The following is a 122,638-nucleotide window of genomic DNA, read 5'->3' as shown; positions in this document are numbered from 1 at the left end:
TGATGTCATCATTGCCTAACAAAACGACTTCATACTGGGATATTCTTGCATCGGTGAATGAATGCGTACTCTGCAACCATAACAGTTTTTCAATTTGGTGTGCAGAATACACATGCAATTTACATCCCAGTACTATGTCAGAAGACTTCTTGATTATTGCAGCTGTAGCTACTATGCTCCTGAGGCAATGCACCATGCCCTGTACAACTGTGTCAAGGATAGAACTGTGAAACACAATAGCCCTTAGATTCAATTGAAAATACTGTGCTAACATTCCAGAAGCGATGTCTTTTGCTTCATGGACGTAAAAGTGGAATTCTTTCTTATAATTAGCTATTCCCAAAGCTGGAGCTGATAGAATAGCTCCCTTCAACTGTGACAAAGCATGTGAATGTTCCTTATTCATTTGCAATGGTTCTTTGATGTCTTTCTTTGTCAAATCAGTCAAGCACTTGGAAATATGAGAATAACCCACTATTTACTGCCTCGAGAAACCAGCAACCCCCAGAAGATCTCTAAATTCTTTCTTAGTTCTAGGGATGCCTAGCTTCTGTATGTCTGCTATCCTTTCATTTGAGATTTTAGGACAAATCCTAAATATTCAACTGTTGGTAGGACCCATTGAATCTTCTTTTTAGAAACTTTATGTGCCCTCGTATAAAGTTCTATTCACAATTTCTTTGAATCTTCTAAATAAGTTTTAGGGTCAGGAGATGCTAGCAACAAATCATCCACACAGTGTATCAATTTGCTGTGTTTGAAAGTTATGATAGCTACATCTCTTTGCAACAGTTGACAAAATATTGAAACAGACTCACAACAACCTTGCACTAATCTAGTATAGCACAGCTGGATTTTGCCCCCATTGGAAATCAAAAATATTTTGAGAATCGTGGTGTAACGGTATAGTGAAGTAAGCATTGTTCAGGTTCACACTGTATACCACCTAGCTTCTGCAGGTATCTGAGTCATAATATCATTTGGAGATGGTGTTACGGTATATCTCTTCCTAATGAAATTATTCTCAGCCCTTAAATCCATCACAAATCTCCATGCAGGAATGCCATCTTGATTTAGCTTATTCTTTTTAATGGTTAATATTGGACTATTGTATTCAGATACCATAGGTCTCAATATACCTTGCTCAAGCAAGCTATTTATAATGGGTATTATCTCTTCTCTTGCTTCTCTACTCAACTTGTATTGCAGAATCTTAGGTGGTATCCCTTCCCTGACCTCAATCCTAACAGGAGTAATCGATTTAATCTGACCCACATCATTTTGGTGTTTTGCAAACAACCCCTGTCATATTATCTGTGGGTATGTCATACATAGAAGTCACGACTTGAATCTTTTCAGGTTCTTCCTCAAGTTGTATAAGTATACAACATTTCTATATAATAAGTATACAACAATTCTAAGTATAACAACGAATAGTGCTTCAGTGAATTCTTGGCTAGATGCAAATAAATTTCCCCAGATTTGATTTTTCACATTGTAATGTTGCTTGTATATTGCACAAAACATCTCGTCCTAAAAGATTGTCTGGGCACGATGGAATCAACAAGAAGGTATGATCTATGGTGAGAGAACCTAATTTAACCATTGTGCTTTTGAGCTCAGGGACCCGTTGTGTTTGTCCCGTTGCTCCAGCTACAGAAACCATACCCCCTATGTCAGTATCCCCTGAACATGTCTTTAGGACAGACTTTGAAGCACCAGTATGTAAGAGAGCCATATGGTTTTTCTTTCCCACTTTAATCTATATATATGGTTCTGGCCTGTGTGTAGTAAAGAGTGTATTGCCACCAAATTAGTACTCCTGTCTTTGCTACCATCTGCCAGCTGCCTATGTAACTCAGTTAATTCTTTTGATTTGATCCATTCCCAATGAAGTCTTCAATGGAACATGAACCTAAACCACCGCAGTAGCTTTGGCTGGATATCCCTTTGCCCCTTAGAATGCTGGCTTCAAGCCTGTCTTTTGAATCCATGGTGGTTATTCCAGTTGATAAGAATTCCATTCCATCCTTCTTTTCAAATTTAACTGGAATGTCACCTCCACTACTTTGAGTATGATAATTATTTTCTTAAGTGATTTCAGCTTCATTATGAGTTAGTTTTTCTTTAACTAAATCACTCAGTACTGGATGGAAGGTGCTAGCTTCTGGATTCAAATTAGATGTCATTTCTGAGGGTACTTCTGCCATAAAGCTCTTGATAGAATTAACTAAGTTAGGTGGGACTTCATCTGTGAATTTTTCTAGAGCCTTGTCATATTTAGCAACAGTAACCTTTAGGGAATTGAAATTATGATTTTCTGTATTAGTCACTAACTTTTTCTTGAGTTCTTGTGACTCTTTTTCTTTTGCACAATTCAATACCATTATCTATTCTACACTGGAAAAAGTTGTCAAGGAATGATATGATTTCCTTTACAGACTTTTCCTGTGTGGTTACTATACAGGTCTTGTCAAAGTCTCTCATCTCATTTGCAACTTGAGATGTTATTTCATTAATTTCTGCCTCATTGTCTTTAATCTGGCTCTGCCTTCCTTTTGCTTTATTGCAATGGCTATCATTCACAGAGTCATTTTCTTGCACCAATTTCACACTATTTCCCAAATTTTTTCTACTATTTTTATCTGCAGCCTCATTATTATTTTTTTCTACCTCCAAGTGTCACTATGGGCCTGGCTTCATAATTCTCTTCTAACCACATCTGAATACTTTGGCTTTGCTCCAGTTTTTATAGCATTTTGCATTTCACTCAAATCAGGAGCTTGCTGTGAGGACTTTAACTTGCAGTGTGAACGGTAAGTGGATTTCTTGTATCTAGTTTCTGCATTATGTTTGTCTCTGTTATTACTCTCATGTTTCTTCTTCAAAAAGCAGTTTCTTATCAAAGGCCCTTTCTGGTGACAAAAGAAACACTCCCTAGTTTCTTTTTGCACTGATCTTGCTTGGTAACTAGGTTTCTTCTTAGTTCTAGATTTTGTGTATGTCCTAATTGTGTTCAAAAATATAATTTCTTCAATTTCCTTTTCTTTTAAATCCTTTTCAGTCCTCTCTAACTTATCTTTCAGGTCTTGAACTTCTTTACTCTGTTATGAATTGCTTTCAAATAGGTAACCTGCAGCCTCTCTCAATTCAATTAGAGAAACTGAGTCATATCTAAGGAAATAGTTCTTGAAAAATATTCTCAAATTGGATGTGCTTCCCCTAAGAAATTGTCTATGAACATGGCCAGTTCTCTCTTCACTGATGGCTTCTAGCCCTAAGATTGACTCTGCTATTTTTGACAGATGGTCTATGTATGTGTGTGGCAGCATGTTCCCCTTAATCCTGCCTGACCTTGCCAAACTTGACCCATGCATTCCGTTGGGAACAACATTGCTTAACGGCTTGCAGCAAATCCTCTCTGTATTTTCTCAGATAGGACATGCTAGTTGGATTTGCAAAGTCCATAATCCCCTCTTTGATCTACTGTTGGCCAGCTGGTCAAATTGCTCTCAGACCTAATTTTCTCCAAAAACTGCCTTTGTTCATGGGGGCTGAACAGTTCTGATAGCAGAAATTCTACATCATCGAAGTCTGGATCAAAAATCCTGAGTGCCCCCTTTAAGCTCCTTGTGGGATTGAAAAGGATTGTCCACAAATTTTGAGAAATGCCATTTAATGGACTCAAGTTCCTGAGGAGTAAATTGTCTATGGACTTTTGAGTGAATCACACCAGCATTAGCAGTTAGCTTGGCAACTTCCTTCCAGGGACAGATTTTCTCAGGGTCATTAGCAGCCTGATTTTCATTTCCATTGCCACCCTCATTTTCCTGAGGTGCATTCTCTGTTTGCCCATTGTCCTTACTCATAACTAGTTCTAGACCTTTTTTCTTGATCAGTTGTTCAAATACTGACTAAATCATCTTGTCTAAGTTGTTATCAATGGCTATAATTTTCTCTGTCTTAAGGGTAACCATGAATCTGAAAACTTTCTTCACTTGGGTTAGAGGATGCAACACAGCCATAAAGATTACATATACTTGTGCCAGGACTTGCCAGAGAACCAATTCATGTTAAAATGGCATTTGTAAAACATTCATTGTAACATTGCCAACGTACTCTATAGTATCTACTACCATATGGGTTATCCTGTTATATACAATGTGGTAAACCCCAAAGCAGGTAATGGCTGCCATGACCACTATTGCAAAAACCACTTGTTTAAACATCTTTTGTCTATCTATTCTTTCCTGCCTGTGGGATTGTCGGGTACAGTCAGACTAAGGGTGCCAATTGAAATAGAAAAAGTAAACTGAGGAAACTGTTTCTGGTTGAACTAACTGGATGTACGCTGGCTTACTAAAGAACTGCTAGAGGGGAACCTAAAACTGCTTGGTAGTAATGGAGGTAGGAATGAGAAATGCTGAGGGATGCTAGTACAGGGATGCTGCCACACAGGGGAACTGGGGAATGCTCTGGGGTTTCCCTACTGAATCTCTACTGAGGCTGATGGATCAGTATATCTTTCTAACCTCCTCCTTCCTTTCACTCCCTCCTTTCTCCAACCCTCTCCTTCCTGCCTCCCTCACCTCCCAGTTCTTTTTGAAGCTTTTGGCTTCTTCCCTTCCCCTTGAGTAAACTATGAAGATATTCTTTTCTTTTACTTTTTCAAGTCAAGGGGTTTATTGGGATAACAAGATAGAAAACTGAGGTAAGAGAAATAAGGTATTCCCTAATCTATAATGAGGGAGAATTTGTTGGTTTGAGAAAGTAGTCCATTCACAAACCGTGATTCTAAGACAGTTAGAGATATGGAGGACAACAGCTGTTTAAAATCTTCTTTCTACTTCTTCACAAAGTCAGCAAGGTCTCTCAGCTTAAGCCCAGAGACAAAACAAAGTTCAAAGTCTCTCAGTTACTCCTGGCCAGCTCAACTCTCAAAGAGACAACCAGCTCCAAAAGCCAAGTTTCTCCTTTTTCTCCTCTCTCTGTCACAGTTTCTCCTGGCCAGCTTATCTACCTGAGCCAGAGAGCCAAAATCAAAGCTAAGTTTCTCCTCCTTCTCTCTGTGGCCAGAAACCCCCAACTGCCACTCCTGGGAACATTCCATTTGGAACCTTCCTCTTGATTGACAGGCAGATTAGGTCCCCAGCTTGTTTCTTGCATCTTGGTTTACAAGTCCTCTCTCTCTCCATGCCTCTACCACAATGCCAACATAAACTGTTAACTGCCTTAATAATCATAAAGTTCTTACGACTTATCTATGTCATCTTCCCGTATAGGAATATAAAAAATTTAAGTTTTAATTCCTTATGGTTACTCTTTCATGGTTATTCTTTTATGCTTTTCCTTAGACTTTTGTTTGAAATGTCAGATTTTCTATGAAGCTCTGGTTTCTCCATGAATGCTTGTTTATTTTAGGTTGTAAAACCTAGTTTATTTTAGGTTGTGAAACCTAGCTCCTTTTACCTTCCAGAATATCATATTCCAAAGTCTTTACTCCATTAACTTGGAAGCCACTACACCTTAGGTAATCCTAACTGTGTCTCTATGATATTGGAGTTGATTCTTTATGAATCCTTGAGTATTTTCTCTGACTATAATATTTCTGAGAATTTCTATTTTTAAATTCCTTTCAGAAGGTGATCAGTGAATCCTGTCAATTCCTTAGATAACAAGGTATCTTTCCTTGATAATTTCTTGAAAGATTATGCTCTTGCACTTTCTTTGATCATGGCTTTCATGTAATCCAATAATTCTTAAATCATCTCTTCTCTATTTTCCATGTCAGTCATTTTTCCAATGAAATATTTCACATTTTTTCTACCTTTTCATTCTTTTGCCTTTGTTGAACTGTTTCTTGATGTCTCAAGAAATCATTAGCTTACAGTTGAACGATTATGATTTTGAAAGAATCATTTTCTTCAGTGAAATTTTGTACCTCTTTAGTGATTCGTCCAATTTAGGTTTTTAAAGAATTCTTTTCTTTCGTGAATTTTTGTTCCTCTTTTTATGTTTAGTCAGTTTTTGTTAAGGAGTTCTTCAGGGAATTTTTAGGTTTCTTTTACATTTCACCAATTTTGTTTTTATTATTTTATTTTCTTTGATATTTCTGTGCTCCTTTTATAAAGGTGTTAATTGTCTTTTCACAGTTTTCTTCTCCATTTTCCCTCTATAAATCTTATCTCTCTTTCACTCTTCCAGAAATTCCAAAAGTGGGCTTGGGACAAATAAGTAGCAACTCTCACTATGTTTTCTTTGAAGTTTTCACATTGTTGTCTTCTTCTGAGATTATTCTTGATTTTCCCTGCTGATATAATAGCATTTCATGATCAAGTTCGTTTTTTGTTGTTTGCTAATTTTTCCAGCCCATTTCTTGATTTTGAACTTTATATAAAAATCGAGCTTTGCTCACTGGAGGGAGGAAAATCATGGCCTCAAAGTGCTGTTTTTTTCAGAGCTCATTCTAGAGGTCTGTGACTTTTCTGCTTCAAAAACGGTGTAAATCTGCACTAGGTATAGTCACTGCTTTCCTCTTCTGAACTCTGGGCTTTACCCAGGAAGCGGCTAATGGTGCACTTCATCTGCAAGAGCTAGCCTTCCACTTTGCTTTGGAGCTATGACCAGGGCCCCAGATCCCTTTTGAAGGACTACTAATATTCTTTTCCTCCTTGGAACTGTGATTCTGAACTGAATATGGGCAACAAAGTTGCCAACCAGTGCTATCCCTACTCACTGTCATCAAGGGGGAGCACTCCATTAATCTTTTTCTTATCAGTTGTCTGGCCCCTTTACCTACAGTTGCCACTCTCTGTGTGTTAGGGACACATCTGCCCCACACCCACCGAGTCACAGGTTTCTCCTTATAACTTCATAAGTTTTCTTAAGAAAGAAATATGTCTCACTTTGATCTTTTGTTGGCTCTGTATATCTAAAATTTGTTTGAATGTGTTATTTTTGAATTGTTTGGATGGAGGGGAATGTGAGGAGAGTGCAGCTGGGTAGCTGCTGCTAATCTACCATCCTGGCTCCAGCCTATTCACATAATTCTTCTTTGTGATGTATGGATTCACACTATTTTATAATTCTATATTTATTTTGAATGGGTTTTCTTTTCCTACATTTTCCTCCTTGATATTTGTTGGTAATACACAAAAAATTGAGGATTGTTCTGTTTTTTGTTAAATATCTCATTACTTAGTTGAATATTTTAATTGTTTACCTTAATTTTTCATTGATTCTCTGGGTTTTTTAAGGAGGCCATCATATAATGTGCAAATACTGATCACCACCCCCCAATAATTATTTCGTCAATATCTTTTTATATTTCTTTAGCTTCCATCTCTAGAATTATTTCTAACATTAATGGTAGATCATTTACCCAATTATATAAGAATAAAATTAATAATCAAGTGGAAATGGCTAAACTCTTACAAAAATATAAATTTCCCAGATTTAACAAAGGAGGAAATAGAATTTTTATGTGATACCATTTCAGAAAAAAATAAATTGACCAAGCTGTCAAAGAACTCCCCAAGAAAACCACCCAAGGCCAGATGGATACAAGGGAATTCTCTCAAAATCTTTGAAGGGCAATTAATCCCAATGGTATATAAACTTTTTGGCAAAACTGGTCAAGATGGAGTGTTACCAAATGTTTTTATGACACAAATATAGTGCTGATACCTAATCCAGGAAGAGCAAAACAAAGTAAAAATCCATTACCTTAATGATATAAAATGGTAAATAAAATAATAATAGCAAAGAGAATCTAGTAATATATCACAAAGATCATTCACCATAGCCAGGTGGGAATGCAAGACTGGTTTAATATGGGGGAAACTATCAGCATAATTGACCAAATCAATAACAAAATTAACATAAAACATATGATTATCTCAATAGATGCTGGAAAAACCTTTGACAAGATTCAACACCCATTCCTATTGAAAACAGGAAAAATCATAGGAAAAAATGGATATTTCCTTAAAATGCCAAGTAGTATCTAAAACCTAAATCTAAATCTAAAGAGAGGATTTGATAATGTAAACAGGTGAAGTCTGTGTTCTTTTCCTTTCCTAGGACAAATTTCTAAGTCCATGAGGACTCATTGTTTAAATGCTCCTGGTAGACTGTAAGCTTCTGGAGGGCAGGGGATGTTTTATTTTTGATTCCAAGTTTTCAATACTAAGAACCATGCCTGCCTTAGTATAGGTGCTTAATAAGTGTTTATTGATTGATTTTTTACAAATGAGATAAAATTTGTAAAGTACTTTGCAAATCTGAAAGTGTTACATTTTATTATGATCATTATATGAAAAAATATGCTTACCTTTCAACTTATGACTTGATGTGGCATCTATCCTGGGCCCCCTTTTCTGGTTACTGAGTTTTGACATTTGAGAAGCAATGGTGATATGGGGGGGGGGGAGTAAGAGGAGTTAGGAGTAGAGAAGAAGAAAGGGTTAATTAAGTATCTACTATGTACCAGGCTCTGGAGGGAGGTGCTATTATTATCCTCATTTTATAATTGAAAACATGAAGGCAGAATTTAAGTGACTTGAGAACTCAATGGGAGTACAGACTAGCTTAGGTACCTTTGTTTCTAAAATGTTTTCTGAAGTCACTGTTTGAGCACCAGGGACAGCTGACCAGGAGTCTGAAAATCAGAACACAGCTACCCTGGAGGCCAGCATTGCTTCAGTAGTGAAGATCAGTCCTGTGGTGACCAGGATCTTCTGCTGTCAAACATCACTGCCTCTATAGCATGAATATGGAGATTGTATCAAGTTCACCTTCCTGGACAGCCAGGCACTCATCACAGGGGGAAACAAGCCACCCCTATTGGTGAAAGAGTCCTTCATAAAAGGAACTCAACATCATGTGGCCAAGCCTCATTCCTGCCTTTACCTTTTGTGCAGCCTCCACAAGCACAGGCTCACCTGGGGCTACATCCTCATTGGAGAACTCCAGGTTAGCCAGCCTGATTGTAGAGTCTCAGAGGAGTTCAGGAGAAACATCAACTCTTGTTATCATCCTGACCCCAGCTAGCACAAAGGAAAGCTGGACATCAGCTTCTCTGAGCCCGGCTCCCACAGTACAGAAGGCATCAGTGCTAGGGCAGAGACAACTTCTCTTTTTGCTCATGTGCCTGTTAGCTCTATCCTGTTCCTAAGGAAGAATGCTTGAAGCAGGCTTCCTCTAGCCCTGCAGGATGGGGGTCAGATGTGGCCAGGGAGGAGAGCTTAACATCTCAGGGGAAATCACTTTCCCTCCCATTTCCCTCTTAGAGCTTCTTTTTTTTTTTTGTATACTTAAGGCCTTGTTGTGTCAGTTGGGTGAGTAAATGCATTTCAGGATCCCTCATCTCTCTATAGTATCACACTCTGGCCATCCCTGAGCTACAAGGACCGTTCTGTGGTGATTAGTATTGAGTTTAACATGTATGGAACTTGTAGAATAATAGCAAGACAGGGAAAATTTCCTTAGGCAATGTCAGTCAGTCAGTGAGTTGATAGCCATTCATTGTTTCTGCTGTTTCCCCACACTCTGCAGAGCACAGGGGATAGGAAGAAAGACCCTTAATCTTAAGAAGCTGACAGTCTAATTGGGGAGACAATATGCCAACAACAATGTACACACAATCTAAAAACAAGATCAATTGAAAATAATCAAGAGAAACAGGGCACTAGAATTTAGAAGGATCATCTAAGAAGCAGAGGAGCTCTTAGCATGGACTTGAAGAAAGTTAGGGAAATGAGGAAAGTATTCCAGATTTTTCTCTCCAAAGATCAAATATTACAACATGACATTTGGATATATTCATAAAAATTTCAGCAGTTGTGTTTACAGAACAGAGTTTTACTTGAGAGTGGCCCCTCTGCATAGTGAGCTAATGTCTTGAAAAGACATTCTCTATCCTCCCCCAAACTCCACTCCCAAGTAACTGGGTGCAACCCAGTAGGCATATTTTCAATTTGGTAGAGCCAAAGTTGAATTGAGAGCAAAGTCAGTGCAATGAAAAGTGAATATTACAGGGTGAGGAGGAATAAAATATAAGGAACATAGGAAAAAGATAGAAGGTAATGAAGCATTTTGATTGCTAAATGGGGTTTTGTATTTTATTTTTAAAGCAATAGGGAGTTATTGAAGTTGGTCAGACCTAGGTTTTAGGAAAAGCACTTTCACAGTTGAATGGAAGATGGACTGGAGTGGGATGGGACTTAGGATAGAGAGACCAAATAGGTAACTACCGCAATAGTTAAGACATGAGGTGTGGGAGGCCTATACCAGAGTATTTACAGGGTTATATGAGAGACAGAGAATATGGGAGAGATGTGATGAAAGCAAAATCTATAGATCTTGTCAACACCCTGGATATGGTGGGTGACAGGGTGAGCAGTAAAGAATAACCTGGTTGCCTAGCCTTTGCCTTAGAAGTCTTAGAGTTTCTACTAAAGAAGAAAGTAAGGGGTTTTAAAAATTATGATGACTTGGCTTGTGAGCTTGGATGACTTGGGAGGACAGTGATACCCTTGATAGCTAAAGGGAACTTAGAAAGAGTTGAAGGTTCAATATTAGGAAAATCATCCACATAATTTGAACATATCAACAAACAATCCAACAAAACCACGTGATTATCTCAATAGACAAAGAAAAAGCCTTTGATAAAAGACAACACCCATTCCAATTAAAAACACTAGAAAGCATAGGAATAGAAGAGTCTTTCCTAAAAATAATAAACAGTATATATCTAAAACCATGAGCAAATATCTTCTGAAGTGGGGATAAACTACATGCATTCCCAATAAGATCAGGAGTGAAACAAGAATGCCCATTATCACCTCTATTATTCAACATTGTACTAGAAACCCTAGCAGTAGCAATTAGAGAAGAAAAAGGAATTGAAGGTATTGAAATTGGCAGGAGACCAAGATGTCACTCTTTGCAGATGACCTGATGGTCTACTTAAAGAATCCTAGAGAATCAACCAAAAAGCTAGTGGAAATAATCAACAACTTTAGCAAAGTTGCAGGATACAAAATAAACCCGCATAAGTCATCAGCATTTCTATATATCTTCAACACACCTCAGAAGCAAGAATTAGAAAGAGAAATTCAATTCAAAATCACCTTAGACAATATAGAATACTTAGGAATCTATCTGTCAAGACAAACACAGGAACTATATGAACACAACTACAAAACACTCTCCACACAACTAAAAACAGACTTGAACAATTGGAAAAACATTAACTGCTAATGGGTAAGATGAGCTAAAATAATAAAAATGACTATCCTGCCCAAACTTAGCTGTCTATTTAGTGACATACCCATTCAACTGCCAAAAAACTTTTTTTACTGAATGAGAAAAAACCATAACAAAGTTCATTTGGAAGAAAAAAGGATCAAGGATATCCAGGGAAATAATGAAAAAAAATACAAAGGAAGGGGGCTTTGCAGTCCCAGATCTCAAACTATATTATAAAGCAGTGGTCTTCAAAACAATTTGGTACTGGCTAAGGGACAGAAAGGAGTATCAGTGGAATAGACTTAGGTAAATGACCTCAGCAAGACAGTATATGATAAACCCAAAGAGCCCAGTTTTTGGAACCAAAATCTACTATTTGTTAAAAACTGCTGGGAAAAATGGAAGACAGTGTGGGAGGGATTAGGTCTGGTTCAACATCTCACACCCTACACCAAGATAAACTCAGAATGTGTGAATGACTTGGATATAAATTCGGAAACTGTAAGTAAATTGGTTGAACACAAAATAGTATACATGTCAGACCTTTGGGAAGGGAAAGATTTTAAAACAAAGCCAGACATAGAAAGAGTCACAAAATATAAAATAAATAATTTTGATTACATGAAATTAAAAAGTTTTTGTACAAACAAAACCAATGTAACTAAAATCAGAAGGGAAGCAACAAATTGGGAAACAATCTTCATAACAAAAACCTCTCTCAAAGGTCTAATTATGCAAATTCACAAAGAGCTAAATCAATTGTAGAAAAAATCAAGCCATTCTCCAATTGTATAAATGGGCAAGGGACATAAATAGGCAATTTTCATATAAAGAAATCAAAACTATTAATAAGCACATGAAAAAGTGTTCTAAATCTTTTATAATCAGAGAGATCCAAATCAAAACAACTCTGAGGTATCACCTCACACCTAGCAGATTGGCTAACATGACAGAAAAGTAAAGTAATGAATGCTGGAGGGGATGTGGCAAATTTGGGACATTAATTCATTGCTGGTGGAGTTATGAATTGATCTAGCCATTCTGGAGGGCAATTTGGAACTATGCCCAAAGGGCGATAAAAGACTGTCTGCCCTTTGATCCAGCTGTAGCACTGCTGGGTTTGTACCCCAGAGAGATAATAAGGAAAAAGACTTGTACAAGAATGGTCATAGCTGTGATTTTTGTGGTGGCCAAAAATTGGAAAATGAGGGAACGAACGCCCTTCAATTGAGGAATGGCTGAACAAATTGTGGTATATGCTGTTGATGGAATACTATTGTGCTAAAAAGAATAATAAATTGGAGGAATTGCATGGAGACTGTAACAACCTCCAGGAAGTGATACAGAGCAAAAGGAGCAGAACCAGGAGAACATTGTACACAGAGACTGTGGTTCAATCGAATGTAATGATTTCTCCATTAGTGTCAATGCAATATCCTTGAATAATTTGCAGGGATCTAGGAGAAAAAATACTACCAACAAGCAGAGGACAAGTGGTGGGAGTAAAAATAATGAGTAAAGGCAACTGCTTGACTATAGGGGTTGAGGGGATATGATTGAGGAGAGACTCTAAATGAATACCCTAATGCAAATACCAACAACATGTAAATGGGTTCAGATCATGGACACATGTGATACCCAGAAGAATCATGTGCTGGCTATGGGAGGGGTGGCGGGAGGGAGGGGGGAGGAAAAAATGATATTTGTTTCCAATGAATAATGTTTGAAAATCACCTAATAAAATAATATTTACAAGAAGAAAAAAAGAGTTAAAGGTTTTCAGGGGAAGGCAATGAATTAACTTTTGGACATGTTGAGGCTCAGATGTTTACAACACACTCAACTGAAAATTTCCAACAGTTCAATAGGAGTCATAAGACTGGAGGTCACAACAGACATTAAGGAGTGGGATGACCAGATTTGAGAATCATCAATATATAGAAGGACCAACAGAAGATAAAACCCTCTTTAGAGAGTAGGAAAAGCACTGCCATGATTGGAGTCTGGACAAGCCCAGCTGAACCTCACACTGTGGAGCCTAAGAAGCCCACCCCTGCTGAGGATTCCCTCTGTATTGGACCAGTGACTGAATTTAGCAGCAGGGAAAGTGGACATATAAAGAATAGCTTGGCCTCTGCTGTGACCTTTAACTCTCCACTACCAAGCCCCATTGCTTCTAGCAGCATGGATGTAGACTCAGAAATGGCGTTAGGATTATCTCTCTGGACAGACAGCTCCTCATCACAAGTAGAAGTCAGTTTTCCTTATCTCTTTTCCACCACAGGAGATGGACCCTCCCTGGGAACAGAACCTCACAATCCCATCCACGAATCTCTGAGCCCATGGCCAGGCTCCTTTCCTGCCTTAAGTACTCCCACAGCCTGCACAAGAACAGCTTCCCTTGAAACTGCTACTTCATTGGAGGACCCAGGGCCAGCCAGCCTGACTCCAGAGACTGAGAGAAACCCACAGGCAACACCAACTCCAGTTATCACCCTGCCTCCAGCCAGCACACAGGAAGTTTGCACAATAGCATCTCCCAGTCCTTCTGACACAACCACAGAGGGCAACAGTGTCAAGTCAGGGACAACCTCTGTTTCTGATCAAGTGCCTTCCACTTCCAGCCTCTTCCCAAGTAAGCATATTTTAAATAAGCTTCCCAGGGAAGGAATTGGGGTGTGGCCTTGGAAGAAATGGGGAGTGTGTCCAGAGAGGGTTGGTTTGTGCCTTTCTAAGGAGAAGGGTCTTCCTCCAAGGTCCTTCCTCTCTTTAGCCTTCCAGTGGGCCACTGTAGGAACTTTTCCTTAGTGCCATATCTGTTGAATGAGTGTAATCACTCCAGGCTTCCTCATCTCCATATGAGGAAAGTTTCACACTCCCTGTGCTAAAGTGATTCTCCTCTTCTTATTGATGGGATTCTGATTCCACTAAATCAAACACATATGAGGATTGTCCATCAGTGAGTCCATGCTTTAAAGGGAAAAAGTTGGGTATTCATCCTGTGGGGAAAAGTCAGAGAAGCCATGTATTTTTGTTCTCAGCAGTTAGTAGCAACAATGTACTTTCCTTTGGGAGTCCTCTAATAATGACTTGACTGAGCTCTGGTCTCCCCTCCTCTCTTCCTGTAGGTAGTGATGCTGGTGTGGTGCCAGCCACACATGCCCAAGGCCATGAAGCACCAGGAAGCACAGGAGCACTGATGAGGAGCCCCCTGACATCTATGTGTTCTATTATGCCCACAGGTAAGTAGGTATCTCGTCTCTGTCTCTGTGTTGGAGGTTTATCCTTTTTAGGGCCTTGTTTACCAATCTTACAGAGGAAACATGAAATTATTTTAGAGATCAATCCTCAAGAGCTCTTCTGAACCTCTGATTCCTTTCTATGTACAGCCTGGAGAAGAGGAGTTTTAGAGGTAGGAGTGAGGTTCCCACTGCTAAGGTCTTTTATATAATCAACCATAGGTATAAAGTTGGAAGGAAACTTTGAAGTATCAGGTATTATGGATAGCCTCTCATTTTACAGATATGGATACTGAGGCTTAGAGAAGTAAAATAATTAGCTCAGGGTGATTGGATAGGACTAGAAGGGGACCCTCAATGGCCACCTAGCTGGACACCATCATTTTACATATGGGAAAACTGCAGAGAAGTCAAGTGACATATGCCCTATGACACAAAATTAGAAAGCATCAGAGGTGAGATCTGAACCCTGGACTCCATTATGCTGTATATCAAGGTCAAGAGAAGGGGTCAGCCCTCACACCTCACATTGAATGGCCAAGGCTCTTTCTACTTTGGGGAAGGTTCCTTTTATGAACTCTCCAAGGGTAGAGAATTTGTTTTTAAATTTTTATTTACATCTTCCATATTTAGGATATGGCTGAACACATAATAAACACTTAATTAATGGCAACTAATTGATTGCTTTGATCTAATGAGTAGATTGGTGAGATCCAGTTTATTAAAAAATTTTGTCTTCACAACCTATCTTATATACCTACCAACTGAACTTGCCTATGGAAAAGTGAAGGGGAATGGAATAAGCACTTATGTAACATCTACTATGTGCCAGGCACAGTGACTAAGAATTTTTTATAGAAACAGTATCTCATTTGATCCACACAATAACCCTAAGTGTTCGGTTTTATAGTTAGCCCCATTTTTCAGATTAGGAAAACAGAGGCAAGCAATTGAATTTCCCAGGGTCATACAGCCAATGAGTTCTTAGGGCAGATTTGAACTCAGGTCTTCCTGACTCCAGGCTCAGCACTGTCTCCACTATGACATCTAATTACTTCTATGGTCCAAGCCACAGATTTCCTGGTATCAAGAGTCAGGAATGGAGACAGATGCAAAGGCTCTGCTCTTTAGCAGTGAACTTGGGGAAGGTGGATGATGCATATAAGGGCAAATCCCTTTATCTCTATCAGCCTTGACTTGCAAAAGAGGAAAAGAATGATTCTAGGACCTTCCCTTTAAGGTATGTTTTCATGACCTTCTCCCTCATCTTAGCTTAATAATTCACTTGGACCTTTGGTGACTAATTGCACTTGGCCCACCCATTTAATACAGAATACCAGGCATTTACCTCTAAGTCTTATGATTTCTGAGACATTGTTCTTCAACAAGGGATACTTCTTGGTCACTAGTTTATGGATTGATTCCTACACATTAGCTCTGTGATTCCTGTGACCTGGTCCTACTCTACTATGGCCTCTGAGTGTTCCCAAGAACTTCTGTAGCCAGGAGATCTAGAATACGTCAGAGGTCAGAACTGGAAAACTGGACCTCTCTGATGTCATTGTCTCCACATGGCTCCTGGCAGCCCATCAGCCTGGTGGACAAGGTCAAGTTTGGAGTTCTAGGTGTGATGAAGATGAGGAGACAAGTGTCTCTAGATGATCTTAGGTGAGGATTGGAGGCAGACCATCAAACCATTTTCTGGACAAGAAACTTCAAGAAAGGGAAGTGTGTCCCATGTACCATAAAAATCCCTAAAGCATCCTTTTATTCAGTTGTGACTGATATTCCTCTCAATTTATTTATTGCTCTTGTTAATAATCCTTGTTCAGGCATGTATTTCCAATAGAAAATCACCTATGCTATTAGAGAAGCTGTATGTCATTCAGCATTGCTGATGAGAAATCAAACCATATCTGATTAGCATGTTGCTTAATCATCTCTGATGCTTTTTATCTTTTAAAATTTGACTTTAATTAAAATAATTTTATTTAAAGATATTATATTTTCCCAATTAAATCTAGTAAGCATTTTCAATATATGTTTTCTGAAATTATTAGGTCCAAATTGTCTTCCCCCTTCCCTTCTGTCCCCCTCTTAGAGAGATGGTAAGTAATTTGAAATGGATTATACATGTATTATCATGTAAAACATAATTCCATATTGGTCATTTTTATAGGAGAACACTCATATAAAACCAGAGCCACATAAACTGTACATAAAATAATGTGAAAGGGAGTATGCTTTGATCTGCAACTGACTCCCACATTTCTTTCTCTAGAGGTGTAAAACATTCTTGGTCAAAAGTCCTTCAGAGCTGTCCCAGATTGCTGTCTTTTTGAGAGTAGCTACAACTTTCACAGTTGATCAACTGCAGATCAAAGCATGCTCCTTTTAAAATTCAATTCAAAATTATTCATGTTATATCTTAAAATACTCTCTGTTTCTTGTTTTGGTCTTCTAATGGTTATTGTTTGCTTAGTAATTATTGATCTGAAGAGAGATGTTAAAGATAGACAGATGAATGAGGAAAGGTAGTAGTCAAGGTAGAATGGCTCTTGTACTCTCTCACTCTCTTCTCCTGGTCTATGATAGCCGAGGAATATCTCTGGGAAATGGTGATCCTGGGTGATGTGCTGGTGTAAGTAAGTTAGGGAAACGTTTCCCCTATTGAGTGATAGGAGGGTTACCCCAGAATTAATAGGCACAGTCCTTTAGAATTGTAAGCCTCTCCTCAGTTCATGACTCAGCGGGGAGTCCTGACAAGTACTTTGCAATGGCTGCTCACTAACCTCAGAGAATTAGCCTCCTCAAAGATCCTTGAATAAATCCCTTTCTTCCAATCTGACTGTGGTTTAAATTGGTTTAATAAACACAAGATATCTGGAAGTGGGCAGTTCAGGTTGAGATTAGTGGTGTCCCTATATCTAAATCCTAAGAGATCCTTCTTTCTGGATGCCTTGGGCAAACCAGAAATTCACCTCCCCCTTCCCAGTGTCTCTTTAAGATAAACTAGAATATCTTGGGATTAAGGCAAGATAAGGCAGATGCTATTAGACTGTGGGGGACTGTTGAGTCTGAGGCCCCTACAGGTCCAATGGGATCTGAATCTCTCTTCAGCTGTCAGGCAGTTATAAATTTCTTCTTGAGAAGTCCCAAGGCAGATACTCCTGGGTATCTTTCAGCTCGCTCTTGGCTGATCTCCAGTAAGGCAAGAAAACCTCTTCTCACTTTGAGATCAAGTCTCAAAAAACCCCTTCTTTCCCTGGCATCTTTCCCCATCCCTGTTCTACAGCTATACTCCTCTGCTTCCAAAGGTCTTTACCCATCAATCATGTATTTTTCAACATTCCATTGCTCATCTTTTGCATGCTATTCTTACAGTCTTAAATCCTTCCCTTCTCCATAAATCTGGAAGATAAACTATTCTATGTTCCCCGAATTTAGTTATGGTATCGCTCATTATATATAAATCATATACCCATTTTGATCTTGTCTTGCTATAGGATGTGAGATATTGGTCAATACCTAGTCCCTGCCATAAACTTTAATTTATAAAAATTTTAGTTATATATATGTAATATATAAAATTTTTAGTTATAAGTAGAAACTTCTTTCAGTTTTTCAAATTAATTTTATTTTTAAAATATTTACCTCTTTACATATTTCATTTTATTTCCTTCCCCTCTTCCTTCCCCCATCCCAAATCCAATAAGCACTTCCACTGGGTTATATAGATGTTATCACTGATACCACTTCCATATTATTCGTTCTTGCAATATAGTACTCTTTTGAAATACAAACCGCCAATCATATATCTATATAAACAAATGATTGTCATTTGTTTTTCTTCCTGGTTTCTACTTCCACAGTTCTTTCTCTTGATGTCGTAGGGAATTGGGATTGTCTTGTAATAGCAAAGTCCATTATATTGGATTGTTTCACAATGTTTCACTTTCTGTCTATAATGTTCTTTTGGTTCTGCTCACTTCACTCTGCATCAATTCCTGGAGTTCTTCCAGTTGATATAGAATTCCTTTGGTTCATCATTCCTTACAGCACAGCATAGTATTCTATCACCATCATAAACCACAATTTGTTCAGCCATTACCCAATTGAGGGACATCCCCCCCCCATTTTCCAATTATTTGCCACCACAAAGAGCACAACTATGAATACTTTAGCAAAAATATTTTTTTTCATTATTATCTCTTTATGATACAATTCTAGTAGTGGTATTGCTGGATCACAGGGTATGCACTTTTTTAATGCTCTTTGGGCATACTTCCAAATTGCCTTCCAGAATGGTTGGATCAATTCACAACTCTACCAGCAGTGCATTAATGTCCCAATATTGCCACATCCCCTCCAATATTTATTATTTTCCTTTACTGTCATGTTGGTCAATCTGTTAGGTATGATGTGGTACCTCATTATTGTTTTGATTTGCATTTCTCTAATTATGTGTAATTTTAAACACTTTTCCATGTATTTATTGATAGTTTTGGTTTCTTTATCTAAAATCTATTTGTGTCACTTGACCATTTGTCAATTGAGGAATAGCTGGTTTGTTGTTTTGTTTTTGTTTTTGTTTTTTTTTTTACAATTGACTTAGCTCCTCACAACATTAAGAAATTAGACCTTTGTCAGAGAATTTTGTTGTAAAATTTTCCCAAAATTTATAGCTTCCCTTCTAATTTTGGTTGAATTGGTTTTATTTGTACAAAATCTTTTTAATTTAAACTAATCAAAATTATTCATTTTATATTTTGTAATGTTCTCTATCTCTTGCTCGGTCTTAAATTCACTTTCCCATAGATCTAACAGATATACTATTCTGTGTTCAACTAATTTACTAATAAGTTCCTTCCTTTTGGAAATTATCTTGGTATAGGCTATGAGATATTGATTTCACACTAATCTTTCTTATACCATTCTCCAATTTCCCCGCACTTTTTATCAAATAGAGTATTCTTGTCTCAAATGCTGGGATCTTTGGGTTCATCAAAAACTATCTTCCTGAGGTCTTTTACCCCAAGTCTATTCCATTGATCCCCCTTCTATCTCTTAGGCAGTACCATATTTGATGATCACCACTTTATAATACAGTTTAAGATCTGGTAGTGGTAGGACTCCATCCTTCACATTTTTTTTCATTCATTCCCTTCATATTCCTGATCTTTTGTTCTTCCAAATGAACTTTGTTATAATTTTTTTCAAATTCTATAAATTTTTTGATAGATTGATAGCTATGGCACTGAATAAGTAAATTAGTTTTGATGGAATAGTCATTTTATTATACTATCTTATCCTATCCTTGAACAATTAATATTTTTTCAATTGTTTAGATCTAGTTTTAATTGTGAATAAGTTTTTTAGTTGTTTTTGTTTAATTCTTGAGTTTGTCTTGGTAGATGGATTTCCAAATATTTTACATTATCTAGAGTTATTTTTAATAGAATTTCTCTTTCTAATTCTTGCTGATGAATTTTTTTGGATATAAAAAGAAAGGATGATCATTTATGTGCTCTTTCCCCTTTTGATAACAATTCATCCATTAACATGTCAAAGTCCAGGTAGGTTGGATCATATTACTTTACTATCTTCTTAAATTGTTTTATCATGGCCATTGGTTTTTCATCATAGCTTGGTTTAAGGTTATTGATGATATGATGAGTTAAAAGACTCTAAATATGCTTGGGTAAATCTCTTGTGAACTCTTATATTGAGGATCCCAATCTCTGGGGTTATCATTGGCACCTCCCTAAGTGGAAACATATCGGCTGGATTGTTTTCTAATGCTTGAGTTTCTTGTCCAATTTTGGTTGCCTCAATTCCTCTCTAATTCCATTGCCCCTTGTGTCTTAGCCAACTCTTTATATTACATTTTAATTCTATTCACCTTGGTCTCAAGATAATTAACCCTTAGTTTAAGCCCATTGTTTTCTAGTTTTGTCTTAATCATGATAATCATGACTTTTCAATAGTTAAAGATGGATAAGAGAACTTTCAGCATCATAACCATGGATACTAGCATTAATATCCCAAAGGGTAGATAGGATATAACCTAAAGGACCATAAGAGTCAAAACTGTCATCAAAAATCCATATGCCAACATCCCTTGGATGTATAAAGGGATGGTAGACTTAAGAAGAGTCCAGGAATAAATCCAATGTTAAAACAATTCAGCCACATGTTGCTTAATGAGGCTGCCCTGCAAATTGCTTCATTTAACACAGTTGCTGGCTGGCTGACTTTTGCCTTTTGGTGCCACCTAAGGTTCAGTTTACTGAAACTGCAGGTACCGGACAAACAGCTTCAATTTTCTCCTTCTCCAAAACTGTTATGCAGCAAAGCAGATCTACAATCTTCTTCTTAGATAGGACTCCTCTTTAAGAGGAAAGTAGAAACCCTCTTCAAATGAGTTTCAGAAGTCTCTCTTCCCTTTCACCAGCCAAGAGTAAAGTCAGAGGCCTGTCTTGAACAGCAGTCAGAGAAAACAAGCTCAGTAACTGAAACCCAGTGAGTGAGGGACCCAGTCAGAGACCCAATGAGAGGACATCACCAACTGACAGCACTTTTCCTGTGTTCTTTCTTGCAAGTTCTGGTCTCACAATCTGTGTGTACCCTCAGAGATCTCTTTATCAAATACCTTATTTAATCAATATGTTCATCAATATTCTGTTTTCCTTAGTATAGTTTTATTAATGAGTTCATCCCATTCACATTCAGCTTTCTAATTACTCTATTTCCCACCATCTTATTCCCTTGAGATCCTGCTCTATTTCCTTTCACTATGATCCTTTCCTTTATGTCATATAATTTCCACATTCTCAATCCCTTCCCTTTTCTCTCAGTGTAATCATCTCTTTCACCCCCTGCTTTTTGTACATATCACATCATACATACATATCATTTCATATCATCACATTTACATATACATGATATCATCATAATCAGTTTGCTTCCTCACCCTCTTTCTAACTAAGTTTATTCCATATTCTCTACCTCAAAGAATATTTTTTGAGAATTACAGATATCCTCTTTCCAGCTAGACATATAAATATTTTTACCTTAATGAGTCCCTTCAATTTTCTCTTTTTGATTTACCATTTTGTGCTTCTCTTCTGTCAAATGTTTGGACATGAAATTTTTTGTTTTAGTCTGACTTATTCCTCAGGAATGCTTGGAAATCTTCTATATTATTGAATTTCCATTTTCTCCCTGAAAGAATATACTCAGTTTTGATGGATAGGTGACTCTGAGTTATAAACCCAGATCTTTTGCCTTCCTGAATATCCTATTCCATAACGCTCAATCCTTCAGTGTAGAAGCTGCTAGATCCTGTGTGATCCTGATTTCAGTTTCATGGTATTTGAATTGTTTCTTTATGGCTGCTTACAGTATTTCCTTTTTGGCTTGATGGCTCTTGAATCTATTACATTCTTGGAAATTGTCATTTGAGAATTACTTTCTAGAGGTGATCTGTGAATTTTTTGAATTTGAATTTTATTTTTGTGTCTGAGTATATCTCAGGAATTTTCTTTGGTAATTTCTTGTACTGTGACATCCAAGGTGTTTTCTTGATTATGAAGTTCAGATGGTTTAATAATTCTCCAATTGTCCCTCCTAGACCTATTTTCTATGTCATTCAGTTTGTTTTTTTACAATAAGATACTTCATGTTTTTCTGTTTTTTTTTTTTAATTCTTTGATTCTGCTGTATTGTTTCTTGATTTCTCATGAAGTCATCCATTTCCAGATGCTGAATTCTAATTTTTAAGGCCTGATTTCCATCAGCAATTTTTGGATCTCCTTTTTTCATTCCTTCTTGCATTGCTTTCATTTCACTTTCCCACTTTTCTTTTGTCTCTATTAATTTGTTTTTGAAGTCTTTTTTGAGCTATTTCAGAATCTGCATGCAGTCCATATTTTTCTTTTGGACTTTGGGAATGTTTAGTTTGTTTTCACTGTCCCTTTCTATGTCTGTGCCTTGCTTTTCATCTCCATAAAAACTCTTGAGAGTTAGGTGCTTTTTTGTTGGTTTGCTTATTTTTCCTACCTAACTATGAGTAGGCTGTTTTCTGGGAGGTTTGGGTACCCTCTTAAGCTTCAGTCCTTTCTTGATGAGATATTATCAGCTTATTTTCTGGGTTTTTGCCAGTTTCATTTCTTGGAGGATGATGTGATGGCTTGAGTGCTGACAGCTCTAAAAGCCCTCTCCCCCTGATGATTCAGTTGACCCTTGATATGCTGATAGGTTAAAGACTTACCTAAGGCTTGTTTATAAGCTTTTGCAGGCTGCAAGTTCTAGCCCCAGGCTTAGGCTCAAGTTTTTGGTCTCACTTTGTACTTCATCTAATCAGGCACACCCTTGATTGCTCTGTCTTGGAGCTCCAGCTTGAGATTTAGGCAAAAAAGATCTGGGTTTTGCTTAATACTATCAGCCACCTCAAAATGTGAACTATGTCCGAATCCCAATCCCAGACTTGAACTCCTGGGTCACTCTGGACCCACACAGATCAGCCCACTTTAGCCCATATTTCCCTGGGCTGATACTCTGGATGTCTCCTCAGGCTTGAAATTTCAATGAGTGTAAGTTTTCTAGGACCACTATTTGCCCCAGGCAGGATCTAAAGGTCTGAAAGTTGTCTTGAGTTTAGGTTCTGAATCTGGGACAGCATAGTGTGAGTGAGGTGGAGATGTTTAGCTTGCCTCCTACCTTGCCCTTCACTCCTTGCTATATAATCTTACTGAATGAGACAGAGAGCCATATTTGTAGTGATAAAGAACTGTATTTAGTTGCACAAATTTGCTCAAAGCAGAGAAAGGAGGGAAGGAACCACCAGTTAGATGCTGTCTCCAACCCAGTCCTTCTCATAGGAAGCTGGACATGGTGATAAATGACCCAAGATGGGCAAAGGGCTCTCAACATGGGATGGACTTAAGAAAGACCTTAAGAATCCATGAAACTGCTTCCAAACACCTAGACAGGACAGATGATAAACTACTCCACATCCTGGACTCTTATCCTGGGATGACTCCATTCTCTGGGGCCCCAACAACATTTTTTACCCACACTGGCTCAGAGCAGAACAAAAGAGGAAAGGCAGAACAAGGGAGATAGGAGAACAAAGGAAATTAGGTTCTCATCTTCAGTTGGAAAGGAGACACAGAGGACATCTGCCTCTTCCCCCTCTGGGTCCATACTCACAAGCATACATCCCTTCCTCCTCTCTGCTTCAGGTCCTGATGCTTCCATTTCAGCCCCATTAACAAGCACTTGGGAACTCCTCTTTCTTTTCTGGAGGGTCAAATTTGAGTGAGGGAATTTGATTCATTTGTGTCTTGAGATTTGAAGAATCCCTTTGTCTTTAACAGGAAGCCATTCCCTTCCTTGATAGTTCCCCCTCAGGCCCTCTATGTCCATCTACTCAAGATCCCTGACCTCTGTTGAGCACTCTAGTTCCCCGCACTGGTCATGAGGGTAGCTTTGTGGTCCTTGGCTTTAAAAACCCTCTCCTTTGGGCAGAAATTGCATTTTCTCATTCTGGTCAAATGATTTTGGTGTGATGTAGAATTGGCCTGTGAAATGAGGGTAATCCTGGAGGTGTGCTTTAAAGAAGGGAAGACATAACCAAACACACAGAAATTATGCATGAACCTATGGGGGAACCATAGGTCTTTTCATGCTACTTTGTATCTGAGAGGATTCCCTGCCTGGAATACAGGAAAAATACTCAGGTAAATGTATACTGTTGGATAGATTGACAAATTCCCTTTTTTGCAAGCATCTGGCACTCCCCCTTACAGGCTTAACCTCACATGAAGGTACCAAATTACCAGCCAACCAGTCTTAGTGACCACCACTACTGTCACCACTACTGTCAGTGTCTTAAGTTAGGAAAAGTTTCTCCTGTCCCCCCTATACTGGAAAAACCTTCCTGCATGCTTGGTTTCTCTTTCCTTTTTTTAAATTTTTTGGAAGGTCTAGATTTCATGAACAATTCTTGGATCCTAAAGACTTTGTGATTTTTTATTTCTTGCAATATTTTAATCCTATCTTCCTTGATTTATCTATTTTGAAGCCTTTTCCAATTTCTATTACTTTGGGACTGTAAATCTGGACTCTTTTCCATTGGAAGACATAGAAGAAGCAAGATATTGCCAATTGCTTTTCCTTTTTTATTCAAAAGTTTAAAAAACTAAATAAAGCAAAAATGTCTATACACAAAGAACAAGATTGTACATAAATGAAGTTACAAATCTTTGCTATGTTTAATTTACTTTTCTTCACATATAAAGAATAAATTCTGAACACAAGTATTCCAGCCCCTCCCCACCCTATCTGCATCACAGAACATATTATATGGAAGACCAAGTATGTTCATACAATTTAAATCTTTAATGTTTTCACCTTTCAGTTTACACTCTGGAGGTAACAATCACAATTTATTCTTCTAGTATTAATTCTGTCATTGTGTATAGTGTTCACTTGGATCTACTCATTTTACTGTTCATTAGCTTGTGTAGTTCTTTCCAAGTTCCTTAGAAATTTTCCAGCTCATCATATCTTACAGCATAGTAGTGTTCAATCCCAATCATGTACCACAATTGGAACAGCCCATTACCAGTTACCAGGGCATCTCTTCAATTTCCAATTCTTTGCCACCACAGTTTGAGCTACTATAAATATTTTAGAACATATGAGTTCATTTCCCTTTCTTCTGATCTTCTTTGAAAACTGACACAGCTATGGGTTTCCTGAGTCTATACAATTTTACATCTCTGTAGGTATAGTTCTGAATAACTCTTCACAATGGTTGGATTGGTTGTTTTACAGCTCAAGCAACAGTGTATTTGTGTTCTCATTTTTACACATCCACTCTAATAGCTGCCCTTTGGTAAGTTTAGCCAATCAGATATGGGTATGAATGGATGTCTCAGAAGTTTGCATTTCTCCAATCACTAGTGACTTGGAGCATTTCTTTCCATATAACTATATATGGCTTTGATTTCTCCATCCAAAATTTGTCTGTTTATATCTTTGGGCCATTTATCAATTGGGGGGGGGGGTGTCTGTTTTTCTAATAAACACAACAAAGCTTTCTATATATTTGAGATTTGAGTGTATAAAAATGTCTTTCCAAATTTCTGCTTTCCTTCTAATCTTGGCAGAATTTATTTTATTTGTACAAAATATTTTCAAATTAATGTACTCAAAATTATCCATTTTACATTTCACAATGCTCTTTGCTCAGTCCACCAACCCCCACTACAAATTCTGCTAGAAAGAAACAATGTCCAGAGACACCCCAAACAATCCTTTCTTTTCTTTAAGAACCACCCAATCCCCAGAACTATTGAAGCTTCTTCAAGAGAGTCTATGGTCACTATCTAAACATATCATTCCACATCAGTTGAGTCTAAGGGTATTCTAGACTCCAATCCTTCCTCAAACATCAACCCAAAAGAAACTTTTCTTTCCTTTTCCCCCATGGGCACCCCTAGTGATGCCACAACAACAGGGTAGGAACCTAACACTACCAGAATCCTGAAACTAATCCAAGGGACTCCTTCCATACAAGGATCTCTTATTCAGGGGAAGGCATGAACCCAGCATTTACTGTCTTCATCTGACTCAGTCTAAATTAGCAAAGTTCTCATTTCAATGAGAACACATACAATTGCTTCTGCCATCACAATGAAGGCCCATATTGAAGGAATTCATTCAGCTCAGCTGGCCTACCTTGCACTAAGGTCCCTTTAACTTTTACCTTATCCTTTACCTCTTTTCATCTCTTCCACTCTACCATGGGTTCACGATGTGATAGTTTGCTAAGGAAAGGAAAAGTGACAGATACAGTCTTTGGTTCAGGCTGTGGTCCTTCATGAACATTTGTTCTTCTCTGGATGATCAGGGTCATTTTTGAGTTAGGGAGGTTGATTACTTTCTGCTTTGAGGTAGGAAGAAACCATATATATTTAAAATGAAGACATTCCATTCTCTGGTAGATCCTCCCCTAGAGAATCTTGGAGACTAATGGTCATTTTAGTTTCTCACACTCTTCTTCAGTGTAGTCTTGTCAACCTTGGGATTGAAATGACCGTTCCTTTCCTCATTTTGGTCAAAAGCTTTACATAGGAGTTAAAATTGGGCTGTGGCAATTGCCTTGGGGTAGTTAAGAAAAGGGACAGATTGAGCAAAGATACTCAGATTTTCTGTATGGACCTCTTGGAGGCTTTAGGTCTTTTTATGTTGCTCCTTATCTGAATGGGCTCTGCCTGGTGTACAGTAATTCTCAATAAGTGTGTGCTGAATGAAGGATTGTCAGATTTCTCTTTTCATATGTATAGGCAAGAGCTTAGGTCTCAGCATTGGCACTGGCAGATGTAACCTGACATGAAGATGCCATATCTCCAGCCAGTGAGTTCCTGGTGCCTATTACCAGTGCTAGTGCTTCAGGTCTGTAAGTGTCAATCTCTCTACTTCCTGTGCTAGACAAATGTACATGGAACCCAGTTTGTTTCCTCTTTCTGAGAGTTTTCCATCTCATAGATATTTACAGTGCTATTTTTGGGTTTTGGTGATTTGCACCTGAATTTCCATTTCTGGGAACATTTTTGTTCTTTCTTCCTCAGTATCTCCCTTTGAAGCTTTCTCCTTAATACCCATTTCATCTTGATTGAAAAAAGATGGCCTTTTTTTTTTCCTTTGGAAGATATATGAAAAGCAACAGTTTATCTGTTGCTTGTCTAGGAGGTTATTTGAGGATAGTGAACATTTGTCAGTAGATGACATTTGCTAGTCTTCCAAGGGTCATCCAGAGAAAGAGGATTTGAGGAGGTGATCTGTGGAGCCAAGAAGAGTGTAAGAGCACATTTCAGAGGGGTCTTGCTCCAACCACCTCCAGTGGATTCACCAGGAAGTATCAACTCCTAATTTTCCTTCTTTGGATCTTGTTAGTTGTGACAAGGAAATCACTTTAAAAGACTGATATATATTAATTTAAGGTCACGAAGGAATTCAGCTATGTAATTCCTTAATGAAAACTCAAGTCAGCAGTCAACCTTTTATGGAGTTTTTAATTACAAACAGGAGGAAGAAAAGTATTTGAGAGAGAGAGAGAGAGAGAGAGAGAGAGAGAGAGAGAGAGAGAGAGAGAGAGAGAGAGAGAGAGAGAGGAAGGGAATAGGGCTTAAATACCCCCTCTGTTTAGGCTGGGCCAAAAGGCCCAAGCCCTTAGATAGCTGAGGCAAAGAAAAGCTATCAGTCCCCATCACTCATGTCACCAAAATGGAGAAACAGTCTCAGGGGCCTCCACCTCCAGCCTCCTTCAGAGCAAGCTTCTCAGAGCCCTACCTTTCTCAGAGCAAAACCTCTTGAACTACCTCTCAGTCCTCAGACCCTGCTATCTTTAAGGAAACCATCTCAGTTCCCCTCCCCTCAGTTCTCACATCTACCAATCACTGTCCATGTCTTCCCTGTGCCAATGGTGGCTCTAGCTTAACCCAGGACCGCCCAGATGTCTGCCCCTTTGCACATGTCTGTTGAAGGTCATATTCTCAAATAATTAAATTTTGATCTGTGCTGCAGCCCTTCCTAAATCCTGTTAGGACTGAGTAGGGTGGAGATTGTAAGTTCTAAGACCTGGTTCTGCCATTCCAAGTATCGCTATTGTATCAATTCTAAAATCAATCATGACTCAAAGAACTTCCTGTTCTATGTTTAAGTATAGGTCAAAGCCCTTTCCATTGTTCAGCAAAAGGTTTCTGTACTAAAGTAATCTTAAGTAGGGAGGAGAAGGACCCTCCCATGCCAAGGGGGATTCACATTCCAATAGACTATCAGTAGGAAATTTTTCAAGTGTGAAATTTCCCAATGGTGAAATTTCCAACATATATAAGTCTAAGAAATTTTAATGTTTACAATTCCCCCTGATGATCATTGGGAGACTAGTCTCCCCATTGATCATTTAACATAATCATTTTGTAGTTCTAAATGCACTTCTAACTATAGATATACACAATATTCAATTTTCTGAGAGAAATTAGATTAGTGAGAGAGGAAATAGAAAAGAAAAGAAAGCAAAACCAATGTTTTTGCTAGGCGCATTGACAGAAAGCCAAATTAGGGGCAGTCCCTTTTGGTATAAATGTGTACAATTACAATAAATGTTCAATCAAAAGTTCAGTCCAATCAAATCATATCCAAAGTTCATTCTTGATCTTCTTGATGAAGTGTAGGTTTTCGGCATCTTTGTGCAACAGTTCATTCTCAGGATATAAAAGTTTCAAGCTTCTTTCTTGAAGATCATGTCTTTAACAGAATCAAAATCTTTGATTTTTTATAACAGTAAAATCTTAAACAAAATTCAAAATTCTTTGATTTTTATAAAAATACAATCTCAAACAAAAAATTCAAAAATAAAAAAAAATTCTCAGATTTTAAATTAAAATACAATCCCCCCCTGAAGTAAGTATTAAAAAAATATCAAATTTAGCTCAGAATGCAATGTTCAGTTATGGGGGTGTTGTGACAAGGAAATCACTTTAAAAGACTGACATATATTAATTTAAGGTCGCCAAGGATTTCATCTATGTAATTCCTTAATGAAAACTCAAGTCAGCAGTCAACCTTTTATGGAGTTTAATTACAAACAGGAGGAAGAAAGGTATTAGAGAGAGAGAGAGAGAGAGAAAGGGGAGAGAAGGGAATAGGGCTTAAATACCCCTTCTCTGTAGGCTGGGCCAAAAGGCCCAAGCCCTTAGATAGCTGAGGCAAAGAAAAGAGATCAGTCCCTATCACTCACATGACCAAAATGGAGAAACAGTCTCAGGGGCCTCCACCTCCAACTTCCTTCAGAGCAAGCTTCTCAGAGCACAATCCCTCCAACCAACCCCCTAGTCCTTGGACCCAGCTATCTTTAAGGAAACCATCCACGTTCCCTCCCCTCAGTTCTCACATCTACCAATCGCTGTCCATGTCTTCCCTGTGCCAATGGTGGCTCTAGCTTAACCCAGGACCGCCCAGAGGTCTGCCCCTTTGCACATGTCTGTTAAAGGTCATATTCTCAAATAATTAAATCTTGATCCTTTGCTATAGCCCTTCCTAAATCCTGTTACCCTGAGTAGGGTGGAGATTGGAATAATTAAATTTTGATCTATGCTGCAGCCCTTCCTAAATCCTGTTACCCTGTGTAGGGTGGAGATTGCAATAATTAAATTTTGATCTATGCTGCAGCCCTTTCCATTGTTCAGCAAAAGGTTTCTGTCCTAAAGTAATCTTAAGAAGGGAGGAGGAAGAACCTCCCTTGTCAATGGGATTGACATTCCAATAGAGTTCCCACTATCAGTATGAAATTCCTCAATGGTGAAATTTCCCAATGGTGAAATTTCCAACATTTATAAGTCTAAGAAATTTTAAGGTTTACAATCCCCCCCTGATGATCATTTGGAGCCTAGTCTCCCCATTGATCATTTAACATAATCAATTTGTAGTTCTAAATGCACTTCTAACTATAGATATACACAATATTCAATTTTCTAAGAGAAATTAGAATAGTGAGAGAGGAAATAGAAAAGAAAAGAGAGCAAAACCAATGTTTTGCTAGGCGCATTGACAGAAAGCCAAATTAGGGGCAGTCCCTTTTGGCATAAATGTGTACAATTACAATAAATGTTCAATCAAAAGTTCAGTGCAATCAATCACATCCAAAGTTCATTCTTGATCTTCTTGATGAAGTGTAGGTTTTCGGCATCTTTCTGCAACAGTTCATTCTCTGGATATAAAAGTTTCAAGCTTCTTTCCTGAAGATCTCTTCTCGAACAAAATCAAATCGTTGATTTTTTTATAACAGTAAAATCTTAAACAAAATTCTTGGATTTTTATAAAAATACAATCTGAAACAAAAAAAGTTCAAAAATAAAAAAAAAATTCCTAGATTTTAAATTAAAATACAATCCCCCCCTGAAGTAAGTATTAAAAAATATATCAAGTTTAGCTCAGAATGCAATGTTCAGTTATGGGGGTGTATATGTCAATTATCAAAAGAATAGAAAAATAATCAAAAACATATGAAAAATTCAAAATAGGCCTTGTATAGGTCCAGTTTAAAGTAATTTCTATCCCATAAGTATGTAGGACAGGATGCAGTAATATTTCACTTAGCTATTTGTAGCCAAGACTATAGGAAGTTGCCATAATATAAGAAGAAAAGAATTAGAATTCTATTTTGATGGGGAAATGTCATTCCCTCATCTGATTTTTTTTTCAGGGATATAGGGAGCCAGCATGATAGTCAAGCTTTGTACTTGTTTGAGTACTTCACAAAGAGTGTAGATACAAGGAAGTCCTACGACTTAAACATAAGTTAAGCATTGCAACCTCGAGTCTCACTTTAATATTTCTTGTGTGCTCTATTGGCACTATTCAGGTTTAGTCTGGGCTCCTTGTTTTTATCCCTTTTCCTGGAATCAGACACAAGCATTTTTAATCACAGTCCTATAATATTTTATCAATAAATGGCAGGTTCCCATAGTTTAAAGCTTTTAGGCATATATTGATATTATAGCAAGAGTATATATATATATATATATATATATATACATATATATATATATTAACTTGTATTACTGCAGGAAAAATAATATTAATATTAATTATGTGTACCTTCAGTACAAAAAATGAGAAAAAATTCAAATATTCTGATCAAAAAATAAAAGAAATAAGAAATATAAGAAAAAAATCAGTAATTCAATGTGTTCTTGAAAAAACATCATCCATTTGTCTATGGATTATTATCTCCAATTCATATGATAAGATAGAGTCACAATTCATATGATAAGATAGAGTCAATCAGTCTCAGCAGAAGATGCTTTCTTCACATGTGAACAGTGAATTCAAGAGTCTCTCCAATCTTTATAGATGTTGGAGTAGTTAATAATATTTGGAATGGTCCTTCCCATGAAGGTTGAGTTGCTCCAGTTCGCTTGAAATTCTTGATATAAACTTTATCTCCTGGGTTCAGGTCATGCAGAGAAAAGTCTAATGGTCCGGCTTGTACTGCAGCTCTGGATTCATGAAGTTCACGTAGTTTGTGCTGTAACTCCTGTATATAGGAAGCAATAATAATATCTCCCCCTAATAGCGATGTATAAGCCGGGGAGAAAGGCTTAGCCTGTATAGGCGGATGTCCAAAAAGCATCTCAAATGGTGAAATGTGTAAGTCTCCTCTAGGCCTGCTTCTAAGATAAAATAGGGCCAGAGGGAGAATTTCAGGCCATTTTAAGTGGGTCTCAGTGCATAATTTGCCAATCATAGTCTTAAGTTCTTTGTTCATTCTTTCCTACTATTTGGAGAGGAGAAAAAAAACTAAAAAAGGTTAATTAATATCAACAAAATCAATACAATCTAAGAAGAATCATCTTCATTATATTAGGAAGTTCCTTGGGCACCCTCCTGAAGTGCACCTCTCAGAGGTTCATTAGCACCTCGAGCATGTTTTGGACGAGCTCCATTTCTTATATTTTGTTGTTCGGTATTATCATTTTCTTCATTTGGAGTATTGTCATTATTTTCCCAATTTCTATTTCTATAATTCTGGTTTCTAAAGTTCTTATTTCTATATTCATTATAGTTATTTCCATAGTCATTATTATAACTTCTAGAATTCTGGTTTCTATAACCATTATCATCATTTCTATAGTTATTATTTCTAAAGCTACTATTAAACTGTGTATTCCTTCCAATCATCTTAAGAAAGGTTCTAAATTCCATCATTTTGTGGCCCTTCTTCTCACAGAAGTGGCAAGTCAATGGATTGATAATTGGATTTCTGGAGAGGGGCAATTGTCGTTGGTTCATTATCATGCCCACTTTCTAATTTAGTTATCCTATCTATTAAATATCTCTTTTTTTTCTTCATTTCCTCCATGTCATCATTATTTTCTTCCTCCTTTTCTTTGTTTCCCTTTAAAACATATATAGCTGTTTTTCACAATTCTTCAAGGTCCATATCTGACCATCTTGGGCATTGTGTTCTAAAATAATTCTTAATTGCTTTGCAAGAGTTATTTACAAAGATCCTTCTAACTTGTCTTAAGCTACTCTCTTTAGTTAGGTCCCAATCTAAGTATCTGTCCCCAAACTCAATTATACTATCCGTAAATCTGGAGGGTGTTTCTTCTTCCTTTTGCTTAATTTTTTCCAGTTCCATCCACTTATCTGTACTGTCTGCACATTCCTCCATTGCCGTGAGGATGGCCTCTCTACAAAGGTATAGTTGTAGATAATCCTCAGGATTGTTATAGTCCCATTCAGGATCCTGAGGTGGCCAATGTGCTGTATTACACCCTCGGGTTTTGTTGACATGAGCAATTATTTTATTTTTTTCACGTTCAGTTAAAAAAGCCTGTAGCAAGTTCTCAATGTCCTTTTAAGATGGATCATACTGAAAAAAATATGTCTCCCATCTTTTTTGCTACTAGGAAAGGATCTTGTTCATATGTGGGGATATTTCGTGTAAATTCATTTATTTTCTTGGGGAGTAAACAGTAGCCTATGTCTTAAAGTCACCACATCCCCATTGCGTCCTATTTCAGGTACTTCTCTTAGAGGAAACAGGCCTCTAGTTGAATTTTGTACCTGTGGGTCAGTTTGACAAGGACAGGTTTCTCTAGGAGGACAAGATCTCCTTTGCGTTGGAATTTGGTTTTCTGTAGGAGAAGGAACATGAGAAACTGGGATTGCAGGGGAAGGGTTTTGGGGATTAAATTCAGTCAAGATTGGTACTGCACGAGAGAAGCAGTCTGTTAACTGGGCTATAGGGAAGGTGTTTTCCATCTCTATTTCAGGGAAGGAAATTTCCTCATTCAAAGGTTCAGAAACAGGTCTGTTTCTGGTAGAGTGGGTGTTTGCCAATTGATTCTGTAAGAAACATTTTCTATCTTCTAATTGGGCTTGCATTTTATCCTCAATTTTTTTTCTATTTTATCCTCAATATTTTCTATTTTATCCTCAATATTTTTTATTTTAGCATCTCTAAATATAGTATTGAGGAGTACAAAAATGACAGTACCTATTAATATAAAAATTTGGAAGTATCCTGCATTTCTCAATGCCCCTAATTCTTCAGCTGCCATATAAATGTTAAAGAATGTAGTACTCATTTTTATATATATAATTTGTAATTATTTCTCTAACAGTCTTCACAAAACATGTGGGGAGCAGGACAAAGCAACAAACTTTCCACAGGGTTTTTTTTCTAACCTAGGAAGTTGTTCCTTAAGGGAAAGGATATTTAGAAACAGCTTTTCCAGCCATGACTTTAGGGTCCTGTTGCTGAGATTTAAAACAGCTGTTTTCTATCTAACTATCAGTCACACAGCTGAGAAGTATCCAAGATCCGATTTGAACCCAGTACCTTCTGTCTCTAGGTCTGGCTCTCAATCCACTGAGCTACCCAGCTGTCCCTTAAGATTAAAGGGAAGAAAAAGAAAAACTGCTGATTCCAATTTAACTTAAGGAGAAAAGAGAAGAGAGAAGGTTTTTTATTCTCACGTGTTCTAGCAGCTGTGTCTTTAAGCCAAGTTTGCTGTTAGAAGGGACAATTCAAATATTAACAGTCTTACAAAAAAGCCTATAAAGAGCATATACTGAAGAAGGCTTCTTAGAAAAATAAACTGTAATCTTTTTCCAGTGAACTCTGGTCCCTGTGGTTAAAACTTTTAACAACATTCTTCTTCTATTTCATTCTAACATTTTGAAAAATAAAGAGACTTCAGACCACAAATTTTCCCTCCTACTATCCTCAGATATTCAACTGTATCAACTGTGAGAAGGAAATCACTTTAAAAGACTGATATATATTAATTTAAGGTCACCAAGGAATTCAGCTATGTAATTCCTTAATGAAAACTCAAGTCAGCAGTCAACCTTTTATGGAGTTTAATTACAAACAGGAGGAAGAAAGGTATTAGAGAGAGAGAGAGAGAGAGAGAGAGAGAGAGAGAGAGAGAGAGAGAGAGAGAGAGAAGGGAAGGGAATAGGGCTTAAATACCCCCTCTGTTTAGTCTGGGCCAAAAGGCCCAAGCCCTTAGATAGATGAGGCAAAGAAAAGAGATCAGTCCCCATCACTCATGTCACCAAAATGGAGAAACAGTCTCAGGGGCCTCCACCTCCAGCCTCCTTCAGAGCAAGCTTCTCAGAGCACCACCTCTCAGAGCAAAACCTCTTGAACTACCTCTCAGTCCTCAGACCCTGCTATCTATAAGGACACCATCTCAGCTCCCCTCCCCTCAGTTCTCACATCTACCAATCACTGTCCATGTCTTCCCTGTGCCAATGGTGGCTCTAGCTTAACCCAGGACCGCCCAGAGGTCTGCCCCTTTGCACATGTCTGTTGAAGGTCATATTCTCAAATAATTAAATTTTGATCTATGCTGCAGCCCTTCCTAAATCCTGTTAGGACTGAGAAGGATGGAGATTGTAAGTTCCAAGACCTGGTTCTGTCATTCCAAATATCTCTATTGTATCAATTCTAAAATCAATCATGACTCAAAGAACTTCCTGTTCTATGCCTAAGCATAGGTCAAAGCCCTTTCCATTGTTCAGCAAAAGGTTTCTGTCGTAAAGTAATCTTAAGTAGGGAGGAGAAGGACCCTCCCATGCCAAGGGGGATTCACATTCCAATAGACTATCAGTAGGAAAATTTTCAAGTATGAAATTTCCCAATGGTGAAATTTCCAACATTTATAAGTCTAAGAAATTTTAAGGTTTACATAGTCCATGGGAATCACTCCTGACTCTCTCCTTTCATAGTCTCATTTGGCAGACTTGACTTCAGGGCTTTTATGATATTCTGTCTTGGTCACTCCAGTTCTCTCTCAAAGTGTCTGGGAGGGTGTCATTTGGCACTCAAAATAGCTTCTTCCCCTCCTTACTTTTAGTCTTATATTTTCTCCTTCTCCACTCCTCCTTTCCTATTGGCCCAAATTGACTGTGATTATTCTGGGCAATGTATTTAAGCCATTTTGACTGACTTTGAGAAAGTGAGACCTGTGGAGCCAATATAAGGAAGGAAAGGTGGGAAAGAAGACATGGGCAGGGTATTTTGATTCTGGAAAGGACAGCTATCTTTCTAAACAATTTTTGTACTTTGCCTTCCTCATGAGGGTACTCATTAAGTCAATAAATGTTAATAAATGTTATTTGATTGACTTTTTTGTCTGACTTCCCTTTCCCACAGAATTAAGCACAAGTCTGGCTTCCAGTATGAACATTTTTGACACCTATTTGCCTGATGATACCATTGCCCCATCGGATGACTCTTCAGAGTCCACAGTGACTTCAGGTCAGTAGAAGCCTCCTTTTTGCTTTCACTCTGTGATAAACTCTTTTTTCCCAGGTTATCATTTTCCTCTTTTAAGGGCTCTCAGTTTCACCATGATGATTTGTACTGCTTTTCCTTCCTCTCATGTACTTAGGACATAATTCTTGTCAATAAATTTCAATCCTCTCTGGTGCTTTATTTGGACCATTTCTTTGAGTTTTCATGTGTTCTCTGTTAAAACACTCTTTTCCTTTGGAGAACTTACAGAATCAAAAACCTGTCCCTTGCTTATTTCAAGGCATAAAGCTTGATTAGTAAACATCTGCAGTCTGGTCACATCAGCCAGTCTATCAGGGCCACAGTTCATAAGGTTTTGAGGCAGTGTCTTGCCCAGATGACAGCTAACTGGGGGGGTGTAGTGTTAGAATCAGAAACTAGGTAATTAAGTACTGATATATAAATAAGTTTGCACGGTAATGTGGCAAATCTTTAGGTCTCATGCAAGAGTGACAGATAATAACCAAGAATCTGGAACATGGGGCATCTAGGGGAAATTATTTGGCTGGCTGTTGAGGACACTGGGGGTACTGGAAGTCAGTTGGATTTGGGGTATGGACCTGGTCCAGACTGCTTTGGGGTTTGTGCTGTGTGTCTCATCTGAGCTGAAAGGATTTGAACTTGGTTTGTCCTCATGATTCAATATTTTGTAGGAAAGAACATTACTGATTGCTAGAAAAGACCCTTCTAGTGACAACAAAGTCCTTGAGCTGGTTTTGAGGACTTTGTGAACCTTTCCTAGGCTGTCTCTGGTCTGAAAGGGATCCTGACTACCTCCAAAGGTTTTCTGGTTCCTTACTATTGATATCATTAACTCTGAGTAGGAATACTTCAAGGAAGAGGCAGTAGGAGGATGCAGACTTTGGGTGTGCAGGCATTTTGAGGTTTCACCTCACTGCCAAGCCAGTTGGTAGGCCCTGACATCTTTGGGTTTACCAGGTGTCACTGTGTAGAGGCAAGGTTTTATATATTTTAGGAAATAAGTGTTCTTAGTGACAGACTAGTGTTTTTTGGATTAGTTAGCTGGTAAGGAGAGCTTTAGGCCTAGGGCTTACAAGATCAGAAGGCTAGTCCTTGAGGACCTCATAGTTTGGCTAACCCTTAGCTAGATAAACCCTAAATAAGAGATTTACTTATTTGATATCTTTAACATTTTTATACTAATAAATGTTCTTATAAATCCTCGCTAAGACAGTGGTGTGTGCTGGCCCAATGCATCCCTGTACTTCACTATAAGTTTAGTGGCTGAGGTAAACCATCTAAATACAAATCTTCTTCCTGTCTTTATTTCTTCAGTTAGCTGAGCCTAAAGGATGTTTTTGAACCTGTTGTGCCCTGTTTGCTTACCAAATGCCATTTGGCCTGATCTGTGGTCCCTTAGAATTCTCAGGCTGTCAGTAGCAGACAGCTTGGCAGCAGGCCTCACAGGATTCTATCAGCACCCAGAGGGAGGGGATGAGTGGAGTGGAATTCCACTGAACATTCTACTGTCTTCTTGAGCAGTCAGAGAAAAGAGGACACATTTTTCTTTATCAAGCCTTGATGCCAGTTTAAGGGGCCAATTTGTGGAATATCTTATGGCAGCTATCCCTGTTACCAACTTTTTTGATTTTTCAGATGCCTCAAGTGATTTATGAGTGGGTGGACTGTCAATTATAGCAGTCTGGTTTAGAAATGTCTGTAAGAAGAAAAGCAACTGCTTGATCACATGGTTTGATGGGGATATGATTGGGGATATAGACTCTAAATGATCACTGCAGTGCAATTATCAATATTATGGAAATAAGTCTTGATCAATGACACAAGTAAGACCCAGTGGAAGTGTGCTCTGATTACAAAGTGGGGAGGGGAGGGATAGAACACAAATCATGTAACCATGGGAAAATATTCTAAATTAATTAAATAAAATTTTTCAATTAAAAAAGAAATATCTGTGAAGTGGGCAATCTCTTATGACCTTGGGCTTTGTCTCACTATATTTGTTGTATGCTTTCTGGCCAAGATTCTGATGTTGTTTTTAAAAGGAGTAATGATTGCTGCAGTCTTCAAAAAGAGGAATGGCAAATTGGAGAGGGAATTACAATAGCTCAGGGTAGAATTTACTAGACTTAGAGCGGGATGTCAGCGAGTAGATGAAGTCACTGTAGCAGTGCAAGTGGATAATACAGAAGTGGTAGCCATCTTAGAGAGTTCAATATGTTCTAGTGCACCTACTGTCTTAAAAAAAATAAAAGAGGAAGTTTTGTGCCCAAGGGAAGCTTGGACTTTCGGTATGGAGGGAGGGAGGAAAGAGAGGAGATATATCCCCTCTTTCCCACAAAGTGGGGTACAGGGGAGACTGCAGATATAATGGGTTGGCTCAGAGAGAGGAGAGGGGGTTTGAAGATTTTCCTCCTTCTGCCTTCCCTCCTTAGCTAAAGCTGCTCTCCCCAATTCGCTCTTGTCCCTCTTGTTCCCCCCTCCGCTACTCAAGACCAAAACGTCTCCCCTTGATCCATTCACTCACACTCAGCTTGGGGAACAGACAACTTTTAATGATAACTCTAACAGGTAAAAGGAATAATGGGCAGGGAAGAATGGGAAAGGAAAGTGGGGAAAGGGGGTCTCTGTCTCTATCTAAACCCTTTCCCTCCCTCCTCAAGTTTGGGGGGAACTCAGGCCTTGGCAGCCTGAGCTTCCTGAGAGAAAGTCAGGTTGACTCACCCCTGGGTAATAGGAACTGAGGTAAAGTCTGCTCAGGTTTCTCTTCAGAAAGTCCCTTCAATTAGGAAGTGTGGTGGGGGAGGGGAAGATTTCTAGTCACCAGCAGGAAAAGTGGGTAACCCTCAGGAGAAAGTCTTTATCCACCTTCTCTCTTTGATATCTCAAGATGGAGAGACCCTCACTGTACTCCTGCCAGAGTCTTCTCTCCTCAGGATTCCACTCCTGGGGTCCCTCCCCCATCAAGGTGATCAATTTCATATACTCTTTAGTATGGCACTTTTTCTCTAGTGCCAGCCTCTATCACACTACTAAACTAGAATTGGAAGAGCAATTACCCTACCCCTGCACATAAGTTCCTTTTGTGTGAAGTTGTGATCCTGTCACCTGACATGGGGATTATACATCTACAGGTCATCAGAGGTTTAGCCAGACTGCCATTGAAGGCTTTAAGAAGGCAACACCTACGTTTGAGGAGAATCCCCATGGAGTGGTTAAGCAGTTCAAGAAATATTTTAAACTGTTTGACCCTTTGTTTTTGGATGTGGAGATCCTTCTTGATGAGCTATTGACCAATAGTGAAAAGGCTAAGATTATTGAGGAGTGTAATAAAATAAGTAAACTGAGAGAAACTATGTACTTCTTGAACTGGAGAGGATAAACTGACTGGAAACCCATTACTTCACACTTCACTTTTCTAGAGAGGCTGCTGTAAGGGCCTGAAACATCTGGAACCTGAGGCTGCTTATTTGTAATGGAGGACAGAAAAATGCTGGGGGGATGCTGCCACTCACACAGGGATACTGGTACACAGGGGACACTGCTCTGGGGGATTTTCCTATCCCTAATGATGGCTGATCTATTTCCTAACCTCCTTCCTTCCTCACTCCCTTCTCCCTGCTCCAATTGCCACCCTTCTCCTCCCAATTTTCCCTCCTCCCTGAGTGAATTATAAAATACTCTAAGTTTATTTCTCAGGTAAGGGATTTATTGGGATAACAGGATGGGAAACTGAGGTAAGGGGGATGAGGAAGTCCCTAGTCTAACTGAAGTAAAATTGAAAAAATAGTCCAGTCACAAACTGTGACTGTGAGACAGGGAGATGGAGGACAATGGCTTTTCAAGATCTTCTTTCTTCTTCTTCAGCTAGGTTTCTCCTTCTTGTCAATTTCACTGTCCAAAGTCAGAGAAACTTCAAGTAACCAAGTCAGCCCCACCAGAGTTGAAAAGCCAAGTCAGCTTCACAAAAGTCTCTCAGCCAACTTCAAACTCCAGAGAGCAAATATGTCAGAGACCCAGAGACCAAAAAGCCCTCTGTTCAACTCCAACTGTTCAAAGCCAGAGAGCCAGAGACAAAATCCAAAAGCCCCCATGGTCAGCTTCAACTCCTCAGAGCCAGAGAGACAGAGACTAAGTTCCAAAGCCCAGTTTCTCTTCTTAGTATGGCCAGCCAAAAGCCTTCAGGGAAAAGTATGATTTCCAGTCCCAGACACAGAGACACCAGAAAGCCCCCTCCTCAGCTCCAACTGTCACCAACTGGGTACATTCCATTGGAATCCTGGGCTTTTGCATTTTAGAGCTAGATCTCCAGTCCTGCAAAAACTTCTCTCTCTCATATGTCTATCACAGGAGACAAATTAGAACCCCCAACTTACTGATTGGCCAGACCAAGCTCCTGATGGGGATGTGAATTTTTTTTTCAGGCCTTAGGGAATTGAGCAGCTAGAGAAGCCTTGTTGGAAACAATAAAGGCTAACTCTAAGCATCCTGGGTCATGGACAAAGTTTGAGAAGATCAAGTGGGAGGTGGGAGAGACCCCATCCACATTCTCAGACAGATTGGTTGAGATAGCTGACACTTGGCTGGGGTTAGATCCTTTACTCCAAGAGAATGTGGATCATGTGTGGAGGCAATTTGTGAAGATTTTCAGCTTGCCAATTTGTAATTACTTCTGGAATCACTGTCCCACATGGTTTGATATGTCTCTTGAACAATTGAAATGGGTTGCAGTCTGTTTATGATGAGGATAAGGAAAAAACGCTCAGCTGTGAAGGACATAATTATTGCAGATTTGACTAAGAGGCTTAAGGAACCAGAATTTAACACAACATTTAGTGTAGACAAAGGTAAGACTGTAGCTACACTGAGTTAATAGACAGCAAAGGGCAACTGAATACAGACAAAATAGTTCTATCCCATGGTGTCATCTCTGTTGAAAAGTCAGGCCATTTGGTAAAAGATTGTAGGTTTAGGGGGCAATTTTGCAAATAGGTTCTTGAGGAATCAAGGGAATAGGTATAATAGGAATAATGGCTATAGGCAGAATAATTATGGTACAAATTCTAATAATAGATTTGCCTATAGCTGTCATTGTGCTGTAGCCTGTTGCATAAGCTCACAATAAGTTCATGACCAACTATGCAGAACTATGTGAAGTCTGGGACCTGTCCTAAGTATTCCCAAGTTGCTGATGAGAATGGAGGTAAACTGGATACCACTAAGGGAGCAGGTTCCTCATGAAGGTGTGCCCAGAAAAACAAAGTGGAAGTATTGGCTACTGAAAATGGAAAATAAATGGCGATTGAGGAAATTGGAACACAGGAGACTAGAGGTGGGGAACAAGAAATTGAATGTATTAATACTGGAACTTGTGATGAGAATCTTAAACTCTTAGGTGTATCTAGTAGTGAAAAGCAGTCTGATCAGTAATTGGAGGATGAGGAACAGGGACTGAGTTTCCCTGATCCTACTGTGTTAGCTCCAATTATACTGATGCATTCTACAGCAAACAGCATGGAACCCCATGTGACCCTAATGGTGGGGAGTCAATTGTATGACTGTATTCTGGACACTGGGGTCACTAAGTCAATCTTGTAAGAGGCACCAATGAGTACCAGGGAGTTTGTGGGAGTCACAGGAAAGCCACAATGGATTTAAAAGTTAGAACCACATATGGCATCCCTTGGACCTCTATCTAAAGAACACTCATTTCTCTGGTAGGAAACTCTATAAACTGACAGCAACAATCCAGTGTATCCTTACTGGAGACATCTTCTTGCAATTTTCAGAGGAATCCTTAATTTTGTTTCTAGTTCTGTTTTTAGATACCACTGAGGTGAAAGGAGAAGGGAATATTTATCCGATCCCTGAGGACATCCTGAAAATGTAGACATTATATGTACTAGACATTATACAAATGTTGGGTTTCTGAAACCTGCAACACCAGTAAGAATAAGGGTGAAATGTGGTCCACCACCTTGTATTCCACAATACCCATTGAGCAAAGAAGCTATAGAGTGGATCACACTGGTAATTGACTCATTATTACAACAGAGCAATATTATTCCTTGTATGTCATAATACAACACCCCAATACCTGCTGTCAAGAAGCTAAAATTAGATGAGCAAGGAAGAGTTCTATATCAGTTTGTGCAAGATTTAAGAGCAGTAAATGATCATGTAATTAAGCCCCATCCTGTAGTACTGAGTCATGCAACAAATAATCACATCGATTTCCAAGCACAACTAGATATTTTATGGTGGTAGACTTATGTTCTGCTTTTTTCTCAATCCCAACACATAAGGACTCACAGAAAATTTTTGCAATCATTTGAGAAGGGTCCCAAAATTCCTGGGGTCATCTTCCCCATGGATATTGAAAAAGTCCATCCCTGTTCTAAAGTTTAGGAAGAGTAATTGATACATTTTGTGGATGATTTACTTCTTGCATCACCCTCAGCCATAATGTGCCAACAGGATAGTAAACATTTGCTATGTGAATTGTATAAACAAGGACACAAAATATCTAAGGCAAAAGTCAAGTGGTGTCTTTGAAGAGTCCAGTATTTAGGGTTTGTGCTTTCTGAGGGATCAAGAAGCATTACCCCAAAGCAGATTGCATATATTCAGAATCAGTGCTCCTCAGACTAAGAGACAATTTGGGGCTATTTTAGGAGTAAAGGCTTGCTGCAGACAGTGGATCTGGGGGTATAGTGAACTTACCACAAGCCCCTTACAGCATTAACAAGGGATGCAGAATCTAAGCCTTTGAAGTTGAAAGAACATTTGTAGGCCATGGTGAAGTTAGATTCTTTCTCCAATTGCACTTGGAATTCTGGATTACACAAAGCCATTCCAATTGTCTGTGCATGAAAGGAAAGGAGTTGCATCAGGGATGCTTACATAAACATTAGGGTCAAATCATCACCCTATTGCATATTATAGTGCACAGTTAGATCCAATAGCTGCAGGGATTGCACTTTGTTTGAGGGGAGTGGAGGCAGCAACATTGCTTGTGTCAAAATCTCCTGATTTATTTTTTGGTTATTTACTCATGGTTTTACATTCTCATGAAGTGGAGGCACTTCTAAAATATATAACTCAAGCTTTCTCTGACCAGAGTTTAGATAAATATGAGATTGTGCTTCTAAATAATGAGAACATAAGGTTGTGGAGGTGTAATATGTAAAATCCAGCAACTCTTTTACCTGATTTGCTGTTTGATGGTCAGCCATTACACAATTATGCAATGGTGGTACAACTAGCAGATCAACCAAAACAGGATCTGAAAGATGAACCACTTCAAAATCCAGATAGTGCTTTTAACATATTTAGAATATTTTCCATGGTTCCATTGTTCATGTTCTTTCCCTCCCCTCCTTCTAACCCTCTCCCATAGACAACGAGCAATTCCACTGGGGTTTATATATGTCATTGATCAAGACATATTTTCATATTTTTAATATTTGCATTAGCGTGATTGTTTAGAGTATACATCCCCAATCATATGCCCATTGAACTGCGTGATCAAGTAGTTGTTTTTCTTCTGTGTTTCTACTTCCACAATTATTTCTCTGGATGTGGATAGCATTCTTTCTTGCATTGATGCTAGTATAGAAGTCCATTACATTTGATTGTCCCTCAGTGTATCAGTCTCTGTGTATAATGTTCTCCTATTTCTGCTCCTTTCACTCTGCATCAATTCCTGGAGGCCATTCCAGATCACACAGGATTCCTCCAGTTCACTACTCCTTTGAGCACAATTTGTTCAGCCATTCCCCAATTGAAGGAGATCTCCAAATTTTCCAATTTTTTTTGCCACCACCAAGAGTGTGGCTATCAATGTTTTTGCACAAGTCTTTTTTGCTTATGATCTCTTTGGGGTATAAGCCCAGCAGTATTACAGCTGGGTCAAAGGGCAGGCAGTCATTTAGTGCCCTTTGGGGATAGTTCCAAATTGCCCTCCAGAATGGTTGGATCAATTCACAACTCCACCAGCAATAAATTAATGTCCCTACTTTGCCACATCTCCTCCAACACTCATTACTTTCCTTTGCTGTCATGTTAGCCAATCTGCTAGGTGTGAGGTGATACTTCAGAGTTGTTTTGATTTGCATCTCTCTGTTTATAAGAGATTTAGAGCACTTTTTCATGTGCTTATTAATAGTATTGATTTCTTTGGCTGAAAACTGCCTGTTAATGTCCATTGCCCATTTATCAATTGGAGAATGGCTTGATTTTTTTTTACAATTGGTTTAGCTCTTTATAAATTTGAGTAATCAGACCTTTGCCAGAGGATTTTGTTAGGAAAATTGTTCCCCAATTAATTGCTTCCCTTATCAATTTGGTTACATTGGTTTTGTTTGTATAAAACCTTTTTAATTTGATGTAATCAAAATTGTTTATTTTACATTTTGTGACTCTTTCTATGTCTTGCTTGGTTTTAAAGTCTTTCCCTTCCCACAGGTCTGACATGTATATTATTCTGTGTTCATCTAATTTACTTATAGTTTCCTTCTTTATGGTCATGTCATTCATCCATTCTGAGTTATCTTGGTGTAGGGTTGTGAGGTCTTGATCCAAACTTAATCACTCCCACACTGTCTTCCAGTTTTCTCAGCAGGTTTTGTCAAATACTGGGTTTTTGTCCCAGAAACTGGGTTCCTTGGGTTTGTCATATACTGTCTTACTGCTGTCAGTTACCCCAAGTCTATTCCACTGATCCTCCTTTCTGTTTCTTAGCCAGTACCAAATTGTTTTGATGACCACTGCTTTATGATAGAATTTGAGATCTGGGACTGCAAGGCCACCTTCCTTTGAATTTTTTTTTTCATTGTTTCCCTGGGTATCCTTGATCCTTTGTTCTTCCAAATGAAATTTGTTATGGATATTTCTAAGTCAGTAAAAAAGTTTTTTGGAAGTTCAATTGGTATAGCACTAAATAGATAAATAATCTTGGGTAGGATGGTCATTTTTATTATATTGGATCGTTCTACCCATGAGCAGTTAATATTTTTCCAATTGCTCAAGTCTAGATTTAGTTACATGGAGAGTGTTTTGTAGTTGTGTTCATATAGATACTGTGCTTGCCTCAGCAGATAGATTTCAAAGTATTTTATATTGTCGAAGGTGATTTTGAATTGAATTTCTCTTTCTAATTCTTGCCGCTGAGCTGTGTTGGAAATATATAGAAATGCTGATGACTTATGCAGATTTATTTTGTAACATGCAAAGTTGTTGAATATTACGGCTAGCTTTTTGGATGATTCTCTAGGATTCTTTAAGTAGACCATCATATCATCCGCAAAGAGCGATAGCTTGGTCTCCTCCTTGCCTATTTTGATGCCTTCAATTTCTTTTTCTTCTCTAATTGCTACTGCTAGTGTTTCTAGTACAATGTTAAATAATACAGGTTATAATGGGCATCCTTGTTTCACTCCTGATCTTATTGGGAATGCATCTAGTTTATCCCCTTTGCAGATGATGTTAGTTTGATGGGTTTAGATATATGGTGTTTATTATTTTTAGGAACGACCCTTCTATTCCTATGTTTTCCAGTGTTTTTATTAGGAATGGGTGTTGTATTTTATCATAGGCTTTTTCTGCATCTATTGAAATAATCATGTGATTTTTGTCTGTTTGTTTGTTGATATAGTCAATTATGTGGATGGTTTTCCTAATATTGAACCTGCCCTGCATTCCTGATATAAATCCTAACTGGTCATCATGAATAACCCTTGTGATCACTTGCTGGAGTCTTTTTGCTACTATTCTATTTAAGATTTTTGCATCTATATTCATTAGGGAGATTGGTCTATAGTTTTCTTTCTCTGTTTTTGACCTTCCTGGCTTTGGAATCAGTACCATGTTTGTGTCATAAAAGGAATTTGGTGGAACTCCCTCTTTGCTTATTATGTCAAATAGTTTGTATAGCATTGAAATTAGCTGTTCTGTGAATGTTTGATAGATTTCACTTGTGAATCCATCAGGCCCTGGGGATTTTTTCTTAGGAAGTTCTTTGATGGCCTGTTGGATTTCTTTTTGTGATATGGGATTATTTAAGAATTCTATTTCTTCTTCTGTTAGTCTAGGCAATTTATATTTTTGTAAATATTCATCCATATCACCTAGGTTGGTATATTTATTGCCATATAGTTGGGCCAAGTAGTTTTTAATGATTGCCTTAATTTCCTCTTCTTTGGAGGTGAGGTCCCCCTTTTCATCTTTGATACTGTTAATTTTCCTTTCTTTTTTCCTTTTTTTTAGTTAGATTGACAAGTACTTGTCTATTTTGTCTGTTTTTTTTCAACGTACCAGCTTCTAGTCTTCTGTATAAGTTTAATAGTTCTACCACTTTTGATTTTATTAATTCCTCCCTTAATTTTTAGGATCTCTAGTTTGGTTTTCTTCTGGAGGTTTTGAAATAGTTTGCTTTCAAGTTTTTTTATTTGCATTTCCAATTCATTGATCTCTGCCCTCCCTAATTTGTTAATATGGGCACTCAAGGATATGAATTTTCCTCTGAGTACTGCTTTGGCTGCATCCCATAAGGTTTGAAATGATGTCTGACCATTGTGATTTTCCTCAATAAAATTATTGATTGTTTCTATGATTTGTTCTCTAACTAACCAATTTTGGAGTATTATATTATTTAATTTCCAATTAATTTTTGATTTGGCTTTCCATGTACCCTAACTGATCACTATTTTTATTGCCTTATGATGTGAAAAGGCTGCATTTATTATTTCTGCTTTTCTGCATTTCCATGCCATGTTTCTGTGACCTAGTGTATGGTCTATCTTTGTGAATGTGCCATATGGTGCTGAGGTGGTGTGTTCCTTTTTGTCCCTATTTATTTTTCTCCATATGTCTATTAACTCTGATTTTTCTAAGATTTCATTCGCATCTTTTACCTCTTTCTTATTTATTTTTTGGTTTGATCCATGTAAATTTGAGAGTGGTTGGTTCAAGTCTCTCACTTATATGGTTTTACTGTCTATTTCCTCCTTCAATTCTCCTAGTTTTTCCAATAGAAATTTGGGTGCTATACCATTTGGGGCATACATGTTGATTAGTAACAATTCCTCATTGTCTATACTCCCTTTTAACAGAATATATTTACATTCCCTATCACTTTTGATCAGGTCTATTTTTGCTTTGGCTTTATCAGATATCATGATTGCAACTCATGCCTTCTTTCTATCAGTTGAGGGCCCAGAAGGTCTTACTTTATCCTTTAATTCTAACCTTGTAGTATCAACCCGCCTCATATGTGTTCCTTGAAGACAACATATGGTAGGGTTTTGGATTCTAATCCATTCTGCTATTTATCTCAGTTTTATGGGTGAGTTCATCCCATTCACATTCAAAGTTACGATTGTCACTTGTGGATTCCCTGGCATTTTGATATCCTTCCCTAATTCTGACCTTTCTTCTTTAGCTATAACCTTTTAAACCAGTGATTTACTTTAGTTTAATCCCCTAGTCCCCTCCCTTAATATGCTTCCCTTTCTAGCCCCTCCATTTTTATTCCCTTCCCCTCCCCCTCTCCTTCCCTCCCTTTTTATACTCCCTCCCCCCACCCTTACTTAATTTCCCCTTTTCTCTTACCCTATTGGATATGATAAAATTCAAGATGCCAATGGATCTAGATGTTCTAAGCTCTCAGAGTTGATTTCACTGAGAGTAAGGTTTAAGTAATACCAATTAAAACTTTCTTCCTCTCCTCCCTAAAGGAAATTCCTTCCCCTTCCCTTCCCATGTGTATCTTTGTGTGAGACATATTATTCTATTTAGTTTTTTTTCTATTTCTTGAAGTATATCTTAGTACTGTCAATGATTCACCCCTCCCTTTTTCTTTCTTTCACCCCCCCTTTCTCCATATTGTCTTAATGCCCCAATCATTCCCTATGTGTGATTCTTCTAACTAATAATGCATACCATTTTTGAGAGTTACACATTACATTTCCCCTACATATTAATATATATATATATATATATATATATATATATATATATATATATATAATTTGATATAAATGTAGGCCTTATAGAAGAGAGTTTGAATAAAAGCGAGTTTTCCTTGCTCTTTGTGTTTGGATATCAAACTTTCCACAGAGCTCTGGTCTTTTCTTTACAAAAACTTGGAAATCTTCTATTGTGTTGAATGCCCATCCTTTCCTCTAGAAGTATATAGTCAGTTTTGATGGATAGCTGATTCTTGGTTGAAGATCCAGCTCTCTTGCCTTTCTGAAAATCATGTTCCATGCCTTATGGTCATTCAGAGTGGAAATGGCAAGGTCTTGTGTGTCCCTGATTGGCATTCCTTTATATCTAAATTGTCTTTTTCTGGCTTCTTTTAAGATTTTTTTCTTTTGCTTGGAAGATTTGGAATTTGGCAATTACATTCCTGGGAGTTGTCTTTTGGAGATTTATTGTAGAGGGTGTTCTGTGACCTCTTTCAATGCCTATATTGTCCCCTTGTTCTAGAATCTCTGGGCAGTTTTCTTTGATGGTATCTTGTATTATGATGTTGATATTACTATTTATTTCTGGCTTTTCTGGTAGGCCAGTTATTCTCAGATTGTCTCTCCTTCCTCTATTTTCTAGGTCTGCAACCTTCTCAGTGAGATATTTTATGTTCTCTTCTAATTTCTTAGTCTTTTGCTTTCCTTTATTAATTCTTGCTTTTTCACAAGATCATTGTCTTCCAGTTGCCTGATTCTGACCTTTAAAGCCCTTTTTTCCTTTTCAGTTTGGTCTATTCTGCTATTTGCGGCTTCAAGCTGTTTCTGTAGTTGTGTTTTTCCATATCTTAGATTGCTGAGTTCCTTTTGCATTATTTCCCATTTTTCCTGCCAGAAAGCTTCCATCTTTTTGATAACTTCCAATTTGAATACTTCAAGAGGTTGTGGACAATTTCCATTTCTTTTGGAAGGTTTTGGTGCATTTGTTTAAGCTTCCTCTTCTGCTATTTCCTGTTTTTTGTGTTTTCCCTCCGTAAAATGTATCCAAAGTAACCTCTTCTTGATTCTCTTGGTGTTGGGGTATTGGGTTTCTTGGGTACAGTTTGCCATCTCTGTGTTTTGTTTGTTTGTTTCTTCCTCCCTTTTCCCGTCAGAAATCTGAATGAGTAGTACTTGTCTCAGTATAAGGGTGCTAATGGTCAAGGCTTTAGTCTCAGGCTACTTCTAGGTTCTCTGCAGCTGCACTGTCTTCTCGGGAAAGCCTAGAGACTGCCCTCCCCTGTCTGCCAGTGTTTCAGGAGTTAGTGCTCTCAGGTGAATGTCTTTGATGGTCTTACCTAACTCCCAAGACCTGTAGGTGCCCCTTGCTCATGTCAGGGGATCCCTTCGCACACTTGGTGATTATGGCACACTAGTTCTGGGTGCCCGAGATCTGTGATCCCCTAGCCCACCTGCTGGGGCTTCAGGTATTAGTACTCTCAGGAGAAGGACCTTATCTTATTCAGGTCCCCACACCTGGGGCTGCCCATTGTACAGTCCTGTGGTGCCCCTCCCTCACTTGTTGATTCTTGCCAGAGCTGACTTTAACTCTGGCTCCGGCTGTTTGGTGGGGGAGGGCAGGGTGGGTCAGCTTTTCGTTCCCTTATATTGTGGAGATGCCGGAATCCCACCTACCTTCAGAGCTTTGCCTTGTTGTGGGGTCTTTCTGTTCTTATAAGAATGGTTGTTTTTTATTTTGGGAGGGTCTTTTGAGGTCATCTGTGTTGTTGCGTCTGAGGAGACGAAGCAAGCCGCATCTACTCTGCAGCCATGCTTACCCGGAAGTCTCGGGATAATTTTCTTGAGAGAGGTTTTGTACTTCATATTCCATTTGGCCAATTCTACTTTCTAAATTTGTTTTACTTGGCAAAATTTTATACCTCTTTTTTCTCATAGTACTAATTTTGCCTTTTAACAAATTCTCCTTCAGTGCATTTTTATGTATCTTGTCCCATATGACCAATTCTGCTTTTTGTAAAAGTTCATCTCTTGATTGAATTTTTATGTGTCTTTTACCACTTTATACATTCTGATTTGAAAGGTATTAATTTCTACAATATTTTTGTGCCTCTCTTACCAAAGTGTTGACTCTTTTTTCATGAATTTCCTGTATCATTCTCATTACTACTCCCAAATTTTCTTCTACCACTTTTATTTGATGATTAGAGCTCTTTTTGAGCTTCTTCAATTAATTGTTTTTAAGTTTGAAAGCATTCTCAATTTTTATTGGAAATTTTGGATGCAGCAACATTGGTTTTCTGGTCTTATTCCGAGTTTGTGTTTTGGTTTTCTCTGTCAACAAAATAGTTTTCTATTTTGAATTTCTTTATCTACTATTTGCTTATTTCCAGCCTTTTCCTTTTCAATTCAAAAAAGAGAGTTAAAATTTGAATCTGTACCTGTGATGATTGGAGCATTGGCCCAAGTTTCAGGTTCTTTGTACAGCTGCCTTCAGAGCTAACTCTGTGGATCAATAGGATTTCAGTCTTTCAAATGTGGTATTATAGTGGGGAAATGTCCTGGAGGGGGATGTAAGATGTTATAAACCACCTAGGAATTCTTCAGAGCCAATTAAGCATGAGACCCTTTGGTTATGGAAACAAAGTTTATTTTAACAAAAGGAATAAGGGGAACTGGTAGGTATTGTGACAAGGAAATCACTTTAAAAGACTGATATATATATATTAATTTAAGGTCGCCAAGGAATGCAGCTATGTAATTCCTAAATGAAAACTCAAGTCAGCAGTCAACCTTTTATGGAGATTTAATTACAAACAGGAGGAAGAAAGGTATGAGAGAGAGAGAGAGAGAGAGAGAGAGAGAGAGAGAGAGAGAGAGAGAGAGAGAGAGAGAGAAGGGAAGGGAATAGGGCTTAAATACCCCCTCTGTTTAGGCTGGGCCAAAAGGGCCCAAGCCCTTAGATAGCTGAGGCAAAGAAAAGAGATTGGTCCCTATCACTCACGTGACCAAAATGGAGAAACAGTCTCAGGGGCCTCCACCTCCAGCCTCCTTCAGAGCAAGCCTTCTCAGAGTACAACCTCTCAGAGCAAAACCTCTCCAACCCCTCCAGTCCTCAGGCCCTGCTATCTTTAAGGACACCATCTCAGTTCCCTCCCCTCAGTTCTCACATCTACCAATCACTGTCCATGTCTTCCCTGTGCCAATGGTGGCTCTAGCTTAACCCAGGACTGCCCAGATGTCTGCCCCTCTTTGTACATGTCTGTTGAAGGTCATATTCTCAAATAATTAAATTTTGATCTCTGCTGCAGCCCTGCCTAAATCCTGTTAGGCTGAGTAGGGTGGAGATTGTAAGTTCCAAGACCTGGTTCTGCAATTCCAAGTATCTCTATTGTATCAATTCTAAAATCAATCATGACTCAAAGAACTTCCTGTTCTATGCTTAAGCATAGGTCAAAGCCCTTTCCATTGTTCAGCAAAATGCTTCTGTACTAAAGCAGTCCCAAGTAGGGAGGAGAAGCAACCTCCCATGCCAAGGGGGTTCACATTCCAATAGAGTTCCCACTATCAGTAGGAAATTCCCTCCAAGCATGAAACCTTCCAATGGTGAAATTTCCAACATTCACAAGTCTAAGAAATTTTAAGGTTTACAGTATGAATCCCTCATGCTTTTCAAACTACCTCCACCTGACTCCTAAGCCTCCTTCTTAAGGAAAGCCTTCAGTTCTTCTTTAGTCCTTATCTACACCACTTTATGCTAATTAAAACCCTTTCACAGGCTGTCTGACTGACCCTAATCTTTCCACCAGTAAATTAATAAAGAAAAGAAAGGGAAAAACCTCTGCGTTTGGATGCTGTACTCAAAGTTATAGATGGAAAGCTTTGAATTACCTTAAACAATAGGAATTCTGGTAGATGTAGATCACTGCCAGATGAAGACTGGACTCAGGTAAATTGTTTTTTTCCAAGCAAATAATCTACCTGGATGTCACAGATTTTCTCCATTAACATACTGACTTTCCAGGGAGAATCTCTTAGGGCAATACTCCTCCTTCAGCCTGAAATTGTCACTCTGCCCTTGGTTTTGTTATTATAAATTTAAATTATTAGAAATTGGAAATGAGATCCCTTTCAGAATAATTTGAAGAGAAAACAATTCCCCTCCAATTATCTAATTCCCTTCTAATTTTACTACATTGGTTTCATTTTGGGAGAAAAACAATTTAATTTCACATAGGCAACATTGTCTATTTTTTCTTGATCTTCTATTTATTCCTCATTGGATCATGAAATGTCCCCCTGTCCATTCATATAAAAGTTAAAATTTTCCTCATAACTCATTTGTTTTATATCACCTTTTGTATCTAACTCATGTACCCATTCAGAGTTTACTTTGTTATGGTATGCAAGATATTGGTCCATCCCTAGTTTTTGCCAGACAAATTTTCATTATTCCTAGCAATTGTTGTCAGGAAATGAGTTCTTACCTTTGAAAGTGAATAAGCCTCCTCATTTTACATGTGAGAGAACTAAGGTAAAAACATAGGATATGGCAGGGCCATGATTTGAACCCAGGTCTTCTGATTCCAAAATCACAATTTTTTACACTGCCAGTAAAAAAAAAGTGTATATGGCTAGAGTTTTCCTCAGAGTTTCATTGCTGGGTTCTTTCTGCTGCATTTTCCTCTGAGGAAGAAGTAGAACAGGGCCACTTAGAATAATGGGGATGATCATAATCATGATCATCAAAATAACTAGCATTTAGATAGAACTTTAAGGTTTACAAAGCATTTTCTCTCATTTGAATAACATTTCCAAGGCTCAGACAATGGGTTATCTTTCCCACTGTACAGTATCACAACCCTCATACTACAAGATTTTCACTCTCGACTTCACCATCACCAACATGTTGTACAAGCCAGAGATGGGCGAAAGTGGTTCCAGCACATTCGAGGCCACTGAGCATGTCCTGAAGAACCTGGTAAGACTCCATCCCCACTCTCCCCCACGGTATACCTCCTCTCTCCCATGCTGCCTTTCTTAGCCTCGAGTATCCAGACTTGGTCTAGCCAGGTACTCAGAAGTTCTCTTCTCTACTTTTGTTTCCAGCTTAAGGTATTGTTTGAAAGGAGCAGCCTTGGCTCTCAGTATTCTGGATGCAGTGTGATCTCATTGAGGTGAGAATCTGTCAAGACATCAGCTCAAATATGAGGGACCAGCACATTTCCATTTGACTCAGTTGCCCAGAATGGTTCTTCTTCTGCTTCCCAATAGCAAGTCCTTCTTACCCAAGCAGTAATGGATAAAATCCCCCAGCCAACAAGCCATTAGAAATATTCTAGGCTCCTACCCTTTCCCAGGTGGAGAAATATTCTATCCCCATAGCTCTTCCAAAGACAAGGTTGCAGCTGTTTTCACTATATAACTCCAAATGAAAGGAATAACCATAGGCACCAAATGAGTGCTTAGAAAATGATTGATTAGAATATATCATTAACTTTCTCTAGAATCTTGGGATTCTATATTGACAGCTGGAAGGGACAGTAGAAATCATCTGGACCACTCTCTTCATTTACAGATGAAGTGAAGGCCCAAGGAGATTCCAGTGACTTTTCCAAGGTCAAAGATAGTCAGATCCAGAAATTGAACACTTGCCTTTTGATTTTAAATTCAATGTTCTTTTCATTACTCTAAAGAAACTACTGAAAATAATCAGACCCTATAGACACTTGTAAACAGAAATGAGTATATTTACAGATCACTACCAATCCCATTGTAGTGGATAAAGTGCTAAGCCATGGAATCAAGAACAGTTCAAATTTTCTCTCAAATACTTATCAGATGTGTGATTCTGTGCAAGTCACATAACCTGCGTTAGCCTCACTTTCTTTCCTCTATAAACTGAGAGGGCTGGATTTGATGGCTTCCAATGTCCTTTTCAAGTCTAAATCTAGAATCCTCTCTAAACCTTTGTTCAACCTTTGTTCAAAGTGGACCACTTCTCTCAAGACTGTCCACTGAATAATTCAATTTCAGAAACAAAACCAGTGGTGTCAAACTCAAAAAGAAACTGAGGCCACTAAATTATATACATATCAGGGTCCCTATGGACTGTATATTGACTCAGAAAACGATACACATTTATATATTACCTTTATAATTAATAAATGAACACATTAAAATCAGATTGGAACTACACTTTAATCAAGAACAACACTTTAATCTGGTTCATGTGACCCTCAGGAAGGGTTATGTTTGATATCTCTTATCTGAAACATCAATTTCCAGGTCTCGAAATAATGGGACAGCAACAGGAGTGGATGTGTATTGCATTCTTAAGGAAGTCTCTGCCAGCGCTGTCCTGGAAAAAGAGAAAGTTTACTGGGAGTTGACTGAACAGCTCTTTAGAAGAAAGCTAAGCCACTTGATTATAGACAAAGACAGCCTCAGTGTGGATGGTAAATAGCTTGACAAGTACCTTTCTTCCTTTGGGGGTTCCCATTCCAGAAAAAGACCCACCTGCCCCAAATTCTTCTTTCCTTTTGTGCCTTTTTTGTTTTCATGGTTTCTTTCTCACTCCTGGGAGCACTGTCCCTCAAAGTGGTGACAAACTGTCAAGACATGGAGGGCTCACTTCTAAAGATCAGAAGAAGCTTGATTGTTCTTAAGCTCCTTCAACCAAGAAGTATGCCATGAATCCCTTCTGAAATGGTGAATCACCATTTTTCCAACCCTATGGGCCCCAAGCCATCTCCTCTCCATTCCTCCTTTAATCTTTTGCCCACATAGAGATACCCTACTCAAAGATTGATGTGTACTCTCTCTCTCTGCCCACCTATCACCTTTCTTTCTCTCTCTTCTTTCTTCTCTCCTCTTTTCTCCTTCTTTTTTGTCTTCTTTTTTCTCTAACTTTCCCAAACTCTTGTCTTCATTTCTCTTGTGTGTCTTATTCTATTTTTTTCTATCCTGTTTTCCTCTTCTCTTCCCTCCTTTCATTTACTGTTCCTTGACTTTTTCTTCCCATCTCTCCAACACTTGTTCCCTCTGAATTTCCTTCTTTCTTCTCTTTCTTTTCTTTTTCCCTCACCAACTTCAGGGTATAATCGTAAGATGACACTCTTCAGATCCAGGAAGGGTGAGTTTTAAATTTTCTTTATTCTCTATGTACTGGGACACTACAGTGAAAGATATTTTTACCCTTTTTTGGAAGGGAGCAGTGTAGGTCAGATAAATAAAAGTAGTGTTAGGGGGTTAAAATATGAGATATGCTATTAGATATGGCTAATACTTAGACTGTATTTATTCACTTGCCTATTTATTTTCTTTTTGTTACTCAAACTGTATCTAAATATTTCAAAAGAGAAAATTACCCCCATGGGACTTGGAAATCAAGCTGCCCCTATATAGATCTTGTTAAAGATTGAGTCAGACCTCATTGTCTTTGTAATCTGGTACTTAGAGGGGATGTCCCAGCATTCCAGAGGGACTTGTGCCTCTCACCTATATTCTTCATTAGCCAACATTGGCCAATAGGTTTAATTAATAATGTTTTTATCCTCTGCTCCTTCAAGAATTACACTCTTTCCAATTATGTCTCTTGCTCAGTCATCATGATCTTCTGGCATTACAGGAATAATGTTTAATTTCTCTTCTGGTTTTTCTACCTTGGAAAGGTTTGTTTAAACCTAATATCCACAAGGACATGAAGCAGGAAATGGAGAGGGCAGGAGAGACAAAGTCCCAAGTATCAGGTATGACAAAGAATTAAATGATCCCTTCTCACAAGGTCCCTGTATTCTAACAATGATGACAATAACTACAGAGATGAATATATATTGAATATAAACTAAGACTAAGTACAGTTAACAAGGTATTTGAGGAGGAAGTGTGTAGGAAATCATGAAAGGTTTCATGTAGAAGGTGGTGCTGGAGGTTAATAACAAAGGGAAGGAAGGGAGGGTTATTCCAGTTATAGTGCAATGTCATAGTTATGGGAGATGATGTTTCCCATAGCCAGGAAATGGAGAAGGTCAGATTGGAAGAATTATTCAATGCAAGAGGAAGAATAACATCCATTGACATTGGAGAGGTAGATTGAGGCTGTGATAAAAAATGCAAATGCATTACACATTAATAAGATAGAATAAATCAGATAAAAATTGTGCATGCAACTATAAAACTAGAAAAAGATAAAATCAGAAATCTAATTAATGTTAGAATTGGAAATTCTAAAAATCGAAGGAGAAATTGATAAAATTAAAAAATAAGAGATCTATTGAGCTAATAAACTGGGAGTTGGTTTTATGAAACAAACAAATTAAACACATGTCCCATATAGCATAGAGCATTGGTTAATTTGATTCAGAAAGGAAAGAAGAAAATCAAATTACCAGTATCAAAAGTATAAAAAGTGACTTCACCATCAATGAAGAAGAAATTAAAGCAATCAATAGTAGCTATTTTATACCCAATTATATGAAAATAAAACTATTCTTGTGGAAATGGATGAATATTTTACAGAAATATAAATTTCCTAGGCTTACAAAAGATGAAGGAAAATATTTGAATGATCCCATTTTGAAAAAAATAAATTGAATAAGCTCTCAAGAAGTCCCCAAGGAAAACATCTCAGGGCCAGATGGATTCACAAGGGAATTCTCTAAAAATTTTAAAGAGCAATCAATCCCAATACTAGATAATTTTTTTAGCAATTTGTGATTCAAATATGGTGCTGATTCCTAAGCCAGGAAGAGTATAACAGAAAATTACAGATCAATTTCCTTAACAAATATTGATGTAAAAATCTTAAATAGAATACTAGCAGAGAGACTCCAGTAAAATATCACAAAGATCACTTACCATGACTAGGTGGGATTAATACCCAGAATGCAAAACTGGTTTAATATGAGGAAAACTATCAGCATAATTGATCAGATCAATAACAAATTTAATATAAAACTCATGATTATCTCAATAGATGCTCAAAAAATTTGACAAGATTCAATGCCCATTCCTATTAAAAAGAGGAGAAAGCATAGGAACAAATGGATATTTTCTTAAAATGATAAATAGTATCTATCTAAAACTACATCAGCAACTCTCATCTGCAATGAGGATAAGTTAGAAGTCCTCCCAATAAGATTAGGGATGAAGAAAGGATACCCATTATAATGGCTATTGCTTAATATCATACTAGAAATACTAGCTTTAGCAATATGGAAATGAACAGAAATGGAAGGAATTAAAGTAGGCAAAGGGCTTTGCAAACACCTATTTTGGGGGCAGCTGGGTGGCTCAATGGATAGAGAGCAGGGCCTAGAGATGGTAAATCCTGAGTCCAAATTTGAACTAAAACACTTCCTAGCTGTGTGACTCTGGGCACATCATTTGACCCCCATTGCCTAGCTCTTACCACTCTTGTTCCTTGGAACAAATATACAGTATTGATTCTAAGATGAAAGGTAAGGGTTTAAAAAATCCCCACCTATTTTCAGTTTCAAATTTGCTACCTCCTCACCCACTGAGAGGGCAAGAGATATATAATACTCATTATCCTTATAAAGTCATGTAAAACATTTCAATGTGAACCATATTATGGGGAAAAGAGCAACAAAAATAAAGAAAATGAAAACATCTGCTTCAATTTGCACTCAGAATTCATCAGTCCTCTCTCTCTGGAGTTGGATAGCATTTGTAGAGTGCTTTAAAAGCAAAAGAGACTTCATTCTTTTTCCTGTGTTTTATTGTTTCTTGATGTCTCAAGAAATCATAAGCTTACAGTTGACCAATTCTGATTTTGAAAGAATTATGTTCTTCAGTAAAATTTTGTGATTATCCATTTGTCCACTTCTGTTTTTTAAAGAATTATTTCCTTTCATGAATTTTTGTCCCTCTTTTTATGTTTAGTCATATTTTAGTCATAATTAAAGTCTTCTTCAGGGAATTTTTAAGTTTCTCCTACATTTCACCACTTTTGTTTTTAAGTTATTATTTTCTTCAATAGTTTTGGGCTCCTTTTGCCAAGCTGTTAATTCTCTTTTCACAGTTTTCTCCTCCAGTTTTCCCTCTATAAATCTTATCTCTATCATTCACTTTTCTGCAAATTCCAAAATTGAGTTTGGGTCCACTAAGTAGCAATTTTCTTTAGGCTTTCTCTCACATTGTTATCTTCTTCTGAGATTATTCTTGGTTTTCCCTGCCAATATAATAGCTTATCATGATCAAGTTAATTTTTTATTTTTGCTAATTTTTCCAGTTCATTTCTTAATTTTGAACTTCATATAAAAATGGAACTTTGCTCACAGGAGAGAGGAAAGTCATGGCCTCAAGCTGTGGTATTCTTCATGCTGTTCTTTTTAGAGCTAGTTTTAGAGGTCTGTGACTTTTTAGTGCTTCCAAGATAGTGTGATCCTGTGATATATATGGTTAATGCTTTCCTACTCTGCACTCTGGGCTTTACCCAGGAAAGACTCCTGGTTCACTTCAGCTCTCCTCTTTGCTTTGGAACTATGACCAGGGCACCATATAATTTGTGAAGGCCTACTAGTACTCTTTTCCACCAAGGAATTGTGACTGAGAATTGTGCATTGGCAACAGAGTTTCCAATCACTGCTATCCATACCCACTGCCATCAAGGGGTCTCCAGTAATCTCCTTTTAACCAGTTTTCTGACCCTTTTACCAATACCTGCCACTGTCTATGTATTAGGGATAGATCTGCCCTACTCCCACTGAGTCATATGTTTCTCCTGTTAACTTATTAAGTTTTCTTAGGACAGAAACATGTCTCACTTTAACATTTTAAGTTGCCCCTGTCACTCTAAAATTTAGTAGTAGGTGTAATTTTGAATTTTTTGGATGGGAGTATGAGGAGTGTTCAGCTGGGTAGCCACTTGTAATCCACCATCTTGCCTCTAACTTATTCACATAATTCTTTTTTCTGATATATGGATTCACAAATATTTTATAATTCTATAGTTATTTTGAATAGATTTTCTTTTCCTCTATCTCCTGCTTGACAACAATTTGAGGATTTTTCTGTTTTTTTTTAATATCCCATTACTTAGTTGAATATAGTGATTATTTAACTTAATTTTTAGTTGATTCTACATGGTTCTTTAAGCAGGCCATCATATCATTAGCAAATACTGATCATCCCCGCCCCCTTCTAGACTTATTCCTTTGATTTTTTTTTATTACTGTAGCTTCCATTTCTTAAATTATTTCTTTTTTTAAAAATTATTTTATTTGGTCATTTCCGAACATTATTCATTGGAGACAAAGATCATTTTCTTTTCTTCCCCTCCCCCCTCCCACCACCTATCCAATAGCCGACATGCCATTCCACTGGGTATCACATGTGTTCTTGATTTGAACCCATTTCCATGTTGTGGGTATTTGCATTAGAGTGTTCATTTAGAGTCTCTCCTCAGACATGTCCCCTCAACCCCTGTACTCAAGCAATTGCTTTTCCTCGGTGTTTTTACTCCCACAGTTTTTTGTCTTCTTGTGGATAATGTTTTTTCTCCTAGATCCCTGCAGATTGTTTAGGGACATTGCATTGACACTAACGGAGAATTCCATTATGTTCGATTGTACCACAGTGTATCAGTCTCTATGTACAATGTTTTCCTGGTTCTTCTTTCTCTCTGCATCACTTCCTGGAGGTTGTTCCAGTCTCCATGGAATTCCTCCACTTTATTATTCCTTTTAGCACAATAGTATTCCATCACCAACATATGCTACAATTTTTTCAGCCATTCCCCAATTCAAGGGCATCCCCTCATATTCCAATTTTTGGCCACCACAAAGAATGCAGCTAAGAATATTCTTATACAAGTCTTTTTCCTTATTATCTCTTTGGGGTACAAACCCAGCAGTGCTATGGCTGGATGAAAGGGCAGACAGTCTTTTATCACCCTTTGGGCATAGTTCCAAATTGCCCTCCAGAATGGTTGGATCAGTTCACAACCCCACCAGCAGTGAATTAATTCCCCCACTTTGCCACATCCCCTCCAGCATTCATTACTTTCCTTTGCTGTCATGTTGGCCGATCTGTTAGGTGTGAGGTGATACCTCAGAGTTATTTTGATTTGCATCTCTCTGATTATAAGAGATTTAGAACACTTTTTCATCTGCTTATTAATAGTATTGATTTCTTTGGCTGAAAACTGCCTATTCATGTCCCTTGCCCATTTATCAACTGGAGAATGGCTTGATTTTTTGTACAATTGATTTAGCTCTTTGTAAATTTGAGTAATTAAACCTTTGTCAGAGGTTTTTATGAAGATAGTTTCCAAATTTGTTGCTTCCCTTCTGATTTTAGTTACATTGGTTTTGTTTGTACAATTTTTTTTAATTTGATGTAGTCAAAATTATTGATTCTACATTTTGTGACTCTTTCTAAGTCTTGCTTGGTTTTAAAATCTTTCCCTTCCCAAAGGTCTGACATGTATACTATTCTGTGTTCGCCTGATTTACTTGTAGTTTCCCTCTTTATGTTCAAGTCATTCACCCATTTTGAATTTATCTTGGTGTAGGGTGTGAGATGTTTATGCAAACCTAATCTCTCCCACACTGTCTTCCAGTTTTCCCGTTAGTTTTTATCAAATATTGGATTTTTGTCCCAAAAGCTGGGATCTTTGTGTTTGTCATAGACTGTCTTGCTGAGGCCATTTACATCAAATCTATTCCACTGATCCTCCTTTCTGTCTCTCAGCCAGTAACAAATTATTTTGATGACCACTGCTTTATAGTATAATTTGACATCTGGGACGGCAAGTCCTCCTTCCTTTGCATTTTTTTTTCATAATTTGCCTGGATATCCTTGCTCTTTTGTTCTTCCAAATGAACTTAGTTATGTTTTTTTTTTCCAATTCAATAAAGAATTTTTTGGTAGTTTGATGGGTATGGCACTAAATAAGTAAATTAATTTGAGTAGGATTGTCATTTTTATTATGTTAGCTCGTCCCACCCATGGGCAATCAATGTTTTTCCAATTGATTTTTTGGAAGTTCAATGGGTATGGCACTCTCTTAAATTATTTCTAACATTAATGCTGATACTCATTCTCCTTATTTTACTCCCAGTTTCATTGCACACACCTTCAAAATTTCTCTAGTACATATATTGGTGACTCTTGGTCTTAGCTAAATATTATTTACCTCATCACAGAAACATCTATCCATTCTTATGTTTCTAAATTCTCTTATGTTTTTTAAAAAGAGACATACTATTTTCTGTCAAAGTGTTTATTGCATTTATTGATAAAATAATAAGATTATTTATTTTTGTTATTAACCTTGTTCCATTATATTTATAGTTTTCTTGATACTGAACCATGCTCCCATTCCTGGAATACAGTCCAAACAAAAGTTTATAATCTTTTAAACATGTGACTGTAATTTTTTTCTAATGTTTTATTTAATATTTTTGTATCACTTTTCATTAAGAATAGAATGGATTTTCTTTTCTTTTCTTTCCTTTGTCTTGCCTTGTTGTAGGTATCAAGACTATGTAATAGCAATGATTTCAATAGAATTACTTATTTTTGATTTTCTTGTAATATTGGCATTGATTTTTCTTTGAATGTTTGATAGAATTCATGTGTAATTTTATCACTAGAACCAATAGAAAACTGTTGAGAAAATAGCATGATTAGCTTCACAGAAGAGAAGGCATTAAAACTGACATTTTAAATAAATTGGATGATTGTAATAATTTAATGGTGGAGGGCACAACTGAGTTGGTCCATATATAGAAAAAAGTGTGAGCAAAAACAAAGAAAGAGTAAAATTCTGGATAGGTATGAAGTGTGAAGAGGAATCCAGTTGTGAGAGGGTATATGGAAGAGAGTCATATCAGTTAATGTAGGTTAGACCCAGACTTTCTGTAGTTTAACAACAATTTTTGAACTGAATTGTATAGAACCTTGAATGCTATACCTAGTTTCTTTGTATTTATTTTACATAAAATTTGTACTTAACTCCATTGAAACTTGAAAAATTAGGATTTTAAAGGATTCTTTTCTGCCCTATAAGAATTTAACAACTTTATAACAGTTTAACCTCTCCAATTTCCTGTTGCTAGAACAAAGGGAGGGGATAAAGGAATATGTTTGTGATTAAATAAGGAATAAGTAGGTGTAACATATTATTTCTCATCTGCACACAATTAAATGTGGAAATGTATTAAACTCAGAATAGAAATAGTGAGAGATAGACTAAAGAGATGGACTTAAAATGATATAAAGGAGGGTCTAAATGAGGAGGGGAAGTCAAAAGCAAAATAAAACTTCTTCCTTAGAAGGATATATCAATTAACATAAATTGAACTGATTCCTCCCTCATTCATGTAGTGTAGGAGGCAAGGATGAACCCTTTCAGTGCTAAAGTAATGGAAAATGGACCACAGTCCAAAACATGCTGTCAATTATACATCCTTCTTGTCACAAGGCACCGTGCAAAAAGGAAGAGGGGATGATAATGACCATAGCTGGAAAGTCATGGACCATAATGATTATAACTTTTAGCCCTGCAGTAAGAACACACTGTTCTGGCAACAACAACAACCCCAATCACTACCTCTGGCACTACTGACTTGGGATACTCTGCCTGCTTCCTCTGCCTTGCCAGAGACCATGGTAGCACCAACTGCCTGGTCTGGAGTGGAGATGAGCCCATATGAAATTATGCTCATTGCTGAAGTCTCTACCCCACCTGGGCCTGGGACAGGAGGAAGGAGCCCCATAGGTGTCCCTTCATACCCTGCTACCCATAATACCACAGCAACAACCACAGCCTTCCCCTGGACCAATGTGCCCCCAGCAGGATCTATAAGCTCCTCAACCACAACTCTTTCCAGTGTCAGTAGAGAAGATCCAAAGTCAATTACATTTTTGGACACATCGATTTCAGAGACCACAGCCATGGCTACTGCAAGGGAAGGGCTGGCCCTGATGTAGTCCACAGCCACGATGGACATCAGCAGAGGAGCTGAGACTGTGGTTCTGTCCACAAGTAAGTTGCCCACCAACTCAGCTTTCCCTCTCATTCCCATGGACAAACTATCCACCCAGACTACCACGGTCACTATTCCAGACACTGGTAAGAACAGTTCCTTCATTATACTCCCTGCTGGAAAACAGAGTTTCATTTTAGTGAAATATAAGGAGGAAACAGTCATTACAATTATGGTCTCTGAGTCTGATGTGTCCATGGAGGAGGTCAATCTTGTCCTTTATCCCTTAATGACTCATACAGGTTGCATGATACAGTAGTAAGAATATACATTGCATGGAGTCAAAGGGTGTGGATTCAAATCCTAGATCTGCTATATTCTACCTCTGTGGGGAAGACTGATCAGGAAAGACAGATAATAAGGATGGAGCTTTTTTAGTGAAATATAAGGAGGAATCAGTCATGGAGAAGATAAACCTTTGAATTCTGATTACACATCCATTTGGCAGTTGTGGACAAAACACTTCCTGGTACTTTGTGGATAGGATTGAGAACATGTCCAGGACTAGAGTTATTATCAACCCATTCACACCTCCACTGGACAGATCAATAATAGCTAACACAGAGCATGTCTAGTATATAGCTAACGCATATAAGGCCTACAAGATTAGTAGGGTAGTACTAAGGGAGACCCATTTGGAAGTTCTACCAAGAAGACTCAGAAGGTGTTCAAGCCAGGATTCAAGTTGTAGGAGTTCTGACTCTTGTCTAAAGTTATTTCTACTGGACTACAGCGAACACTCTTTAAGCAGACATGGTGTGGGAAGAGGAAGTTCTATGCCAGTGGAATGGTTGGCTCAATAATGGGCCCAGAGTTGCAAAGCAGTAGATGGCTAGATGACCCAAGCTTTTATGATAAGTCTGCCCTGTGCAAGGCCAAGGGGGTGAGTATAAACGAACAGCTCCCCCTCCAGAGGTCAGAATGGAGTTCATTCCTCCTCCAAGCGGCTGATCCATGTAGAGGATGTGACACCCACACAACCTCTAATTCACATAGACTGTACTCATTCCTGTAATATCCATGTGTGTGTGTGGTCTTTGATTTTCATTCATAGTTTGTTGTACTTTTTCCTTCGGTTCCCCCATTTTCTCTAGTGCCATCACTGACCCCATTACCTTCCTCTAGCACTACAGATAAGAACTCCTCCATGCTTCTCATTCCTTTCTATGTGCAGCTTTGAGAATAGGAGTTGCAGAATGAGTAGTGAGGTTCCCAATGCTATGAACTTTTATATTATCAATCATCGGCATAAAGTTGGAAGGAATCTTAGAAGTATCGAGAAGTATATATGGCCTCTTGTTTTGTGTATGTGGAAACTGAGACCCAGAGATGTAAAATGATTGGCTAAAGTTGATTGGATAGGACTAGAATTTACCTTCAAAGGTCACCTAGCTTAATCGCTTCATTTCCATATGTGAAAACTGAGACCCAGAGAAGTTAAGATATGCCAGGTCACAGATATAGAAAGCATCAGAGGTGATATTTGAACCCAGGACCTCTGATTACAGAGTTATTGTTCTTTCTACTCTATTATGATATTCTTCAAGGTCAAGAAGAGAGTTTAGCCCTAGAACTGCATATTGAATGGCTAAGGCTCTTTCCACTTTGGGGAAGGTCCCTTCTATGAAATCTCCAAGGGCAGAGAATGTTTTTATATTTTTATTTATATCCTCAGTATTTAGGACATTGCTGGACACATAATAAACACTTCATCAATGGCAACTAATTGAATGCTTTGATCTAATGAGTAGATTGGTGAGATCTAGTTTATTAGAAAAATTCATCTTCAAACCTATCTTTTACACCTACCAACTGCTTGCCTATGGAAAAGGGAAGGGGAAGGAAATAAGCATTTATATAGTGTACTAGAGGGGGAGCAGGAACCGAAGCTTGAAAGGTCTAAAAGAAGGAGGGAACAGATAAATAGGAGCACCACTTCCTCTCCCAGTCAGAGCTGCACAAGGGAAGGTGAGATTGGATCAATGTCCAGAGCTGAAAGGTAAAGAGGAAAATCCCCTTCAGTCTCTGGTTTCTGTCCCTGGATGGATATTATCTTAGTACATTAGAAGAATCAGATGTTCACTTCTTCTGAATTAATAAGATCTATTTATTGTTTTGAGATTTAGGAATAGTAGGTTTAGGGAAGAGGAAAAATTGAGAAGTTCCTAATTCTGTTTCAACCTAAATTCCTTTAAGGAGTTGAGAGCTCAGGTCTGGGGACCTGAGTCGCTGAAGACATTGTAGAGTCAGGCTGGTATAATTTCTTAATATAGAGAGATACAGCTATTGAAGATATCAATGGAAAATCTTCTTGGGTGGATAGTCTCTTATCTTCCCCAAAGGGAAAAAGTCTCTATCCAAAACTATTGAGGAATCATGACTAATCTAATTTCTTTAGATAAATGAGAGATCACAGCAGGTTAAGCTCAGCAAGTTGCTCTTCTTCCTTTCAGTTCAGAAGAGAAAAAGAACCCCTTTCCAACTGTCCATCTGCTTTTCTTGGCTAGAGGTTATATAGCCCTATCCCCCATTGCCAGCAAAGTTCCATTTCCTTCCTGAATGAGGTTTCCTTGCCAATCAAGTCCTTGCAATGCAGACTATAGCTTTCTCATCCACAATAGCACCTACTATGTGCCAGGCATTGTGACTAAGCATTTCTCAGAAATATTATCTCATTTGGTCCTCATAATAACCCAAGCAGTTTGGTGCTATTGCTATATTTAGCCCCACTTTGCAGGTGGGGAAACAGAGGCAAGCAAAGAATAAGTGACTTTCCCAGAATCAAAGTTAGATTTGAACTTAGGTCTTTCTGACTGCAGGCATAGCACTCTGTCCATTATGCCACCTAGTTAGTTCTATGGTGAGAGCCACCAAGGTCAGAAGACCAGGTGTCAGCATAGACAGTGGTCAGGAATGTAGACAGACCAAATGATGCTGATCTTAAACAAGGAATTTTGGGGCAAATGATGCAGATCTGGGCAAGTCACTTTCAACTTGTTCATCTGTAAAAGGGGTTAATAATAATTGTAGGACTTTCCATTTAAGATCAGTTTCCATGACCTGCTTCCTCACCTTGGCACAATAATTCACTTGGTCCTTTGGTAATTACTTGCATTTGGCCCACCCTTTTAGTTCCAAAATCAGAGATTTACCTCAGAGTCTGGTCCTTTCTGAGGCATTGTTCTTCATTCAGGGGGGCCTATTGCCCTAGTTCATACATTGGTTCCTACATAGTAGATCTGTGATTGTGTGACCTGGTCCTATAATGCTCTGGCCACTGATTGTTTCCAAGAATTCCCATAACCAAGAGAACCTGGAACTGGTCAGAGGTCAGAATTGAAAAACTGGCCCTTTCTGATATCATTGTCTGTACGTGGCTCCTGGCATCCAATCAGCTTGGTGGAGAATGTCATCTTTGGAGCACTGGGTGTGGGGGAGATGAGAATAAGAGGACAAATTCCTCTAGATGATCTCAGGTGAGGAATGGAAGCAGCAAATCAAACCATTTTCTGGACAAAAAACTTCAGGGAAGGGAAGTGACTCATGTAACATAAAATCTCTAAAGGATCCCTTTTTTTTCAGCTCTGACTGAATTTCTTCACTTCATTTACTTCTTGCCCTTGATAGTAAGTCAATCTGAACAAAGAGAGGTCAGGTATCTATTTCCAATAGAAAATTAACTTTATTAGGGAAGCAATATGTCATCCAACACTGTTGAGAAATCAGGCCACATATGGTTAGATATCGTATTTTCCCAATTACTTATAATAACAATTGTCAATACATGTTTTCTGAGATTATGAGGCCAAAATTGTCTTCCTCCTTCCCTTCTGTCCTCCCTCTTGGAGATGGTAAGCAATAGGAACTGGATTGTACAAGTATTATCATGGAAAACATATTTCCATATCATTCACTGTTGGAAGATGTGAGATTTAAAATGGTTGAGGTTTTAAACTGTAGTGAGTTAAAATGGTGGAAGATATAAATTGTGTTAGATATAAGAGAGGGTGAGTAAATTTTGACTGTAGAAATATGTTTCACTACAGTGTCTTGGGTTTTAAATCAAATATAAGGTGGTCGCCAGGGAAATATTCCCAATTATTCAAATACCCAAGTCAATTGGGTTTTATAGAGATTTTAATTAACAATACGAGTAATCAAAGAAAGAGAGAGAGAGTAAGAAAGGAATAAGTATGAAGGGCCTCAAGGCAATATGGCCTAGACCTGAGTCTTAAAAGAGAAATCAGTCAGTTTTTTAACACTCACCACAAGGTCTGACTAAACAAGGATTCTGGTAACACCAGGCCAGTTCCATCTCAGCTGACTTCACCAGAGGGCCTTCCAGCCAGAGACTGTTCCAATAGGCCTCTCTCCAGAGCCTCCAGAGGCACAGAGTCCCCTTAGAGGAGCTCCAGCAAGACCTCCTTAGAGATTGTCCTCCAAGAGCTTCCCTTCTCCAGAGCCTCTCTCAAGAGATTCTTCCCAAGCGGTCCTCATCAGAGATTCTCCAAAAGGATTTCTCCAAAAGGATATATCTCCAAAGCATATCCCTCCTCAAGACATCCTGCTTTTTCTTATATAGGGGTTTTTCTCCCGTGTCACCTCCCCAAGGTCCCTACATCTACCAATCACTGTAGACGCTTTCCAAAGGACTGCCAATCTAAATTCCTGCTAAGTCAACCCAGATCCTCAGTAAGTCTGAAGTAGAGAAAACACAGTTGAGTCAACTAATCTCATCAAGAGAAAACTTGCCCAACCCTTTTAGGTACCTAGCATCTCATTGTATCAATTCTAAAAACAGGCCTGGCTCAAAGAACTACTTGCCCCACCATAAGCATGGATCCAAGTACTTTCTTTGTTTAGCAATGAGTTTTCTCCCCTAAAGCAGTCTTAAGTATGGTTGGAGTAGAGGTCCTGCCATTTCTGATCCTGGCGAGTTCTCACATCAAAATGGGAAATGTTTCTCAGTAGGGAATTTGTTCCAATTAAGAATTCCCCAATGGGGAAATTTTTAACATTCACAAGTCTGAGAGATTTCAAGATTTACAAAGACAATACTCATAATAAACCCAAACTATAAAATAAAACTGTAGATGAACTAATATAAAAGTCAGTATGCTTTGATCTGCTTCTGACTCCCACAATTTTTTTCCCTCTGAACGTGGATAGCATTCTTTGTCAGAAGTCCCAGATTTTGCATTGCTGGCCCAGAATTGTCCCAGATTATTGCATTGCTGAGAGTAAAGAATTTCATAGTCGATCATCTTAGAATACTGTTGTTACTGTGTACAATATTCTTCAATTCCTGCTTATTTCACTCAGCATCAGTTCATGTAGTTCTTTCCAGCTTTTCTGAAATCGTCCTGCTTATCATTACTTATAGAACAATAATATTCCATCACCAACATATACAGTCATTCCCCAATTGATGAACATTCCCTCAGTTTCCAAATTTTGCCACCACATACAGAGCAACTATAAAAACTTTTGTACAAGTAGGTCCTTTCCCTTCTTTATAATCTTGTTTGAATACAGAACCAGCAGTGGTATTATGGGATTAATGGCTATGCACAACTTTATAGTTCTTAGGGCCTAGTTCCAAATTGCTCTCCAGAATGGTTGGATCAGTTCACAACTCCATCAACAATGCACTACTTTCCCAAATTTGCCTATGCTCTCCAAAATGTATCCCTTTCATTTACTGTTTCATTGGCCAGTCATATAGGTGGGAGGTCATACCGTGGAATTGTTTGCATTTCTCTAATCTCAAATGATTTAAAACATGTTTTTATATTATTATTGATGGCTTTATTTTCTTCATCTGAAAATTCCCCATTCATATCTTTTCACCATTTGCCAAATTGGAGAATAACTTGTTTTCTTATACATTTGAGAAATGAGACTTTTAACAGAGAAACTTGTTTTAAGCTCCCTCCCCCTTTGTTGTTCCCTTCTAATCTTGTTTCCATTGCTTTTGTTTCTACAGTTACTTTTTAATTCAAATGAAAATTATTCATTTTACATGTTATAATTCTCTCTTGTTTGGTCATAAATTCTTCCCTTCTCCATGCATTTGGGAGGTAAACTACTCTGTATTCTTCTAATTTATATTATCACTCTATATCAAAATCATATAGCCATTTTGACCTTATCTCAGTATAGTATATAAGATAAGTGATGATTTTTGAGTGACTTTTTAAATTTGTTTTCCATTTGACCAATTGTAGTTTCTAAAGTATTCTTTTCATCAGTGAGATTTTATGCCACTTTTTTATATAGCTCCAATTTTGCCTTTCTAGAAGTTCTTCTTCAGTGCATTTTTGTATATCTTGTCCCATATAGCCAATACTGCTTTTCAAAAGAGTTCCTCTCTTTGAATTTTTATACATCTTTTACCACTTTTTCTATTGTGATTTTAAAGGTATTAATTTCTTCAATATTTTTGTACCTCTTTTACCAATTTATTGACTATTTTTCATGATTTTCCTGTATCACTCTCGTTATTTCTCCCAAATTTTCTTGTAGCTTCTCTTATTTGATTTCTAAACCTCTTATTGAGCTTCCTCCATTAATTCATTTTTGGGGAAATTGAGAGTAATCCCTGTTTTTATTGGGCATTTGGGGTTCAGCAGCATTGGTTTTTTTTTTTTTCTGTTACCAAAATAGCTTTCAGTATTGTGTTTCTTTTTCTGTTATTTGCTCACTTCCAGCCCTTTCCTTTTCATTTCAAAAGAGGTAGTTAGCCCTTTGATCCAGCCATAGCACTGCTGGGTTGATACTGTAAATCTTGAAATCTCTCAGACTTGTGAATGTTAAAAATTTCCCCATTGGGGAATTCTTAATTGGAACAAATTACCTACTGTGAAACATTCCCCATTTTGATGTGAGAACTCGCCAGGATCAGAAATGGGAGGACCTCTACTCCAACCGTACTTAAGACTGCTTTAGTGGAGAAAACTCCTTGCTATGGGAGGACCCCTACTCTACCCGTACTTAAGACTACTTTAGGAGAGAAAACTCCTTGCTAAACAATGAAAGTACTTGGACCCATGCTTATAATAAGGCAAGGAGTTCTTTGAGCCAGGCCTGTTTTTAGAATTGATACAATGGGATGCTAGGTACCTAAAAGGGTCAGGCAAGTTTTCTCTTGATGAGATTAGTTGACTCAGCTGGGTTTTCTCTACTTCAGACTTACTGAGGAGATTGGTTGACACAGCGGCATTTTTTCTGATTCAGACTTACTGAGGAGATTGGTTGACTTAGCAGGAATTTAGATGGGAGTGATTGGAAGATGTAGGGACTTAGGGGAGGTGACATGGGAGAAAACCCTTATATAAGAAAAGGCAGAATCTCTTGAGAATATATCCCTTTTGGGAGAATTCCTTTTGGAGGCTCTCTGATGAGGACCACTTGGGAAGAATCTCTTGAGAGAGGCTCTGGAGAAGGGAAGCTCTTGGAGGACAATCTCTAAGGAGGTCTTGCTGGAGCTCCTCTAAGGGGACTCTGTGCCTCTGGAGGCTCTGGAGAGAGGCCCTTTGGAACAGTCTCTGGCAGGAAGGCTCTCTGGTGAAGTCAGCTGAGATGGAGCTGGCCTGGTGTCACTAGAATCCTTGTTTAGACAGACCTTGTGGTGAGTGTTAAAAGACTGACTGACTGATTCTCTTAAGACTCAGGTCTAGGCCATATTTGCTTGAGGCCCTTCATAATTATTTCTTTCCTACTCTTTCTCTAATTCCTCATTATATTATTAATTAAAAATCTCTATAAAACCCAATTGACTTGGGTATTTGAATAATTGGGAATATTTCCCTGGCGACCACCTTATATTTGATTTAAAACCAAGACACTGTAGTGAAACATATTTTCTGTGGCCAAATTTACTCACCCTTTCTTATATCTATCACAATTTATATCTTCCACCATTTTGGCTCACTACAGTTTAAGACCTCATCCATTTTAAATCTAACAATACTCCCAAAGAGATAATAAGGAAAGTCTTGTACAAAAATATTCATAGCTAATTTCTTTGTGGTGGCAAAAAAATTGGAAAATGAGGGGACTCCCTTCAATTGGGGAATGGATGAAGAAATTGTGGTATATGTTGGTGATGGAATGTTATTGTACTCAAAGGAATAGTGAACTGGAGGAATTCCATGTGAACTGGCATGACCTTCAGGATTGATTTAGAGTGAGGGGAACAGAACCAGGAGAACATTGTACACAGAGACTGAGACACTGTGGTACAATCAAATATTATGGACTTCTCTATTAGTAGCAATGAAATGATCGAGAACAATTCAGAGGGATTTATGAGAAAGAATGCTATCCACATTCTGAGGAAAAATTGTGGGAACAGAAACACAGAAGAAAAACAATTGCTTGACCATATGGGTCAATGGGGATATGATTGGGGATGTAGACTCTAAATTATCACCCTAGTGTAAACATCAGTAATATGGAAATTTTTGAACAAGGACACCTGTAAATCCCAGTAGAATTTTGCACTGACTACAGGAGGGGGGTGAGGGAGGTGAGGGAAAGAACGTGATTCATGTAACCAGGGAAAATATTCTAAATTAACTAATTAAATAAAATTAAAAAAAATAAAAAGACAGTTAAACTTGGAATATGTATCTGTGATGAATGGAGTGCTGTTCTCAGTTTCAGATTCTTTGTGCAGCTGCCTTCAGAGTATACTCTCTGGGGATCTATCTTCTTTCAGTTCTTCAAATGTGGGATCATGCAAACAAAGGTGTTTTTAATGGTCTTCTGATCTAAATTCTGGTTTCTGAGTAACCCCAGCCATTTCCCCCCACTTTGAACTGTGACCAGGGAGAGTGCTGCTCCCAAACCCCACTCCTGGGGCTACAAGCACTCCTGTCTGCTAGCACTCCTCCACCTTGAGATCTCCCCCACAGACAGGGATCAGTTTCTGAATATGAGCAATGCAACAGGAGAATTGCCTTCATTGTCAGCAAAGGGATTCTTGTAATCTCCTTCTGAGCAACTGTCTGATCTCTCACCCCCTTATTGACTGGGGATGAATGCTCCAGAAGCCTTTCCTGTTGTTTCAGTTGTGGACAAGTCCTTTTGGCTTGATGCGGTCTGCCCTAGTGCACTGTGCTCTACTTCCACCTCCACCTCTGTACACATCATCTGTCCTGCAGGTCTTCAAAGTCATTTTGTGCTGGAAAATCATTTGTTTGTCTTTTTTTGTGTGATATACTCTTCCAGAATTCATTTTAGGACATTGTATCAGGTTTTTGGGTACAATTTGATAGAGATCAGATGAGGGATGTGTATCTTCTCCACCATCTTGACTCTGCCCTTGGCTTCTATTCTTATAAATTTGAATTATTGGAAATTGGAAATGAGACCCTTATCAGAAGAATATGAAGCAAAGATTTTTTCACTCCAGTAACCCGATTCCCTTCTCATTTTACTTACATTGGTTTTGTTTTGGAGGAAAAAAACTAATTTTAAATTTGCAACATGTGGTCCATTTAAACTTGCTGTCCTATCTATCCCTCATGTGAACATGAACTGTCCCTCTGTCCATTAAAATGAAAGATAGAATTTTCCTGATAACTTTCATTTCTTTATATCACCTTTTAGGTAGCTAACTTATATACCCATTTGGAGTTTACTTTGTTATGCCAAGCAAGATATCAGTCTATCCCTAGTTTCTCTTGGACTAATTTTCAGTATTACAAGCAATTTTTGTCAAGTAATGAGTTCTTACTCTTGAAACTGGATTAACCTCATTTTACATGTGAGGAAACTAAGGCAAAAACATAGGATATGGCAGGGCCATGATTTGAACACAAGTCTTCTGACTCCCAAGTCCACAATTTTTAATACTGCCAGAAAAAAGGACAGTAGAGGTATCCTCAGTTTTCCTCTGAGGAAGAACTAGAACAGGGCCACCTGGAATAATGGTCATAATCATGATAATTGTCACCACAATAACTAGCATTTAAGAGATCTTCAAGATTTACAAAGCATTTTCTCTCATTTGAATAACATTTGTAAGGCTCAGACAATTGGGTATCTTTCCCTTCTGTACAGCAGCAGGGAGCTCCAACTTGAAGACCTTCACCCTCAATTTCACCATCACCAACATGTTTTACACAACAACGATGAGTCAAAGGCGTTCCAACACATTCCGTGCTACTGAATTTATCCTGCAGCACCTGGTGAGACCCGCCCTCCCCAGTCCCCCTCTTCCTCCTTGCTTCCATGCTGCCTTCCTCATCCCTGGGTATATAGACTTCCTCTAGCCAGGTACTCAAAAGTTCCCTTCTCTCTTTTTGTTTCCAGTTCAAGGTATTGTTTGAAAGAAGCAGCCTTGGCTCTCAGTATTCTGGATGCAGTGTGACCTTGCTGAGGTGAGAATCTTGAAAGCCATCAGCTCAAATAGCAGGGACAATAACATTCCCATTTGACAAAGATCATACACAGGCTGCTTCTTCTTCCCAATAACAATTCCTTTTTTTCCAAGCTGTAAAGGATTAACAACCCCCCCCCCCAACCAACAAGCCATTAGAAATATTGTGGGCACCTTCTACCCTTTCCCTGGTGGAGAAAAACTTCTTTTCCCATAAGTCTTCCAAAGACAAGGTTGTTACTCTAATCACTTTAACTTTATAACTCCACATGAAAGAAATAACATAGGAGGCACCAACAGAGTTCTTAGAAAATAATTGATTAGACCATATCAACATTCACTGTCTCTAGAATCATAGGATTATAGAATGGAAGCTTAAAGAGATAATAGAGGACATGAACCACTCTCTTCATTTACAGATGAAATAACAAAGACCCAAGGAGATTCCAGTGACTTTTCCAAGATCATAGATACTGTCAGATCCAGAATTTGAACACACAGTCCCTTTGATTTTAAATCTGGTGGTCTTTCTACTACTCTAAAGAAACTACTGAAAATAATATGATCCCATACACACTTGTAAACATAGATGTGAGTGAATTTACACAGCACTGCCAATTTCATTGCAGCAGATCAGAGTGCTGAGCTTGCAATCAGGAAGACCTTAGTTCAAGTTCTCTCTGAGACTCTTAGCAGCTGTGTGATCCTCAGCAAGTCACATAACTTGTCTTTGCCTCAATTTCTTCATCTTTAAAACGAGAAGGTTGGTTTTGATATTTTCCAGTGTCATTTTCAGCTCTCAAACTACAATTCTCTCCAAACCATTGTTCAAAGTGGGCCACTTCTTTCAAGAGTGTTTTCTGAATAACTAAATTTTGTTAATTAAACTACTGGTGTCAAATTCAAAAGGAAACAGAGGCCACTAAATTGTACATCAACATCCCTGTCCCCTGCATATTGACTCAGAAAACTATGCATGGTTATATATTTCATCATGAACACTTTAAAATTAGAGAGGAACTCCTACACTTTAGTCTTGTTCAGGTGATTTTTCAGGAAGGGCCATGTTTTGATATCTCTTGTCTAAATCATCAATTTCTAGGTCTATGAATAATGGGAAAGCAACAGGAGTGGAGGTTATATGTTGTTATCAGGAAGTTTTATCCATCCCTGTCTTGGACAAAAAGAAGATTTACCAAGAGCTGAGTCAACAGACTAATGGAATAACAAAGTTGGGATCTTATATTCTAGATAATGAAAGCCTCTATGTGGACGGTGAGTAGCCCAAATTCGGACATACATCTTTATTTTTCTAGGTGGTTCCATTTCCAGAAAACAACCCACCTACCCTAAATTCTTCTTTACTTTTAGACCACCTTCATCTTCATGGTTTTTTTCTATCCCTCCTGGGAGGCTGGCCCACAAAGTGGTGACAAATACAGATATGTGGGGGTTTACTTCTAAAAATCATAAGTGGCTCGATTTTTCTTAGGCTCCTTAAACAAAGATGTATGCCATCAATCTCCCTTCCTCTTGATTGAGGAAGTGCTTTGAATAATAAAGTGCCATTTTACCAACTATGTGGGCCCCAGAACACCTCTCCATTGCTTCAACGTTTTCCCAGATACCAAAAGATTTATGTGTTCTCTCTCTCTCTCTCTCTCTCTCTCTCTCTCTCTCTCTCTCTCTCTCTCTCTCTCTCTCTCTCTCTTTCTTTCTCTCTGCTCCTCTCTCTCTTCTTGCCTCAACCATTACTTTTCCTTCTCATATCATTTCTCCTTCATCTTTTTTCTTTTTTTATTCTTCTCTTTTCTCTATTTCCCTCTCCTCTTGTCTTCACTTCTATTCTGTCCTATTTTCTTTCATTCTGTTCTGTTCTCCTCGGCTCTCCCCTCCTTTCATCTCTGTTTCCCTGCCTGCTTCCCTCCCTTCTTCTTCTCTTCCCTCCCCTTAATCTCTCCTTCTCTCCTAATTTCTTTCTTCCTTCTCTTTTTCTTCTCCCCTCCCCAACTACAGGGTATAACCCCCAGATGCCAACCCTCTCCACAAACAGTGAGTTTTCAATTTCTTAATTTCTCTATTTTCTGGGATATTACAATGAAAAATATATTTTGCCTTTTTTTTGGAAGGAGGGGAATAGGGCAGAGGGGAAAATGAGTTTGGGGGTTCAGAATAAGGTATGCTGTTAGAAATGGCCACTTTATTCATATATCTATAGGGGTTATTTTGCTACTCAAAACATATCTAAATTGTTCAAAAAGGTAAAAATTAACCCAATAGGACTTGGAAAGCAGGTTACCCCTATCCCCTTCTTATTCAATATTTAGAGCCAAAGCTTGTGTTCTATTTAACCCTGGTACACAGAAGGCATCTCCAAGCATTTCAGGGAGTCTTGTGCCCCTCCTGTATAATCTTCATTCAGTAATATTATCTAATGGTTTTCTTTTTTTTATTTAATTTAATTTAATTTTTTTTTGGTTACAATACTCACTTCATTTCCCTCCCTCCCCTCCACCCACCCTTCCTGCAACAGACTTGCAATTTCATTGGGTATTACTTATGTCCTTAATCAGAACCTATTTCCATGTTATTGTTTGCACTAGGATGTTCATTTAGAGTCTACACGCCCAACCATATCCCTTTGACCCATGTATTCAAACAGTTGTTTTTCTTCAGTGGTTTTACTCCCATAGTGTTTCCTCTGAATGTGGATAGTGGTTTTTTTTTTTTTTTTTATAGATTCCTCCAAGTTGTTTAGGATCACTGTGAAGTCCATTACATTCGATTTTACCACAGTGTATTAGTCTTTGGGTACAATGTTTTCCTGGTTCTGCTCCTCTCACTCTGCATCAATTCCTGGAGGTTGTTTCAGTCCCCATGGAATTCCTCCACTTTATTATTCCTTTTAGCACAATAATATTCCATCACCAACATATACCATAATTTGTTCAGCCATTCCCCAATTGGAGGGCATCCCCTCGCAGCTATGAATATTTTTGTACAAGTCTTTTTCCTTATCTCTTTGGGTACAAATCCAGCAGTGCTATGGCTGGATCAAAGGGCAGACAGTCTTTTAGCACCCTTTGGGCTTAGTTCTAAATTGCCCTAAGAAATGTTGGATCAATTCACAACTCCACCAGCAATACATTAATGTCCCAGCTTTGCCACACCCCCTCCAGCATTCATTACTTTCCTTTACTATCATGTTAGCCAATCTGCTAGTGTGAGGCAATAACTCAGAGTTGTTTTGATTTGCATTTCTCTGATTATTAGAGATTAAGAGCACTTTTTCATGTGCTTATTAATACTTTTGAATTCTTTAACTGAAAATTGCCTATTCGTGTCCCTTGCCCATTTATCAATTGGAGAGGATGGCTTGATTTTTTGTAAAATTGGTTTAGCTCTTTATAAATTTGAGTAATTAGACCTTTGTCAGAGGTTTTTGTAATGAAGATTGTTTCCCACAGTTGGTTGCTTCCCTTCGAATTTTGGATGCATTCATTTTGTTGGTACAAAAACTTTTTAATTTGATGTAACCAAAATTATTGATTTTATATTTCGTGATTTTTTAATGTTCTTGCTTGGTTTTAAAGTCTTTCCTTTCCCAAAGATCTGGCAAGTATACTATTCTGTGTTCACCTGACTTGCTTCTAGTTTTCTTCTTTATATTCAGGTCATTCACTCATTCTCAGTTTATCTTGGTGTAGGGTGTGAGATGTTTATCCAAACCTAATCTCTCCCATACTGTCTTCCAATTTTCCCAGCAGTTTTTTTTATCAAATAGTGGGTTTTGGTCCCCAAAACTGGGATCTTTGGGCTTATCATAGACTGTCTTGCTGAGGTCATTTGCCCCTAGTCTATTCCACTGATTTTCCTTTCTGTCTCAAAACCAGTATCAAAGTGTTTTGATGACCACTGCTTTATAGTATAGTTTGAGATCTGGGACTGCAAGTCCTCCTTCCTTTGCATTTTTTTTTCATGATTTCCCTGGATACCCTTGACCTTTTGTTCTTCCAAATGAACCTTGTTATGGTTTTTCATAATTCAGTAAAAAATTTTTTTTGTTAGTCCAATGTGTATGGTGCTAAACAAGTAAGCTAATTTGGGCAGGATTGTCATTTTTATTATGTTAGCTCTTCCCACCTATGAACAATCAATATTTTTCCAATTGCTTACATCTAGTTTTACTTATGTGGAGAGTGTTTTGTAGTTGTGTTCATATAGTTCTGTGTTTGTCTCAGCAGATAGATTCCTAAGTATTTTATATTGTCTAGAGAAATTTTAAATGAAATTTCTCTTTTTAATTCTTGCTGCTGAAATGGGTTGGAGATATATAGAAATGCTGATGACTCATGCGGGTTTATTTTTTGTATCCTGCGACTTTGCTAAAGTTGTTGAGTATTGTTACCAGATTTTTGGTTGATTCTCTAGGATTCTTTAAGTACACCATCATATCATCTGCAAAGACTGATAGCTTGGTCTTCTCATTGCCAGTTTTAATACCTTCAATTTCTTTTTCTTCTCTAATTGCTACTGCTTCTAGTACAATGTTAAAATAATAGAGGTGATAATGGGCATCCTTGTTTCACTCCTGATCTTATTGGGAAGGCTTCTATTTTTTCCCCATTGCAGATGATGTTTGCTGATGGTTTTAGATATATACTTCTTATTATTTTTATGAAAGGCTCTTCTATTCCTATACTTTCTAGTGTTTCCAATAGGAATGGATGTTGTGTTTTATCAAAGGCTTTTTCTGCATCTATTGAGATAATCATGTGATTTTTGTCAGTTTGCTTGTTAATATGGTCAATTATGTGGATGGTTTTCCTAATATTGAACCATCCTTGAATTCCTGGTTTGGATCCTACCTGGTCATAGTGAATAACCCTTGTGATAATGTGAATTTTAAAATCTCCATCTTGCTTATTCTAGCACCCAAGATTGTGCACACCCACACTACATGGGCATGTGATAGTCAATGACAAATCAGAAATAACTGATTGCTCACCTGGACTGTCCTAAGCCAAGCTTGAGCCACCATTGGCCCTTGTGAGGCACAGGAAATAAGGTAGGGAACAGCCTCAGGAATTCGCTGACTTCCTGTGGACTGGTCTAGGTGGCAGTTGTTGCTAGGAGCTCTAGCAGAGAGGAGGCTGGCAGACAGCTTTCCTTCAGATTGGTCATGTGAGTCAAGGACTGATTCTCTTCTCTACCTTGGCCCTTTGGGCCTAAACTCCCTCTGGCTCTGCCAGAGGGTTGAGTTAAACTTTTTCCCTTTTCTCCCTTCTCCTTCTCTCCCTCTCCTTTTTCTTAGTCCCATTGTGATTAAACCACCATAACTCCATTCTGACTTGAGTGTTTCATTTTAGGAATTTCATAAGTAAATTCCTTGGCAACAATAAATTAATATTATAACAATCTTTAAAGGTGATTTTCACCATTACAATGATTTGCTGGAGTCTTTTTGCTAGTATCCTATTTAAGATTTTTGCATCTATATTCATTAGGGAGATTGGTCTATAGTTTTCTTTCTCTGTTTTTTGACCTGCCTGTTTTGGGGATCAGTACCATATTTGTGTCATAAAATGAATTTGGTAGAACTCCTTCTTTGCTTATTCTGTCAAATAGTTTGTATAATAATAGGATTAGTTGTTCTTTGAATGTTTGATAGAATTTATTTGTGAATCCATCTGGACCTAGGGATTTTTTCTTAGGGAGTTCTTTGAAGGCTTATTCAATTTCTTTTTCTGATAATGGGTTGTTTAGGTAATCTATGTCTTCCTCTGTTAGGCTAGGCAATTTTTTTTGTAAGTATTCATCCTTTTCACCTAGACTGCCATATTTGTTGCCATATAATTGGGCATAACTTTTTTAATGATTGCCTTAATTTCTTCTTCATTAGAGGTGAGGTCTCTTTTTTCATCTTGGATATTGTCAATTGGGTTTTCTTCTTTCCTTTTTTTAATTAGACTGGCCAGTATTTTGTCTATTTTGTTTGTTTTTTCAAAGTACCAGCTACTAGTCTTATTTATTAAATCAATAGTTCTTTGAATTTCAATTTTATTAATTTTTCCTTTGATTTTTAGGATCTCTAATTTAGTCTTCATCTGAGGATTTTTAATTTGTTCACTTTCTAGTTTTTTAATTTGCATGCCCAATCCATTGAGCTCTGCCCTCCCTAATTAGTTAATGTATGAACTCAAGGATATAAATTTCCCCCTGAGTACTTCCTTGGCTATATCCCATAGGTTTTGAAAGGATGGCTCATCATTGTCATTTTCTTCAATGAAATTATTGTTTCTATGATTTGTTCTTTGATTTTGGAGAATTGTATTGTTTAATTTCCAATCAATTTTTTATTTACTTCTCCATGTACCCTTACTAATTATTATTTTCATTGCATTGTGATCTGAAAAGGTTGTTTTTATTATTTCTACTCTTTTGCACTTGTTTGCAATGTTTTTATGCCATAATACATGGTCAATTTTTGTGAATGTACCATGTGCTGCGGAAAAGAAGGTTTATTCTTTTTTGTCCCTATTTATTTTTCTCCACATTTCTACCAACTCTAATTTTTCTAAGATTTCATTCAATTCTCTTACTTCTTTCTTATTTATTTTTTGGTTTGATTTATTTGGTTCTCATAGGAGAAGGTTCAGGTCTCCCAGTAATATAGTTTTTCTATCTATTTCATCCTTGAGCTCCACTAGTTTCTCCTTTAGAAATTTGGATGCTATACCATTTGGTGCAGACATGTTGAGTACTGATATTTCCTCATTATCTCTACTGCCTTTTATCAGGATGTAATTACCTTTCCTATCTCTTTGAACTAGATTTATTTTTACTTTGGCTTTGTCAGATATCATGATTGTGACTCCTGCCTTCTTTTTTTCAGTTGATGCCCAATATATTTGGCTCCATCCTCTTACTTTCACCCTATGTGTATCTATCTTCCTCATGTGTGTTTCTTGTAGACAGCATATGGTAGGATTTTGGATTCTAATCCACTCTGCTCTAAGCTTGCATTTTATGGTTGATTTCATTCCATTCACATTCAGAGTTATAATTACCAGCTGTGTATTTCCCAGCATTTTGATTTCTACTCCTAGTCCTGCCTTTTCTTCTTTCACTATTTCCTTCTACACCAATGTTTCTTTTTAATCAGTCCCCCTAGTTCCCACCCTTATTTTACCTCCCTTTCTTCCCCCTTCTCTTCTTATTCCCCTCCTTGTTTTCTTTGCATTCTTTTTAAAAATACCCCCCACCCTCTCCCGCACTTATACTGCTTCCCTCCCTACCAGTCGGTTTGTTGCCCTTCTATTCCCCTATAGGGCACAAATCTATTCTCTGCCTCAATGGATTGGATTGTTCTTCCCTCTTTAGGTTAATTTCAATGCATGTGAGACTTGAGTATTTCCTGTCTTCAACCTTTTTACCCTTCAGTGTATTGATGTTCTCCCCTCCCCCGCCATGAGTTTTTTTTGTTACATATCAGTTCATTCCCTTTTGTTTCTTTTCACATTTCTTTTATTTAACCTCTTTTTTAGCTTTATTTGTGTACATATATACACATGTAATGTATTTATATCTATATACCTATTTATGTCTTGTGATTTCATCCTTTACAGTTTGTCACTGTTCCCTCTAAGAATAGTTCTTCTAGCTTCCCAGGTGATAACAACAGTTTTTAAGAGTTACCAATGACCTCTTTTCTTATAGCGATATATATCATATTAAATTATTGAGTCTCTTTAAAAAGGGTTTTTTATTGTTTTGTTTTTCTTTTTTCCCTCTTTTTAAATTACCTTTTGATGATTCTCTTGAGTTCTGTGCTTGGACATCAAATTTTCTGTTCAGGTTTGGTCTTTTCTTTATAAATTCTTGGGATTCTTCAATTTTGTTGAATGACCATATTTTACCCTGTAAGAATATAGTCAGTTTTGTTGAGTAGTTGATTCTTGGTTATAGACCTAGTTCCCTTCCTTTCCAGAATATCATATTCTATGCCTTTCGGTCCTTCAGTGTAGATGCAGCCAGATTCTGTGTTTTCCTTACTGTGGTTCCATGGTATCTGAATGACTTCTTCTTGGCAGCTTGTAATATTTTTCCTTTGGTCTGATACTTCTTGAATTTGGCTATAACATTCCTGGGTGTTGTCAGTTGGGGATTGAGTACAGGAGGTGATCTGTGGATTCTTTCAATTTCCACTTTTCCCTCTTTTTCTAGAATATCAGGGTAATTTTCTTGAATAATTTCCTGTAGTAGTGTGTCCAGGCTTTTTCTTTTGTCATGGTCTTCTGGTGGACCAATAATTCTTAAATTGTCTCCTCGAACGATTTTCTAAATTATCTGTTTTGTGAATGAGATGCTTCATATTTTCCTCAATTTTCTAATTTTTTGGTTTTGTTTTAAGTTTCCTACTACCTTGTGAGGTCACTTAATTCTAATTGTTGTATTCTGGTTCTTAAAGACTGTATTTCATTCCTGGATTTTTGATCATCCTTCTCCTTCTGGTCTGATTTTCTTTGGAGGTCATCTTTCATCCTCTGTGCCTCATCTCTCATCTCCTTTGCCTCATCTTTCACCTTCTTTGCCTCATCTTTCATCTCCTTTGTCTCATTTTCAAGCTGGTTGATTTTGGCTTTCAAGACACTATTTTTTGTTTCCAAATGACTTATCTTAGTTTTTAATTTTTTTACCAATTGTCTTTAGCCCTCTCTTAATTGTGTTTTGAATTATATTTTTTTGAGTTTTTTCAAAGCCTGTATTCAATTCGCTGGGATTTCTGATTCATCATTTGCTGATCCCTCCTCCTCTGTTCAATTTGCTCTTTGTTCATTGCCTGTATAGAAGCTGTCTATTGTGATTTCTTTCTTCTTTTTCTGTTGTTTGCTCATATTTACCCCTTCTTTATTCCCGGTATTTGTCTGTGCTTGTGCTCCTCTCATTTTTTTGGTTTTGGGGTTTTCTGTCAGTCTCCCCACTTGGAACTTTGACAGAAGATCTCTCTGTACAGTCTGTGGGGGAGGGGTGTTGGATTTTGAGCTTCCCTGTCCTCTGGAGGTTTTTGATTAGATTAAAGTCCAGCAGTCTGTGGAGGAGGGGTGTTTGAGCTTGGGCTTCCCTGACATCTGAAGACTTTTGATGGGATTAAGTTCAGCTGCATTGGGCTGGATGTGGTCTGAGGCCAAAACCTCCTGGAAGGCTGGAGCAATATGGAGAGTCTCCAGCTCTGTGATCAGGCTGCCAGCTCTGTTGTGCTCCCTCTCTAGCTCCTTCCCCACTGCCTGTGTTCCACGCTGTAAGCCTGGCAGAGCCCTGTCTGCAAGGTACACCCTCCAGACAAGCCCCTTTGCCTGCCTAGAGGTTCCTATTGCTGCTGGAGGCTTAGCGCTCTAAGTAGGGGGGAGGGGTCCTGGGATGGATTGTCCTTCTGCCTTCACCCTTGAACCTGAGTGATCTTGAATTCTGGCTTTTGGGGAGCATACCTTTTGGATTGAGTCCAGCTGGAGGGTTCCTTGTCTCTGTGTTTTTGTTAGATTTGGTTTTCAGTCCCCTAGGAGCATTCAGTTTGTGATCGGTAAGGAAGGGATTTCAGAGATCTGACCATTCTCTGCATCTAAGCCTCCATCTTCACTCCACCCCTAGGAATGGCCAATGGTTTTCAATAAAAATGTTTTCATTCTTCCCTGCTTCAATAATTACACTTTTGAACCCTGTCTGTTCTTCAATCTTCATTATCCTCTGGCACTGAAGATGGAAAATGAGTGATGGTTTACTTCCTCCCCTGAAAAGGTTTAATTAAGACTTGAAGGGGTCCCTGAGGACATAAAGCAGAAAATGGGAGAGGATAAGAGAAATGCACTTGTAGGTGTCCAGTATGACAATGTAATAATCCTTTCTCACAGGGACCCTGTATTCTAACAAGGGTGACAACAACTCCAGAGATAAATCTAGGTAGAATATAAACAAAGAATGTCTGACCCCTTTAGCAACAGGCTGCCACTGTCTGTGTGTTACAGACAGATCTGTCCCACTCCCATTCAGTCACATCTTTCTTCTTCTAACTTCTTAAGTTTTCTTAGGAAAGAAACATATCTCACTTTGACCTTTTGCTGGCTCTGCCACTATCAAATTTGATTGGAGGTGTTATTTTATATTGTTAGGATTTGAATATTAGGAGACTTCAGCTGGGTAGCTGTTGGTAATCTACCATCTTGGCTCCAGCTTATTCACATACTTCTACTTTGTGATGTATGGATTCACACTATTTTATAGTTCTATAGTTATTTTGAATGGGTTTTCTTTTTCTATATCTTCCTGCTTGATATTTGTTGGAAAAACACAAAAACTGAGGATTATTCTGTTTTTTTAAATATATCATGACTTAGTTGAGTATTTTAATTGCTTAAATTAATTTTAGTTGATTCTGTAGGGTTCTTTAAGCAGGCCATCATATCATCTGCAAATACTGATCACAGCCCCCCAAATACTTATCTCTTCACAGTATTACTGTAGCTTCTATTCCTAGAATTATTTCTAACACTAATGGTGATAATAGATGTCCTAATTTTACTCCCAATTTCATTGGACAGACCCTTAAAATTTCTCTGAGATATATATATATATATATATATATATATACATAGATAGATAGATAGATAGATAGATAGATAGATAGATAGATCTGACTCTTCATCTTGCAAAATGCTATTTACCTCCCATCTCTAGGACTGGTTCTCAATTCACTGAGCTACCCAGCTGCCCCTGAGTGGAAAATCTTTTAAACATGTAACTGTAATCATTTTGCTAATTTTTTATTTAGTATTTTTGTATCAGCAGAGATAGTATGCATAGTCTTTAATTTTCTTTTCTTTCCTTTGTCTTTCCCTTGTGCAGGTAGCAAGACTTTGTAATAACAATAGTTTCAATAGAATTACATATTTCTGGTAATAGTTTATATAATATTGGGATTGATTTTTCTTTGAAGGTTTGATAGAATTTACTTTCAATTTTATCACTAGAAATAAAAGAAAATTATTGAGAGAGTAGCAGGAATGGCTTCACAGAAAAGATGACATTAAAACTGACATTTTAACAAAATTGGATAAATTTAATCATTTCATAGTGGAGGGCTCACATGAGTCATTCCACACGTATAAAAAAAGTGTGAGGATTCTTTTTGGCCCTATAAAAAATTAACAACTTTATAACCATTTAACCCCTTCCAATTTCCTGTTGGGTGGAAAAAGGGAAAGAAAAAAAGGAATATGTTGGTGATTCAATAAGGAATAAGTAGGTAGAACTCATTTCTCATCACTGAAGTATTCTAGAAGAATAATATACAAATATGGAAGGAGTTGGGGGAGCAGGCATCACTTGAACTTCACTCTCCTCTGAATAGACAAAGGAGGGTTGAATACTTATTCTCATATATACTTTCTCCTGAAACCCCTACACAGAATTGTGCCCTTGCATTCAACTCAGTAGGGAAAGAGGGAGAGATAGTCAAAAGAGATAGAAAGACTTAAAAGTGATAAAATGTAACATCTAATTGATGAGGGCAACTGACAAGCAAAACAAAACTTCTTCCTTATAAGAATATATCAACTAAAGGTAAATTGGATTGATTCCTTCCACATTCATGAAGTGTAGGTGGCAAGGATGAACTATTCCATTGCTAGGCTAATGGAAAATGGACCATAGTTCTAAATATGCTGTAACTCCATTATCCACCCTTCTGGTCACAGGGCCCAGTGCAGAAAGCAAGGGCAGGATAAGGACCACAGATAGAGAGCCAGAGACCATAATGACTACAACTTGTAGCCCTGCAGTAAGAACACACGCTGTTCTGGCAACAACAACAACCCCAACCACTATGTCTGGTATTTCTGGTTTGGAAAAAATCACTGTGCCTGCTTCCTCTGCCTTGCCAGAGACTATGGTAGCACCAACTGCCTGGTCTGGAGTGGAGATGAGCCCATCTGAAACTATGCTCATTGCAGAGATCTCAACCACCCTACCTGGGGATGGGACAGGAGAAGGTGTTCCTTCCTACCCAGCTACCGTTGACCCCACAGCATCAACCACATTCTTCTCCTGGACCAATGTGCCTCCAGCAGGGTCTATAAGCTCCTCAGCCACAAGTCTTTCCAGTGTCAGTAGAGAAGATCCAAAGCCAATTCTCTCTCTGGACACATCTGCTTCAGAGATCACATCCATGGCTACTGCAAGGGAAGGGCTGGCCCTAACTGAGTCCACAGCCACAATGGAAATCAGTCGAGGAGCTGAGGCTGAGATTCTGTCCACAAGTGGTTTGCCCAACATCTCAGCTTCCCCTCTCATTCCCAAAGATAAAATATCCACCTGGGCTACCATGACCACTATTGCAGACACTGGTAAGAACACTTCCTTCATTATCTTTCCTGCTGGAACATGGGGTTATATGTTAGTGAAATAGAGAGAGGAAAACAATCATCGCAGTTATAGACTCTGAGTCTGACATGTCCATGGAAGTCAACCTTGCCTTTTATCCCTTAATGACTCATGAAGGGTGTGTGATACAGTAGAAAGAACATGCATTCATGCCAGAGGACCTGGGTTCAAATCCTAGATCTGATATTTTCTTCCCATACAGGGAAGATTGATCAGGAAAGACAGATAATAAGGATGGAGCTTTTAAGGGATGGAGAAGATAAGCCTTTGTTTATAATTCTGATGACAAATTCATTTGGCAGTTGTCAACAAGACACCTCCTGGTACTTTGTGGATAGGATTGAGAACATGTCAAGGGCTAGAGTTATTATCAATCCATTCATACCTGCACTGGACAGATCAATAATAGCTAACACATATAAGGCCTATAATATTAAGGGACTAAAAGAGAGACCCATGTGGAGGTTCCAACAAGAATATTCAGAAGGTGTTGAAGCTTAAGGAATCAAGAGTAGGTCATCTGACATTTATCTAAAATTCTTTCTATGGGATGCAAAAATTAACACCCTTTCCCAGAGTTCATGATGGATTTCCCCCCCTCCAACCACATTATTCAGTGGCTGACCCAAGTAGAGGATATGGGACCCACCCCAACTCTATATCCCTTAGACTGTACCCTTTCCTATAATATTCATGTATGGCCATGGTCAATAGTTTTCATTCACAGTCCTTCTTTTATCAAACATAGCTCAAGCCAGGGCTCTCACCATCACAGGGACAGATACCACCCCTACATGGCACAGGACACACTCTTCTTCACCTCCTGTAACCTCATCTGAGGTTATCCCCATGACCTAGAACATGACATCAGTTCTCCCCAGGACTGATGCCACAAATCTAAATTTTAGCAAAAAATCAGTTATGCTCTCCCCCTTTCCCCTGTAGTCATTTCTTAGCCCTAAGTTCCCAAGTTCAGTGGTAAAGAGAAACACACATGTCACACTGACCACTTCTAAATCTCCAGTGTTCTCAGACACTCATCCTGGAGGCTAATTGGTCACCTCTGCAGGTTCAGCTGTCCTGGGAATGACTGCTCATGGTGAGCCACATGAAGTCTTAGAAAAAGACTCACAACTTTCCTTGACCACTTTAACCACAGAGATCACAAAAAGTAGTAATTTGATAGACATCACATGATGATTTGTATCTTCTCCACCACCTTGTCTCCACCCTCAGCTTTTACTCTTACAAATTTGAATTAGTGTAAACTGGAAAGTAGACTCTTTTCAGAAGAATTGGAAGCAAAGGTCCACCCTATTACCTCATTCCTTGTAATTCTTTTACCTAAGCTATTTTGTTTGGGAGAGGGGGGACTTTTAAATTTCATCTTAAAAACATAGTTCATTTTATCTTGCTATCTATACTCTATCCCTCAAGTGATCATAAACTGTCCACCTGTTGATAAATTTGAAAGTTAAATTTTTCCTCATAACTCTCATTTTTTTAGCATTTCACTCTTTATATCTTACTAATTTGAAGTTCATTTCTCTAAGTCAGGCAAGATGTTGGTTCATCCCTAGTTTTTGTCAGATCAATTTTCAGGTTTCTTTGAAAAATTTTTTCAAATAATGAATTCTTACCCTTGAAGGTGGACAAACCTCTTCATTTTACATGTGAGGAAACTAAGGCCCAAAGGTAGGACATGGGAGGGTAAGGATTTGAAGCCAGGTTTTCTGACTTCAAATTCACAAGTTCTTTATAGTGCCAGAGTAATGATAATGATTATAACAATCAACATTTGAATCAAATTTAAAGGTTAACAAAGCATTTTATCTCATTCATGTAACATTTCTGAGGCTCAGACATGGGACCCTCTTTCTCTCCTGTACAGCATCAGAGAGCCCCTACTTGAAGGTTTTCAACCTCAAATTCACCATCCTCAACCTGTTCTACACAACAGACATGGGTCAAAGGGGCTCCAGCAAATTCAACTCCATTGAGGATATCCTGCAACCTCTGGTGAGACTCTACCTCCACTCCTCTACCTCCTCTCTCCCAAGCTTTCTTCCTCAGCCCTGGGTATCCAGGCTTGCTATTTATTTAGCCAGGCACTCAGCAGTTTCTTCCTTTCCTTTTGTTTCTAGATCAACAACTTGTTTAGAAAAAGCAGCTTTGGCCCTCACTATTTTGGATGCAGGCTGACTTTGTTAAGGTGAGAGTCATGGGAGCTGATGGTTCAAATAGTAGGAACTAGCACATTCCCATCTGACTTATATCGTGTCCAGATTGGTTCTTCCTCCACTTCCCTGTTGTAATTCCTTCTTTCCCAAGCTGAGGTGGGTAAAATATCCCAACCAACAAGCCATTAGAAAAATTCTGGGCTCCTTCTAGCCTTTTTCATGTGTAGAAAAGCTCCTTTCCCCACAACTTTTCTAAAGACAATGTTGCAACTGTTTTTACTTTTTCTTTATAGTTCCACATACAAGGAATAACTTAGGAAGTACCAAGTGGTGCTTAGTAAAGGACTGCTTAGAAATTACAAACATTACCTTTCTCTAGAATTAGAGAATTGTAGATTATAAGCTAGAAGGGACTTTCAAGTTCATCTGGATTACTTTCTTCATTTACAGATGAAAAATGAAGACCCAAGGAGACTTTTCTAGAGTCAAAGATACTGTCAAATCCAGAATTTTAACACAGGCCCTTTAACTTTAAATCCAATGATCTTTCCACTACTCTAAAGAAATTACTGAAAATAATCAGACCCCATACACACTTGTAAACATAGATATGAGTGAATTCACACATCCCTGCCAATTCCACTGTGTCCGATGAGAGTGCTAGGCTTGCAAATAGGAAGACCTGAGTGCAAATTCTCTCTCAAACTCAATGAACTGATGCAGAGTGAAATGAGCAGAGCCAAGAGAACATTGTATACAGAAAGTAAACCATTGTGGAACAATTCAGTGTAATAGATTTTGCTACTAGTAGCAATTCAAGAATCCAGGACAATCTTGAAGGACTTATGGGAAAGAATGCTAACCACATTGAGAAAAAGAACTATGGAAGTAGAAATGCCAAAGAAAAACATGGAAATTGGTATCAAGTGATAACAATTTGTACATCAAGTGACAACAATTTGTACAAAGCAGTGGAATGGCTTGTTGGCTCTGGGAGGGGAGATTGAAGAAGGGAGGGAAATAAAATGAAGCATGGAAACAGTGAAAAATATTTTAAAATAAAAATTAATTTAAGAATTCTCTCTCAGACAATTACCAGTGGTATGATTCTCAGCAAGTCACATAACTTCCTTTAGCCTCAATTTCTTCATCTTTAAAATGGGAAGGTTAGTTGTGATCTCTTCCATGTCCTTTTCAACTCTAAATCTATAATTCTTTCCAAACCTTTTTTTCAAAGTAGGCCACTTCTCTCATGAAATATTCTCTGAATAACTAAATTTCACTAACTAAACTATTGGTGTCAAACTCAAAAGGAAACAGAGGTCACTAAATTGTACATCAAAGTCCTTGTGCACCACATATTGACTCAGAAAACTATGCAAATTTATATATTTCATCATCAACAGTTTGAGATTAGAGAGGAACTATGAACTACATTTTAGTCTGGTTCAAGTGACTATCAGGGAGGGCCTTGTTTAATACTTCTTGTCTAAATCCTCAATTCCCAGGTCTATGAAGAATAGGATAGCAACAGGAGTGGATGTCGAATGTGCTTATCAGGAAGATTCCTCCACCCCTGTCCTGGACCGAGAGAAGATTTACTGGGAGCTGAGTGAACAGACCCATGGAAAAACAAGGCTGGGACCCTACATTCTACATAAGGAAAGCCTTTATGTGGATGGTGAGTGAATTAGAACATGCACCTTTGTTTCTCTGAGTGGTTCTATTTCTAGAAATTGACCAGCCTGCCCCAAATTCTCCTTTCCTTTTAGACCACCTTTGTCTCCATGGTTTTTTTTTTCCTACCCCTCCTGGGAGCACTGGCTCTCAAAGTAATGGCAAACTATAAAGGCGTGGCGGGGGGTGGTTACTTCTAAAGATTAGAAGTGGCTTGGTTTTTCTTAGGCTCCTTAAACTAAATTTACTCCATGTATCCCTTCCTATTGAATAAGGAAGTGCCTTGAATGATGAAACATATTTCATTTTACCAACCCTATGGGTCCCAGAACCTCTCTCCATTCCTCCTTTCAGCTTTTTCCCAGATAGAGCTACCATATCAAATATTTATGTCTCTCACCACAACAATCACTATTTTTTCTCCTTCCTCTTTTGTCTCATTCTGCTCACTCTTCTCTTTTCTCTATCTACCCTCTTCTCTTATAATCACTTTTCTTCTGTCCTATTCTCTTCCATTATGCTCTATTCTCCTTTCACCTCATTTCATCTGTTTCCCTGAGTTCTTCTTTGCTTCCCTCCCCATTCATCTCTCCTTCTCTCCTTCCCTCTAAATTTCTTTTTTTCCTTCTCTTATTTTTCTTCTCCCTTTCCCAACTACAGGGTATACCCATCAGATACCAACCACCACCACAAACAGTAAGTTTTTAATTTCTTAATTGCTTTATTTTATGGCAGATTGCAATGAAAATTTTCTTTACTTTTTGGAGAAGGGGGGGTATGGTAGGGCAGAGGAGAAAAAGTGGGTTGGGGGTTCAGAATGAGGAATTCTGTAAGATATGGCCAATGTATAGATTTTCTTTACTTATTTGCCTATGTTTTTTTCTTTTTAATTAAAAGCGTATCTAGATTGATCAAAAAGGGGAAAATACCCAATGGGACTTGGAAAACCCCTATCACCTTCTTGATCTGTATTTAGAGTCAAACCTTGTGGTCTTTGTAAACCTGGTACACAGAAGTGATCTCTCAACATTACAGGGAGACTTGTGCCCACTCCTCTATAGCCTTCATTCAGCAATGTTGGTGAATGGTTTTCATTAAAAATATTTTTCTTTTTCCCTCCTTCAATAATTGCACTCTATCCAAACCTATCTCTTGCTTAGGCATCATTATCCTCTGGCATTATAGGTAGGAAATGAGTGATGGTTTACTTCCTCTCCTGGCAAGGTTTAATTAAGACTAAAGGACCCAAGAAGATAAAACAGGAAATGGGAGAGGTCAGGAAAGATGTACTCCTAGGTGTTAGGTCTAACAATGAATGTAATGATCTCTTCTCACATGGACCCTGCATTCCAACAAGAGTGACAGCTATTCCAGAGATAAATCTAGGTAGAATAAAAACAAAGAATAAATATAACTACCATGTAGTTAGTGACAAAGAGTTTATATACTGAGAGGGCAGTCAGGAATGGTTTAATGTAGGGAGTAGTAGGTGGAGCTGCATCTTGAGAGAAGAATGGGGGTCCTCTGAAGTGAAAGGGAGAAATGAGGGCTTTCCAAGTATAGATATACTGGTTTTATGAGAAACTGAATAAAATAGAGCATTGGCTAATTTTATTTAAAAAGCGAAAGTACTAAATTAAATGATCAGTATCAAATCTAAAATGAGTGAATCTACCACCAATACAGAGGAAATTAAGGCAATTATAGGAGTTGTTTTACCCAATTATATGAGAAAAGTTACAATCTAGTTGGATTAATGAATATTTACAAAAATGTAAATTGCTGAGATTAACAAATGAATGAAATAGAATATTTAAATGACACCATCTTGGAAAAAATAAATTGAACAAACCATCAAAGAACTCTTTTAGGGAAAAAAAAAACCCAGGGTTAGATGAATTGACAAGGGAATTCTCTTAAAACTTTTAAAGAGTAATAAATCCCAATATTGTGTAAAGTATTTGGCAAATTAGGCAAAGAAGGAATCTTAATGAATGCTTTTTATGACAAAAATATGGTGCTCATTCCTAAGTCCAGAAGATGAAATATAGAGAATGTAAAGTACAAATTAATTTTCTTAATATGAATATTGAGGTAAAATTTTAAATCAAATATATACTAGCAAAGAGACTACACCAATATAACACAAGGATCATTCACTATGGCCAGATAGAATTTATGTCAGGAATGCAAGGTTGCTTAAAAATTAGGAAAACTATCAGTATAATTGACTATATCAATAACAAAAGTAACAAAAGTCACAGGATTATCTCAATAGATAAAGAGACAAAATGCAAAACTCGATCCTATTAAAAAACACTGGAAAGGATAGGAATTAATGGGCATTTCCCCAAAATTAAAAGTAATATCTACCTAAAGCAATCAGCAAGGATCATCTATGATGGAGATAAGTTAGAAGACTTTCCAAGAAGATTAAGACTGAAGCAAGGATGCCCATTATCATCATTACTATTCAACATAGTACTAGAAATGTTAGCTTTTTATTAAGAGAAGAACAGAAATTGAAGAACGGAAAGTAGGCAGAGGTTTCTTTTAAAAAATTATATTCTATTCTAAATTCTCTATTTGCCCATTGAAAAGATAAAAAATGTGATACCCATTATCCATATGAAGTCATGCAAAATATATTTCAACATTATATTATTATATTCAGCATTCAAGCATAAAAAAGGAACATAAAATATCTGCTTCAGTCTACACTCAGAATTCAACAGGCCTCTCTCTGCAGTGGGATAGTACTTGTGGAGGGCTTTAAAAGCTAGAGAAGGGGGACAGCTATGTGACTCCATGGATAGAGGGCCAGATTGGAGATAGGTGATCCTGTGTTCAAATTTAACTGCAGATACTTTCTAGTTGTGTGACTCTGGGCTTCACTGGGCAAATTACTTAACCCCAGTTGGCTAGCCTATGCCACTCTTCTGTGACCAATATTTTCTATTGATTCTAAGTCAGAAGGTAGGGGGTTCAGAAAAATCAAACAAACTAAAGAGAAGGTTTTAAAATTTAAACATGTGAAGTATGTTCTTTCCTTTTCTAAGGCAAATTTCTAAGTCCATGAGGACTCAATGGATAAAGTCTTCTGATAGAATGTAAGCTCTTTGAGGTCAAGGAATGTTTTATTTTTGTCTCCCTGTCTTCAATACCTAGAGCAATGCCTGGCTTAGTGTAGGCATTTAATAAATGTATATTGATTGATTTAAAAATGAGATAAAATTTGTAAAGTACTTAGCAAATCTGAAAGTGCTAGATACTGTCATTGATATGAAAAAAGTGCTTATCATTCAACTTCTGATTTGATCTGGTATCTATCTTGGGACTACTTTTCTAGTTTCCAAGTCTAGAGTAATCTATTCTTCTTGACAGTTGAGAAGCAATGTTGGTACAGGGGGAATAAGGGGTTGGAAGTGGAGAATAAGAGCTTTCCCCCCTGGTAGGAAGGTGCTATTATTATGCTCATTTTACAATTGAGAAAATGGAGGCAGAGGTGAAGTGCCTTGCCCCAGGGTCAAACAGCTAGAAATTGTTTGAGATATAGGAGAGACTCAGAGTCAGATCAGCATTAGATAACCAATGTTCCTTTGTTAGTTCTGATATTTCCCTCCTGTGTGGCCTAGATCATAGGTGTCACACAAACACCCAGAGCCTCAGTTTGCCCCTACTTCCACAGATCATTTCCAGGAAAGTATTTCCCAAACCTCTGAAGTTCTTTGTATGCATTAAATCAATCAGCCAGAATCTGTCTCCAGGTTTGTGCCAGGAGCTGTCCACGGTGCTGGAACTCTAGAGGCAAAAATCACCTAGATTCTGCCCTTGAATTTTTCTATTCTCTTGAGGGAAAGGAACAAAGTATCCATTTGCTAATATATAGAAAATATGTACAAAGCAATTGGGTAAGGACACTAAAAAGTAAGGGAAGTGGCCTGGCATTTGAAATGAAGGAAGCCAAAAGTTCTAGGAAGCAGAAATGAGGAAGGCATACATTCTATCTAGCCTCTGTTGAACTATGGATACATGACCCAGGCTTTTGAGTTTTTGTGCTTTGTGTTCCACCCCCACTCTCAACCCTCCTGCCTCCCTCCAGCCTGGAGACCCAGTCTAGAGGCTTTCACCCTGAACTTCACCATCACCAACCTGCTGTACACAGAAGACATGGGGCAGAAGGATTCCATCAAATTCAAGTCCACTGAAAAGATTCTTCAGAATATGGTAAGGGTTGCCACTGCTTTGATTTGCAAAGTGTTTATTCTATTCAAGAAGCTTCCATTGCTCCTCATGCCTTTACCTCTAGACAATACTTAGCTCACTTCCCTTTTCTTCTCTTATCTAGCTTGGCCCTTTGTTTGAGAACAGCAGCCTTGGTTCCAGTTATTACAGGTGCAAACTGACTTTCCTAAGGTGAGGCCCAGCATCCTTAATGGACTCCAATTATGTAGACTTACTTAAATAAAGACACCCCTTTCTGCCTCTTCTTCTTCCAAGTCAGGATAGCCACTGTTCCACTCATAGCTGACCCATTCAGTCACACTGATCTCATTTCCTATTCTCAGACCATTGGATTTAAGAGTCAGAGTGAGCTTGAGTAAAAAATCTTGTCTCACAACATGAGAAAATTGGGTCCAGAAAGGCTGGGACTATATCAAGGTCACAAAGGGATTCTGTGGCAGATTTTTAATCTCATGTAAGATTTTAGGCCATACATCTAATTCTTGTTCTTTCATCTTCTTGTTCAATTCATTCAGCCAACAGTCATTTATTTATTTGTAGTTTTAAATTTTTATATCAAATTTAATTTTAATAGACCAAAAGGAGACACTTTCATGTGTTCATTTCAGTCATAGATCAGTAGGTGGAAGTGATAATAAAAATTATATTATCTAACATTTACATCGAGTTTGCTATTTGCTAAGGGCTATGCTTAGTTTCTTTATAATTAATATCTCATTTGGTTTCTCAGAACAGTCCTTGGATGTTGGTGCTACAAGAGGCAGTCTTTTAGTGCTTTAGTAGGTTCTGACTATGTAAAATGAAAAAGAGTCCCTTTCCCTCCCAAGAAGCTTATATTCTATGGTAGGAATACTACATGTATACTAGGTAAATTGCTGCATTTAGGATCAGTGGATCTGGGTTCAAATTCCAACTCTTGTCGTTTGATGCCTGCGTGACTATGGGCAAGTCACTTCATCTCTGCTGGGCTTGGGATTCCTCCTCTGTAAAGTCAATGTATTGGATTAGCTTAGCTTGAAAGTTCCTTCCAGCTCTAGCTCTATGATAAATAAATAAAAACAATCTGATGTGAGAACATAGGTAACAACTGAGTGAGGAAATGAGGAAAGGCAAGCAAATGTCAATGAGAGACCAAAGCTCTAGAAAGGCACTAGGTTTGGATTTATCTTTATAGGAATTAACTTTATACATCTAGGTTCCAAAAAGTGAATAATGAATGCTATGAAGCAGTTGTATCATTCAAGAATATGCTAGTGTACCAATTACCCTATTTCATATATAGCTAGCTATTTATAAAATAGGGTAATTGGTGTCAGCCCAGCAGAAACATGAAATGAAAATTTACATCATACAAATGTTTGTTGTGGGATTCATTGTTTGAACTAACAAAGAGCTACCTGCAGAGAAAATAGGTAAAGTGTTTGGAAATTTTGAAGTCACCATAGGGTGTTGAGATGACTAAGGGAAGGGGGAAATCAGAGTTTTTTAAAACGACATGGATCTTGATGGCACAAAGTTAAGAATTAATGAACAAATTTTTTAAAAAAGCACCCAAGTACTTACTATGTGCCAAACAGAGCATGCTCGAAGCTCTAGAAGTATAGGGGAGGCAAAACATGAAAAAAAATTGGGTTTCATCTGAGAGAGAGACAGAGAGAGAGACAGAGAGATGCGACCGTGAAAAATTTGGGTTTCAAGACTGTGAATTGCCAAACCAGTAAAGATAATTTTGGTGTCTTGATTATGATCAAAAATAAGTGGTCACCATGGGAAAAATTCCCAAATTTGAAAATACCCAAGTCAGCTGGGTTTTATGGAGTTAAGGGAAGGGAGAGAGACAGAGTAAGAGGAAATAGTAGGAAGGGCCTAGGCCGAAGGGCCTAGGTCTGAGCCTTAACAGAGATGAGTCAGTCTTTAATCACTCACCACAAGATTTGTCCCAAGCAAAACTACAGTCCAGAGACCCAGCTCCTCCAACTAACTCCAAACTCCAACTACTGTGAACTCCAACTAAAAAGATTCCACCTTGAGCTCCTTCCTTTTAAAGAATGTTTTCTCTTGTGTCACCTCCCCTAAATTTTCACATCTACCAATCACAGTAGACATTTTCCCCAGGATTGACCATACTTAATTCATATCTTCTTTTATTATCACCTTCTCTGGGTAGACTAAAACTTCATACCTCTTTTGTTAAGCTTGCCTTTCTTGAGTTGCTTGACCTTTTAGTGATTAATTTAACCTTTATAGGTACTTAGCACCCTTTTGTATTAGATCTAAAAATAGACCTAGCTTAAGGTTTTAGCTTCATTCTAAGTATGAGTTGAGGACTTTTCATTGTTCAGTAAGGAATTTTACAACTTTATTTTCCCCTAAAGTATGCCTAAGTATGGGTGGAGTAATGTTAAAATTCCCAATACATTCCTGATCAAGTACCTCCATTTGTTTCAATAAGGGAATAGCCTTAACCAAATGTTCTAAGGTAGAGTCTGAGCAGTTTTAAGATTCAGAGAGAAAGACAGACAGAGACAGAGACAGAGACAGAGAGAAGAGGACTAAGAAAATGCCATTGATTTTAGTCTTGGAACCAGCAGTTTTCATTGTTTCCATGTCAGATCATTTCAGAAGTATGACTACAAGGGACTGATGAATGAATGGGTTAAGGGGAACCAGAAGTTCTGAGTGTAGATAGGCAGATCCAGCTAGATGACCTTATTCCAAAGAAATAGGGCAGGGTTAACAAAAAGGGTTAGTGAGCCAAAACCAAAATTAGAACATGTCAGCTAGTACAAAATGAGCAGAAACACATATTTGCAAGCTTGAGTTTACAGAGCACCAGTCACCCATTCAATGAGTAACTAAAAATATGAATTGCCTAAAGGAGGGAGGGAATAAGCATCTACATTCACATACAATGCTATACACTTTTATCAAGAGTTTTTCATTTGATCAAATTTGAACAAATTTCAACCACCCTGTAAGAAAGGTACTAATAGTATCCCCATTTTGCAGATGGGAAAACTGAGTTAATCAAATGTTAAGTGACTCACTAGATCTGCCTGGTTAGTCAGTGCTGTGTGCTGAATTTGAACTCAGGTTTTTGTGATTCTAATCCCAAAGCTTTATGCACTGGGCCATCAGTGGTCTCCTATGGAATCATTCTCCATCATTTTAAGGATCCTATCAATGCATCTTTTTCCAGACCTCTGAAGAATCTGACAGTGACTGAAGTAGGTGTCACCTGCCTCTATCAGAGTGATTCCACTGGTCCCTTCCTGGATAGAGAGAGGGTTTACTGGGAATTCAGCAATCAGACTGGGGGCATCACTAGACTGGGGCCCTATACCCTCGACAGGGACAGTCTCTACCTCAATGGTGAGTAAGCCCACTCAGGACATGACTCTTAAATCTTCTCCTTGATTTTGTCCCTGTTTGGAAAATAGACATTCTGCCCAAATTCTTGCTCCGTTTTCCTTTGCCCACTGTAAGGTAAGCACAGCAGAGAAGCAGGGGACCCAAAGAAACCAGGTGAATCAATTAAATCAGAACCCTCTCTGTCTCTGACTGTCTGTCTGTTTGTCTTCTCATTTCTTGCTTTCTCTAGGTTATAACCATCACTTACAATCTTCCACCTCTAGTAAGTATTCATCAACTTCATGTCTCTATCTTCCTGTGACCTGGAAGAAGAAACAATTGATACTCCTACCAATCCTATTTACTCTGTTTTTTTTGAAAGGGAAAGGATAGAAGGACGGAAGGGATGGCCTGTGGTCCCTCAGAATTTTAATCCTCACATTCCATGGACTACTTATTTACCAAGCCCAGCAAGAATCCTTTCCCCCATATTCCATATTCAAACATAATTTTTCTGTGACATTCAAATAGCTTTTCCAAGGTTTTCATTCTTGATTCTCTACCCTTCAGCTCCTATCCAGACCACAATCCCTTCAAGAATTTCCTCAGCTCCTTCACTACTGACCAATTCCTCAGGTACCATCACATATTTCTGACCTGTTTCTTGGGTAGTCTTAATTGAATTGTTCCCTTGGGAAGCTGACTCTAAGATGAGGAGGTGGGAGTTGTAGAGCAAAATTGTGGTGGAGGTGGGAGTGGGGAAGTGAAAGAGATCTTCTTATAGATGCATCATTGGGAGTCAGTTTGGTGTTTTCCTTCCAGTAAAGAATAAGCCAACCTTCATTGGGTGTCCCTGGGTAAGCTGATGGATGTCAGAATGTTTCAGTGAATAGGGCATCCATCTAAAAGTCAAAAAGAAAAAATAACCATCTGTAAGATCTAGTTTGAAATTTCTCCTTTGACACTAGCTATGGGACCTTGGGCACATCCCTGAATCCTCCCTGGTCTTCAGTTTCCTCACCTGTAAGATCAAGGGGTTAGATGTGCCATTCCAGATCTAAACTGACAATCCCATGATCCTCTATACCCAACTCTCAACCATGAAGGTTTCTCTGCTCCCCCTACAGCATCTGGCAGTTTTAGCCTGAAGTCTTTCACCCTGAACTTCACAATCAACAACTTGCTCTGCACAGCAGACATGGGACGGCCAGGCTCCCAAAAGTTCAAAGCCACTGAAAGAGTCCTACAGCACCTGGTGAGATTTCCCATTTCCTCTCCTACCTTGCTCCTCCCTGGGACTGAAACCCCTGTCTGTCTAGGTGCTCACTCATTCTCTCTTTTCCTTTATAGCTCAGCCCCTTGCTTGAAAACAGTAGCCTTGGCTCTGACTATTCTGGATGCAGGCTGACCATGCTGAGGTGAGATGGGGACAGGTGGTCAGGGACTCAGAAGATGTGTGGAGCAGTCCTTTCCCCTGCACTGGCCCCATGGCCACTTCTTCCCCACAAAGCCAAGAAGGCTACAGTGCTTACATAGCTGATCATAAGGGGGCAATCTGACCTCTCTTTAGTTCAAGAAGCATTTAGCAGCTACACATCAGGTGCTAAGTAGACTGCTAGCTACTGGAAATAGAAAAAGAAAACACTCTCTGACATCTAGGAGTTTATGTTCTGTTGGGATAAAGGAGGTACAATGTGTACACATGGGAGTCTGAGGAGGGAGAGAACACTGATGACTGGGAGATCTGGCAAAGGTTTTCCCTTGGTGGCATTTGAACACACTTACTTGAAGGAAACAAAGTATTTCAAGAGGCAGCTAGTTGGTACAGTGGTGGATGGAATGCCAGACCAGGCTTCAGGTAGATGACAAGTTCAAATCTGGCCTCAGACCTTTCAAGGTATGTGACCTTGGAAAAGTCACTTAACTCCTGTGTCTCAATCTCCCCATATATAAATATAAATATATAAAATGAGCTGGAAAAGGAAATGGCAAACCATTCCAGCATCTTTTACAAGAAGGCCTCAGATGAAATCATGAAGAGTCAGACATAACTGAAACAACTGAACAACAACAACAGCAAAAATATCCCATGAGGAATGGTCATTGTAAGCAAAATCCTGAAGAAAGGGGAATGAATTCTGAGATACAAGAACAGTTAATTGCCTAATTTGATTAGAATGTCAAGTGTATAATATGAACACCAGTTTGGCAAGGGAAGCCAGCTCGTCATGGATTTTAAAGGTCAGGCTAAGGAATTTTCATTTATTACCAGAGAGGAGAGAAAGCTACTAACAACCAAAAATCCCCTTTCCTTATTGTCTTGGAATGACTACTAAATGTTGGTTGCAAATCAGAAGATTTGGTAAGGACTCTGCAACTGCAGTTAAGTGACTTGCCCAGGGTCACATAGCTGACACAGAATCCTGGTGTAGGACTCTTTAGAAGAAGTGATTGAAAAGTTGTATTATGTGTTGAAAAGATAATTTAAAGGTAAATAGTTGCAGTGTAGATCTCATTCACTGTTAAGCTTTCAGAGGCAGCATGGTATAGTGGGTTAGAGAACAGGCCTCAAGGGTCAAGAGACCATGGGTAGCTTTGGAAAGCCAGGTCCAGAGATGGGAGGTTCAAATCTGGCTCTCAACTTCCCAGCTGTATGACCCTGGGCAAGTCACTTCACCCCAGTTTCTTAGCCCTTGTCTCTATTCTACCTTGGAATTAGTCCTTAGTAGCAATTCTAAGAGAGAAGAAAAGGGCTTTTGAAAAAAGAGACATGAGGAATAGGGTTTGATTCCCACCTGGGTGACCTACTGGTTATATGATCCTGGGCAAATCATTTCATAATCCCCAGTAATGGTAGTGTGAGGCTATACGTTTCAAAGAAGATGCTGCTCTGTATTAGTCAAGACAAATCTGCCCCCTCCACTGCTCCAGCTCCTGAAATCAATAAAATGGCAGGTCTTGCCTCCCACTTTTTTGACAATAAGCTAGAACTCTACAAAGAAATGGATGACTTTGCAGAACATTCATGGTGCCTTCTCACTGCAGCTATTTTTGGCATGCCTACGTTTTCTAGATCCTTCACAGTTACCTCCAATGTGTCCTTTCCCAGGCCCGTACAGAATGGGACAGCAACCAAATTCCTGTGTGGCCACTGGAAAACTCCCACCACCCCTAGCCTGGACAGGAAGAAGATTTACCGGGAGCTGAGCAATCAGACCCAAGGTATCACCAGGCTGGGTGCCTATACCCTGGACAATAAGAGCCTCTATCTCGATGGTGAGTAGCCAGCTCTGACCAGGACATACGCAGCTCCTTGACCTCCCTTGCTTGCTTCCTTCCATTCCTGTTTAGCCTTCACCTATTGAAAAAACTTTCTGTGCCTTTGAGGGTGCAGCTTTGCCTCTATGGTTTTACCTGGTCTGATAGAAAGTGTTTTCCTATGAGGTGTTTAGAGTATGAGGGGGAGCCGGTATCAGACCCCAGAAATAGGACCCTTGGTGGATGGATAGCCTCCTGACCTAGAAACTCCGGGAATCCCTTTCACATTGCAGTGGTTAGAGGCACAACACGCTGTGATCTGAAAAATCTGTGCAAAATTTTTTGGTCCTCCGTTTGTACCAGAGAAGATGACCAATTTCCCCTTTTTCTTTTATATGGTGTTTACGTGGCCTTATCTGTATTCATGGAAAATTAATTAATGAAAATGAAAAGTAGTGAAAATAATCTGTACATTTTCAGCCTTTGTGTTTCATCTACTGCCTTCCTCATACTTTTCACAAATTTTAACTTTTGATGTATTTTAACATTAAAATATAAATTGTGTATATTGAAAGCATTAAAAGATAAAATATTGATATTATACCATATATAATATATTTTATGTGTTTATGAGTTTCTTGACTTTTTCTGTGTCATCTGCTTACCTTCTTGTGCTATCTGCAGCTTCCACAATACTCCCCCAAATCCCCTCTTAATTTCTTATGCCAATCCTATAATATATTGGAACCACAATTGGAAAAATAAGGAATATCGGTACTTTGTGAATCATCTCTCTTAGCCAGTGACCCATATTTTTCCAAATTATTGGGCTTCAGATGCTCTCTCTTTTTCTCTTTAATCCTTTCTTGAAATCTCAGTTCCTTGCATTCAAGGCTGTTCTCTCCCTCCCTCCCTCTCTCTCTCTCTCTCTCTGCAGGATACAGCTATCAGATGAATCTTTCCTCCTCCACAAGTGGTGAGTATTTTCATTCTGGGAACAAACAAAGAACACCACTTGTCTGTCCTGACCCTGTTCTGATAGCATTCTAGGAAGAAGAGGATGAACCAGCAGTGTAAAAGAGAGAGGAAGACATCATGTCTTCTGACTCCTATACTTCAGTCTTTCCCAGTTGACTCAGTGGCCAAGCCCCAATGGGGTGTCAGTTTTACCTGTGTCTTATACACTCAAACCTTCCATGTCACATGGGTATTTGGTCCACAATTGTTAAATATCCGATTTCTCTTGAGCTGTGGCACTAACAACTCTGACTCCAACTCCACTGTCAATTTCTTTTTACTTTTTTTTTTAACTTTTAGCTTCTGTCTTAGAACCAATACTGTGTATTACCACTAAGTAGTAAAGGCTAGGCAATGGAGGTTAAGTGATTAGCCCAAGGTCACAATGCTAGGAAGTGTCCGAGACCAGATTTGAACCTAGGACCTCTTGTCTTTAGACGGGGCTCTCAATTTACTGAGCCACCCAGCTGCCCCCCTCCACTGCCAATTTCCACAGGTATGGTCTGCCTCTGTTTTCATTCAGTCTTTGGAAACTCTTGCTGCCCTTAACTGTGAGACAGAGATAAGAGATGTTCAGATCACAGATTTAGAGCTGGTAGGAGACTTTCAGATCATCTAGTCCAATTCCTGGTCTCATTTGACAGTTGAGGACACTAATGTCCAGAAAGGAACAGAGGCTCAAGGTCATATAGGTAGGAAGCAGGACGGCTGGGTTTGGAACCCAGATCTCCTTTCTCCAAATCCAATATTCTTTCTTCTGCATTGCATTGCAAGAGATATTCCTCTGATTTATGGCTAGAGATTTCATGAAGGATTCATTAGTGAACAGATTCTGCTCAGTTTTCCTTTGAAGAAGAAATTGGAGTTTCAGCTAGGTGTCCTTAATGATGGTGATGCTCATCATCATCATCATTGTCTATCTAGGATTTTAAGGTTCTCAAAGTACTTTACAGATATTATCCTTTTGGATTATACATCTGAAGCTCAGGCATGGGAGATATCTGTCCTTCCTATACAGTAGTCTGTGTTTGGTCATGATGCTGGGAGACTAGAAAGGGTGTGCAAAGTCTTGGAGATTTGTGGTTCCCTCATGGATGTGTTAAGAGGGCCCGAAAACTTCATTTTCTCCCAAAGGACAACACCTAATGGTGGTTGCTGAATGTGTTGAATGATGCACAGGCAACATCTCAGACAGAGCTCTCTCCTCTTTTTTGCAGCTGGAGGTCCCAACTTTGAGCCTTTCACACTGAAGTTCACCATCACCAACATGAGGTACACAGCAGACATGGGGGAAAGGGGCTCCAGCATATTCATTTCCACTGAGAGAGTGCTGCAGCGCCTGGTAAGACATGATCCTCTCCCATCCTTTTACTCAGCTGCCTTCTTTAGCCTGGGTTTTGGGAGTTGATCTACAAGTCCCATTTACTTCTCTCCTTTCTAGCTCAGTTCCTTGTTTGAAAAGAGCAGCCTTGGCTCTCAGGATTTTGCAAGCAAATTGACCTTACTGAGGTGAGAGCTCTGGGAGTCACTGGCCTTGCCCTCAAGCATGTATACATTGGTGGCCTCTAGAAAGATGACCTCAGCCTTTAGTGGACAGGCAGACTTTCCAGGCCTTAAATGAATTTATCCACATCCCCTTATCGATATAGTTTCAACAAAGTGAATTCAGACTTGAAATTTTGGCAGTTCCCCCCAAATTCTCTAAAGTAGATCCAGTGCGACCTATGGCTGTTGCCCCATTTCACCATCATCAGCATTTCAGTGTTTGCTTCAGACTTCATGGGGGTGGCTGTCCATATTTCAGAAGTTGTTACCAAGCTTCTCAGACCCTCTTTCAAAAGGCTTCCAGTGACCCTTTTTCTCCTTTCCCAGGCCTATGAAGGAGGGAAGAGCAACCCTAGTTCATTTCACTTGCATCCATCGGAGAGATCCTGCCAGCCCTGTCCTAGACAGAGAAAAAATTTACTGCGAGTTGAGCTATCTGACCTGGAGCATCACCAGGCTGGGCCCCTACACATTAGAGAAGGATAGCCTCTACCTCAATGGTGAGTATCCCATTCAGGATATGCTCCTTGAGATATCTCCTTCATTTTCAGGAAATAGCCATCCTGCCCAAAATTTTCTCTGTCTCTTCCTCTCCCCACTATAATATAAACCCACTACAGAAGCAGGGTACCTAATGAAATAAGAGGAACAACCCTGACTCAGCAAGTGTATTCTCTCCCTCCCTCTCCCTCCCTCCCTCTCTCCCTCCTTCTTTCTCTCTCTCTCTCTCTCTCTCTCTCTCTCTCTCTCTCTCTCTCTCTCTCTCTCTCTCTCTCTCTGTCTCTCTCTCGGCAACTTGACTTCTCTATCTTCCCCTGCCCTGGCAGAGGAAATAGTTTATCTTTCTCCCAATATGATTCATATCATTCTCTGAAAAAGGGAAGGGACAGACTGACCTAAGGGATGGCCTGTTGTCCACCCCGTAGTTCAGTATTTTAAGCATCAATTTCCATTGGAGTACTTAGTGACCTAGCCCAACACCTTTGCATATAGTAATAGTTCCATAAATGTTCCTTCACTGGTAAGTAGACCACGCTTACAAATTAACTTCTTTGTTTTATTTCCTAATTTCATTTGGCTCAGCCATCTTTCCCCTATCCACTCTCTGTTCTTAGACCCATATTTCTTTGTTTTTGCTTACCTAGTTTTCAATGATGTTATGACCCAGACTTTTCCATGCTTCTTCCTGGGAAGAAGTTATCTTTTCCCTGAGATATAATGAGCCATCCCATATCTGGAAATGAAGCAATCAAGGAGACCTTTGTTGGAGTGGAAATTTATGTTCTGCTTGAAGTGCAACAGACTCCTGATCTGGACCCTTTCTTCTTCCTTCTAGCACCAGCCCTGATAGTTTTACTACATGATTGCCTAATCCTAATGGCCCCAGATTTCTCTCCTCAGATTTTTGTCTTTCCTCACATGGTGCATCTCTTTCTCTTTCTCTGTAGGTTACAATCATTTGGCCGTGGCCCCCACCAAAATGCGTGAGTGTCTCTATTGGAAAGGGAATAGTTCCTTCATTTTACCCTTCATCTTCAAGACTGATTGGATTTCCTGGTGATAATGACAATAATACCATTCATATATTATTTAATATGTTATTTCATTTGATCCTCAATAAAACCCTGGGAGGTGGGTGTTATTGATTTCTGAATTTTCCATATGAGGAAACTGAGACCGAGAGACATTAATTTCAGCTAGCAAGTACAGGAGGCAAAGTTCAAACTCAGGTCTTCCAAACTCCCAAATGCAGCACCCAATTTACTCTGCTGTCCTTTAATTTCAAGCCTCTCATTCTCTTTGAGCCCCAGTTTTCCTCATCTGGAGAAGGAAGGAATTGTATTAAACAGCCACTGAGGTCTATTTCAGCTCTATATTTATGACCCTAACCTTCCTATAAAGCCAGGAGAATAAGGAGAGCATGCAGTTTCCTAAAGATCAGAGCAGAAAAAGAGTGGATTGTTTCATACACTTAGTGTCTCTTTGTCTCATTCTCTTTTTCCCATGCTGAAAGCTTCCTATTCTCTCATAGCATTTCAGAGAGGTCTCTCCTCCACGGAACAGATCTGTCTCCCAAGTGACCAGGTCCAACAAATGGGATTCTGTTTCATTGGGTCATTCACCCCGAACTTTATTTTTCTCTTTTGCCATGTTGGGCTCACTCTCCAATGTTGTCCACTTTTTGGATTCCGGGTTATAATGAATGAAGTCCAGTCCTACGCACTGTTAATAAGTATGTTCATACGCATTTGAATCCTGGGTTCATTCCCTATTTGACAACTGGAGTTAGGCCCCAATGTGACTGTGTGAGCTAGTCAAAGACCTTATTATCCAAGCCCCTGATCCTGAATGACATCCTTCAGAAGTGATGAGGATGGAATTCAAGAAGTGGCCTTCGCAGCTTTGGGGAAGCAGTGAGAAAGACTTCGGACACAGCAGGAAGCCTTTTAATGGATGTTAAATGACCACTTTTCTAGGATGTTCTTCAGCCACATGTGTTTTGAGCAGCCTTACAGCTTTGAAATTGTACAATTTGGTGATTCTGTGAAGAAAAGACTCCAGTTAAGGAAAGGGGACTCCAGATCGTTCTAGACCCTCTTGCCTCAGAGCCATGGCCTTTTGCTCTAATATTTCCTCTTCTTTTACTATAAATTGGATGGAGATGACAAGATAAACTGTCTTCAAAGTCAGTAAATTACTCAACAAACATGTGTTAAGCTCCAACTATGTATCAGCTACTCTGTCAGGTGATGGGGGTGTAGAGTCAAAATGAAAGGAAGCAATCCTTTCTCTAAAAGCATTCACATTTTATTGTGAGGGATGACATCTATATGAGCATTGATGGGTGTGTATGATACACACACTTATGTAGCCCAAATTCAAAAGTCAATTCAAGTTTGATGGAAGAGTGTTAGCAGTTGGTAATAATCAGAAAGGAATCCCTTGCAAGGTGGTCTTGAAGGAAGAAAGAGTGATTCTATTGAAGAGGTGAGGAGCAGTGCATTCTAGGCATGAGTTGGGGTCAATGAAAAAGAATGGAGATGAGAAATATAGTACCCTATGTGAGGAACAGAGAGAGTCTTGTTTGGCCAGACCAGAGGGTGTGGGAAGGAGAATAGGGCATCACAAGGAAAAAGGTGGTAGTTTAGGGCCAAGTTGCTAAGGGTGCAAAAATGATTCTGGAGTCAGCAAATCTGGGATCAAAACCTGCCTCTGACATTTATGACCACTGTGGCCTTAGGCAAGTCATGGGAACTCTCTAGGTCTCCATTTCCTCTTCTATAACATGAGGATGTTGGACTTGATAGACTTTGAGAGCTCATCTTGCTCCAGAATGTCTTCTATTTGATTCTAGAGGTGATAGAGAACCACTGGAGCTAACTGAATAAGTGCATGACATGGCTAGATCTTTACTTAAGGGAGCATGATAGAGAGCAAGGATACTGGCAAGTCACAAGCTCACCTCAGCACTATGGAACAGAGGAGGAGGAGGAGGATAAGGATGAGGATTCACAGGTTGGAAGTATTTCTGTCAGTCATAGACCAGGCACCTCAGCTCCTTTTCTTATGCCAACCTTCCTCACAGGAGCTTGGCATCCAGCAAAGGCACTGGATCCCATGGATTAAATCATTTGGTGAACTAGAGCATATTGAATTCCTCTCCTATAGGGCCCTGAGGTTGTACAGAGCATCCACAGCTGCTCTGAGTTCTCTGCTTTTAAGTACAAGAAATTTCTGCCCATCTTGAAACATTTTCCTTTTTTTCCGGTTTTAGCACCAGACCCAGCAGTAGCACCTGGTTGTCCCCTGTGGGCCACAGAGCCTCGAGGCTCCCAAGGTAAGGAAGAGAGGTTGATTCTGTGTTCTGGCAGTGGTGTCAAACTAGATACAGATTCCTGTGCATTTCATATTGAGTAAAAAACTACAGATTAGCATTACCTATGTTAGCTACTGTAATCCCTTTATCTTGTTAAATATTTCCCAATTGTATTTTATTCTTATTCTGCCACCCAGAGGACTTTGTGGGCCTCAATGTGGGCTATGAATGTGGCACCTTTGGGGGCCTAGTCCCAAATGGAAAGTGGGCAAAATATATGCTGTTTAAAAGAAGAATGGGCCCCAGGCCTTTCAGAGGTGATGTCTTTCTAAGAAATAGGCACTTTCCAAACAAGGAAAGGGCAGAGCTGAGGTTGCATATCATCTAGAAGCCCTAAGTCATAAAGACCAGAGATTTAAGTTTTGAAAAATTAGTTTCTACCATTGAAGGATGTTCTCTGTGGGAATTTGGAATAAATCCCTCTGTTCCTATTTGAATAATAAGGAAACTATAGCTGATTTAGGTAGGAATTCCCTGCCCTGATGGGTTTTTGCCACAAGGATCCTTCACCCCCAGGTCCCTGTAGTGTCAGGGGCGGGGGAGCACAGGACTGATCCTGCCCCCTTTGACTTAGGATTTCCAAATCATGTTCACCACCAAGGCAAAGGAGTCTGGTGAGGAACCTCATGGTCATATGATGTGAAGGAGTTAGTGTTGTCTAACTTATAGAAAAGACGAAAGGAAGATATGATAACTGCTTCCAAGCTTTTGTAGGGCTGTCACATGGAACAGAGATTAGGCTTCTCATTATGTTCCAGAACAAGAAATCTAAATTGTAAATATGTACATTATGGCTTGAGATTAGGAAAAACATCATAACAGTAAGTGCTGTCCCAAAGTGGAATAGGCTGCCTCGAGGAGTAGTGGCTGCTCCATCACTGAGGACCATAAAGCATTGGTGAATGTTCATTTGTTGAGATCATTGTGGAGGGGTTTGTTTTCCTCAGATAGCAAACAAGACAAGATGGCCTCTGACATTCCTTACAATTTTAATACCGTCCAAGCCAAGAGATATCTTGTCTCCCTGTCTCATAGCTAGTTTTCCATCTTATAACATTCAGAGCTGATGCTATTAACTACCTTTCATTACAACTGTTTTTCCAATAGCTTCTGTGCTAACCACGTCCCCTTTAGTCACATCCCCTCCAGCTCCATCCCCAGCACCAACAGCTTTCTCAAGCACAACAGGTTCAAAGACACTGGATCTCTGGATTATATCCTGGAAATTGTGCCATGCTTTACTCTGGGATTAGAGCTCAAGAGACATAGAGCAAGGGGGAAATTGGTAGACTGGGCAAGGCTGCTTTATGGGATGCATCAGCAGGTCTAGGATGTGAGGTTTTCATTCTAGGGCTGGGGTAGGTGGAGAGGGAATGGAATGCTGAAAGAACAATCAAACACAGGGTGTTAGTGGGTGTGCTGACTGGATATCCAGGATTGAAGTATTGGTATTCCTCTCCCTTTTTGGCCACAGCTGCTAGTTTAAGCTTCCAGTCTTTCACCACCATTCCCGAGGTGCTGTACACAGAAGATATGCATCTTTCTGGATCTGACAAGTTCAACTTCACCAAAAGAACCCTGCAGCAGTGAGTCTGCCCAATCCCTTCCTCATACCCCAAAAAGTCTGCTTTGTTGTGAATCTCCCCTTACCCTTGTATTCTCAGGAAATTCATTCCTGTTTTGGGGGTATGGTTTAGAACAAATTTTCTAAGATAAATATTCAATCCAGTGGGGATCTTGGTTTAAACTAAGCTCTCATTTATAGACATAATGGAAGCAATTCAGGCATACTTCAGGCAAACCAATGGCCTTTCCCACAGCCTGAAGGCTATTCAGTTTCTTTGTCTTTGTATGAGGTTTGTCTTGTCGGGGGTTTGTATGTCTTGTCTGGGGTTCCTGTCATTATTCTTGCTATTTTTCTGTGTCACCATCAACATGTTTTTTTTTTTTCCAGACCTTTGAAGAATGGCTCAGCAAGTGGAGTGAGTTGCCTGTGCACACACAAAAGAAACCACAGAAGCTCATTCAGAGACCAAGAGAAGGTTTATGGGGAAGAGAAAAGATCATTTCACTAAGCTGGGCTTTTCCTCCTCCCTTGAAAGAGCCAGTCTACTCAATGATGAGGAGCACAACAGAGTCCCTAGCCTTTTCCTCTATCCCCATGCTACTTTCCCCTCCTCCTGCTAAATTTCCATTATGATTCTGACCTTAACATTCTCTCAAAGAATCATTATTTCTCAATACCCTTTTATTACACCAACCACAGAAAATAAACCCTGCCCCTATCTAGTTTCCTGTATTTTCTTTCATTTGGGATTTTCTGGGTTATTGTATTTGAGGTGCAAAAACAGAGACATCTCAGTTTCCTATTCTATTCAATGCTTTTGCTTTTATTTTTTAAAGTCACTTATCTTTTGTCTTAAACTTGAATCTAAGTATCACCTCCAAGGAAAAAGAGCTGTAAGGGGGGAGGAAGAGGCTAATCATTTGGGATTATATGATTTATAGGGAGTCACAGCAAGGATGTTTCTGAGGACAGACCTGAGCCCAAGACTTTTCCATCCCAAGACCTGGCTCTCTATCCACTGATTCATTTAGCTGCCTCTATTCAATTTGTTAAAAATAATTTGCAATTTCTGGGTCCAGAGCCAAGATGGCAGAGTAGAAGCAGGAAAGCTCAAAGCTGCCATGAGAATCCTCTCCAACCAATGTACATTAGAAGGGAGGATAAGGGTGATGATTGGCAATGCTTAAACTTTCCTCTCATCATAACTGGCTCAGAGAGGGAATAACTACCATACTCATCAGGGTACAGAATCATATGTTACTGTATAGAAAAGTAGGAGGGGGGGACTCTGATAAGGGAAGAGGGATGATAATAGGATAGAGGGGAAAGTAAGGGGGAGATAAAAAGCAAGACTTCGGTGAAGTGAGAGGGAAAGGAAAAAGAACAGAAAGGGGTGTTATATTTAGACTGAATATTAAATTGGTGGTCACCAGGGATTGAATTTCAAAATCCCAAAATGAATTAGTAAAGTAAAATGTAATTTGTTGTAATTTATTTTTACAATAGAGGTAAGATATTAAGGAGGAGAGAAAAGGGGAGAGACAAAGAAAGAAAGAGAGTGAGAGAGAGAGTGAGAGACAGAGGCAGAGACAGAGGGAGAGAGAGAGAGACAGAGACAGAGACAGAGACAGAGACAGAGACAGAAGGGGAGAGAGAGAGAAAGCTAGACCTCCAGTTTCCTCTGAACCAGTTAGAAATTCTAAGGCACCAGTCAGTGGCAAGGAGTCTCAAGACAATGGGCCTTTCATGGAGGTTCATACCTCCAGGAAGGAAAAGGAAGATGTCACCCTAGACATTCACCACAGTGACTGTCTAAAAGGAAAGTAGTCTGAAGTCTCCTGCACAAGCTCCTCCATGGGTCCAGTTCCACAGCCAAGTGCCTTCACTCCAAGTCTGACTGTCTATCTTCCAGTCTCTCCTCAAGTGTCTGTCTTCACTCCAACTCCAAGGGACTGTCTCTGTGTGTCTCTTTTTCCACTTGTTTTTAAATTTTAAACATTATTTTTCTTGGTCATTTCCAAACATTATTCACTAGAAACAAAGGTCATTTTCTTTTCCTCCCCTCCCCCCCTCCCACGACCTTTCCCTCTCCCATAGCTGACACACGATTCCACTGGTTATCACATGTGTTCTTGACTCAAACCCATTTCCCTGTTGTTGGTATTTGCATTAGAGTGTTCATTTAGAGTCTCCCCTCAGTCATATCCCCTCAACACCTGTAGTCAAGCAATTGCTTTTCCTTGGTGTTTTTACACCCACATTTTATTCTCTGCTTGTGGATAGTATTTTTTCAGATCCCTGCAGATTATTCAGGGACATTGTATTGACACTAATGGAGAAGTCCATGACCTTCGATTGTACCACAGTGTATCAGTCTCTGGGTACAATGTTTTCCTGGTTCTGCTCCTTTCGCTCTGCATCACTTCCTGGAGGTTGTTCCAGTCTGCATGGAATTCCTCTACTTTATTATTCCTTTTAGCACAATAGTATTCCATCACCAACATATACCACAATTTGTTCAGCCATTCCCCAATTGATGGGCATCCCCTCGTTTTCCAATTTTTGACCACCACAAAGAGCACAGCTATGAATATTCTCGTACAAGTCTTTTTCCTTATTAACTCTTTGGGGTACAAAACCAACAGTGCTATGGCTGGATCAAAGGGCAGACAGTATTTTATCACCCTATGGGCATAGTTCCAAATTGGCCTCCAGAATGGCTGGATCAATTCACAACTCCACCAGCCATGAATTAATTTCCCCACTTTGTCACATCCCCTCCAACATTCATTACTTTCCATAGCTGTCATGTTAGTCAATCTGCTAGGTGTGAGGTGATACCTCAGAGTTGTTTAGATTTGCATCTCTCTGATAATAAGAGATGTAGAGCACTTTTTCATGTGCTTATTAATAGTTTTGATTTATTTATCTGAGAACTGTCTGTTCATGTCCCTTGCCCATTTATCAATTGGAGAATGGCTTGATTTTTTGTACAATTGGTTTAATTCTTTGTAAATTTGAGTAATTAAACCTTAGTCAGAAGTTTTTATGAAGATTGCTTCCTAATTTGTTGTTACCCTTCTGATTTTGGTTACATTGGTTTAGTTTGTACAAAAACTTTTTAATTTGATGTATACTAGATTATTTATTTTCATTTTGTAACTCTAAGTCTTGCTGTGTTTGCCTAATTTTCTTATAATTTCCTTCTTTATGTTCAAGTCATTCAACCATTTTGAATTTATCTTGGTGTAGAGTGTGAGGTGTTGATCTAAACCTAATCTTTTCCACGCTGTCTTCCAATTTTCCCAGCAGTTTTTATGAAATAGTGGATTTTTGTCCCAAAAGCTGGGATCTTTGGGTTTGTCATATATTGTCTTCCTGAGGTCACTTGCCCCCAGTCTATTCCACTGATCCTCCTTTCTGTCTCTTAGCCAGTACCAGATTGTTTTGGTAACCTCTGCTTTATAATATAGTCTGAGATCTTGGACTGCAAGGCCCCCTTCCTTTGTATTTTTTTCCCATGATTTCCCTGGATATCCTTGATCTTTTGTTCTTCCAAATTAACTTTGTTATGTTTTTTTCTAAACCATTAAAAAAAATTGGAAGGTCCATGGATATGGCAGTAAATAGATAGATGAGTTTGGGTAGGATGGTCATTTTTATTATATTGGCTCGTCCTACCCATGAGCAGTTAATGTTCTTCCATTTGTTCAAGTGTAGTTTTAGTTGTGTGGAAAGTGTTTTGTAGTTGTGTTCATATAGTTCCTGTGTTTGTCTCGGGAGATAGATTCCTAACTATTTTATTTTGTCTAAGGTAACTTTGAATGGGATTTCTCTTTCTAGTTCTTGCTGCTGAGCTGTGTTGGAATTATAAAAAAAATGCTGATGACTTATGTGGGTTTATTTTGTATCCTGCAACTTTGCTAAAGTTGTTGATTATTTCGATTAGCTTTTTGGTTGAATCTCTATCTAGGATTCTTTAAGTAGACCATCATGTCATCTGCAAAGAGTGATAATTTGGTCTCCTCCTTGGCTATTTTAATGCCTTCAATTTCTTTTTCTTCTCTAATAGCTATTGCTAGTGTTTCTAATGCTATGTCAAATATTAGAGGTGATAATGGGCATCCTTGTTTCACTCCTGATCTTAATGGGAATGGATTTAGTTTATCCCCATTGCAGATGATATTAGTTGATGGTTTTAGATATATACTGTTTATTATTTTTAGGAACAACCCTTCTATTCCTATGCTTACAAGTGTTTTTAGTAGGAATGGGTGTTGTATTTTATCAAAGGCTTTTTCTGCATCTATTGAGATAATCATGTGGTTCTTGTTAGTTTGCTTGTTGATGTGGTCAATTATGTGGATACTTTTCCTTATATTGAACCAGCCCTGCATCCCTGGTATAAACCCTACTTGATCATGGTGGATGACCCTTCTGATCACTTGCTGGAGTCTTTTTGCTAGTATGGTATTTAAGATTTTTGAATCTATATTCATTAGGGAGATTGGTCTATAATTTTCTTTCTCTGTTTTTGGCCTGCCTGGCTTTGGAATTAGTACCATGTTAGTGTCATAAAAGGAGTTTGGTAGAACTCCCTCTTTGCTTATTATATCAAATAGTTTGTATAGTATTGGAGTTAGCTGTTCTTTGAATGTTTGATAGAATTCACTGGTGAATGCATCAGGCCCTGGGGATTTTTTCTTAGGAAGTTCTTTGATGGCCTGTTGGATTTCTTTTTTCTGATATGGGATTATTTAAGAAATCTATTTCTTCTTCTGTTAGTCGAGACAATTTATATTTTTGTAAATATTCATCCATATCACCTAGAATGGAATATTTATTGCCATATAGTTGGGCAAAGTCATTTTTAATGATTGCCTTAATTTCCTCTTCATTGGAGGTGAGATCCCCTTTTCATCCTTGATGCTGTTAATTTGCCTTTCTTCTTTCCTTTTTTAAATTAGATTGACAAGTACTTTGTCTATTTTCTCTGTTTTTTCAAAGTACCAGCTTCTAGTCTTGTTTATTAGCTCAATAGTTCTGTCACTTTCGATTTTATTAATTTCTCCCTTAATTTTTAGGATCTCTATTTTGGTTTTCTTCTGGGGGGTTTTAATTTGTTCGTTCTCAAGTTTTTTGATTTGCATTTCCAATTCCTTGATCTCTGTCCTCCATAATTTGTTAATATATGCACTCAGGGATATGAATTTTCCTCTAAGTTCTTCTGTGGCTGCATCCCATAAGGTTTGAAAGGATGTCTTGCCATTGTCATTTTCCTCAACAAAATTATTAATTGTTTCTATGATTTCTTCTCTAACTAACTGATTTTGGAGTATCATATTATTTAATTTCCAGATAATTTTTGATTTGGCTCTCCATGTACCCTTACCGATCAATATTTTTATTGCCTTGTGATTTGAAAAGGCTGCATTTATTATTTCTACTTTTGTGAATTTGAGTGCCATGTTTCTGTGACCTAGTGTATGATCTATTTTTGTGAATGTGCCATGTGGTGCTGAATAGAAGGTGTATTCCTTTTTGTCCCTATTTATTTTTCTCCATATGTCTATTAACACTATTTTTTCTAAGATTTCATTCACCTCTTTTACCTCTTTCTTGTTTATTTTTTGGTTTGATTTATCTAAATTTGATAGTGGTTGGTTCAAGTCTCCCACTAATATGGTTTTACTGTCTATTTCCTCCTTCAATTCTCCTAGTTTTTCTATTAAAAATTTAGATGCTATACCATTTGGTGCCTACATGTTGATTAGTGATATTTCCTCATTGTCTATACTCCCTTTTAACAGAATATATTTACTTTCCCTATCCCTTTTGATCGGGTCTATTTTTGCTTTGGCTTTCTCAGATATCATGATTGCAACTCCTGCCTTCTTTCTATCAGTTGAGGCCCAAAAGGTCTTACTCCAACCTTTAATTTGAACCTTGTGTCAACCCACCTCATATGTGTTTCTTGAAGACAACAAATGGTAGGGTTTTGGGTTCTAATCCAATCTGCTATTTGTCTACGTTTTATGAGTGAGTTCATCTCATTCACGTTCAAAGTTATGATTGTCATTTGTGGATTTGCTGGCATTTCGATATCTTCCCCTAGTTCTGACCTTTCTTCTTTAGCTATCTCCTTTTGAACCAGTGATTTACTTTAGGCCAGTCCCCCTAGTCCCCTCCCTTGAGATGCTTCCCTTTCTAGCCCCTCCCTTCTTATGCTCCCTTCCCCTCCCCCTCTCCTTACTTTCCTTTTTATACTCCTTTCCCCACCCCTCCTTAATTTTCCTTTCTTTCTTGCCCTGTTAGATAAGATAGAATTCTGGATCCCACTGAATCTAGATGTTCTTCCCTCTCAGATTTGATTTCACTGAGAGTAAGGTTTAAGTAATTCCACTTCACGCTCTCTTCCTCTCCTTCGCATATGAGAATTCTTGTCCTCCCTTTCCCATGTGTATCTTTATATGGGAAAGATTATTCTATTAAGTCCCTCCACTATTTCTTGAAGTAAATCTTAGTGTTATTGACGGTTCCTCCCTCCCTTTTCCTTTCTTTACGCCCACTTTCCCCAAATCTGTATAAGTCTAATGAAGATTAATTTAGATTTTTAAATAAAATTATTTATAACTTTAATTCCTTCATCTGAAAACTGCTAGTTTACATCCTTTGACCATTGTCAATTGGGGAATATGGCTTGTACTCTTATAAAGTTGACTTAGTTCTCTACAAGTTTGAGAAACAAGACCTTTATTAGAGAAATTTTATACCCCCCCCATTTTATTTTTTCACTTCTAGTCTTTGTTATATGGGATTCATGTACACAAAAATTAATGAAATCAAAATTATTCATTTTCTATTTTGTAATGTATTCTATCTTATGTTTGGTCATAAATTATTTCCTTTTGCACAGACTCGACAAGAAACCATTCCACCCTCCCTTGTTTTATTATAGCATCACTCTTTATTTCTAAACCATATACCCATTTTGACTTTATCTCTGCATAAGGTATGAGATATTGGTCTCTACCTCATTTCTGTCACACTGTTTTAACAGTTTACACAGCAGTTTTTATTGAACAGTGAATTCTTATCCCCAAAGCTTGAATCTTGTCACTTTTTAGCCAGGACTATATTGTTTGATGATTCAACTTTATAGGTCAGTTTGAGATTTGGTACTGCTAGGCCATATTCCTTCATTTTGCCATTTATTCCCTTCATTAACTTCTTACTCGTTTGTTCTTCCAGGAGAATTTCGATATTTTTTCTAGTTCTAGAAAATATATCTTTGGTAGTTTAAATTGTGTGTCACTGAATAAGTACATTAATTTAGATACAATTGTCATTTTTATAATATTATTTATTAAAACATAATTTTCAATCTACCCAGGAGGAAGTTTCAAGGGCTAACAAAAGCTACTTGCACTGTGAACTCTTTTGCAGTGGGGCTTGGGGCTTCATTGCACTCTGGATCTATATAAGGCATTTTCTTTGTGGACTCCCTTACACTGGGGTTTGGGGCCTCACTGCAATCTTTTCCAAGAGTTCTAGCCTCCTCTTAGACTTGCACTGGCCAGCAACTCCATGGATTGCTTTGCATTAGTGTATGGGGCCTCATTACAGGCTTGAGCTAGGGCTTGGAATTTCATGGTTTAGGCAAGGGGTGTACTGTTAATTGGCTTAGGCAGGGACTCAGGGTACCAAAATTGACTATGACTAGACCTAAAGCAGTAGGTGGGTAGTTGGCAAGGGTTGCTATTGCCTTGTGCCTTTACTCTTTGGTACAGCTTTGCTGCCAGCTGCACTCTCCTCTCACCACCGTGAAAGAGATCCCCTGTCTACCTTCCAAGTTATTTTCTGCAGGAAAGTTACTGCACTCTGTGCCCTTGTTGGTTCAATCACTCCAAAATTCATTTTGAAATGTTATTTTAGAGTGGTTGGAGAGGATTTTCAGAGCAATTGGAGCTTTCCCTGCTTCTATTCCATCTTAGCTCTACCTCAAATCATCTCTTTTAGACACAGGATTGTCCAGCAAGTACACAAAGATAGCAGTTCCCAGGGGTCTATCCCTGGCTAGCTGAGAGGACATGGCCAACCAGTCTTTTTGAGGTTGGATACACAGATTTGGTACCTCCCAGTTTAAAGACACTAGGAGGGACCTCTTATGGCCCAGGCTCTGATCAGTCCTGCCTGTGAATTCTGCTGCAGGGAAACAATGTCCAGAGACAACTCAGGCAACTATTTCTTCTCTGGAACAAACCTCCCTCCTACTCCAACCAATGTTTCTTCAAAAGTATCTATGGGCACTAGCTCTCTCCCACATGGTTCCACAACAGTTGAGTCCAAGGGCATGTAGACCCTAATCCTTCCTTAGACACTAGCCCCAAAGGGACCTTTTCCCCTTTTCCCACATGGCAGCCATTAGAGAAGGCACAACAACAGGGTGGGAATCTAACACTACTAGACATCCTGAAACAAGTCCAAGTAAGTCTTTTCATACTAGGGTTATTTCCTTCAAAGGAAGTCATCAGCTCACCATTTGCTGTCTTCATCTGACTCCATCTCTACTAGGAAAGATTCCATTTCCATGACAACACACACAGTGGATCCTGCCAATACAATGAAAGCCCATATAAAAGGAATGAACCTATCTCAGCTGGGCTATCTTGAAATAAGGTCCCATTTTCCCATAGCCCTCTTCTTCTCCTTTGTTCCCCCAACATGGATGCAAAGTATACCCATCTTCCTAAAAAAGGAAAAAAAAAACAGGTACTGTTTTTAGTTCTGTCCATGGTCCTTCATGAACTCTTTTTCTTCTCTGGAAGATCAGAGTCATGTTTGAGTCAGGGAGGCTGATTCATTTCTGCTTTAAGATGAAAAGGAATCATATGTATTTACCATGAAGACATTCCATTCTCTAGCAATTGCCCATCATGGTCTCTGTTTCTATCTTCTGGAGAGTCTGATTTTCATAGTCACTTTAGTTTCCCACAATCTTCTTGAGAGTAGCCTTGTCGTCCTTGGGACTGAAATGACCCTTTGTTTCCTTATCATGGTCAGATGCTTTAGGTATGTAGTAAAATTGGACTGTAGCAAGTGGAAACCTTTGAGGCAGTTGAAAAGGGGAAGGGGATACCAAAGATTAACTTCTGGGAGACCTTACATCTTTACATGTTGCTTTTTATGTGAAAAGACTCTCTGCCTGATGTTGTAAACCTTAAAATTCCTTAGACTTATAAATGTTGGAAATTTCACCATTGGGAAATTTCATACTTGGAAAATTTCTTACTGATAGTCTATTGGAATGTGAACCCCATTGGCATGGGAGGTTCCTCCTCCTCCCTTCTTAAGATTACTTTAGGACAGAAACCATTTTGCTGAACAATGGAAAGGACTTTGACCTATGCTTAAGCATAGAACAGGAATTTCTTTGAGTCATGATTGATTTTAGATTTGATACAATGGAGATACTTGGAATCAATCTCCACCCTACTCAGTCCTAACAGGATTGAGGAAGGGCTGCAGCATAGGTCAAAATTTAATTATTCCAATCTCTACCCTACTCAGGTTAACAAGATTTAGGAAGGGCTGTAGCAAAGGATCAAAGATTTAATTATTTGAAAATATGACCTTCAACAGACATGTGCAAAGCCAGAGACCTCTGGGCGGTCCTGAGTTAAGCTAGAGCCTCCATTGGCACAGGGAAATTGATGGACAGTGATTGGTAGATGTGAGAACTGAGGGGAGGGAACTTGGATGGTTTCCTTAAAGATAGAGGGGTCTGAAGACTTGAGGAGGTGGTTGAGGAGTTTGTCTGAGTGGTTGGAGTGTGCTCTGAGAAGCTTGCACTGAAGGAAGCTGAAGGTGGGAGCCTTTGAGACTGTTTTCTCCATTTTGGTCACGTGAGTAATAGGGACTGATCTCTTTTCTTTGCCCCAGCTATCTAAGGGCTTGGGCATTTTGGCCCAGCCTAAACAGAGGGGGTATTTAAGCCCTATTCCCTTCTCTCCCCTTTCTCTCTCCCTCTCTCTCTCTATCTCTAATATCTTTCTTCCTCCTATTTGTAATTAAACTCTATAAAATGTTGACGGCTGATTTGAGTTTTCATTTAGGAATTACATAGCTGAATTCCTTGGCGACCTTAAATTAATATATATATATATATATATATATATATATATATATATATATATATATATATATCAGTCTTTTAAAGTGATTTCCTTGTCACAATGTGCAATAAATGCTCAATAAATGCATGCTAAATAAGAGATTGACTGACTTTCCTTTTTGAGAGGCATCACCAGGAACCTGAGTCTCAACACCACCACTGTACACCTATCCTGGCATGATGGAACTATATCTCCAGGAGGGAGCCCCTCCTGCCCTCTACCAGTGTTAGTGCTTCTGGTCTGTAAGAATCTCCCCTCTGCTTCCTCTCCTGGACAAACCTACATGTGCACTCATTCCCTGTTTACTTTTTCCAAGAGTTCTTCATCTCATGAATATTTGTGGTAGTATTCTTGGGTTTTGGCAACTTTATTCTTTTCTCTTCTCCTTCCTACCTATCACTTCTTATTGGCTCACAATGACTACCTAGCTACTCCTATCAAGCTCCATGGGCTGTCAAACCTCAACCCAGACCCCTTGCCTGTGGTCACCCATTCCACATCCTAGGCCAATACATTTTTCCCTGGGATGGCCCCATTCTCTGCATCTCCACCAATGTTATCTACTACCACTGAGTCAGAGAAGAACATGCAAGAAAGAGGATATTTGTGCCTTCTTCAATTATCATAGAAAAAGACATCTGCCTTTCCCCCTCAGGGTTTGCATTTACAAGAGACATTCCTTCCCCATCAGGTAAAGTCTTTCCTTCAGGTCCTGGTTTTCCACTTGAGCCCTGCTCACAAGTAAGTGAGAACTCTTTCTTCCTCTCTGGAGGGTTATCTTTGAGTGGAGGGCGTCAAGCATAAAGGTTTGTAAAACTCAAAGATCTTCAACCGAAAGGCATTCCCTGCCAAGATAGTGACCCTTCAGGGCCTTTATTTCTGTACACTGGAGAGCCTTGAGGTTGTCCCTCTCATATACCACGTTGTCCTTGCTGCCAGTCTTGTCATCCTTGGAGATGAAATGACCCTTCCAACACTCTTTGCATGTCCACATTCTGGTCAAATGCTTTAGATGTGTGGTAGACTTGGGTTATGGCAAATGGAAACTCTGGAGGCTGGGTAGGGAAGGCATGGAGTGACAAAAGACACGCAGATTATTTGTATGAAGTTCAAGGAGAACCTAATCTTTGTTTTAGTCTGTTCATGCTTAGTCTTTTCATACTTGTTCGTCTCTGAGAAGACTCTCTGCCTGGTGTGCAGTAAAGCCTCAATCCATGAGACATTGTCTGGACTTTGGGAGCATCCCAGGACCCCTCCTAAGATAGTTGGCAGTCGCTTTTATATCAGTTTCTTTGGAAGTAATTCCTTCTGTGTAATCATGAAGGACAAGCAATTTAGACATTTCTACCCAACTGACACCCAAAGCCCACCCATGAGGAGCTATGGGAGAGGGATGAGGTAGAAGCAATCCTTCTGGAGAATGGTCAGGGGTGTTGACCATTTCTAGCTCTGGCAAGGAGGGAGAACAGATGACTCTGTGGAGGGACAGAGGCTCAGGAGGAAAGAGAATATGATAGAAATCCACTGATACTGATTCCCAAGTCAATATCCTGTCACTGTTCTGAATCAAAGGAGTGAGTATGGTGTACCTCTGACTTGTTGCCCTCTTTCTGCTTCTGATATGACTGAGACACAGGTCTATCTTTTAACCTTCTTTTCAGGCATAGATGCTAGTGTGGTGACTGTCACCCACATTCCAGACCAGGTGGCATCTAGAAGCTTCTGGGTATCCACAAGTAACCACTATCGAGAAGCAGGAGCCTTCTTTATGATCATTCTCCTGGGTGGTTTGGAGATGTCTACCTTATATAGGGCACACCAAAAATCTTATTGCACTAGGAAGTTAAACTAGGTTAAGACACTCACCCAGCACCAACTTGAGAGAGATTCTTGTTTCCTTTATTATTTTTTTAAATTTTAAAAATTATTTCATTTGGTGACTTATTTGGAAACAGAAATAATTGTCTTTTTGTCCCCCACCCCTGCCACCCCTCCCCTAGCGGAAATGTGATTCCATTGGGTATCACATATGTCCTTGCTCTGAACCCATTTCCCTCTGTTGGTATTTGCATTAGGGTGCTCATTTAGAATCTCTCCTCAATCATATCCCCTCAACCCCTGTAGTCAAGTTGTTGCTTTTCCTCCGCCTTTTTACTCCCAAAGTTTTATCCTCTGCTAGAGAATAGTGTTTTTTTCTCATAGATCCCTGCAAATTGTTCAGGGACATTGCATTGCCATTGTCAACTAGAAAAAACACAGAACTATTAAATAGTCAAAATCACTCTTTAATCAAGGGAAAAGGGGTTAGCCCTACTCATACAACAGAGCTGCTTTCCAAGACTGCACAGAGTCAAGATGGCCTGGTCACCAGCCCCTGGGAGTGCCACTGACTCAGGATGGGCTCCAAGGAACAAAAGAACTTGGGGAACCTATATACCACTCTAGGTGACCTGGGGACTTGGAGAGGGACAGTTGATTGACTTTACAATGGAGAGAAAGGAAAATGAAGAGTTCCAGACAGGAATAATAGTTAGGAGCTGGGGCCCTACAATGGACACAAAAGGGAAAGACTCAGCCTAGGGCTGGGTCACCTTGGTCATGGACCTTAGCCTAGGGGGAAGAAACCATTGGGACAAAAGGGATGTTCAATATTGGATGGGATTAGCTGTTCCCACCCAGACTACCAGGAAGTTCACTGTCTGGTGAAGAGGGACCTTCCCTCAGGGGGAAACCTCTCCTGTGACAAGGTCAAAACCTGGGGTTTCTACACTCAAACTAAATAAATTGGGGATCTCTAGATTTCCATGTTGACACCCCCCCCTTTTGGTCAAGACCAAACGTCGCTGACCAAACATGGACAAATGAGTAATGCTATATGGGATTGGACTCCATCCCCTACTGGTGGGAAAGTCTAGGGACACAGGTATTGGTGATTGGCATTTCGGGGCATTCCCCAATTCCACCAGCGCATTGACAATTGAGCCAGAAAGGCAGGCAGTCTGCCTTTGGCCAAAAACTTAACTAACAATCAAAACACTACCCCAATTCCCAAAGTCTTAAGTCTTTCACTTCTGATGGGTCCTGATGATGCCTTCAGCCTCCTCTCTCGCAGACTTCTGTCCTCTGGCAAGTTCCTCCTTTGGTATCAGCCAGCTTCCTTGCTGCTGCAAGAGAAAACTTAGAGAAATTCATAAACACATTCTTTAACAGGACTTGATCAACTCCCTATATGCTTACTCACTACAGGGATTATCCACACTGCTAACCTTAAATCTGCAATTCCATCTTATTAATTTTAGTAATATCTTTTCCACAAATTATAAAATCATGTAATTTACATGTTTAATCAGAAAGATTGCTTTACTTTACCAAAATATAAAAACCCTACAAACTGTAGAAATATAAAAGCAGAAAAATTCTCAATATTAAAAATGCTTCTAATTTTTCCTAAATTTAAAGCCTTCTACACTCAACTCACCCCTCCCCCCTTTGGGGAAGTTGTGATGCTAGGGATTTTGAAATTGATTTCATTCTTTTTTTTTAGCTACTTAACCATAACCATGGTCCAGATTTAAAATATTTATCTTCTATTACTAACAATTATTTCTAGGCTCTATCATTTCTTCCTAACCTCTTCTGATACTACTTTGAGACAAACTAGCACTCTGGGATCTTTGCTGCAAATTCTCCAATGAACAGATGTTACTTTCAAACCTCTTAACCAGGTAAAAATGCTCCTATTTTAAACTTTTCCTATTTCAACTAAGTTTGGGGAAATAGCTCTGTCCTTTCTAGGTTCTCTACTTAAAGGGACTTTGCTCAGGGTAAATAAAATTCTCAAGGGAAATAAAATGGCCAGTTTTATGTATGCTACAGAAACATTTCTAATCAATGAAAATGATGAGACACAATACTTATCCGGATCCAATATCTTGGGGCTCCTTCGGATTTCTCAGATGTCTTCTATAGGAATCCTTCAGAGTCTAGGCTGCAGGAAAATCTTGTCCAGGCTTTTGGCTCCTCAGAAATGTCTTGAAATAAAACTTTAATAGGTTTTAATCACTTCACCCACACTCCAGAACTGGGGT

At 38.6% G+C, this 122,638-nt stretch overlaps 3 protein-coding genes across 5 annotated transcripts; all 3 read left to right on the top strand.

The window, feature by feature from the left end:
- Positions 1-13,242: 13,242 nt before the first annotated feature.
- On the top strand, positions 13,243-87,874 carry LOC103093868 (mucin-16-like). Its single transcript, XM_056820966.1, has 15 exons — positions 13,243-13,885; positions 14,379-14,492; positions 35,737-35,841; positions 52,673-52,800; positions 52,929-52,996; positions 54,108-54,277; positions 54,916-54,954; positions 55,493-55,570; positions 72,905-73,032; positions 73,157-73,224; positions 74,326-74,498; positions 75,240-75,275; positions 84,974-85,621; positions 87,550-87,677; positions 87,803-87,874. Exons 1-15 carry the CDS (start codon positions 13,243-13,245, stop codon positions 87,872-87,874), a joined length of 2,598 nt encoding a protein of 865 aa, XP_056676944.1.
- Positions 87,714-97,140, top strand: LOC130458058 (mucin-16-like). The gene is made up of 6 exons (XM_056820965.1): positions 87,714-87,870; positions 89,347-89,519; positions 90,176-90,211; positions 93,618-93,742; positions 93,864-93,931; positions 96,960-97,140. The coding sequence occupies exons 2-6, from the start codon at positions 89,351-89,353 to the stop codon at positions 97,138-97,140; spliced, it is 579 nt and encodes a 192-aa protein (XP_056676943.1). The 5' UTR covers positions 87,714-87,870; positions 89,347-89,350.
- On the top strand, positions 96,402-109,097 carry LOC103105870 (mucin-16-like). 3 transcript variants are annotated; one of them, XM_056820665.1, is made up of 12 exons: positions 96,402-97,132; positions 97,682-97,747; positions 98,239-98,366; positions 98,462-98,529; positions 100,221-100,387; positions 101,307-101,345; positions 102,604-102,728; positions 102,828-102,895; positions 103,259-103,431; positions 104,380-106,769; positions 108,283-108,394; positions 108,763-109,097. In XM_056820665.1, exons 3-10 carry the CDS (start codon positions 98,310-98,312, stop codon positions 104,490-104,492), a joined length of 810 nt encoding a protein of 269 aa, XP_056676643.1. In that variant the 5' UTR covers positions 96,402-97,132; positions 97,682-97,747; positions 98,239-98,309; the 3' UTR covers positions 104,493-106,769; positions 108,283-108,394; positions 108,763-109,097. The 3 variants fall into 3 exon arrangements, with proteins under 3 accessions (XP_056676643.1, XP_056676644.1, XP_056676645.1); XM_056820666.1 differs by lacking the exon at positions 96,402-97,132 and adding an exon at positions 97,142-97,394; XM_056820667.1 differs by lacking the exons at positions 96,402-97,132; positions 101,307-101,345 and having other exon boundaries at positions 97,401-97,747.
- The last annotated feature ends 13,541 nt before the right edge of the window (positions 109,098-122,638 follow it).

The sequence above is a fragment of the Monodelphis domestica genome, chromosome 3 (assembly GCF_027887165.1).
Source record: "Monodelphis domestica isolate mMonDom1 chromosome 3, mMonDom1.pri, whole genome shotgun sequence".
NCBI classification, from domain to species: Eukaryota; Metazoa; Chordata; class Mammalia; order Didelphimorphia; family Didelphidae; genus Monodelphis; species Monodelphis domestica.
Note: the sequence above shows the minus strand (reverse complement) of the source record. Positions and strands in the feature narration are given on the sequence as shown.

What these genes read in the sequence shown, in the direction of transcription:
- LOC130458058 (XM_056820965.1), top strand. Translation starts at nt 89,351, where the DNA reads ATGAAGAATAGGATAGCAACAGGAGTGGATGTCGAATGTGCTTATCAG. An exon ending in ACCAACCACCACCACAAACA is followed by an intron (nt 90,212 to 93,617) that starts GTAAGTTTTTAA and finishes GCCTCCCTCCAG; the next exon opens with CCTGGAGACCCAGTCTAGAG. An exon ending in TGCAAACTGACTTTCCTAAG is followed by an intron (nt 93,932 to 96,959) that starts GTGAGGCCCAGC and finishes ATCTTTTTCCAG; the next exon opens with ACCTCTGAAGAATCTGACAG.
- LOC103093868 (XM_056820966.1), top strand. Translation starts at nt 13,243, where the DNA reads ATGATTGGAGTCTGGACAAGCCCAGCTGAACCTCACACTGTGGAGCCT. An exon ending in AGACAGCCTCAGTGTGGATG is followed by an intron (nt 54,278 to 54,915) that starts GTAAATAGCTTG and finishes CACCAACTTCAG; the next exon opens with GGTATAATCGTAAGATGACA. An exon ending in TGCAGTGTGACCTTGCTGAG is followed by an intron (nt 73,225 to 74,325) that starts GTGAGAATCTTG and finishes ATCAATTTCTAG; the next exon opens with GTCTATGAATAATGGGAAAG.
- LOC103105870 (XM_056820665.1), top strand. Translation starts at nt 98,310, where the DNA reads ATGGGACGGCCAGGCTCCCAAAAGTTCAAAGCCACTGAAAGAGTCCTA. An exon ending in TGCAGGCTGACCATGCTGAG is followed by an intron (nt 98,530 to 100,220) that starts GTGAGATGGGGA and finishes GTCCTTTCCCAG; the next exon opens with GCCCGTACAGAATGGGACAG. An exon ending in AGCAAATTGACCTTACTGAG is followed by an intron (nt 102,896 to 103,258) that starts GTGAGAGCTCTG and finishes CTCCTTTCCCAG; the next exon opens with GCCTATGAAGGAGGGAAGAG.